Source organism: Seriola dumerili, unplaced genomic scaffold (genome assembly GCF_002260705.1).
Source record: "Seriola dumerili isolate Sdu_G_001 unplaced genomic scaffold, Sdu_1.0 BDQW01000267.1, whole genome shotgun sequence".
Lineage (NCBI taxonomy): Eukaryota > Metazoa > Chordata > Actinopteri > Carangiformes > Carangidae > Seriola > Seriola dumerili.
The window spans coordinates 1756890-1901068 of NW_019174522.1; the positions used below are offsets into that span (position 1 = coordinate 1756890).

The following is a 144179-nucleotide window of genomic DNA, read 5'->3' on the forward strand; positions in this document are numbered from 1 at the left end:
ATAATATTTTCCACTTTTTTTTAAATGAGCTCAGGTTACATAATCTAAAAATGCATTAAGTGCACAACCTGTCATTCCTAAGGAGAGGTCATTCACTGTCGGTTTGTCACTGTGTGAGTGACAACTTTCACAATATAATGTAGCCACTTCATCAATACATCACAAAAAACACTGATATTGTATCACGTGGAGAAAGAAAAATTAAACTGCTTTTACCAGGGAACAGGATCCGTTGTCTGTTCAACAGACCACCATTGTATTAAATTATGAACTGACTGCTGATGGGCTCCCATGAAGCCAAGGGCCCAGGTGGGACTGTACCAGAATACCAGGATTTCTCCTACATATCTGGCTCTGGACCAAAGCGTTAGCCGGACCGACTGACCAGCTGATGTCGTCATCCCTGCTGCTAGCCAGACAAAGTGGCTGCCTGTTGTGATTTCAGTGCTAGTGTCTGACTCATGGTAGTTATTAAAAGCCTTCAGTCTGCCAGAGAGAAATGTCAGCACATCTGTCACCTGAATTTTGTATCAGATCTTTAGGTGCAACAAACTATGTTTGAAACATTTTTGATGGATTTAAATTTTATTATTTCAGTTCCACATATTTCAGTTTTAGTTTTAATATTTCACAGTATCATCTCAAATTAAATGTTGGTTTGATGTAGTTGAAATGAATCTGCGGTTTTATGTTTAAGTTAGATACAGAATGGATGAATTGGTTTCATTATATATCATATATATTTTATGTATTGTGGCTTTTTCCATGTGGGATGTAGTAAATGTCTATATCGTGATCATTGAGTACAAATGGTAAGGTCATTGTTTTGAGCTTCAGAGACTGTCCTCCTGTAAAAAACGAGCCCACAGGTCATCTGTGCAGCAGGTTATTATGACCCATAGTTAGGTTTTGTTGCTAGGTGACATCTAGTGGTCATGGTAATTATGACAGGAGCAAAGGGAAAAGTGCAGTGACGTAGTATAAAGAGAGACAAAGTCCACGTCAGGAGGCGGTTGTGGTGGATGGATGAATGTGACACAGGAGAGCGCTGTTCCATTCCAGTGTGAAAGTAGCAGTTTATATTTCTATTATCCATGACTGTTACAAAGTTAACCATGTTGTTATTATTGTAGCCATGACAACAAAGATCATCTAAACAATCTTTTCCTAATCCTAACCAAGCCAAGACCGTTATTATAGTAACCATGGCGACGAAGCAGGGTACAACACTCTCACTACAGTCCATGTCATTATTATTGTAACCATGACAACCGAGGTCCGGTGCCACCATAGGGGCGCTATTTTATGGGTCATAACAGAGGGTTGATGGTTATTCAGGTGGGAGGAGTTGTTATATATTTGGCGAAATTTGGCATTTCACTCCTCTCACTCTCTCAGCTCTGAGTGATGTCTTTCTCAATGAATCTTGTTGATGGACTTTTTTGTTGCTCTGTTTTCATTAAGGGTCAAATTTAACTTGTTGGGATTTCCCCCCTTCTTTTTTATACATATACATATATTTTTATACACATACATATACACACATATTATTGTATAGTATTGGGATATAGCCTTAAAATATCATAGTGTTATTTATAGGCCATATCACCTAGCCCTAACTCAATCATGTGATTTTTATGCCATTCCAAACATCACTTATATAAACAAGTAAGCAACAAGTAAATATGTAAATACCGAGTGTTGGTCAAAGAGCAACGCTATTCCTCACTGTTGTTGTTTCTAGAAGAGCCAGTATGAATCAGATGTCAGCGGTAAAAGTTCTAAACACTTAAAACTTAAGACTTCATTCATTAATAAATTAAAGAGGAGGAAGAAGAAGAAGAACAAAAAGAAAGCCCAGCAGAGGTTAAACTTGTTTGGAGTGACATTTTTTTAACTCTATAATAACTGTAAGTGTGAGCATTTCACTTCACATTTTTAACATACCCCCCCCCCCCCCACACACACACACACACACACTTATAACCCTTCAACCTCAGTGTTATCTTAGCAGCTGATACTCCCAGTGCCCTCATTTCCCTCTTATAATTTTGTGCTCTCTCTCCCTCCCTCCATCTCTCTCTGTCTCTCTCTCATAGAGTCATACTTCCACACAAACACACACACACACACACACACACACACACTCACACACACATACACACACACACACACACATGTGTGTGTGCAAATAGGGTTTGAATTGCAGGAAGGGAGTGGGTTTGTTAATACTGGACTTTACTGTAATATATGGTGTGAACTGCTGTGAACTGAGCTCTATCTTCACATCTCTCTCTCCCTCTCTCTCGTTCTTCCATATCCATTAGGTTATGTCAAGATAATTATTTCTCACATCTACTGATGTTGTTTTATTACACACAGTATTGTATTGTGCAGCATAAGTTTGCTGAATCTCTGCCTCACCTGTCGTGCAGGGAGCTCAGACTCCAGTAGCCAGGACATCCTGTGTCGGCCCTTCTCTGGGGCTGGACTCTGGTCACTGAGTCAACAAACTAAAGAATTACAAAAGTTTAATAAAAATAACACACAAGCAAAATTTAAAACAAACAAGATTCCAAGACCATAAAACACAGCCAACAGTCTCATCAGTTAAAACAATTGCATTCTGTTTTGGGTTTAAAATCTTGTTTCTAAAATGTGGATTATTTATAAAACTATCAATTCTTAAAATGCCCTGTAGCATATTTCATGTGTCTGGGGCATTAAATCCAAATGCAGTCGTCCCAAATTCAGATGGATCATTTTGAGGTCCTTATGTTGCTCACGGGGAGTGGAAGGCCAGGCTTCTGGGTGCTCCTGTTATTACTGCTCTGTCACCTTGTCTTTTAAAGCCTGCTCTGGTCTCTCAGCAGCTTCACTGCTCATGTCCTCTGGGTGGTGGATCACCAGACTATCCAGACAACTGAGAGAAATTATTTCTGTGTCCTCCACTTTAAGCTGTTTGGCTACAACGTTTACTCTGATGTTCCAGAAGTCCAGTTTCCCTTTAATAAAAATCTTCTTACCCCTCAACAATTTTCTTATCCTTCCTCCTCCTCTTGCTGCCCTTTTCTGTAGTTCTGTCCAGGTCCAGGTCTGAGAGTCCATGGCAGTTGGTATCTGACAGTTGACAGTCAGTGCTGTTACCGGTTAGCTTGCCAGCTAGCTATAGCTTCTTCCACAGTTTTCTTTACTGGTTTTAGTTTACAGCGAATCAGACTGACCTGGAACTTGCCCAGTTTGTTCCCAAATTCTTCACGTTTCATTTGATATAAAACATGATCTAAAAGAAATTTAAATTACTTGCTGAAGCAGGAGCTCTTGTTTTTGTTGCCTCTCTCTCACTCACTCACTGACACACAATCGAACACTGTATGTGCCAACATTTTATCTTCTCATCAGCAGACCTGGGTAGCTCCGTTAACTTCCTTCCCTTTTTATGGAGGAACTTAAGGTATGTTTACATGTGTGTTTCTGTGTGGGTGCGGTTGTGTGTGTGTGTGTGTGTGTGTGTGTGTGTGTGTGTGTGTGTGTGTGTGTGTAGCGGTTGTTTGGTGGTGCCTCTACAGTTGTCCCACCTTTACTTCCTGGAGACTGAAACAAAAACAAACCAAATTAGAAGGCCACTCAAAGAGCAGACCCCTGCCAAGGCCAATGTCAAACAACATACACCAGACTGAAAAGGAAAAAAAATTAATTCATGGTAAATGATCTCAATCTGCCCCAAAATTGAATGGCTTCTTCCTTGATCCAAGTTTCATCCCTCCACCAAGTTCAGTGCAAATTGGTTCACTACTCTTTGTATACTACCTACTGACAAATAAATAGACACTGGTAAAAAGATGTAACTTGTTAAAGAAACTTATTAATGTATCAACAGGGAAAAATATAACAAGCCACTTCTCAGCTTAAAAAATAATATATTTTTTTTTATTATTTTTTTGAACATGTCTTACATCACAGACTCAGGGCTGTAGTCCAAATCTCATAATTTATGGCATGTTCATATCTTATATACCTTAATTATTCACAGGAGTGTTTTGGGTGTAACATCCAATAAACCAATCTCAGTGCTGTCTCCCATTCCCTTTAGAAGCACACTTGCACCTTTGCGGATTGCTGTTATAACAGCACAGTGTTTCATACAGAGTTAGATTCTATTTGCGGTCAATTACATGTTGTGGTTGTGGTTGTGATTGTCAGTCACATATTGTGACTGACCAGTGAGTCCAGTCCTGACCAGTGAGTCCAGACCTGACACAGGCAGCAGCTCTGTGACTGTGAGGGGCAAAGAAGGTCTGAGGGAATCAACACTCTGCTCACAGCTCTACAGTGAAGTAACAGCACAAATCACAACATTAGACAACTGTTATGTTTATATGATGAGAAGTGTGAATAAATCTTTGGGTCTTTATGAGACTGTGGACACATTTATTCTAGGTGATGAATAGAAAACACTGTGGAGGATTTACCAGGTAGTAAGAAAGAACGCTTCTCTGCAGAGCCTCGTGCAAGAGATATCCATGACACATGACAACTTTATACAACACACAACATGTCACAAAGAAGCTCCGACCTTCTAAGGCCTTCTAATGTTCAACTGACTTATCTCAACATCTAAGCTCATTATCTTCTGCTCACTCTGCTTGTGCGTAACAGGCAGAATGTGTGTGTGTTGTGCACCTGCCTATGTATCATATTTCTACTACTACTACGTTTCACTGCCTCAAGATAACAATGCACCAACATTGTGCCTGACCACACCTCATTTTAAGACCAACACACCCATGGGTGCTCAGATGCACATAGTATTGCTTTCGTCAACGAAAATTATGACTAAATATCTTCGTCAACGAACCTTTATCACGTGACGAAAATGAGACGAGACGCAACGTAAATGCTGGTCATGTGACAATAACTATAATTAAATATATAATGCAATATTTTTGACGAATAAAAACGAGACTGAATGTGGTTTACAAAATAAAAGCTCTGCTAAAATGTCTCTTCATTTTCGTTGACTAAAAGGAGACGAGACGAAATGTTATAACGTCATTTCGACTCGTTTAGTCGAGTTATTATTATTTTGCAGTATTTCTGTTTCCTGTGTCTCACTTCATCAGGTCGCACTGCGCTGACGCATGCGACATCACTTCCTCAATCCCCACTCGCAGGCGTGTGTGTAACAACTAGTTTTAAAATAACACCAGGAGGTTACAGTTCATATAGTTGCTGTTGAGACTGCTGGTTATTTGGTTCAGTAGTTGGCATAATTCAGTACTGTCTGTTTTCTGTCAATGAATTCCACTGTATGCAGTCAGTGCTTCCCATCCCATTATATCTCTCTAAGGTCCAAACCATTTGTAGTGTAATATCTTTTAATGGTTTTTATGATGCAAAATCTGTCTTCAGTTTACAAGCAATACAAGACAGACACACGTTATTTGCACTTTTTATTATATTATTGTAGCTCGGGCATTGAAGCACCTTGTTTCTCTTTGTTGAACTTGAATGTATTCAGGTTTTTTTTTGCATTGTCATGTGATGCTATTTTATTTATTTATTTAATTTAAATTTATGTGTGTGTACTAACATGTTTGGTTGGTAAAATAAATATGTTGTAAATTCAAATCAGAGCGTCACAATAATATAATAATAAGATAACCTTGTTTGAACTGTGAAATGGGTTTGGCTAAAAGAAAATTTTGGTTTTGTCTATACTACTAGGTACTTATACTATACTGGGTTAAATAGAATTGCATTACTAGAAAGAGACTAAAATAAAATTTTCATTGACTAAAACTAGACTAAAATGTCATCAGTTTTCGTCGACTAAAACTAGACTAAAATAGTCATGGATGATTCTGACTAAAATAAGACTAAAATGCTCAGACTTTTAGTCGACTAAAACTTGACTAGACTAAAAAGAGTATGAACATGACCAAAACTAATAAAAACTAAACTGACAGCTTGACACAAAGACTAGACTAAAACTAAAATTAAAACAGGCCGCCAAAAACAACACTAGATGCACACAAGTGCATTTGATATTTTAACATCATGGGTGCTGGATGGAAATATTAACTGCCTTGGTCTGAAACTAGTAAAGACACTTGCATTTCACTCTGTGTGGGGTGTAAGATAGAGGGTCCTGAAAGTTATTAGACAGTGAACAAAGAGATTTTATATTGTTACCATAATTTGCCTGAACTTAAGAATCAACAGTACAAAGACACACACACTCACACAATAACCTCAGCACTACTGCACCTGGAGCAATTCATTCAGGCACACACGCATGTTGTTTATATTGTATTTTGAGAGACTGTGTGCGTGTGTGTGTGTGTGTGCATGCATGTGTGTGTGTGTGTACAGGGAACATGCTGCTCCAGAGGTTGATATACTTTTTAATCCACTCCAGATGTAGAATGTTAGTTGTTGAAACACCATCACCTCTCATGTCAGACCAGCTAATGTGTGTGTGTCTGTGTGTGTATGTGTGAGGAAGAGAGAGAGAGAGCACGAGACAATTTGAGGTTTCTGTACATGCTGCAAAACCCACATTTCAACTCACTGAGCACTTTATTAGGAACACCACACTGACACTGGGTTGTTCCTCAGTTTCTTATGGATCCACCAGATGTTGGAACTTTCCTCTTAGACTCTGCTCAACATTGACATGACTGCATCACATCATTTCTACACATTTGTTCAGCTGCACATTCAAGCTGCCAATCTCCTGTTCTACCACATCCCAGAGGCGTTCTACTGGATTCAGGTCTGGAGACTGGGGGGGTCACTGAAGTTCAGTGAACTCACTGTCATGTTGATGAAACCAGTTTGTGACATGGAGCATGATCCTGCTGGAAGGAGCCATTAGAAGATGGTGAACTGTGGCCATGAAGGATGAACATGGTCAGCAACAATACTCAGATAGATTGAGACTTTCAGACCATGATTGGTTGGTATTAAGAAGAACACGTTCCCCACTCCATCACACCACCACCACCAGCCTGTTGACACGAGGTAGGTTGGTCCATGGATTCAGACTCTGACCCGACCAACTGCTGCCTCAGCACAAATCCAGATCCATCAGACCAGGTCTCAACTGTCCAGTGTTGCTGAATCTGTGTCCACTGCAGCCTCAGGTTTCTGGTCTCGGTGACAGGAAGTGGAACCTGACGTGGTTTTCTGCTGTTGTAGGTTGGACGTGTTGTTCACTCTGAAGCTTCTCTGCTCAGCACAGTTGTGAGAGTGGTTATCTGAGTGACCGCAGTCTTTCTGTCAGCTTCAACTAGACTGTCCATTCTCCTCTGACGTGTCTCAGTTTCCATCCACAGAGCTGCTGCTCATTGCTCACACACACATTGTTTCCCATTTTCTAGTCTTTATTCTAAGCTAATATAACTGGCTGCTGGCTCTTGCTACATATTTCATGCACAGGGTTGTAGGCTATCGACCTTCTTCTCTAACCTTTGGCAAAAAAGAGAATACATTTTTGTCTCCAAAATCTTTCTTTAGGGACAGCCAACTCTTTTTTACATTAAAGCTGTAGCATGTAGAGGTCTTTAAACCGGATCCAAAACAGACCTGTGACAAACACATCTGAACCTCACATGCCTCAATTAATTACCAAATTAATTAAGAGAGTCCCAATTTGAGGGGGACCCATGCTCAACCAGACCCACTCCGAACAGATTCAAGGATAATGAGACCCTGATCCAAAATACAGTTGACCCGAACAGACCCTGACAGCAGCATGATGATCCATGGATTAATTTGATCAATTTACAAGCAGCCACAGTGAAAATAATGATGAGCATGATGTCCTACGAATGAATGTAAAGTCATAGGAACCAAAACTTGTTTTTATGCTTCACAGAGTATTTCACCTCACACATCCTGCACCAACACCGAAACATTCTGAAGCCAGCTGATCAACACCTTGACAAAGGACATACATGTTTAATAGCTGTGAATCAAATTCCAAAAACAGCAGAAATCTTGTAGATTACTGATTTTCCTGTCACAATCCATTCTGGTCTCCTGCCTGCTTTTCCCATTCACCTGCACCCAGTAATGTCTCCCACCTTCCACACCTGCTCCTCATCAGTAATCAACCCTGGATATAAGCAGCCACCTCCTGACACTCATTGCCAGATTGTTCTTCGCGTCATGCAAGTCTTTCCAGCACTTTTGTCCGGACTGATCTCCTGTTGCCGACTCTGCCTGCCTTTGACCTGCTCGTCTGTCTCAGCCCCGGTAATCACCTCAGCCTTTCGTCCCCGACCATGAGTTCAAGAGCCTACAAAACACGTTTACTCTCTGAGAATCAAAGAATATATAACCTAGGCCTATATTAAAGTATAAAATTAAACCAGACAGTACTGAAAACTAAGAAATGAACTGTAAAGTTCTCGATCTTCCCCTCGCCTCACAGTTTTCTCTGTGCTGATTGTGACGTACCACATGATCAGAGCTGATACCGCGTATGTGTATGTTGAGTTCCATTTGGATCCACATGGGTTTTGGACAAATTGACAAACAGACCTGAATATCACAGCAGTCCAGTCCAACTTGGGTCCCAGGTTGGGTTTTGGTCCCTTCAGAACGGGGAAGACCAGCACATGCGCAGCAGTGAGTGGTGATGACTGGAGCCAGTTACCTTACTTAAAGGAACTACTCTTCCACATGCTTTGTGCATTGACATCGACAAGTGATTTATTGCCCACACTAAAATAAAAACGTTTCTTCAGCTGAGATGGAGAATTTATAACCTCATTTCTTAAACAAATTCAGCAACTCAACTTCATACCTTTACTCGCTAAGAGCTGTCTCCATTGGTGGAAAGCAATACCAATGTTACTTCTATTTCCATTACTTCTTTTCTTCTACTTAAGTTTGCATGCTAACCAGATAGCCACAGCCTCGTCTCTGTAGCATCCATTCTGCCCTGAAGAAGTAGCTGCTCAGAGGGTAACCTATGTATATATTATAACCTCTTGGCTTGTAATACAACGATGGCTGAAGCTCTTGGCAGGCAGCTGTTAATGCTACAGCTAACTATGTAGCATTAGCAAAAGTTACAAATACCTCCTTTAAACATCAGATAGGCCTGAGAAACACAAACACAGAGAGAGTTTAATCCTCAGCTCATATCACAGTTGCCTTCCTTAATCAAAGTGTTCTCTTACGCGGTATATTCCACTGTAACTCACAGGTATAAACATTCAACTTGTCTGGGTTTAACTCTGTTTCACAAATATAAAATAAATTGAAATCAATAGAGGGAGACCAAGGGACTTTCTAAAAGTAAAAAATCTAGACCTCACACTATGAGCAACACAACTTTTTTACCTTTTTACCTTAAGAATTTACCCAAAATTTATTATTCAACGGAGTGTTTATTTCTGATGCTGAAGTGGATTAAGAGCAGAAAAACCTCAGGGCAACAGACACCAGAACAGAGTGGATGACAAACTAAGTTAACAATATTCAACATCCAGTATACTTTATTTTACACATATACTTTACATGATACAAAAATACTGATCACAGTGTATTTTCTTGGAAAAGATTGAAATTGCAATAAACAGAGGTTGAAAAATAACATTTAATAAATTATATAATTAATATAAAGAATACGGAGACATAATTAATACAAAACCCCCCAAATATTTTAAGACAAATTATTTAGACAATATTATAAAACAAGTGTCGAGTGTTGACTCTCTTTTAGTCCTTCCTTCGTTCCTGGGCTCTAATCAGTCGTGCTCTTATTAAAATGTCCTCAAAGCCAAGTCAGTGCATTTCCCGCCTTCAAATCACCAGAGTTTCCCATACCTGCACTCAAATCACTAAGGTTCCCGCGTTCATCAGGGTCCGCACACTTAGCTGCCATCAGAGCTGATTGGGATACTCGTGACCCGCAAGTCTACAGGGGATGGGCGATGAATTCTACTTAATAAGTTTGTTATATGCTCGTTAGCATCATGTTAGCATCTCATTAGCCAGCAGTTAGTCCAGCCGTCTCCAGTGCGAGGGTACGCAGCGACACACTTCCTCACTAAAGGAGAAACCTGGTTCACACCTTCGCCTCCTGACCTCACAGGGAGGCCTGAGACAACTGCAATGAAAAAGAGAAAAAACACAGGATTTAGCTTCAAAACTAACAACATAACAGCAGTTTCTAAAGTAGGTCAAACATATTGGTCTGGACTGGCAAATTGATGAAACGCCTTATTGGTTTATGTTTGAAATGAGTTCATTCTTACTCATATGAGTATATGGGCTAGCGTGGGCCTGCAAGTTGCAGTCAACGTTATAATCACCATGACTCCATGTATGTATAGAAGACCTTTTTACAGGGTCAGAGATACAATAAGATAGTTGGATTTATTACCCAAGAAACATGAATGTGCTCAGTACATGCTGTAGCAACATGCCTTTTAGAAACAGACAGCTAGATCGTTTGATATCTTGTTTGCAAAGTTGATGTATGGTCGTAAGAGTAATGCTAAAGTTAGAGCTAATGGATTGGACTACACTTCATCCTCCAAGGACAATCAATGTCTATTCAAATTTCATGGCTTTCCATCTCATAGGTTCTGAGATACTCATCTCTGCTTAATGTGGTGAACTGACCAGCAGACATTGCCATTAGATTATTCTGAGGACTTCTGACCATAAGTGTCCTAGAGACCTTATTCATGGATCAAAGTGTTATGAAGGAGAAAGTGGAAGAAATGTGATGGTGGAGACTGACAAAATATAGAGTATCACCAAAATAGTCAAATCATCCTCTGGGGAGCATGAATCCTCAGGCTGCTAGACAGGTGGAAATAACTAGTGCTGAATGGAAACAGTTGTTTCAGACCTTATCACTGCATTGCCCTATTGTTTTTTATCTATTCATTTTGTTTCACTTGGGAGAAAAACTCCAGCTAACAGTTGCAAACAGCAAACAGTTGCCTATTTACTCATCCAGCCGACATAGAGCAACATCAGAGTCATGTCGCTGGCCACTTGAAGAACTGAAATCCACTATACTGTATTTAAAAGCACAATCTGACTTGAGTTCTGAGATCGAGGTACTTTACAGTATATTGAGGTACATTTGGAAATATATTCACATCATTGTAACGTGTGTTGTCTGTCCAGGATATTTTCTGCCTCACAGCCAAAGTGTGCTAGGACAGACAGCAAGGACTTCACAGGAAAATCATTTCAGAAAATGAACAATGATATCAATGAAAAAATATATGTTCCTGTCATGTGTTTGGATTCTGGTGGTGATGCTTGGCTTTTATTACCTTTCTGTCACAAATTACATCTTGTGCTGTTAGTGAAGGAAACCCCTCATCCTTTGATTACAAACCATCATTTGTTTGATTGCACATTTATTGTAGAAATATTGACTGCAAAGGTTTTTTATAGACAGCAGTCAACCATAAACCTGCTTACAAAGTCCCCTAACAGATTCCTTACCGCTGTGCATAAATACCACTTACTCACATATCATCTTCTATTTTAATTTGGTCACTTAACAGTCTACCTGCACGGCTGTCTGATGTGGTCTGCAGATTTTCTGTAAAGCCAAACACTGCTGCAATGATTGAGAACCTCTGCTGCCTCACCAACAGTAACTACTTTCTTGTGTGTTCCAAGGGTCAAAGGTAAGAACTACGGTTTAGATTTCATGGCAGTAAAAACTACAGCCTTCAGAACTACTTGGTGATTTACAGCCCTTGTCTGAAGCACCAGAGCTTTCATCAGAACAGTTCGTCAAAGCTGAACAAATGTTTAGCTTCCCTTCTTCTTCTTCTTTTTGTTTCCTGACACAAGAGTGGCATAATCCTGTTTTAGAGAATTTTTTAACCTAACAATAATGAAATTGTATAAGGAAATTCCTGGACATTAGTATTCAGGCCTTCAATAGCTCATATCTCGTTAATCCCAGCCCACAATCGAGGCCTGATTGTCACCTCTTCGAAGGATTACACAAGCAGCGGATCCATGAAATTCCCACGAACACATGAAGTGTTGGAGGGATTCATTCCCATTTTAAGTAGCACTTACACACCTCATCAACACCTGTAATTGCCACCGCTTTTCTGGCTGCACGGTATGTCACATGGTGGACGACAGAATATTTATGAATATCTATGAACCCATGATGAAATACACAGAGTCAGACTCAAACAGACACACGTGGTCTATTTCAAACATACACACTAACACGAGTGCCGGATCCCAGACACTAGATTCCTACTGCTATGTTATACTCATAAATCACTCTCAAACAGGGTCACGAAAGGTCAAGACTGGACAAGATGGATGGATGTGTGTATGTGTGTGTGTTTCCTCCTGTGCAGGGAAAGGAAATAGTTAAGTGACAGCTAGGAGAAGTCATTAGCAAACTGAGGTCTTGTATTACACACCAGGTTCACTGCAACAACCACCTACCACTGCTGGACCAGTGCTTTCCTCTGACTACACACAGCCACTAACATTACAAGCGTGTGTGTGTGTGTGTGTGTGTGTCTGTACGAACTTGTGGGTTAGCACAGGGTGATGATGCAACCATTGAAGCACTGAAATACAAGTAGAACTTTAGCTGCCAAATTCCTTCACATCACAGTGACATAGAAATCTTTTTGCTGATTTGATCATTCATTACACAAACTTGTGCATAAATAAGATAATAATTCTATGCCAGCACACTTCACATAACATATGACAATACTGTATTAAATACAGCAATGAAGAATGAGAAAGCAACTTTGTGTGTAGTAATATTATTTTGGTTTTCTATAGATTTATATATTCTTTAAATGGCCATGAAACACTATTAATCTACCAGTTTTGTTTCTGTCACAGTTATAAAGGCTGATACAGTGTATGCTGCAGTTACCAATGAAAAGGATAATGGATTTTGGTTTTAAGGGTAAATTTAATTAAAAGAATATTGATGTTACTATGGAAGATTTATCACAGAAATCATTACCAAGCATTGCTCATTACCCCAGCATTAGATGGATGGATGGATGGATGGATTGATGGTAGATGGATGGATAATGCATGGATGGGTGGATGGATGGATGGATGGATAGATGGACAACAGAAAAGCACATCACCATCCTTTAGAAATTAAACTCTCATGATTAGACTCTCATGTTTGCACTACACTTGCGCTCATGTCCTTCTGTCATTATGATGAATACATTAATTGTACCACCTTATTCTTTATGTGCAGTTTGTCGAGTCTTTGTAGGTTTCAGCTAGTCTCCAGGTCTGTCCCAAGCTTAAGGCAAAGCTTCTCTGTCTTTAAGCGCTAAGTTCTCTCCTGCTAAAAGTGTTGTTTTAATCACCAAACACTGGATGGTACTGAACGCCCCACATCCCTCCTTACCTGCATGTAGCTTGATGGAACCTCCGTCCTTTCAGGAAACACTTATTGGGCGACTCATTACATTCACAGGAACACTTTGTTTTATTGAGGGGCTGGTGCCTCGGACACGTCTTGATACACGTGCACTGACAGGTCTCTTTGCTGAAGACGTGGTTAAGTGGGCAGGAGGGAGCAGGCGGGATGTTGCAAACACACTGGCAGGTATTACGGTCGAGATGTCGGTTCGGGCCACAGTCTTGAGTTTGATCCCCGCGACGACACACACACTGACAGGTTTCCACATCCAGTTCCTTACCCGGGCCACACACATCTGATGAAAATATGTCTGTAGAATGGAAGGAGAGAGACGCACACAGGTGTGAGTTGTTATTTAAAGGAGTCTGGGCAGGAGGTCATTGGCTGAAGACAGAGATTGTATACCGATAGAAAGTGTGAGTGGAGTTGGAGTTCCCCAGAATGAGTCAGTTTCTTTGAAGATAAATTCACTTTGTCAATAAGATGACAAATCCTACAGTGGGTTTTTTGGTATGGTTTGGTGTGTGGATAAATGACAATATGTTATCAATAAACCCAAGAATAAATTCTTTAAACATACAATTTTGTACAGGATTTCTAAAGAGTGAAACAAATATCCAAACAGCATTAGAGATATGTGGTTACACTTTCAAGAAGCAATTGCAGATGTCACTAAAGTATATGACTTGAGCTACACATACTCTATCAAAAACTATAAAAACATGTCTTTAAATATGCACCACATGTACAGTATAGTAAGAATAATCTCACTAAACTTAGAAACAGGGTTACTGATGTGGTCATTTGCTGCTGTAGGTTTTAAGGAAACAAACTGATACCCTATGCAAAACACAGTTGTAAATGTTGGCTATTACTGAAAATGTTACACAACTACATATAAAAACAGTGTGCGTGGCAGTTGTTTGAGATCACTGATAAACTATGAAATTCAGACATTCCTGGAATAGAGTAGTGGTGCTCTCTGTTTCCTCAGGGATAGCACAGATGGTTCTCTTTCAACACTGGCAAATCATCCTCTAGCTAAAAAATTAAGGAGGAGAGAGCAACAGAATGTCTGGCAAATGGATGTTGAGACTGTTCAATCTGTGTGTGTGTTTGTGTTTCTACAGATGAACAAACAGAGATAACAAAGACAAAATGCTGGTGTCTTCTCCAGCGTAGCAGTATGTGCTTACACAGACTTTATGGAACTTTATTTTCCATGACAACAAACTCTTGAAGTCTCAGTGGTGAAAACGTTTGATAAATGTCTCCCTCAAGGTAATAATATGTCCTGAAATGACATATTAGTAACTTGCAAACTGAAATTACTTTTGTGTTTGCTATTTCAAATAGTTTATGTCTGCCCTGGGTGATATCTGCAACACTGGTGGTTTAAGGCATGTCAGATAGAACACAATGCTTTTCATTGCCATCATCAGAAGAATATCCACGTCCAAAACAAATGAATACAACAGAGGATCCAAACAAGAGTCAAGGGGACGAGCACAAAAGAGAGTGATAAATATGTTATGCTATTTTAGCATCCAGTGTTGATATGCAATATGAAGGCAACTACTTGAAGACATATATTTCTGTACCTGTTAACTGCGTTACATTTATTGCATTAAATATTGATGAAATATTAATGCCAAAACTCTAGCAGCTTCTCTTAAATTGACCCAACTATCCACAATTTGTATTACTGATTAAATTGTCGTTTTGGGGGAACAAAATTATAAATTGAGACAACAAATAACATTATTTGAAGTTCCTCTCCAGACATGTTTTAAACTCTGTAAAAAATCCTCTGCCATGATATATATTTTGTTTAATAAGGTTTTCCCACATAAAAAGTGAAAAAAAATGGAAAACTGGGTCTGAAGCTCATCTCCTCTTACTTCCTCATTGAGAAATCTGGATCAGGCCTTGTGCCCCGCCCACCACCTGCTGTCTCCAGGTGGACAGGTGAGAGAGCAGAGAGTATCAAGATGGTTAGAGGAGGAAACATCAGAGAGACTCAGCCACATGTTTGAGCCTCAGTCAGACCCAGACTCAGATGAGGAGTCTGAGACCAGAACCAGAGACTAGCAGACGTATCAGAACGGTTAGCGTAGTTAGCATCTTTTATTTGTTTATGTTGTTATTTAGCTTGTAACTGGCAGTGGATGACACGGTGTTAGTGGCTGTGCAAATGCAAACTCACGATAAGTTTTCATGTTAATTCAGCCCCAGCCCCCGTCCCCACAAGTTGACAGGATTGGTTCCTTAGGTTTGTGATATATGAAACCCTGGCTGTCTGAATCTGTTTTTAGTTCAAGGTGGAAACACTCAGTCATGGTGTTGACTGGTTATTTTGTCTTATATAAATAACACCATATTGGTGTTGACAAGGTTAAAAACTAGATTTTCATCAAAGGAGCTGAGGAACCGGCCCAAGCGACCAAGGAAACTCACAAATGTAATTTCCTCTGTTAAGAAAGATTTAAAGATTACGACAAACATTGTATTGTCTTAGTTTAATGTTGTTTCAATTAATTATGGTTCCATGCTTCATAAAAGCCACAAAAAAAAATCACTAGTAGTATGCTGATGTCTCTGTAGCTAATGTAGTTAATGTTACAATTTTATTACTGATTTGTGCATGATAATCCCGCATTTTGGCATTTGCATTGGCATTCCCACCATATGACATCCTAAATTTAACTGATGTCCAGCAGTGAGTTTGCTCTCCCATATCAATGCGGACTGTCAGGGCTGCCTACACAGCATCGCTAATAATAGCCTGGTATTATACCAGTGTTTTTTTTTTTCTTTTTCAATTTACCGATTGATGCGTGAAATTGAAGTTGTGAAAGAATCGCGTTTGCCCATGATTTTCACATTTTGACGGCATCTTGAATCTCTGGCAAAAACACGTTGCGTCTGCTTTTGTAAAAGCCATCGGAGACTACTGATGACGTATCGCGTTCTTAAAGGTGTGTCCCATTTCGTAGGGGGAGATTTCAACCACTAGCCCTTGTAACTCAGTTCCAAGGGGCAAGGGGTAGGGGAAGGAGTAGGTGTAAAAATGAGAAATGGGATTGGGCCTAAAGCTAATATACACAAGTTCTGAACATCAGGCTAAGGCTAACATAAGATCAGGAGCTCCCACCCCTCCATCTCTGCTCTGTTACAGTCCACCAGGCCCATCATCTAAGAGGCCGTGGACACCACAGAACATTTTATTTGGAAACTTTGAAGTGTCCATGTCACAACAGCAAATATGTTTGTGTTTAAGTTAAACGATTAAAATTATAACCAAAGTTAATACAAAGAAGTCTTGAATATGGGTATTGTGCAGCTTGTGCAGGATTATGATAATCTTAAAGGATTTGAATGCCATGTCATATTTTGTACAATCATGCTCTAAAGAAAAACAAGGGCTATAATTATGCAGGGTCACATAGTGCTGATGCATTGTGGGTTAGCTCACAATCATGCTTTTGATTCAGCATGACAGTCACTGGCAAAGGTCACTGCTTTGGACACACACACACACACACACACACACACATATACATACATAAACAACCACACAAACGCTAGTTACTACTGGGGTGAGAAATGTTACCTCTGTGGAAACTAAGTGATTTGTGGTAACTCCAAGTTACTCCATACCGGAAGCTATCAGGAAGCTATGTTAAGGAAAATTGTTATTGTTTTTGGTAAGCTCCCATTCATTGTTTCTGGTGGGAAACAGTTTGCAGTAAAACCTTTAACTTCTTTATACAAAATAACACTTTCAGTAAGGATTAAAAAAACATCTAATAAAACACAAAATAATGAACAAGCATGGCTTTCTCTGGACAGGCAGACTCAACGGCTGTTGTTTTGAACTGGTTTCCAGTAAAGAGTCATGGTATATGTCTTGATTTACACCTGGGTCATACTCTTGTTATTTCTGTCATTTGTTCATTGCAATTTTTCTATCTTTGCTTTTCACTGAAGTTTTTGAGTTTCACAGTGTCTTTGATTCTGACCAAAATACAATGTCACAACAACAAAAGTAATTTAAGCTGTCTATAGTGAAGTCTGTGGACTATCCTGAATAACTAAGACTAAAAACTATACTCTGCATACCATTAACGTTAGTATAGGGCTAGTATATCTGTCCTTGGTGCTGGCCATAATTTCAGTAATCACGCTTGATAGCCGAGCATTCATAATTCAAACTGTATACCTAAAGGGACGTTAACTAAGCCAACTTGCGCACACCTGCTGTGGGCTGTGTGTTTTTCTAACTTAATGTTATCTGCAACAATAGCTGTGAGGACTGTAGCAAATGCTTATTGATGATGGCGCCTACTAGGAAGAGGTGCCGTCTGGTAAGTGTGCACGTCATAGACATGCACAGTACATGCGAACAAAATGGCTTGTGCAAAGAAAAAAAAAAAAAAACATTTACATACGTACATAAGGACAACCTGAAAACAATATGCCTCTGGCTCTGGCTGTAGCCAGCACTGAGGCAAAAAAACACTGTAAAACTTAGGCTATATCTAATATTGTGTCATCTGAATGTGCAGATACTGAGGAAGAGTCTTCACTATCCAGTGAAATATTTGTTGAAGTTTGTTAAAGTTAGAATTAGACCATGATTCTACAACTCTTTTTATGTACCCAGTTGATCCAGTAATGAGTAGCACCCCTTCAGTTGGACTGGATAGTGAAGGCTCTTCCTCAGTATCTGCACATTCAGATGACACAATACCCCCACCGCCCCCATATAAAGCATACCTTACAGACTTCAGCGATGAGGCACTGACAAGGAAGCACCCCTGCCTGAGAGAACCAGGGTCTTTCAATGAGACCTATGGATGGAAACAAAGGCTCAAGGGAAAAATCGCCAACTACCAGACTCTACTTAAAGCAGTGTGAATTCTTCGAAACCCAAGTCTCAAGAGGAGGCCCACCCAGGACAGAATCTGAAGAGACATAGACGAGCCAAGGTCAACCATTTTCCATCCTTGCAAATTTTCTGTAGTTCTGCATTTTGGCAGAACTACAGAAAAGATACCCCGACAAACAGTAAAGAAAAGATGGGATACCGGAGACAAGACATAGGGCATAAGAAGCCAAGCACTGAAAGCATATTGGAGAGATGGCCTGCACTTTTTCAGATGGAAGAGATATGTTTGCAAAACACCTCAGACACTCTAGTCACTCAGACGTAGTGCAAGCGCTGTTTAATCCATGTGAAAAATGTCTTACAATTTACATCCAGGAAATACTAAAAAACGTTGGGCCTAAATTTTAATACAATTATGAGAATTTATTTTTTGGATTAAATTACTGCTGGTTAAGTTTGGTTTCTAGGTTTAAATATTGCAATATTCAAATTCTAAAAGTTTACATATGAAATGTGGAGATGAGCTTTTGACATCTGGAGATTTGTGTAAAAATAGATTTACTTTTTTTTCTTGATTGGATGGCGAGCAGGAAAGGAAAAACTTCTCACTGCAAATACATTTTGATATGAAAGAAGGAATGTGATTATTTTCAACAGTCATGTTCATATTCAGCCTGTATTGTTATTAGGTCATCATACCACTAAGTAATAGCCTGCCTAAAATGTAAACAGCTGTATTAACCAACTCTTGAATATTTATCTCACCATAGCCAGAAAATAGTCTGTTTATGCTGATTAGGGTTTTACAGCTACACTGTCATCTTTTAAAAGAAGCTGCAAATCATACTTTCGAAAATCAGCTCGGCTAAAAGCTGGATTATTGTGAAGGTGTAAACAGATACTATATAAACGCTGGAGTCGTGGTTGTAAATGAATGAGTCAAAACCTTTTGAGACAATGTAAAATAATGAGTTTGCTGCAATCTTAAAAATGGTTTGAATGGAGTTAAACATTTAAGGTTAAACTGAATGGATTATTTATATTAAGTCAATAAAGCTTACTATGTTTAGGACAACATGAAATATTTGGTTTGCTTCACTTTCAGAAAATAGTTTGCATCAAGTTAAAAATACAGGTTAAACTGAATAAATACTTTACATTGAGGCAATGTCAAATATTTCATGTGATCAATTACTTCAATTTTTGTAAGTTGATCCTACGTTTTATTTTTTCAGTGAAGAAAAGTTACAGGAAGTAGTCTCGGTTGTATTGTAGTCTTAATTGGAACACTGTCAAGTGTTTTTTTTCTGGCATGCCCCCCTTCATAAGCTGAAAAAGGTTCACCCTTCCCCCACCCCACAATTTAATCAATCAATCATCTCTCTCTCACTCTCTCTCTCTCTCTCTCTCTCTCTCTCTGACTGTCTTTATCTCCCTCTCCTCCTCCTCTGCCTCTGTTTTCTTGACATCTCTTTTCAACACCGAGGCCTCTCTGTGCTGGGACATGGACCATTCTGGGACATCTCTCTCTCTCCTAGTGAATCACTCCAGACATTTTGGATCTGGATCTTTGTCCTCCAGGGGAGAAGTGGTGTCCCTGTCCCTCTTCCTGTGGGTCCCAACATTGTCCTTGTGACTTTTCCTCTATGTGAATGATGTCCTATTTACAGGTCTGTGTGGTAAAGAGTGACTCAGGCCCGACATGTTACATGTTGCCCCTGGATACATTTTCTTTCTTTAAGTGTGCACTCTATCTAATGCACAATGCGCTAAATTGCCAGACAAAAATGTTGCTGTAATAGGGAGTAAGTAACTCTGGCCCCTTAGAACACAGAGCAGAGGGCTTAGTGCAGTCTGTGGACAGTCAGTCAGGGGTCAAAGCTTTTTGTTCCTGACTGTATCTCCCTCATCCCCTATTAACTTTCTGGCTGAAGTTTTGTGTGTATAACACTGTGTATAATACTCATATTTTTTTCACAACGACGTGATCATCCATCTTCATCTGTAACTCGCTATTCCTTACTCTTTATGGCAATGTTATTTGTAGCCTTTTCAGGCACATCAACACATGTTTTGGGGGAGCTCTGCCACAAGGAATTATTTGTGTAATATTTCCTAATATTCAGATCTGTTCTACTGGACTCCTGCCATGGTTTGTCAAACCTACTTGCCAAATTTCTGTTTAATGTCCTAAGTTTTGACTGTTGACTTCTGGGTCCCTCTCCATCATGAGAAGTGTGTATGTTGTTGCGATTAAAAGTGGCACAATGGATTCAGAGGGCTTTAGTCAGTCCACAGGTCAATCATGTGACAGATTGATCAAGACATCTGTCCTTACAACATGTCTGCAAATGTGGGGGATTTCCTTCAATGTCATTCATTTATTTAACAAAACGAAATGAATGTGGGAGCTAAGATTCCCCAGAATGAAAAGGGAAGGTAAGGGTTAAAGGAAAGGATGTAGAACTTGGAGAGTGTAGATGAACAGGTACATTAGCTTAACATATTTTAACTAAATGTAGTTCCTTAACCATCACATCACTTTTTCACATTGCAGAAATTTCAAAATCATGTTTAAGAAATTGAAACTTAATCCTTTGTCCGTGGAGATAAGTTGATGTGTCAGTGTAAGTATGGAGCAGTATATTTCTCATTCAGTGGCCCTGAAAGCTCAACGCCCTGCATGCAAGTAGACAAAACACAAACAGGTTCAGAAACATCTTCATCAGTCTGACAACACATGAGCTGCAAATACTCGAAAATACGCAACAGAAATGTTTCCAGGGGACACTAAAAAGTGATGAACCCGGCCGGGACACACTTGTTCAATGCTTTGTGACTTTTTAAGTAAAAAGCACCGAACAACAAGTGCACATGGATGTATTATAATACATTATACCGTATAAAATAGCTAAAAAAGTGCTTTATAAATAAAGTTAGGGGGAGATAACATTAAAGTAGTCGTCATGTACTGTATAAGCAGAGCTAGTGGAAAGCTCATGTATCTGATAAGGAAAGGGTTCATCAACATGAATGTACAATCTGATCATGAGATTTTGTCCAGGTGGAGATTTAGGCCTAATGCTGATATGGAGGAAAGGTCAAAGGGCACAGTCATTAGTTTTTGAGAAACACATAATTTCCTCATAGCCATTGTAATTTAACCAAATCACCTACTCCTTCTGAATTTGGTTTTGAAATAAAATTCAACACCAAAAAAATCTCCTCCATTATCTTTTACTGGCCATTTGTTTTGCGCCTTTCATTCATACGAGTGTATTTGTGTGCGTGAGTATCTGTGGAATCTGCTACTCCAGGGTCTCCACATTCTTCTGCTTGTCATTTGTTTACACTGAGTTCAGAGTGTTATCATAGCCAAACACACACACAGAAACTCACAAACACACACATACAGACTCTCAACAAACACACTGCAGTCATAAATACTCTTTGTTGAGCACATGAACATTCTCCTGTCACAAATACCAACACAGAGAAAGATGGGCTCCACTAACAGTGTGTGTTTGTTTCAGTGTTTTGGTATGTGTGTGCTCACTGCAGGCCTCGGCGACACGTCATCATGCAGCACTGATCAGCTATATTTATTGGCAGATATTTGTTTGTACTGGTTGATCTGCAGTATTGGCTTTTCTAGCATCAGAGGAACCACAATTTACTGTGACAGTAAAACTGGTTGAGATCAGAGACAACAGGTGATCAGCTGTTCCTCTCTCAGCTCCAGGTAGAGCAGGGTAACCTCAGCTTCTCTACATATAATTTAAATTTGTTGATGCGTGCTAATAGAAAACATACTAGTTAGCAAACTACTTGGCAGGTTTCTGTCAATTTTATTCAGATATAGAAGCTTGACAATATGTCTGATTTAAGGTTAAATCATAGCATCAAATTCAAAGCACTTCTGAACAGGGATTAATAAGAGAGCTTTATGGGTCAATAGCATAAACAGACCTTATGCAGTTGTCATTATATGACCCTAAACCTCTAAACCTCTAATGACCCTAAACTTTTTTCTGCCAAGTCAGTTTGTTTGACTGTTCCAAGTAGAAATCACTAAACTCTCTTAACTGCGCAAATTTGCATAATCAACACCACCCCACTTTCTGCATATTGGCTCCACTGAGGGTATGTTTCACTTAGAAATGTCACCCAAGAATAAAATGAAGAACTTCAATATTGCAGATCTTGAAGTTGGTGTTAAGGAAACAATCAGCAGACAAAAGCATTATTTAGTTTAATTATCAGTGTCCATAATGGTACTGAAAGACAGCAGTGCATTTGTCCACGTGTCTTAAAGCTCCATATTTTCTTCTTCTTCTGCGTTTTATTTGAAGTGTTGATCCATAAGAAGATATATTTGTGGTTTTAAGAACCAAAAACCATCTCAATGTAGTTTTACATCTCTTCTCTCAGGCTTCTCTCTGGAGCTCTAGTAACAATAGGTCGGTGAGCCTCCTCTCTTCTGATTGGCTGACTGTTTTCTGAGTGATCTAATAAAAATATAACAGATTTCAGAAAAACACTCAGAGAAACCAAATCCTGCAAGGTGGGATGGTGGGTCCAGGTGGGGCTTGGGGCGTGGCTGAGAGTTGTGACTGCTTTGCTCCAGAAGTCCTGACGGCTGGTTTTAAGGCTCAGTTTCTGAATACAGGCTGTGTGCATTTCTCTGTGCACTGAGGCTTTGGTACTTTCACAGTATTAATATAAAACCTAGACCTCATCTACCTTTAGACTATATGGAGCTTTAATTTTTCTCTCATGTGTACATTACTTCAGAGGAGAGTGCTGGTTGAAGATTGCAGCCAATCTTTAACCAGCAGGTTGGATTTAAAGAATGCAGTCAGTGCTATACAAAGAGCAGCTTTGCATCGTTTCCACATCAAATGCTGTTTTCCTCTGTCCCTCATGAATTGCATCTATTTAGGTTTCACATTAGGTATTAAGAACACGACCACACACACCCTCTAACAGCTTTGCCATTTAAACTGCTCATTACTGCAATCTTGACATTGTTGGCAGTGAAGGGTAATTTCCCTGCTATGTTTGCCTAACAGCAGCTATAATTGTCTCTTCCTATTTTTCTTTTCTGAGCTGCTGCAGAAAAAATAAGCAAACACAGTTTCCTCTGTAGTGTTTTCTGAAAAAAATGAACCAGAGATACAAGATAAACCTCTTTGTGTGCAAATGTGTAAACACTCACCAAGGTGCTGTTGGGAGGGCCGTGGAGGGGGCAGCGGTGGTGGAGGAGTGTTGTGGTGCATGATGGCGGCCATGCTGACACACCAGCATAGTCTGCTGCTCCAAGCCTGACCAGGAGGACACGTCCTGTTGGCTACCGGACACCTTCAAGAGAGACAGATTTCATGAGACAGTTGACCCTGACACCCCACAGGTGCTTTCCTGACTGAAAATGACACAGAAGTCCCACTGTAGTTTATTAGATATTGTATAGATTTTATAGATAGTACTTCCTACCTGCATATTATATTGCTATGTACCAATGACATTATGCATTTAAGATAAAAAGTTTAAGTTGAAATAACTATTACAAACTCATTGAATTTCCAGGCAGCCATGATGCACAGTAGCACAACCCTATCTGGATACATGTCTTTAGTATGGTGGACCCGACTTTCAACCACATAAAAAGGGACACAATTATATGTAAATCGTTATTCAAAAAAACCAGAGTCACGATGTGGATGTGAATGTGATAGACTTGAAAATACACATGAAATAAACAGAAAGTGTAGATCAAATTTTTTTCAAACATTTCTTATAACTCTAGAACTTGTGAAGTTTTCTTCAGTATGAGGGGAACCCAGGGACAGTTTTCTGTGCATCCATGGGTACAAACCAGAACTGCTAAAGGCTAATTCAATTAACAATTAAATGGCTAATCATTTAATCTTGTTACTCTGTCAATTTTTTTAAATATAGGTAAAAAAAAACAATGCCCCACAGCTAACTCACTGACATGGCAAAAACTGTTTCAATTTTGTCTCAGTGGGGGTCCACAGTATCTGACTTTGCAAACCCCTGTGTACATGGTAGGGTGACTGAGAGGATGCATTTAATATGCTAAATGATATTGACATGTGAAATATCAGACAAAACTAAAATGCTTCACTGTGGTTAACCCTTTGGCTTATGTTACCTTGTGTCCAGAGAAATTACATAGCTCTTTTCCTGTGGCACCTTTTTGCCTTCATACAGTTCCACCTATTAGAGACTGTTCTGTAAAAAATGAGCCCATAGTTCGTCTGTGTAGCAGGTTATTGTCACCCATAGTTATATTTTGTTGCTAGGCGACATCTAGTGGTCATAGTAGTGATCACAGGAGCAAAGGGAAAAGTGCGGTGACGTAGTATAAAGAGAGAAAAAGTCCACGTCAGGAGGAGGTTGTGGTGGATGGATGAATATGACACAGGAGAGTCATGTTCGATCCCCATGTGAAACCAGCTGTTTATATTGTAACCATGACAACAAAGACTGCGTAATGTTGCGGAAGTACTTATCTTAACCCAAATCACCATCTTTTCCTAAACCTAACCAAGCCATGACCATTATTATAGTTACCATGGTGACAAAGGTAGGTATGTACCTGTACAGACGGTATGTTTATTATTGTAACCACGACTACCGAGGACTGGTATGTCTGCTGTAGGGGCGCTGCTTCAGGAGAAACCCTGATGAGTTGTATGAGAGGGTGGAGGTGTGTGGTTGTTCAGGTTGGAGGAGTCGTTGGCATATTCACATTGATTTTGGTAATAGCACAGTCTTATACTGTTGAACACTGGGAGCTGCCCTCTTCAGCCTCAGTCCTTTAACTAACCTCTGCAGGGGAGCTCAGTGAATCCAGTGAATCCAACCAAAATCATTGCAGCACCCTTTTTTATTTGTGATAATACAGACTGCAGTGTGAGGGAGATCATTTATCAGAATGGCAGCTGAGTCATTATTTACCCACATACAGTCATACTAACTGACAGAGAAGAGCAGCATTAGTTCCAAACTATGTATAGCTCCATTACACAGTAGTTTGAATATTGTCTGTAACACTGCCATTCACACTAAGAATCAACACTCCTATGGGCCTAGCTGGACAGTTTTAACTCATTGGTATAATTAACCATTAGCCTGTTTAGCTCCTGTCAGCTTTGCACAGTCAAGAGTTTGGTATACATCAGGTTATCTCCAGGAATCTGTCTCTCCTCTCTTTGCTTTTTTAAGATGTTTTTTTTTCACTGTTATACTAATTGATACGTACTGCCTGATATTATCTGGCTTCAGACCAAAGTGTATGTTACCTAAACTGAAGTGAAGTGATGGAGGTGAAATATGATATTTTTCTCAGGGGTTGGTGGACAAAAAAAATAATGAAGTCGACAGGTGTGCATAAAGAGCACTCCAGAGGGATCAAATTGCTATCAAAAGTATTTTAATCTAGCACAGAGATATTCATAAATAATTGTATTAGCTGTAAATCAATACAAATCTTTTCTACACATGTACAATTTTGAATTTCTCAAGCAGAATTATTTAATAGCTTTACAAAGGCTGATTTACAAATACAAGCTTTGGAATTATTTGTGAACATCACTTTACAAGCTCAAAGTCTTTTTCACCCTAATTTGAGCCCATAAAAGTGTTTGCTAACAGTTCAGCCAGTGGGAGAGGTGGGTAAAGTACAAGGATTGTTGCTGGGAGTATGTTTGTGTGTAGTGTAGTATAGTTTCTGGGAGACCACTAAGATGTTATTAAAGTCATTACAGTGTGCAACATTTTGTCTCTGTCCCCCTCTGCCACCCTCTTTCCCTCCTCCATTTCTGTGAAGCCCTGCAGTCACTGCAACTCTCCATCTGCCCACCAGATGTCCTCTGACTTTCCTCACCTCACTCCCACATCCACCTGCTCGCTTGTCTCCCACTCTCCGGGTCACCTACACACCTGTTGTCAATTTCCCTCATTAGCTCCCCTGCATATATATACTGGTCCATTTCCATTTAGCTGTTGCTGGACCGTCTATTGTGCTGCAGCAGCTGTAGATGTCCAGTCTTTGGTCCGGTCTGTTTTCTGGACTTGCTTGCAGCCCTTTGCGGTTATCTCTATTTCCATTATTGAAGTCCTTCACTGCACCTGCCTGTGTCTGCATCCGGGTCCTCTTTACTGTGCTCCAAACATCAATTGTCAGACTTCTATTTCTAGTATTTTGTAATTGAAATATGCTCCAAAACATCAAAACTGCTAAGATGACCAAAGCCAGGGGTGGGACCTTACAACTGTCAACCAATATGTGAACACTTTTCACAATATGTGACAGACCTTCCAGTCCTCTGCTTCTCTTACACCGAAGCTTCCGGCTGGTATTAGCTGCTGGAAGATGTCTTTATATTTGACTCACTGGATAATGAGGTCCTGATTCCTGCTTCAGCTGAGACAGCGAACATGACGAGGATGTGGGTGAAGGACTGGGTGGAGCCTAACAGGGCAGAGAGAGGGCAGGGTGGGAGGAGCAGAGTGGTTTGCTGTCCAGTCTCAAGCTAGCACTATTTGGGTTTCCAGAACTTGCATATTGTAGCTTTAATTACTGGCATGTCCTGTTGATATTCATTTCAGTCCACACTTTTTATACATGCTCATCTGTCCATTTGAGATTATTGTCGTATTATTTGTATCTGATTTCTCCAGGTTTGTCAAACAAATCCAGTATAATCTCATCTGAAAAATTCAAAAGTCTAAATAAACTGGCATCAACCCAGAACAAACACAGCTCTGTCTATCTGATCTTAAGGGATTGGCTGGGATACAAACTGGGCACCTAATTGGTTCAAGAAATAGGATTCCTCAGATGTGTGTGTGCGTGTGAAAGTGCAGTTCACCCCTCTTAACCCACAGCCCGTGATAAGCCAGCTGAAGGGCTGTAGAACAAATAAACACCTCGATCAAAGGAGAATTTCTTGGGTCAGCTTCAATCAGACTGTCAGGAGGGAGAGGGAAGTATCAGAGGATTATCTGTGATGAGATGTCTCTGGGATGTCACTGCTGGCTTGCCTTCTAGCATTTGTTCAGTTTTGAAATGTAAAAAGTTCTTTATTGGTGAGTGTAATGCAGCAGAACCAGTGGTTGCTGGTAATGTTTCTACCTGGGTGGGGCTACAGCCACTGAGGGGCTCTGTTTACTCATGATCAACATTGTTGTCAGTCTTGGGTGAACCAAGACAACCAAACAACAATGTTGACAGCTTTGACTCCAAATACAGAAGACTGTTACATTCACTCAACAACTGTATCAGAAAAGCAAAGACACTGTCTCTTTTCTCTTCTCTTTTGATCCATAAGAAGATATATTTGTGGAAGAGACACTCTGAGCCTCTCTTTTAAATATAGCAGATTTCAGGTAAACACTCAGAGAAACCAAATCATACAAGGTTGAATGGGGCATGGAAGATGGTGGTTACTGCTTTGTTGTGACATCACAAAGTTCCAGAAGTCCTGACGGCTGGTTTTAAGTCTCAGTTTCTGAATACAGGCTGTGTGCATTTCTCTGTGGACTGAGGCTTTGATACTTTCACAGTATTAATATAGAACCTAGACCTGCTTTATAATAAAACAAAACATGTAGATCTACCTTTATACTGTATGGACCTTTAAAGACCTTCTGCCTCTATGATAGTTACAGAAATGACAATAGACAATGGTGAATAGAAAAAGTGGCAACAGGCTTGTTTAGCCCAGCATGGCTTTTTTCTTTTCAGTTGTCCCCAGGACGGACAACATTGAGAGAATAGCTGCACTTCTTGTGTGAGTCTGTACTGTGTAACAACAAATGATTGCAGCCTCCAGGAGCTACAAGTGGACATGTAGCATTTAAGTGCTGCTTTGTAAAAAGCAAAGGAAAGGTATTATTGGTGCATCCTACATGACTCTACTCTGAGAAACAACACACAGAGACCTCTGTACTTTTGTTGGCAGCTGTGAGTATCTCCTCCACTCTTCTCCGGTCTGTTTTGACCCTGATTTTTTACTTTAATTATTTTAACCAGTTTTCTTTTTTTTTTTTAAGTATATTTTTTGGGCTTTTTATGCCTTTATTGATAGCACAGTAGAGAGAGACTGGAAATGGGGAGGCAGAGAGAGGAGGAATGACATGCAGTAAAGGGCCGTCCGATGCGGGACTCGAACCGGGGCCGACTGCAGCGAGGACTGTAGCCTTTATATATGGAGCGCCTGCTCAACCCAATGCGCCACTCAATGCCCTATTATTTTAACCAGTTTTCTCTCATCCATTCACCAGGTGGGAGGAAAACCTGTTGATCCTCTCCACCTTTTCTAAAATAATATCGGGTCCAACTACGGCTGAGAGCAGAGGGGCCCAAAAATGCAACTCTGTGACATGTTTTCAAATACAATGAAATAAACACTGCAGGAGAAGATAACTGAATTTTGTTCATAAACTGTAAAACTTTTCCTGTATGGCATTCATCAGGTCAAAAGTTCAATTTGTCCAATACTGTGGTTTATGACCCAAGACTTTGACTTTAGGTCTGTTTATTTAACATTATGAAGAGGAGCACATTGAATCACACAACAAGGGTCAAGGGTGGCACAAAACAGTCCAACACTTATTTTCAGAGTGGTCTTCGACGTAAAAATAGCAAAGCTGCAGCAGTCCAACATGCTAACACAATAAATCAAATCACTTGTGTTAAGTCCATTATTGCAAAAATACATGCATAGCCGCTAGCTGAGCTGCAAAAGCTAACTCTGGTTTAATTCTTGGTCGTGTCAGGGCGCCCCTATTTCCCGCTGAGGTCCCTGGATGTGTTCCTTGGTGGTGGGGGGGTAGACCGGCCTGACCTCAACATCCATCACTATGTAATTTCATGTTGTTCATAATCTGATGTATATATATATATATATATATATATAATACTATTCTCTGTCATGACACCACCACACTATTTTATATTCTATTCTATTACATTTTATAATATAACATATTTTTTGTTGTAAGATTTATTTATGAATTTATTTTTTTATTATATTAACAGGATATCATATCAATTATTATCATTTTGAGACTTGAAGGAAGCATATTGCAGGTAAATAAACATGTCCATCAAAGAAAGGGTTCTTGGGTCGACTTGAGATAAGTGGAGGAGAGACACTGATATCTGTCTGTGGCTGAGCAGCTCTGCTGTTTGCTGTCTTAAGACCACATGACCTTGGTATTTGTTTTCTCAAGCTAAATTGTTCCTGTTTTCTTTTCCCTGTGCCTTTTTAATCATTTTTCATCCTTTCACATCTTTTTCAGTCTGTCTTTCATCTCATTTCTTCCACACTGACTGCTCTTCACTTAGCTTCAGGGCAACCATTTCTTATCACGCCTTAAGTTTGGCATCTTTGATCATAATGGCTTTATTTAGCTATATGTGGCCTTTCTGATATTGTGCAATCAGAAGAGCCTCCTCTCTTCTGATTGGCTCACCAACCTGTTGTTGCTAGAGCTCCAGAGAGAAGCCTGAGAGAGGAGATGTAAAACTACACTGAGATGGCTTTTGGTTCTTAAAACCACAAATATATCTTCTTATGGATCAACACTTCAAATAAAACACAAGAGAAGAGGAAAATATGGAGGTTTAAAGTTAATATAGTTTATTTGCTCCTATTAATTATGTGCCATAATATATCCCAGAATCAGAACTACAGGAAATAATAGATTTGGATTTTGAAATTAGAACTGTAGAAGACTGCAATATAGTCATAAGATCTGAGGCACAAACCTATACACATTCACACACACTCACACACACACACACACACACACACACACACACACACACACACACACACACACACACACATTTGCTCTATGTCTCTGGTCACTCTGCAGGAAATGAGTATGACACTCATCAGCTGATATGTCATAATGAATGTGAGTTGTTCTCTGTTGAATCATGATGATTCAAGGATCGCTCATAGTCCCCAGAGACAGATTCTCAATGAAATTTGTCAGTATTTTAGAAACTAGATTCCTGTCTATGAGTTTTAGACATCAGTCCTGACACTTACAATGAGTAAGTTACTTGTTGAGCTCTGCATCAATGCTGTTGCCTTATATGACCTGTGTGTCTTATTCTGCTGCTTTGTGTAAAACACTTTGTAACATGGGTTTAGAAAAGTGCTCTAAATATGCTATAAATAGAGATATTATTAATTATTAATTATTATTATTATTATTATTATTATTATTATTATTATTATTATTATTATCATCATTATTATTATTATTATTATTATTATTATTATTATTATGTTAAGAGCAGCCATCTGCAAGAATTCTGGAAGAAACAGGGACAACTGTTTTGAGGCCTGTATATTATTAGAATGAAAACAGCATGAGGGCAAGATATTCAAAAGATGAAAATTTACCCAGGTCGAGCTTTGTATAACTAAACTGCTTTGAGTGAATGATGGTAACCCCGCCCCCTCTCTTTTCCTTTCTCACTGACTGATGGGAGATGTAGTCAGATGGACATGCCTCAATAAGAGTTGCATTGCTGTTCGTGTCTAACCAGGTTTCAGTTAGAAGTAAAATATCTAGTTAATGATTTTTCATTCATTAAGAATAATTAGGTAGCTAGAGATCTAACACCAAGCAGAGCTGGTTTTATAGAACTAGATACAGGACCTAAGACAGGAACCAGATCACAGATCTGTGTGTGGGCAGCATTACAGGAGAGTATCTTTTTGATGTTGAAGGTCAGTGTGTCCCGGCTTGATAAGTATCATCCCCACAGCAGCTTTTCTAGGCCCCATTCTACATAGAACCCCCACAAACACACACACACACACACACACACACACACACACACACACACACACACACACACACACACACAATCATCTTTAAAGCCTTTTGTCTTTTAAATCATTATCTCCAAACTCACTAAGTCAAACGCATCAAAAATATACACATTTTTAATAATATAATATACAAATATTTTCAAAAACATGCAAGTTACTGAAAACAAATTCCAGCCTGATACTGATTTACATCAGAAACCAGATACCTTGTTTGGATTTCTACAAACTGCCAAGAAAAATATACTTCCTCTGTACAAACACACACACACATACACACACAGATTCAATTATATAAAACACCAAAATGTCCAATTACAACGAAGCATTTAAGGAGACTCAGAACTTGAACACAGAGACAGACGGCGAGCGGTTTGTCTGCAGACACACAAATTGTTTGAAGCTGTGAAAGACTTTGTCGATGAAAAGAGACACAGTGTGGTTTTAATTAGAGCTGCAGTGGCACAGTAACACACACACACACACACACACTGATAAGCGGCTGAGAGGGAAATAAGGAAAGCGAAAGAAAAGGATGGAGAGAAGAAAAGACGAGGAGAGGAGGCGAGAAGGTGAGTGACTGGTGTGTTCGCTCACTTCACCTAATGTGAAACATACGTGTTCTTCACGCTTACTTGTGTGTGTCTGTGTATGTGTGCCTCGGCTCTCTCTGCGATAACTCGCTCGCTCGTGTGTGTGTGTGTGTGTGTGTGTGTGTGTGTGTGTGTGTTCTTACATGTTGAATGATTTGTAGGTGTGGAAATCTCTACAATGCGTTTCCCTTTCCTGTCCTAATCTGACACACTGTGTTTAACACCACTGCTCTGTGTGTGTGTGTGTGTGTGTGTGTGTGTGTGTATGTGTGTGTGTGTGTGTGTGTCAAAACAAGCATGTATCAACATTCCACATCACAAGTGGTCCTACTCCTCTTACTTACACACACATACACACAGACACTCACCTGCATCAAAGCCTACTGTCAGAGAGGTGGATTCTCTGGGTATTTATAGAGCGGATAAACCCGTTTAATTGGTTAGTTTAGTTTTTCTAAATGCTTGTGATTTCCATTTCATTGATAGACCATCAGCATATTACACATCCTAGATGTTACATCCTAATAATAATCTTGTGTCACACACACACACACACATACACAGTATGAGTCTGCATCGAATGACCCTCCTGGGTTCAGATTTATTGTGATGGTCTATACAGCTCATATAAGTGCACATTCCACATCGAGCAGGTCATTACTCTCCGGTCGAGGACCCCGCCCACACAGACGTACACACAAAGAGGTTTTTCATTTCACTGCATCAGGATCTGATGTTCGCTCATCACATTGCTCATTCACCTGATTTGAAAAAGATCTGAGATCAGAGGCGCTTCCTCTCTCTCCTTGTATAAGATAGCGTGTGTTTGTCTCATCCACATTTACAACTAGTATACACTCACCAAGCAACTATATAAACGATAACTTCTGAAAGCCGCTGTGTGTAGAATAATAGGAAAATTAACAATAAACAATGGTTTTCAACAATGAGGAGCCATCTTAAACAGGAGTGGCTGAATCATTAACTCACTATATAACAGTTCATGATATAACATATAAAGAGGTAGAAGATCATATAGTGAAAAATAGGTTTACCCTTAAATTTTTCACATTGAATAGGGAAGTTGATAAAAATAAATTAATGCTTCAGGTGCATTAGCTACATACTTCATAAATATTCATACAAAGATCCTTTCCAACATGTCATACAACACCACACCTCATGTTGTTTTTTAATTGCTGCTACACACACACGCTCCTACACACCTGCCTCACTAAACAGATGTGAAAAGTGTTGTTCTGTTTTGTAGGAAAATGACACAATCCTGGTGAAAAGCATTGATGTCTATGGCTCCATTCAGATGGGATTCACATTAAACTAACTCTGTAACTCTGTACATTGGCAGTCAGCAGGACACAGCCAGGAGCAGGAGTTGAAGGTGAGGCAAAGATACTGTGAGATGTTTATAAGGTGATGGTGTATTCCTTCTTGGACTCATAACTGAGGTCCATTACTAATACACATCCATAAATCCACTGAGAAATAATAGAAAAAAGAGGCTTCAAAATTTTAATGTTGTAATCTGTAACTTTTCCACATTAAAATGTCTACAAACAACTAGAGCTATGTTCTATGTGTGGTTGAGTTGTGTTCTTACATTATCACAAATGTTTCCATCAATTCTCAAACCAGAGAAATCTGTGATTTTAATCATGGTAACATCTCATTGGTCAATGACATCATATCCTCTATGATCATGTGTCAGTGTGTTTGTCTGACAGAAGCTCAACATTGACTTTTATCTAGTTTTAAGCCACATACACTTTTTACACCTTGGTTGTTTTCTTTTCTTTTTTTTTTTTATCTATTTTTTCGGGCTTTTTGTGCCTTTATTGATAGTGCAGTAGAGAGAGACAGGAAATGGGGAGGCAGAGGGGGGGGGTGACATGCAGCTAAGGGCTCGAACCGGGGCCAACTGCAGCGACTGTAGCCTCTACACATGGGGCGGATGCTCATCCAACTGAGCTACTCGACGCCCCACACCTTGGTTGTTTTCAACTCTATATTTGAAGCAGATGAAGGATTTTAGTCGTCGGACGTCTGGATCTGAAGTTATCAGAGAAACAAGCTGAGGAAATGTTAGACAGCTCAGCTCCCTGCTGCTGGAGACGTCCTGTCCTGTGTCACTGAAGAGCGTCTGTGAATCTCTGATTTTAAAGGTAAACTGCTTTCTTCAGTGTTTCTACTGGTTTTAATCCCCTGGTGTGTTTGTTATGGAGAGGAGGACACCTCTGTGGATAATTCAGCTGCTGGTAAAAACCTGCTGAACATCTGGTTCATAAGTTATCAGAGACAAAATCAAACAAAGGTTAACATCAATCTCAGCTCCAGCTCTTCCCTGAGTCTCTGTCCTGTTAGAATCAGCAGGTATGTTTGATTTCCTGAACCACTGACACTGAAGGAATCCAAACCGAGAGGAGCTTACGGTAATGGTGGTGAAGACAACAACTCCCATGATCCACGTCACCTAACACCATCCATTGTTATTGTTTTGATTGAGACCCCTAGAGGCAGATGTTAGTGAGTTTAAAGTTTCATCAGTATCAAATTAAGTAGTATCCAGTGACAGATGTCTGTACATCCAGGGGTACATTGTAAGTAAGGGGCATATTTTTACTTAATATTTTAATATTTTAATTTAAACAAATGTGGGCTAAAAATCATTGTGTCCCCAGCTGGCTGACATTACTCATATCATGAGCTTTTACATCTTGATCTTCTGATGGCTTTAGTGTTTGTCTGTCTTCTTATTGCTACGAAAGAAAGAAAGAAAGAAAGAAAGAAAGAAAGAAAGAAAGAAAGAAAGAAAGAAAGAAAGAAATGGAGCTGGTCATGAAGTCCAGCTTCATGTAGGTCTACACAGAGGAACATAGACACATTTCATGGAACTGTGAAGTTAATCAAGACAGAATCGGAAGTGTTTCCTGAAATAATATCCCTGTATACACACACAGCACAGGAAGTGACCACTGTAACAATAGAACCAAACACTCTTTGTGTGTGTGTGTGTGCGTGTGTGTGTGTGTGTGTGTGTGTGTGTGTGTGTGTGTGTGTGTGTGTGTGTGTGTGTGTTGCCATAAGAAGACCTCTGCTGGAAAAAGGAAAAGGCAGTTCCTATCCTGAACACACATGTATCCTCCACAGACACACAGTGATGCAGTGAGTATGAACACTTACTCAGGCAGGGCTCTCCTGATGATGCTGTGGACTTGCTTGTAGACGTCCAGTTTGGACAGACAGCTGCACTGCGTGTGATTGGCCACACTGATGGTCACTGGTCTGGTGCCCTGGGTGATCGGCACCGTGATCTCAAACAGCTGCAGAGAGAGGCAGAGGGCGATGAGGTGAATGAAGACAAGGTGTGAAATACACATGCAAATGACAACAATTATAAATAACATGAAATAGAAGTAATGATAAAGAAAATCTTTTCTTTTCGTCCTTTAAAGGTCTCATATAGTCTAAAGGTAGATGCCCATGTGTTGTTTGATTATAAAGCAGGTCTAGGTTCTATATTAATACTGTGAAAGTATCAAAGCGCTCAGTCCACAGAGAAATGCACACAGCCTGTATTCAGAAACTGAGCTTTAAAACCAGCCGTCAGGACTTCTGGAACTTTGTGATGTCACAACAAAGCAGTAACGGCCATCCGCCATGCACCACCTTGCATGATTTGGTTTCTCTGAGTGTTTACCTGAAATCTGCTATATTTTTATTCAGTCACTCAGAAAACAGTCAGTCAATCAGTTGAGAGGCTCAAAGTGTCTCTTCCACAATTATATCTTCTTATGGATCAAAACTTTAAATAAAACACCAGAAAAGTGTAAAGTATGGGACCTTCAAATGATAAGTTTGCCTTCAATTACATGTTAATACATTTACATATAACAGTGGTGGGAATTGTTGGGTTGCTCTTCTTATCATAAGGTCTTGACTCTTTTAAATGCCTTGAGAGAATGAAAGTTATGATTTGTCGTTATATAAATAACATTTTATTGAACTGAATTGAATTGAATAATATCCCAATTTTCAAACTGGGAAGGAAATGTTGCTGCGGCAGTTATGGGGAGATGTGCCACAATAAAGCATGCCTCACATTGTTAAAACATTAGTTCTTACTTACTGTCCAGTAAGTAAGTAGGAGTATCAAAAACAACTGCAGTTTGTCCCGAACGGAGACTCGCTCTAAACTTAAACAGCCACACATTGCTATGGTTAACATTTTATCAAACAGCTTATTTACACATGCAGTAGACACAGAGCAGTGCAGCCACCCGTTATATACAGTAAGTGCAATGTTCAGTCTCATTTTACTCCGTCGACGACAAAGAGAGGATATTTCATTTTTTCCGCAAGGGCTCCAGATCTTCTGCTCTCTAGTGGCCACAAATCAATGAATGCAGTTTCTTATCTGTTTTTACATGTATGTGTCAAAATGAAATATATATTGTGAAAGTGCTTGAGCTCACTTTGTCCCATTTAATCAGCCTGGACTTCAAATTCAGTCAATAAAGTTTGTCCATCATAAGACGCCACTATTTCACACATTCTTTTCACAAGGACCCTTCAACAAAGACTTAATGTGGAGCTGAACTTGAGGCTTGAATAACCTAGGAAATTAGTAGATTTTAAAAGAGCACCACATACCCAGGATCCTCAAAACCACCACACACCAAAACACCCGACTGAAAGCAATGAGAAAGAATGTGAAAGATTTCCACTCGAGGAACAACAGGAGTGATCAGGAGCTGGGCTCATGTTTTCACATGGCACTGATGAAGACTGTGGCACACAGCAGAACAGAGACCATGAGAGCCACTTCAGACTGTCAGTCTCAGAGTTGAACAGGCTGCGTAGAAACTAATTAGTCTCAATGATTCCTATTCAAGACCCTTAACAGCTTAAACTGTCTCTCTGCCTCTCATCCTAATGAGGATATCATTAAAGCTGACCTCAGTGTTCGTGACCTGGTGGAGTGTTCACCATGGTTACAGAGCACGCGCGCACACACGCACACACACACACACACACAAAAGGAGCTCTTTGAGATCTCAGTGAGAAACACTGGGTTTAAAAGTTCTACTGCAAAAAACATTTTTTTTTTTTTGGCATCTAGATCGGTAAAATTCTTCCTTCATACTTGCTGTCCTGCTGCTGAAAGTCCTCGGGTTTAGACAGACATTTTTGGAATGCCTCCACAGTGCTCAAGTTTTACCAGAGATCTGAATCCCCATACAAACTACAGAGCAGTGCTGTTTTTCTGTCCTCATTAACTGGGCAAAGGAAAAGAGAAGGGTCAGCCTACGCAAGTCAGAAAACCTGTAACAGGTGGATACAGGTGCACAAGTCTTATTAACATGTCTAATTTACAGTATATCAGGCAATTTGATTCAGTAACCTTTCCTCGGGACACAGATCGATATTATCAGGAGGAAACGATTTTGACTGAACCTCATACAGTAAGTCGCTAGTAACACTCGTCCAGATAATCTGCACCTGACGTGCATCACTGGGTAACCATAACGACGATGTGATTTCTTCCTGAGTTAGCCCTTGATTGAAATATTCTCTGATGTGTTGATCAGTGCGTCGTCCAAACATTTTAAGTTTACAGCACTACAAGTTTCCATCTGCATAATGGCACATCTGATCTCTGATTACCAAAGTCATTATAATGAGAAAGGAAGCTTTGCTATCTCCAGATAACTGGATAATTATCTCGTTATTTCTAGATAACAAAAAATCGTTTTCTCCTGATAATATCTCGTTACCTCAGGATAATGAGCTTTGTTATCTTGAGATAACAGGAGTATGGCTTTTCTCAGTTATCATATAGATGCTAAGACGGACTGTAATAATAGTAATAGTTATAGATTTTATTTATAGTTAAATACAAAATAAATAGTGTTGGAACACTAAACAGAATAGGCAAGTCTGAAGAGGTGTGTTTTGAGGTGGGATTCGAAGATAGGATGTTTTGTGGAAGGCTCTGAACAAAATGGTGTGGGTCAGACAGGCAGGAGGTACAGAGAGATTCGTGGAAGAGAGAGATCCAGAGGACGGGCAGGTGTGTGGGTGTGAATAAGATCAGAGAGATACGGAGGTGCTAGGTTGTGAAGTGAATTAAAAGTGAGAAGCAGTACAGTGTTTAACAGGAAGCCAGTGCAGTCTGAGGACAGGAGTGATATGTTCTATTGAAGGGGTTCTGGTAATGATACGGCCTGTTGCAAATGAACTAGCTCCCACCAATCTCCATACTCACCTGCTCCACATCACACAAGCAACTCCACAACCAGCAGCAGTATTTAAGGACGGGATCTATTCACCATTCTTCGCCAGATCGTTGCGTCTCTTTGGTACTAACTCTACGGCCAAGGTCAGTTTGTTTCCTGCTTTCTCTGTGTCATTTTGAACTTTTTGTAATCCTGTTATTGCCGTGCTTCAGATCCATACTCCTGTTATCCTGCCACTGGCCACGCTCTGCTCCTGTCTCTTCATGCCAGCTTGGATATTGTTTGCCCCCTAAGCTGTGTGGATTCCTGCCCATTCGCCTCAGCCGTCTGACCAGCTCTGTGGATCCCAGTCTGTGAGCCCATGTCCGCCATTATCCTGCCAGACTATTTACAGCCCCCTCCCCCCATCACCGTAACCAGCCCCATTCCACACCTTACCTCCAAAACTACAATAAAAGACCAATACTCCGTGTTCTGCCTTGTGGATTCTGATCTACACAAAACATCATCTTTATCGATGTTGAGTTTGGGAAAGTTAGAGGACCGTATTGCATTATACTTTCACTGTTCAGAAAGTTCTCATTACTGACATGCAACTCAGCACAACACTTATTCTCACATCTAAAATGTAAAATAACAAATAAGTAGAAACAAATATTTTCCACTTCCTGTTTTATTATCTGGATTCAGGTCCCGACATTATTCTCCCCAACAACATTTTCCAGTTCCTCCTGGGGGATATCAAGGCGATCAGTTGAGGATGAGCATAACTTAATGTTTGAAAATTGAACTTAAACCTGTTTATGTAGCCTACTAATTAACTAATGAGATTTTGGCCTGATCATGGTGCATTAGGATTCATGTCTAGAGACCATGAATACACAGTAAGTAGCCATCTAACAATTAGTTGTCAAGGAATCTTCTTCTACATTAGAAGAAAGGACAGACCAATTGAAATCACTATTGTTAGGCTCCATTGCTAGTGAGAAAATATCTCTACTATAGCACATGTTGCCATATGCCACATGAACATCTGCAGCCTCGACAGCAGGGATTGAATTCAAACCTTTCACAAAGAACCACCAGACAGACATAAACGCTTAAAGATACTTACAGTCAGTCAAATAGCAAATTATAAAGTTTAGCATGACTTCTATTACCTGCTAAGTGTTGAAACCCCTTAACGCCTGCCAGCTGTTTTGAGGCGCTGCCGAAGCAAATCAGCACAATGAAACTTTGAGGATGATGAAACTGACCTCAGAACAGTGTTAATAGAATCTGACTCCTCACTTTTCCGTACGTCCATTTTCAGAGAAATTATTTTCAGTCACATTCAAAAAAGTCATCTTGGGTGTAAATTGTCTTGTTTGTCATAATTACAAATTACATGAATTTGCACTAGGGACTAAATCAAGTATCTATCTATCTATCTATCTATCTATCTATCTATCTATCTATCTATCTCTCTATCTATCTATCTATCTATCCATCTATCCATCTATCTATGTATAATTAGAATAACGTACTTCATCGCCTTCGTACATTAAATCTCTGCACTCGAGCTGGCCAGTAGTCTGAGACTGCAGCCAAAAACAGCAGTTAGGAAAAACTAGTGGAGAGAAAGAATGTCTTGTGAAACCTCAAAAAAGCCGTGGCTCAGCACCCACAGCCTCGTCACCGGTGCCAGGCGAGAGCCTCTCAGCTCCAACCTTGGCCTCCTTTTCTCTTACCTCAACTCAAGCTTTTTGATTTTGTGACACAAGAAGCAAACACCATTGTCCAATTCTCAAAATACACAACAAGGCTGCATTTTTACTTTGTGTGTTTAAATGACTTTTTGAAGATGTTTGCTTTTCCAACAACAATGGCATGTTCTTTTTGCGGAGGGAAAACAAAACTATTTTTAAAAATAGCGACCATCATCTGTATGGAGGTTTTATCCTATCTTTACTCAAGAGCGTGGTATATCAATTTGAGGGCATGGTTTATCGATTTCATGTTCAGATTTTTTAATATTGTCTCTCCAAACCCTTGTACTCCAGTAGCCTCTGCTCCCGCTTAAAGTTGCTCTGTTCCTGCTCAAACTGTGTGCTTGCACTCAGATATATAGTTGCTTGTACACCCCTGTCAAAAACCCCTAACCAATAGAAGGCAGTGTATAGTGTTGACCAATCAAATCATCCCTGCCTCCTTGCGGGTGCGTTCGCTGTACTTCTTAGAGCATCGCGTACGGGCGGGTACTCTTTAACTGGATTCATCCACTCACACTGCCCAGGGCTTTATTAAATGTGCTTCCCTTGAGTTCTTTGCAACTTTTGGAATAAAATAACATTTCATTAATACACAAGCGCCTGCACTTTTCATTACAATAGCTGCATAGAGTATAATAATAGCTAGATGGCACAGCGCTCCCCGTTGGAGTGCTGGAGGAGAAAACAACATCACCTTCATTGTGACTCAGGAGCGGGAGTCCTTCAAACTGATTGGTAAATCATATTTGTGACAGAGTGAATAACAGTTATTATTATTCACTAGTTGTTAACTTGGTGCAGTGTAGTTAGCGTACAGAGGCTTTGTCAAAGCTCTGTCTGTTGTGGTTTGAATTCCTGTCTTGTTCTGTGTTTTTTCCTGCCGTTTTTATGTTGCACCTGTGTTTTATTCGTTAGTTACCTGTGTATTAATAGCCTTGCGTTAGGCTAGTTACTATGTGCTTCCCGTCTTGGTTTCTAATTAACCTGAGTTTGGACTTTTTGATTGTTTCTTTTGATGTCAGATTTCTGCCTGCTCGCCTTTGCATTAGTTTGCCTGCGCTCCATGGTGCTTTGACTCTGACCACTCAGTCAGCCTTTGCTTTTTTTGTGTGTGTGTGCGTGTTTAACAAATTGATGAACTGCGTTTGCTTTGCCTGCGTCTGCATGTGGGTCCTTTTCCCTGTCTTTGCATCAGCTCTGATAGAAATGGCTCCCTACAACACTTTCATTCAATTCTGTGTTAATATCAACCACTGATTAAGGTTTCATGAGTCAGTTCTGTACCTATAACACTCACCACAGTGCCTGCAAAAACATCAGTTTATTCTTTACTTTATTCTGCTGCTTACATTGCATTGTTTCATTGCTAACACATTGACAGGAGGGAACAACCTATAACAGATCTATTTTACCAGTTTGCACCAGTTTGTATTAGCAGGTTTACCCACATTTAAAAAAAACGCTTGTAGCCACTAACTTTAACTAACGGCCTGATGCTTTCAGCCAGATTTTGGCTGACACGAAACAAACCCATACTGCTTGCCATGCATGCGTCTTTGAGATTGTTGCTGGCTGATGCTTTACAGAACCTAATCTGAGTTAAATTAAATACAGCACGGTAATCAACCATGGTTATAGTGATCATTTAAAATAATTTAAACTTAAAACAGTAATACTAACTGTCTGGCATTTTTACTGTGATTTAGTGTGAAACTGGTAACTGTTTCATCTCTACACAGACCATTCGCAACTGTGTTTTGTAGACTCTTCTAAAAAATCGCTTCTATGTTGTGCAAAACTGCGATGGAAGCGGGGCTACTAACACATAGGTATGAGTGTACAAACAAATGTGGATCCAAACACGCATAGAGACACTGACACATTCTGGCTGCAGTGAACTTCCTGCTCTGATTGAATCAGCTTTAACAATTCATCTAACAAAAGAGCTATTAACCCAGACTGCCACTGCCAGTTCATTAAGTTAACACCTACAGGAAATGAATAAAGCAGCTGAGCTGAAACAATAGGCACACACTGCATGAGCCAGTCCATTTACAGCAGCTACTTGGGAATGAGCTAACCAGCTGAGAGTATTTACCCACTGCTTCAACACAGCTGACAGTTGATTAAGATGTACATAAATACTTAAGGAGTACATTGTATTACAAGGACCCAACACAGGCTGTGTGTTATTTAAAGCTGTAAAAGGCCGTCATCATGCCATTTTCATCAGGTGCAAGTACAACTGTTCCCACCCCTCCCACCCTGCCGAGGTAGAGCTTACGTTTATAAAGATCAGTGCAATTTTGACAGGAAACAGCACCTTAAGTTTTCTGCTTAAGTATCACACTTACAGTTTAATTTCTTCTTATCTGAGGGAATTACTTAAGTGTGTTGCACAGAATCTCTTAAAAGGTTTCCTAAGTTAAGGAAAAAAGCTAAGGCATTTGCAGCAGCGAAAGAGATTTTACAATGGTAAAATTCTACTGTTTCCACAGAGACAGTTGATTTTCTGCCATTAGCACTAAACCTGAGCAATCATTGAGTTGCGGAAAGTAGAGGGATACAACTCTAGATAGTCACACAAATCATAAACTGACTGCTGTTTTTTTCCTTACTTTGGTCGCTAAGGTTTTACAGACTTTAAGTAACTTAAACTTCCTTAAGTATAAACCTTAAATACTTAAGTGAACATTTTAAGGAAACCTTAAGGAGAAAAGTTAAGGTTGTTTTGTGCAACTATTTTTGTTATAAGGAAAATCTTAATTTAAGGTGTGTTACGCAACTGGCCCCAGAAAACAAACACAGAATCACACACAAAAGACACATTTTTGCGGCTTTATTTTTGCAGTAGCACAGAAACACGCCTTTCATTTGTGGTGTGTCCTGCCTCTTTCACTCTAAATTAACTCCAGATTTACATGTCCATATAAATCTTTCCAACTTTCAATGCAGTAAAGAGTAATTCAGCGTAACAGGTTTTAATTAATGGGTGATTGTCCACTGTAACAAAATTTTCAGCTGCAATGAATAAGGTTCCATGATGTCAGTATATTAAATAAAGCAAAGAGCAGCAGGAATAATCAGTGCTTCATCTGGGTCTCATGGTCGTTGTTTGTAATAATGGTGCACTGCCTAGTTGTAATCTTTAGATCACTGATCAGTTAGTGCTGGTGATTTGTGGACATTGCTGCAGAGTCATTGCTAGGCTGCAATAGTTGTTCCAGGCTTTACAAATATGATTTTATGATCAATTTCATCAACCTTGACGGAACAAATTTAGCGTTTAAGGTGGAACAGAAATTCCTCTGGGAAGCATCATCCCATCACATCATACAAGCATGATGCAGTTATTGTTACATTGTCACACATGCTGTGTTGTGCATCTTCGTCCTGCATGTAGCGGTATTTGGAAAGATTGTCTGCTGCACGTGTACTGACAGGAAATAGAATTATATTTGTCCCGTCATTATCTCGTCTGCAGGCCCAGAGTGCAGCTGCAAGGATGTTGACAGGCGCTAAAAAGTGTGAGCACATCACCCCAGTCTCAGCCAGTCTCAAGACCTTGCTGATTACTTTCAAGGCTCTTAATGGTCAGGCCCCACCCTCAGCTCATGGATCTCTCAGATCTGAACCTGTGCGTCCCACAGTCATGACTGAAACTAAAAGGTGACAGAGCTTTTGTGATTGCTGCTCCAAAATTATGGAACCAGTTGCCATTAGAAATCAGATGAGCTCCCTCCATTTCTATTTTCAAATATCAGCTAAAGAGACATTTTTATTCATTCAATTTAGTCCGTTGTCATGTCCATACTGAGTATTTGCTCCTTGTGGTTTATTTTTTTAACATGTTTATATGTTTCTGTATGCAGTATGTTTTGTTCATTTTCCTTGTGTTTTACTTATTTTAATACACTTGTTTTCTTTATTTCAATTGTTGTTCGTGCAGCACTTTGTTCAGCTCAAGCTGTGACTTGACTTGATGGATTGGCTCCCTGTAAAATCCAGGAGCTCATGCTGCCCTGCTTACATAACTTGCTCCCACAACGCAGGCTTACTTTTGGTTTCTAGAGCAGAGGTCGGCCAATAAGGTTTTTTTTCTAATGCATTAGATGGCACCCAGAACATAATGAAAGTTTAATTGAAGAATGATAAAAATTCAACTGGAATTTTCTTTGTTACTGTTCCCATATTATACATCACATATTATACTGAGCTGGTGTTTTTTTTGTTTTTTTTTTATGTCCGCCATTTCAGAGGTCTGTCGAGCAAACAACAGAACATTTGGGGACCTTCATTCAGAACTTTATTCAGAATAAAAGTTCATAATAAACAAAATTCTTGCGCTTTTCTTTTGTAGGCAAAATCGCTAAAGAGCAAGTGATTCTCTGCAGGTATTTCTGCCTCTGCAGCTGTAGAGACACGTTTGTAGATACAAGGTTTTTCTTGCAACTGTCGCCAAGTGTTTACTCAATGATGGTTGCTCCATATGAAAAGTACCCTAATATAACTTTTGTTAAGATTCGTTGCTATATAAATAACTTTGACTTGATTTGGCTGGACTGTGTGCTGATGTTTTCTAATCCAGCTGCAGGAAGATGTCATACTGGGTGATCTTCTTCATCAGAACGTGTTTATAGAAAACAGGTGCTCTAATATCTACAACGTCCACTTTTGTGAAGCGCTGCTCGGGTCAACAGCAAGCAGCAGGAGTAAACATTAGCACCAAACTGCTGCTCGCATGCTTTAGCTATTTTGGGCAAGACATCATTAGCTTCAGGCTTTGCTGAGTGAGTTATAGTTTTCACCACAGTGCTGTTGAGTCATGAAGCAAGTCTTTGTCTCACAAATGCTTGTTCATTCACTACCAAAAGAGGACAGTTCCATCTATCTGAGCATCAGGTCCTCAGGGGCGTCGTAGTTGGGGGGAAAAGTGGGACTGAGTACCAAGGGGGGCCCTCAAAAAGCCTGGGATGAAAAGTTGTTTTTTGTTTGCAATTTTTTTATTTCTAAGTAATTAATGTCATAAGTAACTTTAAACTGGTTGAATAAAACGTTTGAGTGACTGAACTGTGTATCTAAAAAATATAGCGGAGGCTCACCATCACCCTTTACAGAAGGTGCAAAATGGTTTAGTCCACCCCTGCATGAGGATTCCCCAAAACAGTAACTCAGCTCATCGCAAGTTGAGTGACTGCTAATGCTGGAGTGCTAATTTGCACCAGGACAGCAATGTCTTTGCCCAAGAAACGGAAATCGTTATCAGAAAGAAAAGAAAGGAAGGAAAGAGAAAAAAACCAAGCTGAGGGAAAACAACTCCTAACTGATTTCTTTCAAAAGAAAGGTGAGCACAGCGGTTTCAGAATGGTTTAACCTCATATCAGCAATTGTTTAGACTGAAGGCAGTCAGCGAGGAATCTAGCTTGGAGCATAACAGCATTGTATAACATGAATTAATCAATGTCATTAATTAATCAGCATTATACCTACAATGTCATATGACATTATATCTATCAAATGAATAAAATACCTAGCAAAACTTAACATCATGAAACACATGGCCCTTAGTTTCAGAAACAGCCTCAGAGTGGAGCAGCGGCAGGTCCCTCATCATCTCCTGATGTTACTGAGGATGTGAGACAAGGTGAGCTCATATAGTGACATATCACAGATTGTTATTACTTGTTTAAATGTGGTATGAACAGTTCATTAGTGACTACCCTAATAACCACTACTGATCCATGTGTACAATTGTCTGCCCAATCATTTGTAAAAAATGTTTTTAATAATGCTTGAGATATATGGGTGAAGAGAGGAAGGGGGCCCACAGAGGCTGCTCAGGGCCCAGGGTTTTGTGCTACACCCCTGCATGTCCTCATGATGGATTATTTCCATGAGTGGAAAAAATAAATATTTGGGGGATGATAATTAAGTGCAAAATACTACTTTGTGTATATTTTTGTCCAGTTTCTGTGACCTGAGAACGCTTACATTTTAAAAGACAATTCAAATTATATAAAAACATAATTATTCATTCAGTAGCTTGTTTAAATACCCATATATGCATGTTTTTATGAGGATTATGATGAATGAAAATCCATCTTTGTCTTTACATACAAGTAAGATGAACTGGCTCAGAAAATGATTTTACTTTTTTTGTTTACTGACAATCAACCCAACAACCCAGCGGCTGGGTTCAAATCCAAACCATATCCTTCTGCTGTTATCCCCTCTCTCTCTCTCTCTCTCCCCCTGACTTTCCTGTCTGTCTCTCTCACTGCACCTTTAAGAATAAAGGCAAAAACATAACTTTGTGAAAACTTTGTGAAAACTCACTTTGTGCCTAAGCAATCAGCTTCATTTTATCATAAAATCCACTGGATAAAGTTTCCTTGTTTTACTGAAACTATATTAAAATTTCAAAATTATCTTAAGTAATTGATTTATTATTTCACAGTGATACATATGGCAGCTTTTCATTAAAACAATTCAGGAGTGATTCAGGGTCGAGAGAACATACACACACACACACGCACGCACACACACACACAGACTGTACTCCACTGGTCAGACCACATAAGAAGCCAATTAATAAGCAAACCAACTGCATGCTAGAAACTCTCTTTAACCACAGATGTACTCTGGAGACCAGTAGACACACACAGACACACAGACACAGACACACACATACACACACACACACACACACACACATACACACTAGGGATGTACATGATTAGTTGACTAAATGATTAAATGTTGCTACTCTCACTAGTTGGCACCAGAAATACTAGTCGGTTAAACTAATTATAAATACTTAATTAATGTACAAGCTGGGCTAATTAACTGCTAACTGCATCTATGATGTGAAACAGACATCTGCCACTAGCTGGGGCTGCCCAGGGGGCAGATGACAGCACGGTTTGACAGAATTTTGATGTAGAATTTTGATGTAGAAATTGAAAATAAGTTATATATAACCACCCGACTGGAGCAACATGTGACCTTCAGCACAGACATGTGATCCTGCAAGGTTAGAATGCTGCTGGTGCTAGCGCTGCTAACTTTAGCCACACTAGGAAACCAGTGTGACGAGCAGTGTTTCCCATTAATTAAGTAATTTGTCCCACCACAGTTTCACAATGAACTGAAAATGTTTTCACACTCCTCATAACATAAAAGTTATCAAACATAATGGTTTGTGTTATCGTGTTATTGTAAATCTTTTCACATTGATTCACTCAGCTCCTCCTTTCCCCTTACTCTCTTTCTCGCAAACACACTGACAACAGACAGATGTGTCATAGTCACCAATAGTGAATCATACTAGGCCACTAGGCCTTAATGTAGTCAAGATTTAGAACAGCTGGTTGTTCTTGGGTTATCCTATTGGCTTTCCCTCTCTGTAACAGCTCCTGCTCCAAACTGTCTGTCTGAATTCAGATAAACTGTTGCTGCACACATGTTCTGTGCTGCACTTTCAGTCCCCCTCCTTGCTCCTGTTCGCTCACAGGACCTCTGCTCCCAGATTTCTGCTCTCGACCCGAAATGACCCTGTTAAAATTCCCCAACCAATAGAATGTCAACCAATGAAATCGTCACTGCCTCATGGCAGTTGCCTTCACTTTACTGCTTTGCCTAGCTTTCATCATGGATGTATTATAAGAGCTGGACACAGCGCCACCGCTCTGCCTTGCAGCCAATTTTTCCCAATGGCCGCTCACGGTATTGCAGCAAAAAATCCCCTGTGGCCCAAAAAGCATTTGTCCCATAGACCACAATAGTAAAAGAGACGCCTGTAAAACTGTCGACCGGACACCTCCGGTCCAAACTCAGTCAATTATTAATCTTTGTATTGTATATTTTTAAACCACGGACTTTTAATATTTATAAGAAGCCCACAAAAAGCCCCAAAAAGTGTTTTTTTCTTCTGGATAACGTCACCGCTGTGTACGTGCACTCGGTCGAGCTGTGTCTCGGGAACGAGGATGTTTGCTGGGTTGATGCAAACGCCGTACGGATGTACAAACGTTAGTTGGAAAACTGAATTAATGACATAAAGGTGAGTCTTTGTTTTCACACATCAAGATATTTTGATTTTGTGATTCTGTGTGGCAGTTATTGGTCACTTGTCAGCCTGTGTTCTCGAACGTAATTGTTTTTTAATCTATATGTTAGCCGCTATATTAGCTGCGTAATGACTGGATTCACTGATATGACACTGTAAGTGATTTTTAATAGCTTCCTTTTCTTCAGTGAATTTGAATTTGGTAAGTCATTTACCTGACAGGTGATCTTTTCTGTGATCTGTGTGCCCGCAGTGTCTCATCCTTACTGAAGTTCACCAGCCTGTCTTCCGCTCACAACAGCCACATTCATTTAGTTTATAGCTTAAACTGTCTCAGTGTGGTAAAATTATAACTCTGACTTCATGTCCACGTTGGCGGTTGTGGCCTGAGATGGTGCAACCTGCTCCCCTTCTCCACTGGTCCCTGAGGGGAAGAACCGTCCATGACGTCCTCATCATCGTCTCTCTTACTCCCTACATCGTCATTATGTGTTCTGTATACAGTGTGCTAAATGTTCAATGGCATTCATTATTGTTTAAATTAAATCTTTTTTTAAGAATCCTTTTGATTAATTTTATGTTATTCAAATCAAATGTCTGGGACAGTAATGTACTTAATGAAAATATCTGTGTTCTGTGACAGCTATATAAAATAACAGTGACTTAATTAATACATTTAAATACGAGTAAAACGGAAAAGGCTTTGGTGGATCAAAGTGGTAAGACCATGAAAAACACATCATCATGGACAAAATCTCAGTGTAAACAATGACCAAAATCAACACGTTTTATTTGATATGCTCCACTATAAATAAGTAGTAGGACTATAAGAATACGTAAGACGTGCTATATGAATATGCTCCATTATAAAAAGTAAGAAAGTAAAGCCCTCGTGATAATTTTATTTGACAAGTTGTAATATCTGTCACATGCAGTAACAATTTCTAATAAAACTGCTCAAAAAACAGGGCAAACTAACTATTTTTGTCTGGTTATGATTTACTGTGTTGAATCCAAAGTGATTTTAAGCTCTAAAGCTTTTAACTGAATGACTTGTTTTCCCTTTAACATCACAATCAACTGTCAACACGAACTATGCGTGATATCAACGATCGTAGGTTTAACACCATCTTACACTAGTGTATATATGTTTCATCTTCTGTGACCCACTTCATCCTCCATACAAACAAACAAGCAAACAAACACACACACACACACACACACACACAAACACACACACACCACAGTTGACATTACATGAACTTAAATAACCAGGCTGCTCAGAGAAACCTGGTAACACAGATAATCCGACAAAGCATTTACGTGAACTCCAGTAACCTGGTTATTGTAAGTCCACATATACATGCAGCACCTCGGTTAATCATGTTTCTGCTCTACCTCCACCTTATTTTAGAAGCACTTCACGTGTAAACTGTGTTGGTCCTGAGGTCCTGACTTTATCTGGGGTCTGTATGTGTGTGTAGAGCAGAGCAGGCTGTGAGGGCTGAGCTTCTACGCGTTACTTACACGTTAATTTCAGTTTAAATATGTGGACATGTTGCCCTGTGTAATGGTCTCTCCTTGCATCCAGTTCCTCAGGAGGTACGTTCCCTGTCTGCTCTGTTTTGTCATGCACACGTGTAAAAAGCCGATTGGAAACACAGGGAGATCGAGCTGAGAAAGTAGGTTCCACTAATCCCCAACCACAATTACAGTCACAAGGTTTCTTGTTTACATGACTGTTGCTATGATTAATATTTAGTTTAACATGGTATTCTCTCTTAAAAAGTGAAAAAAAAATTAAGATCAGGCCTTGTGCCCCACCCACCACCACCTGCTGTCTCCAGGTGGACAGGTGAAAGAGCAGAGAGTATGAAGATGGTTAGAGGAGGAGACATCAGAGAGACTCAGCCACATGCTTGAGCCTCAGTCAGACCCAGACTCAGAGGAGGAGTCTGTTGAGACCAGAACCAGAGACTAGCAGACGGATCAGAACGGTTAGCACAGTTAGCATCTTTTATTTGTTTATGTTGTTTGTTAACTTGTAACTGGCAGTGGCTGACACAGTGTTAGCGATTGTGCTAATGCTAACTCTCTCTCTGTACTGACAAGGTTTCAGGTTTATTTAGCCCCACCCCCCAACCCCACCAGTTGACAGGATTGGTTCCTTAGGTTTGTGAGGTATGAAACCCTGGCTGTCTGAATCTGCTTTTATGAGACAGTCATTGGTTCACTGCAGTTCAAGGTGGAAACACTCAGTCATGGTGTTGTGTATTATATAAAAACATCATATGGATGTTAACAAGGTGAAACACTGGATTTTTATCAGAGGGGGGTCTGTAAGATATCAGATTACTGGAGAAAGTCAACTGTAACACACACACACACACACACACACACACACACATACACACACAGGCAGAAGTGTGTGTGATGTTTCATCCAGCACCCACAGGTGTATTGCCGGGGGTTGAGCCATGGATCAGACCTTATGTGTTCTGAACTCTTTCATATAACAGAGTCCATATTTGAAAAGATAACAGTGAGTATTAATGAAGAGTGTGCTTACAGTTTTGCTGAGGTAACCAGTGGAGATATTCCTGCACTGTTTGTCCTCAGAGTGGCAGCATCCTCCACATCTGTAGACGGACACACAGGGTGGTTTATAGAAGATGTTGGTGGGAGCTCCAAACTCCCTGCCCACGTCGATACACACTTCCCTGGGCATGCACTGAGTCTTCCTCCACTCTGACTCTATACCTGCACACACACAGAAAGTCAGGCCTCCACCACAGCCATGCAACAGATCAGGTTCTCTTTCTATACACTTGGATGGCAACACACAAAGGCAGAAAGACACATATACAAATATATTCTGACGTTGCCAGGTATGAACTGTGGGAACTTTGGCCAGATCTGAGGTCATTACCAAGCCATGAGTGCATCAAAGTGGAACCAGTGCGATCGCCCGCGACTGATGTCAGCAGTAATAGATTCTTCCTAATATATCAAGTTCCCATGTAATATCCTTTAGTGGTATAGGCAAAAAAACGGCAAAAAAATCTAAAATAAATCAAAGTGAATAAAAATTATTTGAAACAAAAAAAAACACCTCAAAGATAAACTTACAATGGAACTATAAAAAAGTGCTCAGGATTTCTCTTTTGCTGCCTTGTTTCACTGCTGAAATTTTAGTCCATGCCCTTGTACTATGTAGATGCCACCTTGGTCTCACCTTGAGTAGAAATTGTGATGAAACAACCAGTTTCAATCAGCTCTCACACATGAACCACCTTTTTTCTTCAGCTAGTTAAAGGCACCAGTGTGGCCCACAGCTCAAAGGGCGTTACAGTACATAACCAAAGTTTATATAGGTCACCCAACATCAAGTTCGATTTGGCGCCATCGCAGTGAAGCTTCAGTTTCCAAGGCCCCACTGCCGCTCCCTAGTGATAAGACTCGATAGATGGGAAACGAGGCCACGCAGGACGCACGGACCGTCAAGGGTCGTCTGCTGTTGACCATCAGGAGCCTGATCTCTGGAACTCACAGAGAAGGGCACCCATCACTGGCAGAGGTGTGGAGAGTGAGTGCTGACTTCTTTAGCTCTTCTTCCATATCTGCCAACACTCCCATTTTTCCTGGCAGTCTGAGCTACTGAAGGTGAGACAGAGGTTGAAGAGGTAGTACAAAGATGTGGACTAACTCACTGTCCATCTGAATATGTATCGCTTATAGAATATATAAAATATAAAATACACAGCATCCTGAAACACCCGACCACACGAGAGGCTGGTGTCAGAACTGAGACTGAAAGTTCAGCAGTGAAACTGAAAAACATGGCAGCAACAGAGAATCCGTGAGAAAACTGGAGACTATTGTAGCTTTGTTTTAACCTTTTCTTAGAAAATTGCAATTACTTAAAGAGCTTAGTACAAGCATTTAAAGTGGAACATCTTCAGATACACTGATGATGGACACTAAGGACATGAAACTACATGTGTGGGACAAAAACACTGCACAGAAGTAAACACTTTGCTAACAGACAGCTGCACTGATGCAAAATGTAGTTGTAAAGTATCTTCAAAATTCATGTTAAATTGTATTAGAGCGTTTCATGCACTTTCCTTATATTGTTTTAGCTCAGTTTAAGACATAATAGTCAATCATACACTGTATTTACTGCACATGTTTCTTTCTATTAAAAACAGGAACAGTGATTATCTCAGACAACTACATCCACATTTACCAAATGAGTCTGACAGCAAAGAAACAGACTGAGCTTGATGTGAACTAACAAGATAATATGATGCATGTGGTTCCCAGAGTCTGGGAGAAATAAGTTGCAGAGTATGGAGCTCTAAGTGGTGTAGAAACATTTTGTGACAATAAATCAAACTGTATAATCTGAAAGACCAGTTTTCATTAGCTAACTCAGTGCTGCTATGCTGACCTCCCCCTATCTTTATGTATAAAAGTGTAAACATACTTTTCAAGATGTCCAAGTTGAGGTAGGCAGCAGCGAATGTTGGCTCCTCTGAATCCGCCAGCGGCCTCAGACGGCGAGGCTGCGGCCGTTGCGAGAGCTTGGAGGCGGAGGAGGCAGCGGCGGCCGAGAGTTTGGACCTGCACTTCAGAGCAGTCCAGTATGAGGGATAGATAAGACTCATCAGTTCGTCTACACTGGAGGCTGAACGCAGCTTCTGCTCCATGTCTGGCTTTGGTGGAGAATCCTGGAGGAAAAGAGAGACACCGTCACTGAAGATACCCAACTGACCAGCTAAGAAACACGCTGCAGTGCCCTGCTCTATGCACGTGGTGCTCCTGTGTGGCGTTTTGGTGTCAGACTCATGGTGCACAGGTGGGAAGACAGTGTAAAGTTCAGCACACCTGTGACTGACAATGATAATAATATTCACTGCCAAAAACATGTCAGTGTGACTGGGATCAGAACTGCAGGGCAAACAGGATCACAGTGTGTGCACTGACTTTAAGTCATCTAGTCTGACTGAGCGACGCTCTTCAGTGTTTCAACCACACGGATAAATGGACATATTGATAGATCACCACTTCTGCAAATTTGAGGATGTTGATTCTGTTCTACCTTTAGTTCACTGATGCGGTCATCCAGATACTGTATATGATACTATACATATGAAAGCTTCATTTTATAAACAAGTGAGGACTAGTGTTGATTTTTCCTGTTATTTTGAGATCTAGTCTTAGTCCTGAGATCAAATGTCCATGTTAGTTTTAGTCATGTCTGGTCGACCTCATCCTTTTTATTTGAGTCTTTTGAGAGTTTTTAAAAAATAGGCCCATAGCTGTCTGTGCAGCAGGTTATTGTGACCTGTAGTTCTGTTTTGTTGCTAGGCAACATCTAGTGGTCGTGGTAATTATGACAAAGTCCACGTCAGGAGGAGGTTGGGACACAGGAGAGCAGTGTTTGATTCTAGCTGAAACTAGCTGTTTTTATTGTAACCATGACAACAAAGACCATGTAATGTTGAGGAAGTACTTATTTTAACCCAAATCACCATCTTTTCTCCTAAGAAAGCCATGATCTTTATTAGAGTGATCATGGCGACAGTCCGTGTAGTTATTACTGTAAGCATGACAAGCAAGGTCTGGTACACCTGCCGCCGTAGGGGCGTACCTATGACCTATATGGTTGGAAGAGAAAATCTGGAAATGTTTAGTCGACAAAAATATTTAATCTTTTTTTAATCTTCACATTTGTTCACAAAAATGTTGCAAATGTTTTATTTTGTAGTTTCAGTCAAACTGTTTTCAAATAAGATTCACCCAAGACCTGGTTAATTATAAGTTACTTGTTTAAAGGGAGTGAATAATGAATGAATAATGCTGGGCTCTGATCACCTATTAACTTCTATAATTTATCTACAACGGGATGAGGAGTGTAAAACCTTAATGATGTAGTTATGGAGCTTCCTGCTGACATGTTTACTATTGTATAATGTGAAGACAACTGGAGAACTCACACACACCTGAGGGACACCTGTGCTGTTCAGTGTGGGCTCACAGGTGACACTGTTTACTCCGAAGTTCAGCACCAACAGTTCAGCTTTAACATAGATTTAGAAATGTATCTCCTGGAGGAGCAGAGAGTCTGAAAACAGGAGCTGTGTGAGAGGCTGATACTGCTGTGGTACATGGTCATACACAGGTTTTATGGGTAATTTTTTTCCTACACACTTCTGTAAGTTATTTTATCCTAAGTTGTATTGCTAACAATTATTGACAATGACGACATGATCAGTTCCAATCAAAGTGTTTGTGGGTAAAAACCAAAATCAAAAATCATATCTCAGTATTTTTTAAGTGTTGAGTTGTGAGTTGTAAGATGTTGGAAACACTTTTATAAAATAAAACTCAAAGACAGGGTTTCCTTCCCTTTTTTAAAATATACAGCTGCAGAACATGTATATGAAAATGATATAAAACAAATAACCTACATTAAATGAAAACAGGCCGATCTCTGAGAGCAATAGAGTACAATTACAGGATTTCCTCTTCTGCTTAACAAAATACACAGCTGTGCAAATAACAATAAAAAAGGCAACACAACTGCTCATCTGAGCTTTTAAAATTGAACCAGCTCCAAATAACTGAACCACTGTTTTTCTTTTTACAATACATACATTTTGACTATAAGGTTTATATCTAGGGATGGGAATCGAGAACAAGTTGAGGAGGAGCTTGAATGTTTGTAGCGACTGGGCATCGTTGAGCCAGTCCAGTTTTAAAGGTGGGCGGCTCCCATTATCCCCATATTAAAGGAGGACAAGACAGCAAGGATTTGACGGTGAACCAAGACTCCAAGTCGGCAGAGTACCCATTGCGGTGGAGGACCTCTTTGTGACCCTCGCTGGGGGGAAGCATTTCACAAAACATGACATTAGCCACGCCCACCTACAACTGCTCCTTAATGAAGATTTCCATCAACACTTAAAGGGCCTTTTCAAATAAAACCGGCTGGTTTTTGGAGTGGCATCGAGCCCTGCCATTTTCTAAATGGACACTTTGTTGTAGGGGATTCCACATGTGGCCGTGGATCTGGATGATATTTTGGTCACAGAGGCCACGGAGGAGGAGCATCTGGCTAACCTGGAACAGGTGCTCAGGATGTTCTCATAGGCGGGGCTGCGACTGAAATGGGGTAAGTGTGTGTTCAGGGCTCAGAGTGTGACCTACCTGGGGCACAGAATCACAGCTGAGGGGCTCTGCCCAGTGGAAGACAGAGTGAGGGCCATTAAGGAGGCCCCAAGCCCCAAAAGCCTCCATGAACTCAGATCATTTTTGGGCATGGTCAATTAGTATGGCAAGTTTCTTCTTGACTTCTCAAAAGTTTTGGCCCCACTGTACAAGCTGCTTTGCAATGACACTAAGTGGAAGTAGGATATGGAGGAGGAGACAGTTTTTAAGGATGTCAAAGAGGTCCTCCACTCAGCAAAGCTGCTGGTTCACTTTGACCCTGCCAAAGACTGTCATGTGACAGAGTTATGTCTGCCCCAACCACTCTTGCGTGTGATGGAGGATGGTGCAGAGAAACCCATTGGTTTTGCTTCAAGGATCCTGACTGCAGTGGAGAAGGGTAACTCTCAGTTAGACAAAGAAGGTCACCAATACCTCTATGGCAGACCATTTACAATAGTCACAGACCATAAACCACTGTTGAACCTTTTCAGTGAGACCAAATGCATTCCACCGCTAACCTCAGACAGGTTACAGCGCTGGGCTCTCACGTTGTCAGCCTACCAGTACACTATACTGCACACGGCGGGTAAGGATAGTACAAACGCTGACGCTCTGAGTCAACTGCTGTTGCCGGAGATCCTGTCTCCTACATATGTGCCTCCAGAAACTATGTTTTCCTTGGAGAGGCTGGCAAAAACTCCTGTAAAAGTGACCCAGATCAAGCAGTGGACGGTGAGGGACCCGATCCTCTCCCGAGTCAAAATGCTTCTTTTACAGGGCTGGCCAACTGTTGTGGAAGGGCAGGCAAAACATAAAACAGTACTGAGTCTGCAGGATGGATGCATTTTCTGGGAGTCGAGGGTTGTCGTACCTCCCCCTGGACGTAGACAGATTGTGGACAAAATACATGAGACACATTCAATGGTGTCTAGGATCAAAAGCTTGGCAAGGTCCTCCATCTAGTGGCCAAATATGGATCAGGATCTAGAGAACAAAGTAAAGTTGGTCCGGGTGGCACTTGGACTTTACTGGCCCCTTTATGGGACAAATGCTGCTGATAATGGTGGATGCACATTCCAAGTAGATAGGCCCATGTCATGAGCAACATCACAGCTCCCTCAACCATAGACGAGCTCAGACAGGTGTTTGCAGTCCATGGATTGCCCAACATTCACAAGTGAGCTATTCGGTGAGTTCATCCAACAGAATGGCATTCATCATGTCGGGACGGCCCCTTTCCGCTCAGCCTCAATTGACGGAGCGGGCTGTGCAGACTGTGAATGACAGGAGATTCCCTGAGCATGAGGCTTTCATGTTTCTTGTGCAAATACCGCCTCACGCCACAGACAACGGCTGCATGCACCTCAGCTGAGATGCTGATGGGATGCAGACCCAAGTATGGAGGAGTCAATCACCCAAATATGTTGTTAAGCTGAAGGATGGACGTGTGTTCTGCAGGCATCAGGATCATGTAAGCCTGCGTCACGACACAGGCTCAGAGATGGACAACTCCACAGAGAGGCCCTTGGTGAGACAGTCCACTGTGGGAGAGTGTCCACCAGCAACAGTGCTGGAGAGAGAAACACAGGGAGAGTTGTTGGTGCCCCCTGATGAGGTGGGACCTCCTCACACAGACACGCAAATCTCACTCATGCCCCCAACACCGGCCTCTCCCAAACCACCCTCACCTGTGGTGCCTTCTGAGTCACCAGAGGTGCTGTGCCAGTAGCAGCACAACTCTCAAACCTCCAGCAATTGTCACAGACCGATTGGACAGTCTGTTGAATGGGGGAATGTGACTTATTGTTCACATGTTGCATTAGTGGTTGTGATGCTATTTTAAGTTTAATGTTGAGGTGCAGGCAAGTCTCCACTGTTATTAATTTGTATTAATTTACATAGGGAGGCATTGAAACTTAACAGCATTAAAATGTGATAATGTTTAATGTGAGTTAACCCTGACCCTGATGTGTTAAGCATACGGGTAAAGTACACTGTTTATACAGAGTTGACGTGTTCATGAGTTTTCAAGGAGCAAGCAAGAGTACCTCGAGTGCCTCCGGCTCAGGTGTGTATGTGTGACCCAGTTTAGCCATCTGCCCTGCAGCGTGCTGGATGCTTAAGTCCGTATGTGAATGTATTAATCGTGCAGGTTCAGTATGAAGCCAATTGAACGATAGTACATGTCACATGCATCTTTTTCAAGGTATAAGTTACCACATTTACTATGACAGGTAATTATTGTCTTTAAATTTCTATCAGACATTGAGCCCACAACAAAACCAAAAGTCTAAAGCCACAGACCAGGACCAGACTTGGCTAAAATGTACACGTACCCTCAGAGATCCATGTAAATGAGTGTCAAGTATTAATGAACTTGGCAGCTCTATTATTGTCCAGCATTTCGTTTCAGCTCACAATTCACCTAATTCTTCTTTTCTGACAAATGTATGGGCCGTGTCTATGAATGTTATCTCACTTCCTGTCCTTCAGTACAATTAGATATATGCCATTGTACTATTTATAATAAACAAGCACTTTAACGTCCACACAATCTGTCTGCAAGGAACAATGTGACTGTTCACTGCAGGCAAGGCCATCTCTCTCTCTCTCTCTCACACACACACATACACATGCACACACACACACACACACACACACACACACACAGACACACACACACACACACCACACACTGACTGGCCTTTGTATTAGAGGCTGCTCAAACAGACAGAGTGAAGCAGTCCATTGTATTTTACTGCCTCTGTAACTGTTTACAGTCACTGCAGAGATAACACACACAACACTCAATTTTCTACTTGAAACATCTTATTTATTTATGTGTGTGTTTGTGTGTGTGTGTGTGTGTGTGTGTGTGTGTGTGTGTGTGTGTGTGTGCGCGTTTCTATATGTATATCCATGTTTTGTGTTTGTGCTTCTTTTTTTACATGTATATGTCCTGTCTGGGTTTCCTCAATGTGTGTGTGTGTGTGTGTGTGTGTGTGTGTGTCCTGTCTCAGTTTCCCCTGATTCTGTGTTTCTGCTTGTGTTTTCACAAATGCACACACACACACACACACACACACATATACACACACACAGTCCCTTCACATGGGAAAAAGCCTTTTCTCTGCCGTCACATCGGCTCAAAGAAACTAAAAGGAACAATTGAGAATACAGCGTTCTAAATCAGACACCTGACAGAGGAACTACCAGCTTCCTGCAGACTGAGGGCTCCATGGACATGAATGAATGACAGCACTTTACCAGTGGAGTGACCACATTTACCAGGTGTTCCTCCTGTTTGAAGGTTTCAAATTGTCTAGAACATCAACACCACTGAACCCGCCAGATGAATCAAAATATTTTAATATAGTTGGCAGTGCATTAAGGTGGTATTAGCCTTTTAAGTTTAAACACAGCAGGTGCTAAATTGCTGCAGTACGGTGTAAAATTTAAGACTCATGTCCAAACAAACTTGAGATGCTCATTCTGTACCAAGTCGGTCGGGCCAACTTGGGCGTATTAACTGCACTTTGTCCACCGCACGCTGCTTTTGCTGCTGTAGCTGCTTCTCTGCTTTACAAGAACCAGGATCTACATTACAGAATTGTGCACTGTACTGCACTGCACTTCTTACAGAAGCACTGAAAGGCAAGCAAATTTTTTATTTATTTATGTTTTGCCAGGATCATTTTCTAAGTTTTTGTTTTTTTTATCTTTGAAAACAAGCCCTTTTTTTCGGGGGAAGAAAAGCTATTGGTATTTAATGAGTAACTTGATGAAAGACCAACATTATCAGGTTCGTGTGCTCATCATTCATTCATTCATTCATTCATTCAAACCTTTATTTATACAGGAAAGGTCATTGAGTGCAAGATCACTTTTTCCAGGACAGCCTGAATATGATACAAATATACAAAACAAGAAACAATAATCCACAAATGTAAAAACATTAATGACAAATACAGTGTCCATACTGCCAAAGATCATTGGTCATGAGCTGTAGTGATATTTGTTTAAGTACAGAGTGCTGACGCAAAGATGAAACAGTATAAAAATTTAATATCACCATTATAGTGACAAAAATGATTATGGTTATCAGTACTATCATGGTGTTGTTAAAATGTGCTGAAAATGTTCAAAATGTAATAAGACACAACCTGAAATAATTTCACCAAGTGAATATTTGCATTTAAACATCAAAATAAAAACATGTCCAACACATCTGTGTGACAGATGAGGACAAGGAACAAGTAGCAGCGCTGGGTTTGCCTGCTGCATTCCCACTCTGTTAACGAGGGAAAAGCAAATGCACTTTTATAATCATCATCATTATTAGTGCCACGGGTGCTCAGCTCCGAGGCATCTATTAATATTCCTTCGGGCTTATTAGTGCCACGGGTGCTCAGCTCCGAGGCACTCCTCTACAGCTAGAATAGCTGAGAGGAGTGCCTTATTCTTCCGCCAAATTTTGGCGCGTAACTCGTCCCGCAGCTTTGAGAAAACCCCGGTAATATATACATCAAAATGTGCGTCTTGATCCCGAAAGAGGTGCTATGACTTTTGGTGTTAAAATTCCAATTTTTCCCAAAGTTATTCCCAAAATACTGGGAATAAATAATGCATTAGGAATGCATTGGAATTTTCTTTAGAAACCCACAAAATTTCACCTTTTTTATAAAAATTTCACCTTTTTTCTGAGTCACCCAGCTCTCTCATACCTGCACGTAGAAATGTGATTCAAACTATAAAACAGAGGAAAACTTCTGCTCTCTCCAAAACACAGCAACTGTTTTTACATAACATGTAAACTTTTCAAACTATGAGCACTCAAAGGAGGAGTGGAAATCACTTTTTCTTCAAAGTTAGAGTGACAGCGTCAGTTGGCTAGAGTGCGTGAAGCAGTAAAAAATAACCTTTATTTTTATTTTTAACTCGAGCTCACGGCCAAACCGTAAAAAGGAGACAAATAATTCTTTCTGAAAATGTAGACATAGTTGTTGGGATTCATAAAATGTAACTTTGACAGGCAGGGTCTGCACAAAATTTAAACGGGGGTGCCGAGTCCGGCAGCAATACCTGTCTCACTCTCATTGACACCTAATGTAATCGTCTTTTTTTTTCAAAAGAATCTCACTCTGTCTTCGCACTGAGCTTACTCACTCATTTTAAGGAATATCTGAATAAAATAGAGACTGTAAGAAACTTCTGGCTTCAGTGTCTGTCACGGTGTTTTCGGTTTTTGAAAAGAAGTAACGGTTTTCTCATAATTTGCAATTGTTTTAAGCCATGTAGAAGCCAAATTCTGGGCAGATTTTCACATTGCCATGGCAACGGCAGCTCCTGACCTGTGTGCGTGTGTGCGTGCCTAGCAACCAGATAACCAACTCTCCAAGCTCCGCTAGCTTTACATTAGCCGCATGTTAGGTCTTAAATTACATTTAGTTAGGTCTTAAATATGTAAGTCCATTTACTGCTTCCTTTGTTGCTTTTCTTTTTGTTTTGTTAAATGAGTGAATGAAGTTGTGACGGTCTCCGCTGAGACAGAGGAGAGGAGAAGCTACTAGCCCTCTCTCGCTGTCACTTCTAGTCGCGTTGCTCTCCTCCCCAGTAATGTTAAATTTAGCACAGAAAAAAACATAATAGTGGTAATTTAAATAGCGGTTCATGGGATTTATTAACCCTCAGGGGTCCCTCTGTCCTTTTTTGGACATTTTCTTCACTTTTCTTTTTTGATTAGCTGATCATTTTGGCTGTGTTACAGCTGAAGGTATGGATTTCTGCAAGAAAGTGTCTTTTTTGACATATTTTTAAAATCTAATGTCAGTTACTGTTACAGGTCTATTATACACTGGTAACACATTTTGTACCCTCTGGGGTTCCTCGCGTCCAAAAAAGGACACACAGAGAAAATGCTACAAAATCATCATATATCAATATTTTTTCTGCTTTTTTTTGCATATATCTCTTAAACAACTTACAGTTCTGCTCAAACCTACCAAATGTTTATTAGTTTTCAGGATTTTAACCCTTTAAATGCCAGTTTGAAGACATGTTGCCTCTTGTTTTATTAAAAAAAAAACAACAGAATATGAGATATTTCCCACATAATACATGATGGAGGGATGTGACATTGTTTTATATCAGAGTCTTTTATATCAAGACATTTCTCAAAACCAGAATATGATCAGGGTGACTTTTGAACACCGGAAATAAATCATGTACTCATCCCGGCAGTAGCCCCCGTGGCACTCAAAATTTCCCTGGAATTTTCTAGTTATTATTATTATTATTATTTTCCGAGCTGTGACATCTTTCAGAGCACAGACAGTGTAAATACACCTGTCACTTGTCCAGCACGGGGCTGTTAAATCAGTTTTAAAAACACACAATCACAGGTCGAAGCGCCTCACACGGAGGCTCAGACACTGACAGGAGGGGGTCAGCCCTTGTTCCCACAGCCCAATGTTCCCACAGCCCAATGTTCCCACAGCCCTATGTTCCCACAGCCCTATGTTCCCACATTTCTAAGAATGTTTTGAAAATTAGGCCTTATTTTCCCACAGTTTTATATGTTCCCATAAGCCCATGTCCACACTAACCCGGGTAATATTTATCCGGTTAGCCCTTCTGTCCACATTAGAACGGTGAATTCCGTAACTGAAAACAATGCTTTACAAAAACGATCGCTGAGGTGGATAAATGTGAAGACGCCGTGGAACGTGGATGCAAAGCGTTCTGAAAGGGTATAAAAGGGGAATATAGGGCTGTGGGAACATAGGGCTGTGGGAAAATAGGGCTGTGGGAACATAGACACGCTCCCGACAGGAGCGCCAATCCAGTTTTATCCAGTTTGCACACCGGCTAGCAGCTCACTGTTTATCCGTCTGTGTGTGTGCTCTGTAAGTGCATGTGATAACATCACTCCAAACAAAAAGGCGAACTCGTCTGACAGTGTTAAAGGAGTCAATCACCTTTTTTTGGCGGGTTTACCCAAGTTTAAATAAAGGCTTATACTTGCTAACTTTGGTGTAGAAAATAGCTGAAAAATCTCTGGAGCAGCGCTGTCACTCTTTTCTCCATGTTAAAACTGACACAAAACTAACCCACGTGTCTGGGAGACTGTTGCTGGCTGATGCTGAACAGAGTTTAATTAATCAAGGTTAAATTGATAATTATAATTTAAAAAATAGTAGTAACCATTTCATCTCTAGTTGCTCATGTAGATCAGATATTTCTCTCTTAACAGATCACAATCAGTAGATGGGTTTCATATTAGTTTAGATCCTGTGTTTGGTGTGCTTTGGTGTCATACTCAGCGCTGCCTCGGTCCAGTTTTAGTCCTCACCAGCACTTGATTGACAACTTTCCCATGAGTTTTAACAACCTGAACCAAATGTTCAAACTCATCACAGATCAATCAAACCACACAGTATTATGTAGAAAAGCATTCTTAGACAATAACCTGCAATAATAACAAGTTGCAGGTGACAAGCTGGAAAAAGCAGAAGACAGCAACAGGTTGGAAAAAAATGTAAACACAAAAGTGTCAGATGAAAAGCCAGACAGCAGCTGCACACGTCAGACAGCCCAGAAACCAGAGAACAACCTTCTACTGCTCGATATAGCAGCTGAGACTCATCCAGTCCTTCTGGGGGATCCATGTCTCCAGTTCGGTGAGATTTTCATTCTCACAGGATCCAGGATTTACTGTACATTCAAAGAGTTCCGCATCTCTGCTGTGTAGCTTTTGTTTTGTTTTTTGGAAGATTTGTTATTGCTCACGAATCCAAACTCTTACTCTTTAAAAATACACTCATTAGTGCATTAGTATTGTTTTTAAGTTTACTGTGTTCAGATTGCTTTAAATATCTGAATGGTCTCAAAGACTAATGAGTAAAGAGACCTCATTTATCTCATTGCTATGGTTAATCTTCACTATTTCAAATACCTACCTGAAGTTCATTTAGGTAAAACAGGAAGAGAAATATCCAAATGTAAAATATTTTTGCAAAAAAACTGAAAATCCACTTCCTAGCTTTTTCAGAACTTTCAACTGCATTTTGTGGTCTGACATTGGAAGCTGCACAGTTATCATGGAGGATGTATATTTGTTCATGATTAGACCAAACAACATGAGGTTACCTGTGGGCTACCACAAGGATCAATTTTAGGACCATTACTTTTTAATGTGTACATGTTATCCCATCTCTTTCCACAGCGATGCTGATCACACTCAGCTCTATGTGGCCATGTCTCCTGACTCACTTGTTACATGTATTTTAGATGTTAAGTCCGGGATGTCGCAGATATTTTACAGCTCAACCAGTATAAAACAGAAGTACCGAGGATTGGTTCAAAGGCTCAGAGAATCTGGCCTCTAAATTAAATACACAACGACTCAACCCAATCCAAGACTCAAGAAATCTAGGAGTGTATTTTGACTTAAAGCTCATATGTGAGGTGTCACAAAAACTCCAAAGTGAAGTAATTTCTCTGTCTGAGCAAGACTGATGCTCACTTTCAGCTGGACTACTGCAGAAGAATACAATAAATCAGTTAGAATTAATTCTGTTGCTCGAGTGCTGGCTTAGGAGAGCACAATTAAGCCTCAAACTTTAAAGTCTTTACACTGGTTTCCTGTTATAGAGCTCTACATGGTCTTGCACTAGAGTATCTATCAGAAATGAAACTTGGCGAAAGTTTAGTCAGGACACCTTCTAAGTCACAAGTACTTTTGTCGCTGTCTCAAAGATCCATCAGCTTTTTCTCATCTTCATCCAATCACAACCTGACACGGTGGCCTTCAGCCAATCACTTGTAAGCTGTCAGACTTTATTATTATTAATTATTTTCTCTCCATGCTGTCATTCAGCTGTCATTCAGCACCATGATCATTCTGGGACCCACCTCCACCCCTTCACCACCACAACCATGAACTCCAGACCATCTCCAATCAAACCATCCAATCAGAAGTTTCCCTCTCATGAAGACGTTCCATCCTCCAGCTCCATTCCTCTTTACCTCCACCAGTGTTGAGGCTCCAGGGGAAGATTACTCTAATCGGAAGGACCTTAAACCTATGGATCGTTTCCATGGTGATCCACTTCCGGCTGGGGTCTAAGCGCCAAAGTCTGCTCCTTCTGTTCTCAATAAATTTCATTTTACTTAAATTTCTCATACTCTCTTTTTCCTCTATTAGTCTCTCCTGATTGAAATACTTTTGGTTTATGAGCCAGAAAGGCCCCTCAGGTCCTCTGGTTCTTCTCTTTTAGCTGTTCCCTGAAGCAGAACAAAAACAACTGGTGATGCTGCTTGACTTTCAGCCATGACGCTCCAAACTGCAGGAACTGCCTTCCAGGATCTGAGAGAAGCTGAAAATATTTTTTTGGTTCTTTTGGTTCGCATTAGTCTCTGAATAGATGTTGTCAGTCACTTCTAAAGCACTTTGAATTGCATTTGATTTGTTTGAAAAGTGCTATCTGAACAAAGTTTGATTGATTGATTGATTGATTGATTGATTGATTGATTGATTGATTGATTGATTGATTGATTGATTGGACAAGTGGTCAAACAGAACTGAGCAATTTCTGTGCGCTGATTAAGTCTTTGGAGATTTGGTTGAAATCTCTTTTGTCATAATGACTATTTCCAAGGTTAAAATGGACTTTATGCTCATATTTCCCAAGAACATGATGCTAATTTGTCAAACACACCAAATGTCTTCACTTGTTTATACAAAAACTTAATTTGACTCTAAAAAGACTCTGAGATTTTTATGAAATACAGCTGACATTATCTCACACATCTGGAGACTGTTTCCTCATGGTGACCATACCTAAACTGGCAACTTGTGTTGTGTTTGAAAAACATTCCTTTTTACTCAGCTGTTGCCAGTGAAACATTTCTAGAGAAGAAGTGACGACTGAGAACAGATGGTGAAACACAGACAGTGCAGATGTGAAAAAGACCTGTCAGACACTCACAGACACATCAGAGAGGAAATCCAACATGGCCGTCAAGACATTATAAAAACCATGTAGGACATGTCACAAAATACATATAATGTTTTATATGCAGCCATCACACAGCCATCTATGATCTTGTGCACTGATGTTGTTAACTCAAGCTCCTTAGAGATATTATATTTTATTATATTATATTATATTATATTCATAAGCTTGTCCAAAGGACACTGACACTGAGTAACTCATACATGACTGATAATGACATGATCAAATAATATGGCTATATTCTAACTGTGGAAATGTGGACTGTGAAACATAGAGAATCATAAAAATCATTGTTTTCATGTATTGGATCTATGTTAACTTTATCATACTGTTGTTGTCTTCATTATAATTACTTATACTTTTGGGGAATATTTTTTGCAATCACATTTCAAAATGACTATACAACAGCTAGTTCAGAGCAAGTCATTTGATTGGACAAGAGTCATTCCATGATATAGAGTACGTCAGCACTGGTACTACATGTATCACTCCTCTTCACAGGTGTTCTATTAACCATTAATCAGCATTACATTAACAGCGGTTATCTATCTTAGATCATAACAAACAAATATGAAAATATTTCCAGAAATAACATTTGAATTAAATGATGTCTGGTCGTCAGAAAAGGATGAAGGGAAGAAGCCTGGATACTTCAGCACACTCCTCCAGGTGCAGTGTATCAGTACAGTTGTGGAACTATTTGTGTTGGCATAGCCAAATAAATGATGAAATAAACAAACAAATCATAATCTGCAGTTGTTTATTTAACTAATATGGCGCTCCTAGAACTGTGTATAAAAGAAATATCACACTCAAGGTCGTGCTGAAATTCAGTACATCACGAACTCGTGTGTGATATTGCTTAAATGACCCTAAAGAGGGAGCAATAAATCCAGGTCAAATCAAGATGCCGTATTTGTAACTGTGGCGCACAGAGTGAGGGCTGTGTAAATGACTTACCCTTTACCTAATGAGTAAACGGCCTAATGAGTAAACGGCCTTTACCTTAATGTTCATCAACACGTTAACTGAGAATATTGACAAATAAGCTTGTTTTTCCAGCCATATACAATTTCCATGGCAAAGCCAATGTTTATAATAAAAGCTCAGTGCTGAGGTTTTAGAGGACGGCCCAGGTCTTCATGGGTTGAGTTATAGATACCTCTTGTTAAATCTTGAAGGACAGCATAGATGTTATTGAAGTGAACCTGCTGATAGCCAATAGATAACAGCTCCGTGCTATTTATATTCCCAGAAATAGCCAGTAGTTATTTGGAATGTAGAAACAGATGTTGTTGTTCAGTAACAGAGAGACAAACATAGTGATCCATACCCTTGTAGATACAGATGATGTTCCCTGAGCCTTCAGGTTTGATACCCATCAATATACTGACATGTGTTGTATGCTGAGACGTGTGTGTGTTTAGTCAGTAACCATACAAACCTCCAGCTTGGTGGTCTCAGCACGGATCAGTAGTTTGTGTTTTGCTTCTCTCTGTGTGTACTGGAGTTTCATCATGGCTCTGTTTGTTTAACAGTCAAGTGTTTGATCGTGCGTTTGCACTGACACACACACACACACACACAGTTTATTCTGCCAGTATGTTACTGCAGCATGTTACCCCGAACAACGACAACCACTGATGTCATTCACTGCTACATGAAATGTTTAGAGCACCAAACAGTTTCAGACTTTAAATGTCTCACAACAGTAAACAGTTAGTGACTCAGAGGATCCAGGCTGTCAGTCTGAACCTGTTATGGAGGCTGGAAATACTTTTTTATTTTATATGCACGGTCCCCACTACAGCACCACCACAGCACTAACACTTTTTCTGTTAATATACTGAGAATATTTGACTTTTCAATTCAGTCCATTCATTCAGGCTGACACTGGGCTCATGTGGTCCTATTTCTGTTTGGGGTAGGGTAATGTTATTTTATTTTGCCCTAATCAATCCCTAACCTGAACAAATGCCCTAACCTCAACATTTCTAACACGTTAGCTGCAGTAGAGGTTGGTAAGAGCAGTTCATATTTTTTCCTGTAAACTGAAGAAATATATCATTTAAATAATCTAACAGATTTTTTTTTCTGATCAACCTGCAGCTGTGTCTGTTTGCACACCTGTTGCCATTTAGTGGATATTTTTCATGTACATACTGTAGCTAGTTATGTAGGAATACAACATCCATCTTCTTGATCCCGCCTACAAAGATGATTGATAGAACGTGGCAGAAAATAAGAAATAAGCACAACATGAGACTTACTGGAGATGTGATTCAGAGATCTGGAACCAGGCTTGTGTGCAGCATTAGAATAGAGAGCTACAGGAATGAGTCCTAAACCCCAGAAATCAGATGCATTTCAGCCCCTCTGGTTCTCTCGTCCTCATCAATGGGTTTTTACATCCAGTCATAGACTCAAACATTCACACATGTTCACAGATGTTCATGCACACACACTCACACACAATCACACACACACACATGCAGTTTCAGTATAGGGGTATGGGTCATACTCATACACACACACACATATATATGCCATGGCAACGACATTCGTTTAAATCGCATTTAAATTTTAACGGCCTATTGATTCTTTTTTTTCTCTGAGTGTTAAACCAGCTGTTCACACACACACATGCAGGAAGAGAGAGCGAGAGAACATCTGCAACTCTTTACAGAAATAGAAAAAATGTTTCATATGTAATATGGACGAGAGCAAGGTGCAGAGAAACACCAAGAGAGATGATAAATAGCTGGAGAGATGTGAGACGGGGGATTGGATTAGATTAGATTAGATTAGATTAGATTAAATTAGATTTTTGTACATTGCTGTACAAAGGAACTGGATGAGTTCTGGCACTTGCTCTGATAGGGACCAGTGTAAATAAAGGTTCAGATATCACATACAAACACAGAGGTACATGGAGACCAAATGACTCACAGTGAAGAAAAATAAAGTAACAAAGTTGAGAACAGCCTGGACAGAAAACTGGCAGGGGGTCCTTGTCCTCTTTAAATGGCACCACAGAGAGCTACAAGTGTTGTAGTGAAAGAATATGAAGCATTCAACAAAAATAGCACCACAAATACAACAGTCAGGGCAGCTGGGCCTAAGATTACTACAAATGAATGGTAGTTTAATGGTATTTATCAATGTGGTTAATCATTAGTATCTTAAGAAAAGGGCGTGGTTACACAAACCTGTGTTAATTCCTTTAATATGTGACGGGCCAGTTCTAATTTAAGTATTTATGTAAGTGGTAGAAATTATCAAATAATGAGTCCAGTTTACGTGCTCCACTGTGAGCAGAGACCACAGCTCCAAACACAACATCAAGTCCAGACAAAGAGATGTAGCACTATCTGCAACTGACTTCCATATCACTAGTTAATGGGTTAAAACTAGTAAATAAAACGTTGAATTTAATCACACATGACAACACTGCTGAAAGATGCTACACCCTGAGGACATTTTTCATTAGTGTGGTGGTGGTGGTTGGGAGAGTTTAATCTACATATTCTGTCAATGACAAACAAATACATAACTAAACTGATGTCATCATGTTGTAATAATGTTTCGTCTGTCTATATTTTTGGCTAGACCGCAGCAGCAGGGCCCAGCCCTATAATCATGAATGTCTCTGACTGACTGACTGACTGACTGACTGACTGATGATATTTTCACCACAGGTCAGTGGAGTGCCGAGCCGCAGTCTACCGAGCCGCTCTGGTTTCCCAGCTGCTCGGGAACTGCAGGGAAGAGGAGGTGCACTTCCAATACACTGAGCCTCACCTCTATTACAGCAAATAATAACTAATAATAACTACTTTCATTACATGTATCATTATTACTAAAGGAGGCAGAGGAATAATGAAACATAAAACACACCGAGCAGAGAGAGCAAGAGACATCAGGGGAGAGAGAAAAGTCATCGCAGACTAAACTATTGTGGATCCAGACGGAGGCCGTGCTCTGTGTGAGAGACTGAATAAGAAAGATCGTCTGTCTCAGACCCCGGGGGTTCACCTGGTGGAGCGTTTGACATTTGGGCTTAGTTAATTTATGTGTTTGGTGATTTTGTCAGACGACGTCACATTTATAAAAACAGGATTTGACAATAGGAGGGTCCAGACATGTACTTTAGGGTTTGACCTAGTTTTGTTTCATATGTCCTGAAACATACATGGACCACATTTCCAAGATCAGGAAAATATCTGTCCCATCCATTGATCTTAAATGATATCACTGGCTGTGATTTAACCTGTGGTATAACCTGCGATATAATCTATAATATAACCTGTGATATAACCATGGATCAGTGGAGATAAAAAAAAAAAAACAGTTTTATATAAACATGTGTAAACATGTAACAACCTCCCAACATATGACAACCTCCCTTCATTATAACCTTCTATCCTCACTGACCCTCCTTCACCATGCATTCACTTCTATTCACACCCATGCATACATGGAAGAGTGTATCATCTTTAAGGAACATATGTTTTTCTACTTTTTCTATTCACTTCTGGTCAAAAGTGGAATGTCCCAGTGTTTCTGACATTAAAGCACAGAACAAATAAGAAATTAAGATTTTTTTTAAATTCAATTTTACAAATGTTGGACTCATCCAGCAGCCGAACACACTTGTGGTTTTCGATAATATATTTATATTTTTTCGGACGCAGACAGATGGAGTGGGCTCAGGATGGGAGCTGAGGAGAAGATGAAGTGATGAATAAAGGAAATAATGAGTAGAAAAAGGAGGGAAAGGGAGGATGACTATCCAGTTACATGAGCTTGGATTAATTTGATCAGTGTTTCAGTCCTGATGTGACAGATGTTACTTTACATATTACCTATAAAAAAAACATGGGATAAAACCGGGAGTGACAACGTCAGAGTCAACGCTAAATATCAGCTGACTCTAACAATACTGAAGTCCAGCTCAGAAATGAAGATGGAATTAAAAGGGATGATTGAGAGTCAAGTGTACAGACCTGACACAAATGTGAGTGATCTCCCCCACCTGGTTCCCATCTACAATGATTAGAGATAATCACACACCCCCACGGGGTCATTGCAGTGGAGCGGGTTACTTTGTTAAGGTCAGATCATGTTTAGTGAGTGAGATATCCTCCACTGTATCACACAATTCTGTCACTCTTGCCACGAAAAAAACAGCCATGCATTAACAAAACATGCAGGAGGCTGCAGCAGAGGGAGATGTTGCTGCAGGTACCAGTGAGGTGAGAGATGAACAAATCATTATTGGTCAGTTGTCAGTCAAATGAGTTTGTTTACATCATATCAGCTTCAACTTGAGCCCTGTTGTTTTTCACATTTTGGAAAATGAAGTGAACTGAATTATCTATTTTAACTTCCTGTTTATTATGTAGTATTTGATGTACTGACAACTATCACTGATCACTGACTGAGGAGCTTTGCGTTTCTCTGGTTTCTAGATTCAGATTTATGTAGGTTTATTTGCAGTGTTCTCATGTCTGTGAGTTCAGGTATGACTTAATCACTTAATCATAAATAATCTTATTGATCTGATTATTTTGGCTCACTTTGAGTGTTTTGATACGATATGTGAATAAATGTAACCAGTGATATAAGACAGGAGGATCTCTCAGCTACTTGGATTTTGTCAAAGTGGCTCTCAGAGTACAGAGGGTTTTCTTTCTTCTCTTTTCTTTTGAACCACCAAAGCTATAAAGAAGCCAAACAGACTACTCGTCTCCTTCTGTATGAATCTGTGGGATCATTTGACATTTTCAGAGTGATATTTATAGATCACACATTTGGGACGAACACGAGTCTCCACACTCAGGCTGAGCTGGAATGTCCAGTAAGAAATCACAGAAAATTCCTTCAAAATGATTGATAATTACACAGCACATTCTTCTGCAGACTCCAGGGGGTTGTGAAATATGGGCAACAGAAGTGGTGGTGGTGGGGGGGGGGGTGATACAGAATAAATAGAAACTGAAAGATGAAAGAGAAACTGCAGTGACTGGGTCAGGATAAAGACTACAGAAAGGGAGAAAGAACATTTACATTGTTCTATTCTTAGTCATCTTCACTATGAAGCAGTCAGAGTGATGGAGCAACAGAAGCCCACAGGGAGCGGCAGAGAGACATTGAGACAGACTTGGGGAGACAGAGAGAGATGCTGACACATGTCAGGTATTTCACCACATCCATCCATCTGCTTCTGAATTCAGGGTTGTCTATAGATTACACCAGGGTTGTAGCTTTCTGGTGCATTCTGGCGAGCTACAGTGGCCAGAGACAAACCATCATCACTGAATTTCAAAGCATGAAATACGTCCTGAATCTGTTGCTGAATAACACAATATCTATAAGTTTTCTCTACTGCTGAATGTGGTTTCATGCTGGGAGCAGGTGGCCATGATTGTTGCTTGACAAGAGCTTCAGCCATCTTTGTGTTTATAAGACAAGAGGTTGCAATTCATCCTCCGTCCTCTGCAGATTAGAGACTGTAGTGAGTCACTATCGGAAAGTGACAAGACAGGCCGGAGCTAGCTGGTTAGCATTCTAACATCAGTAGAAGAAAATAAGTGATAAAGACAAGAGTTAACAATGGTGTTTGTTTCCACCTCTGGAGACAGCTGTTGGCGAGTAAAGGAATGAAGCATGATGCTGAACTAATTAGCTATATGGCAATAGCAAAACTTACAAATAGCTCCTTTAAACAAAGAAAAATGATAGACACATTCTGTGTTCTCCTTCAACATGTCTATAGTGTAAGGTGCGTACCAAATCTTAGGTTGATGGACAAACTGATTGTGACTAACTGTTGGTGGACACAGTACTGACCATCACCAACAGGTTTCCAAGTTGCGTTATAAAACCACAGCCCCAAAATGTCTCCAAAAGCTCCCCACACTGAAAATGTACCCAAATGCCATGTCTCCATTTCCATTATCCTTATAGGGTTGCAGGGGGCCAATCCCAGCTGTCATTGGTTGAGGGCGGACTACACCCTGGACAGGTCGCCAGTCTATCACAGGGCTGACATATAGAGACACACAACCAGTCAGAGACACATTCACACCTACGATCAATTTAAAGTCACCTATTAACCTAAACCTGCATGTCTTACCTGGAGAGAACCCACACAGACACAAGGAGAACTTGCAAACTCAACACAGAGAGGCATGAGCCGACCGGCAGGTTCAAGCCCACACCCTTTTTATTGTAAGGCAACAAATATGTATTTTGACTCTCTACGTTTTGATAAGGCAAGACAGGGTAACCACAAGCTAGCAGGTAAGATGCTAACTGCTTTCTGCTGCAACATAACTTCTATGATGTATTGTTGTGTATGTATGTATAATTGTCTAGAAGCTTAAAACCATATTTTGATGATATGATGGACAAGTAAGCAAGTACAAAAACAACAACACAAGTGCTGTATATAAATGCCAGTGTCATTCATATGGCTGTAGATTTGTCCACGTTGCCAGCTACAGGGTTAGAGTGCAATGAAAAACCCTACATGACACATGAGTGATTGCAAATCTTAAAATCTTTAGGAAAAAGGGAAACAAAATTCAAGCTTGACACAGAGTTTACAAAAACTACAATGAGAGCTGCACTTTTCAAACAGCCTTATAATTTCAGATCCCTGGTATCTATCACACTGGAAATGAGTCACATATACTGTCCAGTAAATTGCTGGTAACAACAAATATGACCAAATCAACCTTTAAGCAGTATGTTGTTTGTCTGAACCTTTAAGCACTCACTGTATTGCCATGTATGGTAAAAGCCCTTTCATCTGCTACTCCAGGCACAGGAGAACACCTCCACCTGGGCACTAGGTGTCCCTTTGTCTGTTTTGGTTGTGTTTTGGAGGTGCTGAATCATCAGCTGCATGAGCTACACCTGGGTCCAGTGTGCTCTTCGCTATAAATCTCCCTCATTCTGCTCCCTCTAGGGGAAATTCCCTCTCCCCTGGCCAGGTGACAGCTGTGACTTTCTTTTTGTTATATAGTCTTTAGTCACATTGGGAAACTTAAACTCTTCTTTGTAAATAAATTCCTTTTGTTTAGCTGCCACCTTTGAGCCGCGCTGTGACAAATGAGGCTCGTCAGGGATGTATAAAAAAACTATTAATACTCACTAACACTGCTATTTTGAAAATCCCCAAAACAATGAAGTAAAAACTGTTCAGATATTGCAGGTCAGAAGAAAAAACTAGGCACAGAAAGCCAATGAAAACATGGAGGAAAGATAAAAAAAAAACTAAAAAAACTGAGGAACTGCTGGGAGACAAATGGCACACAACAGGGTTCACTGGAGAGACTGATGATGAATTTTTCCTCCACGAAGAAGCCAAATGTAGTAAGTCAAATGAGTCAGAGAAGATCTAGCTGGACCATGTACAAGCTTTGTCATGGATTCAATGTGCATCTTGATGTGTTACGTACAGTATTTGTCAGAACTGAAACATGGGTTCTTCCAGGCCAGAGCTCATATTGATATGCTTTTTATAAGTCAAGCTAATGTGATTTATTCAGGTTTATGGACCTCAGACAGACACCCAGTGTAGTCCTGCAAAGCCCCCACAAGCAGATGGTAGATATGACAGATTTAGACACTATTGTTGTCCCCAATATAACCACTTGATAATTACCAGTCATTTTCCTCTACAGACTGTGTGTTCAGTCTATGCTAGAGACTAGTGCTGTGAGGCTACTTTGGCTAGCATAACACAACTGAACTATTTGCAGTCAAGTTGCATTTTAGGTAATGTAGGCACCAGGGTTTGAAAAGGTAAAGAGAATACACAGACATATAAAATAAACCCTATATTTCTCGTTCTGCTGCATTGATTGTGATGCTTTAAAAAAAGAAGCATGGCAATGCTAAACTGGTTGAATATTCTTTAATGATGAATATACTGTTGCATCTGGCCATTGCTGGCATCAGATGTCCTGGGGACATGAAATTTCACCTCTCTGGTGGGGAGGAGTCCGAATTGATGCAGGAGGTACGGCAATACCGACATTGGCTCTAGAACCAAACTCATGGGGAAGGGCTGGATTTTCTCATTTCACTGAGTTACCCAAGGTGTGAGTCACCAGGTGGGTTTGGGGATATACAGGAGCCTCCAGCTGAGCGATGCTGTGTTGGAATTCTCCTCAGAGAATGAGAGGGTTGTCTCCATGTGACCACAAGTCACTGGGAGGAGGACTCTTTGTGCTTTTATGCACCAAACGTCAGTTTGAGTGTCCAGCCTTCTGGGAGCCTCTGGGTGGCGTTTTAAAAAGGGAAACACCTGGACACTCTATATTCCTCCTGGGGGCCTTCAATGTTCACATGGTGAACACAATGATGAAGAAACCTGAAGGTGGGTGATTGAAAGGAACAGCCTGTCTGAAATAAACACGTGTAGAGTTTTGTTATTGGACTTCCAAGCTCGTCATGGATTGGCCATAACAAACTCCACTACCCAAACGTGTAGTGAGGGTGGCCTGGGAACACCTGGCTGAGGTGTGGGAGGAGTTCCTGGAGACTATGGAGTTTGAAGACTCAGGGGAAGATTCACTCTTGGATGATGTCTGTCTTCAAGGCTACATGGAGGTTGGGGACTCTGCTTTTGGACTGGCAGACCAGGGTGGCAGTTCCCACATTTAAAAAGGGGGGCCAGAGGGTATGCTCCCATTATTGGGGTATCACACTGCTCAGCCACCCCAGGAAAAGCTTATGCTAGGGTGCTGGAAAGGAGACTGCGACTGACCGTCAAACCTAAGATCCAGGAGGAGTAATGTGGACTTTGACCTGGGCATGGAACAATGGACCAACTCTTTATCTTCACATGGTTACTGGAGGGGTTATGGGAGTTTGCTCATCCAGTCTACATATGTTCTGTGGACCTGGAGGAGACTTTGTGCGGAGGATCTTGTGGGGGGGTTCTGCCATTGACACGTGGATTGTGGCATCAGCAGTAATGCAAGCACTGGACTGGACCATTGAGCTGAAAAGGAAGATGAGCTGGAGGGCAAAGCTTTCGATTTACCAGCCAATCTGCCTTTTACCCTTCACCTATGATTACAAGCTTTGGGATGAGATTGTGAGTAATAATAATGAGGAAACTCATTTAGGCTGTTCATTCCTCATAGGGTGGTTGTACTTGAATTTATAGATAGGGTAGGAAGCTAGGACTAGAGCCACTGTTTTACCTTGTCGAAAGGAGCCAGAAGAGGTGGTTGGGCGTCTGATCATGCTTCCTGGGTACCTGCAATTGGATGTTTTGTGGGCATGTCCAAACTGTAGGATGCTCCAGGGTAGACTCAGAACATGTTAGAGAGACTATATATCTGGGAGGAACTGGAAAGCAGTGTTGGGGAGAGGGATGTCTGGACTACCTTGCTTAACCTGCTGCCACAATGACCCGACTCCAGATAAGTGGCAGAAATTGGATGGATGGAAGGATGGATAGATGGATAGATGGATGGATGGAAGGATGGATGGATGGATGCTTTTGTAAATGAGAGATCAGTTTTTGATTTTTAATAAATTTGCTAAAAAATCTGAAAACATGCTTTCATGTTGTCATGGGTTACTGGGTGTAGACAGGTGGCAAAAATGGCAGTTTTATCCATTTACAATTAAACCTACAGCAAATGTACAGCAAGTGTGCAAAAGGTGAAGGGATCTCAGTACTCTATACTGTTTTACTTGTGTTATAAGTAAAAGGAAGGCTAAGCAAAAGATTAAGGGGTCTTTAAAGTGATACATTTTCCATAGTAAGATGAACAAAACAGAAAGAAACACTCATTTGAAGCATGGAACCAGGAAATCAAGTGTGGATAGAAAATTAAATGATTGGTTGAAAACTGCATTCCTACCCTGCTGCATTATCTGTTTTTTGTTTTTTTTTTAATCCGTAGACACCTGACAGCACAGACAAGCAGGTGTTATTTAAATTCCACAGAATAACTGTGAGGAGGCTGGAGCTGGGAGAGAAGCTCATCATCCCAGTTCAGAGTCTACTATGATCAAATGGCTGCATGATACTGCTTAGCACTTAAACCCCCCTTTACTCTAGCCCTGCCTCTGTGGAAGCTACACACACACATACACACACACACTTGACCTATGTGACACTTGCCTTCATTGGCTCTTTTCTCTGGCTAATCCTCCCCCTTGGATGGAAAATGTTCACTGCTCTCTCTCTCTCTCTCTCTCTCTCTCTCTCTCTCTCTCTCTCTCTCTCTCTCTCTCTCACTGATTCCCTTCCTCTCTCGTCCAGTTTCTCTGTTAATTCAGTTCAATTCAAATCTGCTATGCTGGCATAACATTAAAGAAAAGTATGTTTCAATGGTGTATTAATCCAACTATTATTACAGCACTTGACGGATGGATAATAACCATCAAACAAAAGAAAGTTAACATCAGTGTTACTTTTTCTTGTGTAAAACACTAAACACCTCATTTAAAGTGTGATACATAAAAACACTGTTTGACCTCTCAGATCCAGAGGCTCAGCAAAAAAAGCTCAGGCTAAACCTTTAATGATATCCTGCGCACCAGAACAGATGATTACCATCAGTAGGAAAATACACTCCGAGATCTGGCTTTGGCTTCTCATTCTGAGCGCTGACTGTTACTAATGCCCCTTTTGTTTTCACTTGTTAAAGCCACACACACACACACACACAAACACACACACACACACACACACACACACACACACACACACACACACACACACACACAACAGCAAAATAAAACTTGGGAAGTGAATAGAGATAATTGCTAAAACTGATCCGAGAGGGAGAAAGTGCAAAAGTTTTATTCATTTGTTTATTTATTTTGACCATGTGAAAAACAGTTTGGGAACTTTTCTCTGTGTTTCAGGGGATTTGTCTGCATTATCTGAGTGAACAGGCACATTTTGTAGATAGGCTTGGCGTAAATAAAGGAGATGTGGGGGTAAGTTCTGCGGTCATAATGGTGTGTTTTCCCAGGATAGGGGATATAAGGATATTTCTTGGGGATATATGTACAATTTTTGGATAGAAAATGTAAATAATTCAGAATAAAGCACATTGATGTCACAACCTCATTTATGTAATATCCTGTTGATGTATAAAAATGGTCCGTTCACAGCAGCCTCAGATTTTAGGTTCTGATGAAGCCACAGGTTTGTGTTAATGTTCTGATTTCTAGCTTTAACCAAATCAAAGGAGTATTCCATCAATTTAATATTGCAATTCCGTAAAGTTGGAGGACAGATAATAATTAAAAAAAAAAAAAAAAACAGAAATGGTCATAACCAAAGCAACAAATACAAAGCAGTCAGTGGCATCTCTCATTAGACACACAAAATTCAAGATGTGCTCACCCTGATGACATTACTATGACATCATCAGGGCTACTTTTCCACCATCCCTCATGATGAGTAAACTTTAATTCATGGGTAAATTCATGCCCCATTTAATAGATTTGTACAGAATTTCGTCATTTTAAAATATTTCACAATGAAAAGCAGTCTGGTTAGACTTGGTTGAAGTTATGTGCATAACACCAAGGTTTTCAAATGGTCTTTGTATCCTTTATTCAAATTATTCTATCAAACCACATGATGGACCCTGGTGGTCCCTGGACCCCCACACTGACAGGATCAGGTGAAACATCATAGCACATGTTAGCCTTGTTCTATGAGAACACATACACACACACGCACACACATAGATAGATAGATAGATAGATAGATAGATAGATAGATAGATAGATAGATAGATAGATAGATATACTTCAAACAAGTTCTGGCCATTTTTTCTCAAACTTACCGGCTCGTCCATCTGCTCCTGCTCGTAGTAATCATCATAACTGCTGTGGCTGAAGTCGCTGGCGAGGTTGGTGTAGAGCAGATAAGCCAGTAGGAGGGATATTCCCAGTAGGTGCATGGTTATAAAGTCCTCAAGTGATTATGATCCGAGAACCATAGGAATGATATTTAAAAATACCTCCCCAGTATCTGCGCTCCCCTCTCCTTCTGCCGCTGATAACTCTCTCTCTCTCGCTCTCTCTCTCTCTCTCTCTGTCTCTCTCTCTCACACACACACACACACACACACACACTCTCTCTCTCTCTCTCTCTCTTCTTTGTCTCCGCGTCGTTCTGTCAAGGTCCAGTATTCAGTATCCCGGTCATATGGAAACAGATAAATCCGGTCAGAAGAGTGTGCTGCGTCAATTAGATCCGTTAAAGTGCAAAAGTAGAGGAAATCCAGCTATTTGCCTTCAAAATAAAAGCCTACGGGGTAACTGGCCACTTGTTTGGTCAGCTATAAAAACATGCATAGAGTAAATATTTTTCTACTGACCTCGATCGACAGCTGATAGGAATTACATATCTTTTTTTCTCCTTTTTTCTGGGTCTATATCTAAATATCAAAATGTATAATTATTGGGTTATCGTTTGTTATTATCTGGTATTCATGAACTAAAGGTCTGGATCTGGTGAGCCAAGCTCCAGCATAGCCTCATATATCATATATATCAGAGGTGATCAAATGAAGAAACATATTATCACAAAGCTAGCCCTCACCAGTCACTGAAAAGATTACAGGACATCAGGAAGTGGAATTGTTGCAGAGAAAATGTTCTGGCTCTTGTTTATTTCCCAGGGAGATGGTAGAGGAGAGGCAGAAAATATGCTGCAAGCAGAAGATGCAGGAGATGCTGCAGTGTCACTTTTAATTTCTTCCACTCAATAAGCCACTGGTTCCTTATTTAGTTTTTTCAGGAAGATGTCACACACTGAAGTTACGGTTCTGTATTGATTACAGAGCATGTTTCTCTATGTGCAGGAGCAACCAAACAAAACAAGTACTTGAAATCTGCAAAAGGAAAACTTAGGGAACCACTGATGTAGTCCGTTTTGTCACATAGATGTTATATGAAGCTAAACGTACTTTTATTGCGAAAGGCCTGCAGGAAGTCACACAACTTTCGTCTTTTACAGCTTACAATGATCCCCGCGTCTTAACATGTGAGTGCCAGAATGAAGTTGAGAGGAGCAGCGGAGAGTCCAGCACCCACCGGACGTGTCTCCCTTCTTTACAAGGTCCCAGTGGACTAATGCTCCATTAATCTGCTCACGTATGCGGCCAGGTTCACTCTGCCGACCTCTCAGACTTTAACTGGCTCATTGCTTACACCCATTTCGCTAAGTAGATTCCACTAATACTGCCATTGTTTCCAAAATGACACACTCACTGTTTGTTTGTTTGTTTGTTTGTTTGTTTGTGTTGAGCACTAAATGTCAGAATTACTTAATTACTTCTGTACAATATCTTTTAGGTTTCCTAATTGATCTGGGTATTTTACATGGAAGGTAAACAGTATAACCTTATTTATAGTTTTCATACAGACTGACAGGAAGCTCTTCCATCTCACTGTCCGCTGTGATTTATTGTTGGCATTTATTAAAGCAGTTTTATTACCATGTTAGCCTATATGAGTTAAATACACCACAGCCATTTGTCAGTGCTTACAAGGATTCAATTATGACTCTATGTAATGTGAGTTACATTTGGCAAAGCCTCAGTGCTGCTACAGCTGGAAGCTAAAGCTCAGGAGCCAGTCTACATGTCTGCAAGCTCTGATATCAGAGGGTCTGGTCTGATGAAACTGTTTGGTCTCAGTTCTAAGCATTATGTCTGGAGGAAACCAGGCACCACTCAACACCTGCCTAATACCATCCCAACAGTGAAGCATGGTGGACACAACATCAGGTACAGTACAGTAAAGTACAGAGATATCCTTAATGAAAACCTGGTCCAGAGCGCTCAGGACTGGGCTGAGGGTTCGGTGAGAGACAGAGCCTGAGAGGGATGACAGAAAATCCACAAATCCTGGTGTTCAAAGCTCATCTCATACACATATAGTGGTGAGAAATATTATGCCCTTTGTAGTGGACTCATAGTATCTCACAATGAATCGTGAAAAGTAGCGTACAACTGATGGTCACTAACCAAGCATATATACCATCATGCATTGCACCTGCGCTGAAAAGGGTGTGGAGAAAATGACCTGAATGTTTTCATTTACCAATGAGCTCACTGCGTAGTCCTCTACAGAGAACTTCCTGGATAGTGAGGAGGGAGGAGGGAATGATTGAGTGAGTGAGTGAACCAAAGTCTTAGATCTTTGATTTCAACTCATGAAAAATTGAAGCAAGAACAAAAGGGTTGTATTTTTGTTCAGTGTATATTTACATGCCTGTATAAACAGTGTTGAGCAGACACTCATTACATGTAATGGGATTATGTAATTAAATTTAAAAAATAAATGTAATTGTAATCTGTTACATTTACTGAGGAAAAAATGAATCACAGTTACTAATGAAAATGTTGGTGATTACAAAGGTTTTACATCTGAATATATTCTTTTTGGTAAAAAGCTGATAGGTAGAATAAGACATTTGTCTTCTGTTGGTGTATCTGTGGGTCAGACAGGTGACAGGTCTAGTGACACTCAGGCTAAGTATGTTGGGCACTCTGCAGTTGATTAGTTGCAAAAAATACTACGTAAGAGGAACAGGAAAGACAGTTGTAACATTAAAATAGAGAATATAATTGAACAACAGCTGCTAGCAAAGACAACAAGGTCAGTAAGACTGTAATTCATTATCATGTTGTATTCACCACTGGTAGTCCAGGCTGATGAGAGCCAATCAGAAGAGACCGTGAGTGTGACGTCATCGTTTCCAAAGGTCTCCGTTTCTGTCCATCCAGACTACAACACAACCCCAGAGTTTTCAAACTGAAACGGGTCCAGCAGAGTTTCTCAAAGTCTCTGTTTTTAGTCCAGAATTGTGTGAATGTGAGGAGGAAACAGCAAAAGAGATGAGTTTCAAAACAAAAATGTAGTAGTGTGGACATAGCCCCACTGATTTCATTCAGCTGTGTGTTTTTAACTGAATATACAGTATATATGAAATATGAATAAGACATAATTGTTTTAAAACGTAATAAGTATTATTGCTTTGATGAAATAATTAAAACTTAGTGATCCGTAACCTATTACATTTGAAAAGAAACAACATAAAATTTCTGTTTATTGTTTTGCACTCGTCGTAATGTTGTCTTTTTCCTCAAGGTAAATATTACAAAAAATAAATTAGTTCACATCTTGGTGGTTTTGTGCATGAACTTTGAGGCTGTTTCACAGACATCTCTGACAGGGATTGTTTTTTCAAAGTACCACTGCATCTGATTATGTTTCCCTCACTGTTGACAAATCAGAGGAGAGTTTGAGGCTGTGTTCACATTCCTGATGGGTACAAGTGCTGAGGTGAAATCAGTCCACAGAGTGAGCAGGTTCAGCTGAAATAACATGGAATGAACAAGAGAAAGACAGAGCGACAGAGTTATTGAACAGGCCTTGGGCTGCAGGCCGAACACTGACAGACAGACACACACACACACACACACACACAATATGTATTAGTGAAGTGGAAAAGTTGTAGTACGCAGGAGGTCTCTATTCATCTCCAAGTTTAGCCAAGACTCTATATTGAGGAATGAGTGTGCGTGTGTGTGTGTGTGTGTGTGTGTGTGAGTGTGTGTGTGTGTGTGTGTGTGTGTGTGTGTGTGTGTGTGTACAGTTCATTAGACCAAAAGAGGATTTCTGATTTGCCTGTGCCTCAGAGGTCAAGGGGTCAACAGTGTTTGGGGATCACTTATCACCATGACAACCACTGGTGAGGCCAGCAGTAGGGTATCCAGAATCAAAGATACAGTCATATCCACCAGTGTAACAGACTGGGTTGGATTCCATCCAAAATGGAAAGACCACATCCTCCATAGTTGAAAGACCTGAGACTTTTTAATGATATATACATACAGTATATCCCCCATACATATGGATATACACATACATAGCAATGTTTTCCAGGACCTCCTGAGAGATCCCACGCCAGAAAAAACAAATTCTCTCTTGTTTTGGGTTTACCCTCTTGTCTCCGACCTTTCAACCTTTGCTCTTTCAAATTGATTTGGCGTGAACAGTTTGTATTACGTCATCAGTTTTCAACACCTGTATTTCCTCAAATAGTGTAGTAAAATAGTATGTTTAGCTCAGCTGCAGAAGGTAACAGGTCTTCATTAGAGTCAGGCCTTTATTTCTAACTCCCTCTGTTTGATATACATATAATTGATCTGACTAGTATTTTAGTATAAAACCTTGTTTTGATCTTCTCCTGTTAAAGTCACTTTATTATGCATTAATACAAAATCAACATTTCCTGTAAGTGTTTCAACTTAAAAGCTCTCTAGTGTTTCAGAAACCTTTTATTTCTTAACATGACTTTAATTGCTGTGCTGCAGTAGGTGTAATGTCTCATTTCCGTTGTTTACATGCTGTTCAGATCAGCTAGTTTCTTTAGCTTAGCAGTTAGCAATGGCGTTTCTCTCCCCTGCTCTCTCTGCTCGGTGTGGCCCCCTTAAGCGATAATGGTACATACAGTATAATAAAAGCTCCCAAGTCTCTGGGAACCCAGAGCGGCTGGGTGACAGCCTGTAACAAGAGGTGTTGCCCTAAGCCCACAGTTGGTGCCCATACACAGTCCAGGCAATAGATTTATACTTAGTCTTGTTAAATATGGGAACCACCACCCGGCCTGCCAGTCCACAGGCTCTCCTCAGCCTCGTGACACTGAAGGACGTGTGTCCAGTGTCCAGAGCCTTCATCATCTCAGGTAAAATCTCATCCACAACTGGAACCATATATCCACATCTGCCCAGATGTGGGGTCATCCCAGTCCCCTCACTCTGCACAGCTCCAGAGAAGAACAGAGTCCAGTCCCTCTCTGGGAGGTTGGTTCTAGAGATGAGCCTAACTCTTGATGGACCATCTCCATCACAGGCTGTCTCGACACATGTAGGAGAATAAAAGAAACTGTATTAAAGGCCGAACCACGTAGAGGACATTTATACCCAGACTCCAGACCTGACTGTGAGGACTGTTCTGAACTGGCCCGATCTACCAAGGCTTTACAGTCAAGAGGAAAGTGATTAATATTTGTCATTTTGTGTGTGTGTGTGTGTGTGTGTGTGTGTGTGTGTGTAGTCAGCCACCCATTCCAACTGTGGGAATTTTTAGTCTACCGGAACTGAACAACAATGGGTAGGGTGGTAGTAGGGTGTTTTGTTTGTGTGTGTATGTGGGTGTGTGTGGGTATGGGTGTCTGTGTGGGTGTGTGTGTCAGCTATGTGAAAAATTCTTGAAATGGAAAAGACTCATAGCCATAAATCATGAAGGTCTAAATGGAAATGACCCAGTTTTTTTGTCCAAGAAAACGATGCTTCTTGTGAAAATTCAGAAATTATGTATGATTTATTAAATGAATTTTTATAATATCAGTAGTGTTAACCATCAAACTGTGGTCATAAGTCATAAATTAAATGAAGAAACAGGGACTAAGCTGTACTGTGCTGTGCTAGAGCCAGATTCAAATCTTTCTGAAAGAAAAAACAGTTATAGCTGCACAACACACTGTTAATCATGTTGATAAGAAAACAAATGAGAGAAAATCCTGAAAACTAGTAGTGTTGATGTAAAGGTAGAATTTGGCTCAGGTGCAAATAAACGTAGGAGCTACTAACATGAATAAAGTTAAAAACAACTAGAATCACCTCCTCATGGTTGTCTGCCTCCTCCACTCAGACTAGTTCCAGGTTACATCCTGTTTATCCAGAGTCATAGAAGATATGAACCATTTGTGTGAAATCTTGTCATAATTGCTGTGAAGTCTTGAGTTATGGCTAAGTGTTTTTTGAGGTCACTGACCTTGATCTTTGACCTTTGGCCACCAAAATTTAGTTAGTTCACCCTTGTACCAACTTTGAAGAAATTCCCTCAAGGCATTACAGTGATATCACACAAATGATGACTCCATTTTTCCAGTGATCTGATTGGTCAGTAGTTTGGCTGATGAGAGGTTTTGATCTGATCCTCCAGGAGTTCAGCATCAGTTACCATGGTAATTTATCCCAGCAACATTAAGAACCACCGTCGTAGGACTGAAAACACAAAGTTAAACCTGAAGTTATCTCAATTACCTCACATCCTGCTTCATAGTACAGACCTCATGGGTCATCTCTCTCATCCTGTGCACCAATGAAGTGAAAACCAAAACAGCCCCAAAATGTTATTGGCGGGGGGGGGGGGCGGGGGGGGGGGGGGGTAAAACAAGTAGTGTTACCATATTTGAAAAATAAAATACAGGAAATGTCACTGTTACAAAGAGATATTACAAAATACAGTAAATGCAAGATGTAGGGCCATGGAGATGATTCCCTATAAAATAAGAAACTGTACGTTAATAAAGTTTGTAATATAATTATATAAAAATTATTTTTTTTAAATATAAAATAAAAAAATTATACAGCAGTCCCAACTGACATAAGATATTCTGTATTTGCTCATGTTTAAATGTGTAGAGGAAAGAAGGAATTATGTAGTGAAAGGAAAAAGCATCCTCTCTTTCTCTATCTCACAAACACACACACACACACACACACACACACACACACACACACACACACACAGAGCCTGGAGGGAAAGCATGTTTGTGGAGAGATAAGGCTCCATTGTTAACTGGTTGAATCTTAGACACTATTAATTACACTGGGCCCAGGGAAACAGGTCAATGACCTAATAGCTGATGTGTGTGTGTGTGTGTGTGTGTGTGTGTGTGTGGGGGGTGTGTGTGTGTGTGTGTGTGTGTGTATGTATGTGTGTGTGTGTGTGTGTGTGTGTGTGTGTGTATGTGTGTGTATTGTGATTTGATTGATTTATTATCATGTATTATATAAATCACTCCTCTGACTGGTTTGTCTCTGATATTTCCGGCTGCCAGAGTCTGTTTCTAAGTGAACTCTTTGAACCTGAGAGCATTTCTTCTTGGTTTTCAAGGCCTTTATTTAAATGTTTAAGGCTCAGTCACCTCATGTGTAGATGTGGTGTTATTCTCAGACACTTCTCTGTTTTCCAGTGATAACATGTTGACGGGAGATTCTCAGCCTCAGTAGGGGAGACCGAGGATGGTTGTACCATTTTTGACATTTGTCTGTATCTCTCTTTTAAGTCAGTGCATTGAAAATGTAATACAAACTACTTACATGTGTCTGCTCCTAAATGGTGTAGGTGTTAACTCTGAAACAAAAATGACAATGGGAAATGTTGAAATTCACACCATAGTCCAGGTTAGTTGTAACATATTCTGGGTTGAACTGTAACATCATGATATGAGGATTATTTGGAGGTAGATTTGTCTCAATATTATTTGTGTGAACAGATTGACAATCTGTGTTTAAATGTGTAATCTATGAATATAAAATACCTTCCACAAATACAAAAAAAATAATTTAAAAACTTAAATATAAAAGGGATCTGCAAATACACCAACAAATTCCATGAATAAAAAAATATCTGTGAATACAATCAATTCATTTACAATTAAATGAAAAGTATTTGTGATTATCTTCCAAACATTTACAACTTTCAAACAGACATTTATGAATCAAAACTTGTATTGAAACTTGCCAAACTTGTATTGCTAGGAAAATACTTGATGACCCACATGCAAATTACTTCTATTATTTCTATATATGATGTATATGTACATATAAAATAAAAACATGTGTGGTCAATAATAGACTATGTATGTTTATATATGTATGCTTATATTGTAGACATATGTTATATCCATCCCAAAGCCTGTCAGTAAATGTTGATATTATAATTAGTAGAGTCCAAAAGTATATGTATCTATCTATCTATAGATAGTTATAGATAGATAGTTAGATAGATAGATAGATAGATAGATAGATAGATAGATAGATAGATAGATAGATAGATAGATAGATAGATAGATAGACAGATAGATAGATAGATAGATATAGGTATATATGTTGTTTCAATAAACGTGTTTCTATAAATTAAATAAATATCATTAACATTAACATCTAAAAATTCATCATATAGGTAATTATACCTTTTACTATTTCATATATGTTATAAACATATATCTTCACAGAGGATGTATATGTGTGATAATAATATAGGTGACAACATCACTCTTGATATAGGGACATATATGTCATATATTACATTTCTGTATGGGCACCTGCTGATGCATTTCTGCAGTCCTCTGTGTGTTTCTGTGAGCTGAGCTGAATTTGTTGCTGTACTCAGCTGTCTGAGCATCACTGTGATGTTGACCTCTGAATGTTTCTACTGTCACTGAGTGTTTCACACCTTTCAGGCTACAAGAGTACATGATATTCCAGTGTCTGGAAATTAAACAAAATGCTTCATTTTCCTCCAAACATTAATCAGCAGGCCACACAAAGCTGATCAATCATGACAAGCACTCCATGATAATCAGTTTGTTGCCACAAGTGTTATTTTTTCAGTAAATAAACAAAACTCCACCAAAAGTATTTACATCAAAATAATGTTAAAAAAATGTATCACTAAAAGTAAAACTCAAAAATTCAAACTAAAAACTCAACCAAAATGCAGTTGTATGAGGATTGAGTTGCTCATGTTTTTTGTTTTTTTGTCTTTAAGTTTTTTGGAGGTTTTGTCTTTTGGCGGGTGGGGGGGGGGGGTAGTTTTTGTGACATGAACACAAATATAATTTCACCATGTCATCCAACTCAGTCTGTCCTATGTGAGTCCCCAACTATAAACTGCTAGAGCCCCTTTTATATAATAAGTACATGTTAGTTGAATGCCTTGTTGCCTGAGGCAGAAATAAGTGAACTACTGACTGAATGTGGTGATTTCCATTAGTTGAATGTGACTGTGTTGCTGCTGGAGCCTCAGCTTGTGTTTCTATCTCTCCCTGCATCTCTGCAGCTCCGGGTTACATAAACAACAAATCCTTGGCTCAACATTGACCTCTTGGTTAGGCAATTAGTTTTACAGACACACACACACACACACACACACACACACACACACACACACACACACACACACACATAAACACACACAGTACATCCAAACACTAATAGCTCAGACCCCCAACAAATAGCAGGTCAAGGTTGTACGCACTAAAAACCAAACTCTCTCTCCCTCAAAGTGTGTGTGTGTGTGTGTGTGTGTGTGTGTGTGTGTGTGTGTGTGTGGTGTGTGTGTGTTCATTCCTCTGTGCATCAGTGTTTGTGTGTGTTCCCTAATTGGAATGCTATGCTTTCGGTCATGCAATCACAGATGTCTGTGGAATTTGAGCTGATATGAAAATAATTGCTTCACTTTGGCTCAGTGGGACATGGTAACGAGGTGGTGTGTTTTCACAGAGTCAGAAATGTAACACAATATGTCCCAATGTTTACACACAAACCTGCTATAACCAGGATGTTTTTTAATCAGCCCGCCACAGTGTGCTTCAACTCACAGCTAAAGTTCTCAATCTGCATCAGTCACTGTGTTCTGATTGTGTGTGTGTGTGTGTGTTTGTCTAACATGGAGACGTGTAAATGCTTGATTAGATCTTTAATATAAACTTCCTACACGGACTGATCAACACAGGAATACCAGACAGTGTGTGTGTGTGTATGTGTGTGTGTGTATGTGTGTGTGTGTGTGTGTGTGTGTGTGATCCTGAAACACACTTGGACACACATTAAAGTTTGAGAACTCAAGTTATGTAAATGATGTAATGTGAAGTTGAGAGAGAATGTAATTCCATATTAGTTTCTTGTTGGTTAGTTTAGTTTTACACTGTACCATAACCAGGCTTGCTGATGCTATCATGGGGGGATTGTTTTAATAATATAATTAGATTATTGTATTTTATGTGTCTGTTGTGGGGGTGGCACACTGGAGCAGTGGTTGGCACTGTCGCCTCACAGCAGGAAGGTTCTCGGTTCAAACTTGCTGACTGGGGCGTGCTGACTGTGTGGAGTTTCTGTAAGCTCATTATGACTTTAAATTTCCAAGGCTATATATTCAAGTGATTGGCATGGACAAAAAAGTTGGCATCGAATTCCAGCAGGACGGTGCAGGGCCATTTTTAGTTGAGCTAGTTGAGAACAATCAGTAATGTCAATATGACAACTTTGACCATTTTCTCTTGATTCTCACTTTGAGTGTCTTCTAGGAATTTATGAAGAAAAAAGTAATTGATTTATTGATAATGCAAAATTTGGGTTGTAGACACTTGTCATGCATCAAACTCACCTGAGACAATTACACCATAAATGACTGATTTAAAAAAATATCCCTCAAATCAGAGAATGTGTCTCAGAGAACTAAAATACTGAATAATCTTGTTAAAATAGATTATTCTAAATTCAATTAGGAGAAAGAAGTAAGCTGGGATGTCTCTGAATACTTATTAAGCATTTGGGCTGAATGAAAATACATATTTATTTTATTTTGTTGAACCCCAGCACACAACTCCTCACCCCTCCAGACTTCATGTGAGCATTTCGAAAAAGCGATGTAGAAATAAAGAAAGAAGGAGGTGAATTCCTTGAAGGCAAAGAGGATTATTACACTGATAAGACCAGGAGATAACTGCTGCGATATGACAGAAGAAATATGTGCTGGGACGGAAGTGATCAGGATGGATAACAGGCACCAGTGTGACAAGCCACGTACTCACAATACCATGTATTACAGTTTTTGCCCGTTGCTTGAACACATTTTGCAAAACTTCGCTCATTGTGCCAAAACTACACACAAGTAAACATGACACAACACTGGGAAATATACCATTCACATCTGTGTCAAATTGAAACTCTACTATCAAAACCTAAACTCTGCTATCAAAACCTAACAATCCTTTGTCAAAATGTAACTCTGATGACAAAATGACACACACTTGCATCATATGCATACACTTTCAGATCAGGGGGAACACACTAGTCTACTTTATATAAAACACTGCAGTCTTTGATTTTCACTGTTTATTCAGAAGGCACATTTTCAGGAGGCACATTTTCAAACAACCAAAAAAGCAAATAGGCCTACTCAGTATTGTACATTGCAGCACTGGCCACAGGACCTCATTGACATCGCAAGCATGGATTGCTGTCACCTGAATGTCGCCGCAGGCCTGTTCCATTGCCTGCAGAAGAGGCATGCGGGCATGTGGTTGGCGGTCATATACACACCATCTCCAAGCCGAAAAGAATTCCTCTATAGGGTTTAAAAATGGTGAGTAAGGGGGCAAGTATACCACTTCAAATTGATTATGGTTGGTGAACCAGGCCTGGACCAGAGCAGCCCGATGGAAACTGACATTATCCCATACCACCACAAACCTGGGCTGATCTGGTCTGTTCTGTACAACTATATTATGGAGAGCATCTTGAAATGTGAGTATATGTTGGGTATTGTATGGACCTAGTTTTGCATGATGATGCAGAAGCCCTCGAAGGCTTATGGCGGCACACAATGTGATTTCCCCCGCGCTGCCCCGGGACGTGCACAATTGCCCTTTGGCCAATTACATTACGACCCCGTCGTCTTGTTTTGCTCAGGTCGAATCCAGCTTCATCAATGAAAACGAATTCATGAGGCTGTGCAGCTCCATCCATGGCCAAGATTCTCTGTAACAAAAAAAACAAAACATATTACTACAGTGCTACACATACAGAACCCCCACCCCATCACACAGGTACCTGTGTAGCTCTCCGAATGGATCCATGTGGTACTGATATGGTACATATTCAGCTGCTACTGGATTTCACCAATACTGTATTGTAAATGTAAAGGACAGTTACACTTACCCGTACATATTCACGTCGAAGTCCTTTGACCCTGACACTGTTCCTCTCAAATGGGACCCTGTAGAGCTGCTTCATGGTGATGTTGTGTTTTCCCAAGATGCGTCTGATGGTGGTGATGCTCACATGGTTTATGTTGTTGAACACTTGCCTGTCTGCAAGTACTTTCTGTCGTAGCTGGTGGAGACGGATGGCATTGTCTGCCCTCACTAGGTCCACAACGGCAAGTTCCTGCTGTTGTGTGAACAGGCGTTGGCGTCCTCCCCCAGAAGGTCTTCTAGTCATTCTAGAGAAATACAACCACAAATTGTCATTGGTTTGCTTCTTTTTCTTACAGTACTATATATACTGTACTTTACTGTATATACTGTATCATCCACTGTACTGAAACATCTCAATATAAGTAATCATGGTATGTTTCACAAAAACTACCACTTTGGCTGCAAAAGGAGCAGTAGCACCCTGCAATACCCTGTACACGTGATGTGGTAATGTGATATACTGTAGTACAGTACTGTAAATACCATCTGAGTAGAGTAGAAGGTAGAGAGGTGAAGACATACCTGTTTTCCAGTCGGAATGTTCTTATTACAGATGCCACTGTGAAGCGGCTTAGATGTGGGTGGACTCTCTGCCCAGCTTCCCTCATAGTCAGGCCATGGTTGATGACATGGTCCACCAAAGTTGCTCTTATATCCCCAGAAATAGGGGTCCGTGCATGGCCTCTTTGACCTTGACCTTGTCCGTGTCCTTGTCCTCTTGCTCTACCTCTGCCTCTCGCTCTCCCTCCATCCATGCTTGCAAAGTTCTTGAAATGGCTAAACTGAGGGCTTTTTGTAGCTGGCTGATTGGTGTTCAGTTTTGCAAGTAAGTGCCTTCAGGTGTGTATTTGAGTGGTTGCAATTACCCGATGTGTTTTGTATTTTGGATACATGTGTTTTCCAAATGGCACCCTGAGATTTCATTTTTGAATGAAGTGTCTTATGTATGAAATAGAGTGTAGTATGCAGGACCAAGTGTGTTGCATAAAGGAGTAAGTGTGTTGCAGAATTGCAACTAGAGTGCAAAGCAGCGTTTTTGGTATGGGTACATGTGTTTGAGGTATGGTAACAAAAGCTTCAAGTTGTGTTACTTTAGTCTAAACATGGGTCTATAGTGTTCAAGCAATGGGCAAAAACTATAATACAATACCACAGTTTTTTTCAGTTGCTAACACACTAAAACTGTTGTTGCTTTTACAGTATTTGTGTTTTGGCACATATTTCTGTAGACTTGACAGTTTCTCTCAGCAGAATTCTCTTTATTCAGAACTATGATGACAAGACCGTCAAAGATGAAAGTGCTTTGGATTGAGCACAACAGTGTGTAGTTTGTTGAACAGAATGTGTTAATATGAATGAAGTGTTTGCCATTTGGTGCAGAAGTTTGATTTTGATAAGAGTTCATGTAGTTTTGAATGCAGTGCTTCATTTTGCAGGTGTTTCGCACTTCCCATACAAAAATGTAACATATGACATATATGTCCCTATATCAAGAGTGATGTTGCCATATATGTCACCTTTAAGGGGATATGTTACTATCATATATACATCCTGTGGATATATGAAGATATAAGTTTATAACATATATGAAATACCCATAGTAAAATTTCTATAAGTACACATATTAAACATATCTATGTGATGAATTTTTACATAGAACGCATACGTTTTCTATGTAAAAATGATGTGTTAACACTATATATTTAATTAATTTATGCAAGTTTATTAGAACAACATACAAATAAATCTATATGTTTAAATATGTTTTTCATATTCATTTCTCATTAATTTTAAACATGTCTTTCTACACATACTGGGAAAGTGATCCAAGGCTTTCAGACTTTATTGTTTATAATATCAACATATACTCTGGGATGGATATATGATTATGTAACATCTGTCTACAATATAAGCATACATACATAAATGTATGGATTTGTATAGGCTAGATAAATGTATCAATATATTCAATTGCTCCCATTTCTAATAAGCTTCATATATAATTTTTACATACATGTGTATTTAAAATAAACTTTTACATTATTTTCATATATTGAAATCCAATATATGTACATATATTACATTTGCGCATGGGTTTGGGTGTTTGGTTTGGTGAATGTGTGTGAAGTGTTTTTGAAAAAACTTGCTGTTTCCAAAATAGTGCCTAAGCAATTGTAAAAAAAAAAAAATGTAGATATAGCTGCTTCATGTTTAGGATGTGAAACTTTCAGACAGAATACATGGATATATATATATATATATATCCATGTATTCTGTCTGAATATATATATATATATTATATTATATATTATATAAGGGTGTGCGTGTATATAAATATGTGTGTGTCTGTGTGTGTGTGTGTGTGTCAATGATGTAATATGGTTTCCATGGCTACCCTTAACCTACAACATAGGCTCATAGTTTGACTATGATGCAAAAAAATAAAATCAAAAAAATCAAAAGCACACACACACACACACACACACACACACACATACACAGCATGTCTATCTTTGTCCCCGAGGTCAACAACTCAAACCAGTCCTCAGAAATACACACATACATACACACGCACACACGCACACACACGCACATACACACACACACACACACACACACACACACACACACACATTCCTGTGTTTCCTAAAAGGGATAAATAAACCCTGGGTCTTTAGTCTTTCTGGGTCAAACATTTTCAGTTCTCTCTCTTTGTGTCTCAGCTTCTTTTCTGAGGACAAAGTAAATCTGAGTAGTTGATTAAGGATCAGTCATCAATAATCAAACTAGCAGCAGATTCAATCAGGAATGAACAATATACCCATATGCAAATGTAATATATAGGCTACTTATATTGAATTTCCAATGAAATATATAGAATACATAGAATAGAAATTGAAACAATTTCATATATTGACATATAGAGTATATCTCGCCCATACAATTATGTATGTATTATTGTAGATGTATTTTATGTAAATATATATTCATCCCAAAGCGTATCAGTATATGTTTTTTTATAAACAGTACAATCCAAAAGTCAAAAGTCTGACACCATTTTCTCAGAATGAGAAGATAGACAAAAGTCATATGACATTCCTGTATGAAGATTTACATGAAGCCTGAGAATCTGCAAACTGTAAGAACTGGGAGAACCAAAAGAAAGAGGATTCACTGGGTCCAAAACTCAAGGTCTTTAATCAGTCGGTACACAGGCAGTCAGCAGATCAAGCAAATCCAACAAGGTGAAGGCAAAGACAGGGTCAGAGAAAACAGAACCCTGGTCAGAAACGTTTGGTGTGATGTTTTGTCTTCTCAGACCAGAATACAGTGTGTTGCTCTAGTCCAGTCTGTAAGGAGATAACACCATGAATGACTGCTCCCAGATCTGTAAATGAAACGACCTGATCTTGGTTAAATGTCTCAGACGGAAAGAGGACTCCTTTGCTCTGGGCCTCCTTTTGTACATTATTTTGTCAGCAATAACAGGAAACAAGATTTCAATAGCAAGTTCACCCTTGTTTTAGAAAGAAATTTTTACAGCCAACTTTAAAGCTCCATAGTTTACACTTTCCTTGTGTTTTATTTGGAGTGTTGAGCCAATAGAAGATATATTGTCATGGTTTGCCATGACGGACATTTTATGTTTGAATTTATGTTTGAATTTAGTGTTCTTTGTCTCATACTTCCTGTTTTATTTTGATATCCACCTCTTGTGTCGTTTCAGGTCCTTCACTTCCTCCTGTGTGATTATCTGCCCTGCCCTAATGTGTTGCACCTGCGTCTCATTGTCTCCCCTCCTCCTGAGTATTTAGTCTCTGCCCTCCCATTTGTCTGGGTCCGTTCGTCTGTGTTTGTCCCTGGAGTTACTGGTTAAGTCCTTGTCTTCCTGTGTGAAGTCCTTATGTTTCCTTGTGCTTTGGAATTGGAATTTTGTAATGGTCCTCAGTGTCTGCGGTTGCTGTCCCCTGTATCACCTGTTGTAGTCCTCAAGTGTACCCTCATGCTTCGGTTTCCTTTTCAGTTGGTTTGCCAGTTTTTCCCTGTTTGGAATTTGAGTTTTGTAAGTAATTACTTACTTATAGTAATTACTTTTTGCTATTAAAACATTTTTGCACCACTCCCTTGTGTTGGCTACATTTTGGGTCTAGCCTTACCACAAACGTGACAGAATTAACGGACCAAAGAAATGGACCCAGCAGTCTATGCCAGCTTCATGGCTTTTTTGAGGTTGCCTCACGGTCAGCCTTATTCCTCCCATCCAGGACCCCCATCGGTCATCAGGCCCCTTTGCACACTGGCTGACCCTCTTTCTGATTTGGATCTGGAGGACCCTAAGCCATCTCCTTTTTGGGGAACCCAGCTAGCCTTCCCTGGGAGGTATCTAGGGGAGGGAGCCCCTGGGAAGAAACGCAGGTCATGGAGATGCCAGTTCCCCAAGCAGCCACAGTCCCAGGTCTCCAGCTTCCAGCCCAAGTCACAGTCACAGCCCCAGCCTCCCAGCTATCCAGAGCCTTTGCTGTCCTGTCCTGAGTCGACCATACTAGCTGACGCATCAGCTGTTTCAGTGTCAGGGGTCCCGGTCGACTCCTCCCTTGTTCCCGAATTGGTGGTTCTGGACAACTTCTTGCCTGTTCCTCGTGTCCTGTCAGCGGTCCGGCCAACTCCTGTCCCTGATTCCCTGTCAGCAGTCCAGCCGATTCCTGCTCCTCATGTCCTGTTGGTGGTCCAGCTGACTCTTGATTCTGGTTCCCAGTCAGTGGTCGGGCCGACACCTGCTCCTTGTGTCCTGGTGGCGGTCTGGCTGACTCCTGCTTCTTGTGTTCTGTCGGTGGACCAGTTGGCTTCTGATTCTGGTTCCCGGTCAGCGGTCCGGCCGACTCCTGTTCCTGATTCCTTGTCGGCAGTCCGGCCGACTCCTGTTCCTGATTCCCTGTCGGCGGTCCGGCCGACTCCTGTTCCTGATTCCCTGTCAACAGTCCGGCCGAGTCCTGCTCCTGATTCCCTGTCGGCGGTCTGGCCAAATCCCGTTCCTCGTATCCTGCCGGCGGTCCGGCCGACACCTGCTCCTCGTTTCCTGGTGGCGGTCTGGTTGAATCTTGCTCCTCCTGTCCTGATTCTGGTCCTCTCTCAGTGGTCTGGCCGACTCCTGTTCCTGATTCCCATTTGGCGGCCTGGCCAACTCCTGCTCCTCGTATCCTGTTGGCAGCGCGGCCGACTCCAGCTCCGGATTTCCTATCGGCGGTTTTGCTGATTTGCTCCTTGTGTCATGTCAGCTGCCCAGCTGACTTCTCATTCTGGTTCCCGGTTGGTGGTCTGGCCGACTCCTGCTTGACCTCCAGAAAGACTCGGTCTTCGCTGTCAGCCTCTGAAGCGGTTCCATCCGTTTGCATCGGTTGATGCTCTCCTGCTCTGCCCCTTTGGTCCCAGGCTTCCCTTGCCTGGTTACTTTCCTTCCTGTTCCACTGGCCTGAGGAAGAGCCTGAGCCTGTCTTCTGATTGCCTGACTGTTTGCTGAGTGATCTGATAAAAAATATAGCAGATTTCAGGTAAACACTCAGAGAAACCAAATCCTGCAAGGTTGGATGGTAGGTCCAGGTGGGCAGGGCATCACAAAGTTCCAGAAGTCCTGACGGCTGGTTTTAAGGCTCAGTTTCTGAATACAGGCTGTGTGCATTTCCCTGTGGACTGAGCACTTTGGTACTTTATTTTTTATTAATATAGAACACATGGACATCTACCTTTATACTATATGGAGCTGAAATTTTTTTTCCATTTGATTTTCACTGAACAGACTCTCTACAGACTGACTGATGGGTCCTCATGTAACTGCAGAGAGTGTCAGTAAGATAGTTTTTTAGTCAGTTTCTTTCTTCTCAGTTATATGCCGATATAATATAGAGATGTTGAATAGATCATAGTGGTTAGTACGAAGCGTTGTTACTGATGACTTCTCTCCGACTCCTCTGCTGAAAAAATATGCACCTGCTCCTCTGCTGCTGAGTCTGAAAGACGAGGTTGGAGAGCTTGTCTTGCTTGTTTGTTTGAATGTGTTGTTGAGTGCGTTGTTGGGACGAAACAAAATCCTCTAATTGGCCAAAAGTTTTCCAATCTCTGAACAGTGCCCGCCCCTGGCTCCACCGATACATAAATCACTTTTGCATCACATTTTACAGATGTGTGCACATGTGTGGTGCAAAAGTGAGAGCACGTAGAAGAACAGCATTTGGAACTTGTAGCAGAAGATTCAAGCAGCTGTAGTTATTGACTTGTGTTTGTGCTACAAAAATATTCAAGATTTATGAGAAAATATTCTACAGGTGCACAACTCGCATTCACGATTTCACATACTGACTTGCAGATGTTTATATCTTGTCCATGACTTCACATCATTTGATACGTATGAATGTGTTTTGCACCAAATTCACTGTAGCAACTAGCAAAAATGTGAGTGTATGAGTTTGTGATTTGTAAAACAGGATTTCTGCACCTGCAATGAAGAATTTGAGATGGTGTATTTTATACAACTACTACTAATTCCACTGTCACAGGTGCTCCGTTGTTTTGCACCAAAAATACAGCCATAGACTTTCCTTTAAAGCTCATGAACAAATGAATCATGCCACTCAGGAAACGTGGAAACACACCAACAACAGGAAAAAAGAAATCCAGGAATTCAAGGAATTCCCTCTGACAGATGGAGGTGTCACGGTGGAGATGCAGTAAATTGATTCTGTTTGTGTGAGTGTGTGTTTGTACATGTATGGAATGCTGTTGACGGTGTTTTGTTGTGTGTGACACAATGAGTGACATTGGGACCATTAAAAAGAGAGTGTGTGTGTGTGTGTGTGTGTGTGTGTGTGTGAGAGAGAGAGAGAGAGAGACAATGCAAGAAAAACACCTGCTGCCTTTATGACCAGCAAATACATCCTGTTGCCCCTCAGAGATGCAAGTTCAATTCCCTGTGTACTGGCAGCACACAAATAGACTCAGGCTGAAGCTCAGCAACACAAAGAGATTTTTAACTAAAGAAGGATGGAAGGAATTCCACGTTATCAACCTGGCAGAGCACATTCTGCTAATCCTACACAGGGTTTGTTTCCACCTCTGAATCACATGACCACTAGGGAGCACAGGTGCGTAGCTACGAAACAGAAGAGTGGTAAAGGTAAATCAACATCTAACAGAGGATGTAGGGACAAGAACAAAAGCAGACACACTGCTGTATTTGAGTTTCAGAGATTTCCTGTTGTGTATCAATGTCCTTCATTATCTCACATGGCTCCATTAAGTTGAAGAAGCAGCAGTTTCCAGTGTCTACTTGAACCCAACATTTCATTCTTTCACTTGCTATCAATTGTTCATGACTATGGGTCAATGTTGGAACATAGATCAGCAGGTAAACTCAGCTCCTTATTCACCAGATAAGCCCAAGATACTTGAAGACCTTCACTTGAGGCAGCGTCTCTCTCCCATCCCAACAACAGCCATCAACTATTAGCAGTGTACCATAGCTTCAGATTTAAGGGGCTGCTGATAAGAATTTCATCTTGAGATGTAGATGTACATCTATACCTAATTTCACAGCTGTCCATCCAGTAGCTGTCAAAACATTTCACTCTGAACCAACAATTTCCAAATGTTCACTAAAACGAAGATAAAAAACTAGCTAATCATTACCATCATTTCAAATGGTAAGAAAATACAGGAAGTAGCTCCTTTATTGAGGAATCATTTATTTCGACCTGCATTTACAGATTCAGCCTTTGTTGCGTGGCATACACACTGCGCTAACGCTTTGTTTCCAGTTTTTCCCTCATTACCACCAAGTCTACAGTGGGAGGAGCTTCTAAGCCATGACCCACTTCAGAAGTCACTCATCTCTAAAGTTTATAATGAAATCCTGTCTTTTGATTGCTCACCAGTTACCAAAGTCAAGCCTGTTTGGGAACAAGAACTGGGTCTACGTCTGGGAGATGGCTGGTGGGACACTGCTCTTAAGAAAACTTACACTAGCTCAGCCTGCGCTCGTCTCACACTTATACAGTTTAAAGTATTGTTTAGAGTCCATTATTCCAAAACTCAACTGTCACAAATCTATCCCAGTATCACCGACAACTGCGACAAATGCCATGCTTCATCTTGCAATTTAACTCATATGTTTTACTCTTGTTCGTCACTTTCTCGCTTCTGGCAGAATTATTTCGATACCATGTCAAAAATACTTTCAATGACCATAAAAGTCTCCCCCCAAGTCGCCATATTCGGGCTCCCAGAAGACCACACCTGGTTTACCTCTAACCAATTAGATATTTTAGCTTTTACGTTCTTACTGGCAAGACGCCACCTTCTTCTTCACTGGAAATCAACTAAAGCTCCCTCTAGCACTCAGTGGCTCAATGATACCATGTCTTTTCTAAAGCTGGAGATGATCAGATATTCAGTGAAAGGTAACTCTGATAAATTTTATAACAAGTGGCTTCCCTTTTTAACATTCTTTCACTCTCTTCAGTCTATGCCTCCTGATTGATGGACCCCCTCCTCCCCTCCTCTCTTTCTTTTTCTTCTTCTTTTTCTTATTATTTATGTTTGTTTATTTGTTTTTGTTTTTTGTTTTTTTTCTCTTCTCCTGTCTTTTGGCTTCCCCTGTATTTTTTGTTTACACCCTGTAACTAAAACACTATTCACTTATTACATACAAGAATCCTCAGTTACTTTTTTTTTTTTTTTTTTTTTTTTTTTTTTTTTTTTTTTTTTTGATTTGCACATTGTTTGTTTGTTGCCCGATCATATTCCTATTGGGCCACAAATATAAAATAAGAAAACATTCTAGGAGGCAGCCCATATGTCTTGCTCTTCATTCATCATGATGCACAGTATTTCTATTGTATCCATATGTTTACATTTTCAATTGTGATGCGGATGTGATGTGATACTCAATATAATTATAACATTGGTTCCTGTTCTAATGTGCCTTACCTCCTGATAAAAATATTAAAAAATAAATAAATAAAAAATACAGGAAGCTCCAGAAGAAAAATGTTGGCATAAACAGAGAAGCTAAAGATCTGAATTAAGATGAGATGCTCGTTTGCAGCCCCACTTACAATCAACTGGAAGCATATGCCTGCAATCAGTTCTGGAAGGAGGAGAGATGTGAAGGCAGCAGGTGGAGGTAGATGAAAACAGTAACTGGTATTGACAACCTATCTAATGAACATGTTCTATGTCATCTCCTTACTTTCTGCTTATTAAAATATTATGCTTCCCTCAGGTTACTGTAAATGGATTGTACTGTGCTTTTCTGGTCAACGACCCAAGTGGACAACCCCCTCTACCTCCTGAGCCACAGAATAGAGAGCCAATTCCCAAACCTCCAAACCCTGATCCAAGAGTTCCCGTGAATCATAGAGGGACAACTCCTCTTAGTTGTATTTAATTCAATTGGAATCTGTTCAGTATTTACAAAAATACTTTCTAAACACATATTCGAAGAAGCTGCATGAACTACTGGGACAGAGAAGCCTCTGTAGGTGTATCTAATAATAAACTATGACCACAACAGTCACATACCTACTAATGTAAGACAATATCAGAGTGACCTTGGTGAGCTGCATTCATTTATGTTGTTTTTGTACTTTTTCTGCTTTGTTTTCCAGTGTGAACAGCTGGCGAACCCTGAGCACAACAGCTGGGATGACCTGAGCAGCTGTTGTACAGCAGCCTATCAGGAACACCAGAGTTAGAAACATGAGTTAGTATGTGAAATATGCTCCTCATCCTCCTGGGTCACCAGGATAAACGAGGCTGAATTGTTTTTAAGCAGGAAAACAAAGGTTTTCAAGGTTCTCTTTGAGTGAGCTTATTAGGAATTTCTCTGCTCTCTGATTTGTCCTGTAAGACAATGGCAAACGGTGTTAGAGGCCCGGCTCATACAATGTTATCATCATAGGACACAGAGACAGTATCTCAGTGAGACATATCACTGTTCCACTTCCCATCCACTTGGATTCAGATGCCAGTACAACTCTAGCATTCTGGTGAGATGAATCATCCACACCGACAACAACGGCACATTTTTCAGCTCCTTTGGTGCATGTAAATATGAAGGCTAGTGGGATTGTTGTAGAATTATTCTCAGTGCTGACGTGGAGCAGGAACTGGAATCATTTGTGTCATTTTGTCTTCAAAAGCATCACAGACTGGTGCAAAGTGGCGCCGCACTAAGGAGCTGTTTGAAGTGTGAGTTGGCTTTGAGCGTTGCTGAAACGGCGGCACTCAGCCAGTGCCAGTCGATTAGCTCAGTAACAATACGGCCATTCAGGGCCAGCATCAGCTGATTTTATGTAGTATTTATTTGACCCTGCGGCCAGGTGAACAACTGGAAAATGTGTGTTCCAACAGACTATGCTGGAGACGATTTCTGTATTTTTGACACCAGACAGAATGGATGTGGGGGTCCTGACAGAAAAAAGAAATATATGAATTCCTATAATTAGAAATGTCATTTCCTCACAGGAGTTTGAACAACACCAGAGGCTCGTACTGACATTCAGCCAAGGAGAGGTCATGAAAGGACATTTTGTAAACTGAGCCGTTTTAAGAGCAGTTGACCACAGCCTGGCTATTCTGAAGCAGAGAGCGTACGAAAACAAAAGGTTTTCACACATTTCTTGGATAGTGATATTTGCTCAACCACGCAGAAATACACACACACACACACACACACACACACACACACACACATCCGAAAATCCATCAGTGTACGGTGTTGATTTCCCCTCCGCTCCACTCCTGCCTTCAGCTCTGAGCGGAGCCACCAAACCTGTAAATGATTTATGATTTCTACGTCTGTAGTGAACAGGGTTCCACTATTGGTGACCTACATTGTAAGAGAAACCCTGATCATGTATCTGGGAAATTATATAAAATTAAATCATGTTGATCTTTTTAGTACAGGATTACATAAAGATCAAAATTGTGTTTTTCAAGTTTTACGGTTTCTGGGCCAAAGCAGCTACAAACAGTTTCAAAATGTCACATAATGTTCAATGATCCAGATGATGTTGTTTTATTTTATGAGAAGACTTAAATCTCATTTCACTGCACAACCCAGAGGCCTTGTTGTCAGAGCCTGGATTCATTAAACAGGGTTATGCTGCCACCTACTGGTCATATTTGATAAAGTGAAATTCTATCTGCATCCTAGTCCTCATGTAAAGTTGAGGATATATACTAATACAGTGATATTTAACATTTTAAACAGTTTTCTGATGTGTTGATAATAATAAAGTTCAATATATGCAAAAGTGCAGCGTAAGCAGCAAACAGACCCTGCTTCACAAAACGAAACAATTCTACTCAACATCTTGGCTGTGGACATGTCAACTGAGATATTGATTAGTCCTCTCTGTATCAGGTCTTGATTTTTACTGTGTTGGAGACTAGCTGGTTGTTAACAGCCATGTAAGTGAGAAAATGGCTTTTTGCTGTTGTTACAGCCTGTCAATTGTTTTTAAGAATTTCCTTTCTGATACATAAACAGAGATTTTCTTAACTGCATACTAGTGAAATAAATCCATGTCAAAGCCCATTTTAAAATTTTAAGTCAAGTTCTTCAGTAAAAATACTGAATATCGAGTTCAGAGAAAGGGTTTCTATGACTCACAATCAGTGAATTAATTCACACTCACATGTTAATGTATTAGGTACACTTAGATAAAACTATCACAGTATAATACAACAGGCCTGCGATGAATGCTCTCTTAATGGATTATAATGTTCAGTTTTTATTCAGTATGTTTAAGATGCTGATTTATTTTAATGGTCCTTTTTGGCTGTAAGTCTGTAACTGAGAAGTGTTCGTAATATTTTGTCAACCTTAATTCAAATAAATGGGATCGGAACATCTCAAAGTAAAACGCAGACTGGACTGGAATTTTATCGATTCCAATTCTGCGGTCAGTTCCAGCTCTTATCAATTCCCTGTTTTGATTCCAAAATTATTTTTTTTAAAAGGGAAAAAGAAGAGGTCAAATGTTAAGATATAGTTCGCCTACAAAGAACATATTGGAGTGGATGATTCCGTCCTTTACATGCTCCACCATTCTTACTTGGATGAGCCAGGTGGTTACATGAGGATTATGTTCTTTAATTTCTCAAGTGCATTTAACAACATCCAACCCCCCATCCTTAAAGACAAGCTGGAAGGGATCGGGATGGATCCCTGCTTCACATCCTGGATTGTGGATTACCTGACAAGACGACCAAAGTACGTCAGGCTGGGTAACTGTGTCTCAGGGACAGTGATGAGCAGCACTGGGGTTCCACAGGGGACTGTTCTGGCTCCGATCCTGTTCACCCTGTATACAGCCTTCAGTGAATGGAGCGACAAGAACTGCGTCCTTCTGAACACCTCCAAGACCAAGGAGATGGTCATCGACTTTCAGGGGTCTAGGCCCACCCTTCAGCCAGTGAACATTCGAGGGAGGACACTGAGGTGCTGCACACTTATAAATATCAAGGTGTTCACCTGGACAGTAAACTGGACTGGTCCATGAACACAGATGTCATCTACCTGAAGGGGCAGAGCTGGCTCTTTTTCCTCAGGAGGCTCAGGTCCTTTGACGTCTGCAGTGAAATACTACACATTTTATCAGTCAGTGGTGGCCAGTGTACTCTTTTGTGCTGCAGTCTGCTGGGGCAGCAGCATGTCAGACATGAACACAAAGAGACTGGACAAGCTGGTCAAAAAGGCTGGGTCTGTGCTTGGCAGGAGTCTGGACTCACTCAGGACTGTTGTGGAGAGATGCATGCAATGTAAGATGGAGGCCATCTTGGACAATACCAACCATCCTCTCCACAACATTCTGGCAGGACAGAGAAGCAGCTACAGCTGCAGCAAATGTCTCATCTCACTGCGCTGCAGAACAGAGAGGTTCAGGAGATCCTTTGTTCCCACTGCCATCAGGCTATACAAGAACTCAGCCAAAGGATGTGGATTAATCTAATTATTGTTTATTTATTATTAACTATTATTATTATCATTGTTATTATTGTTATTATTATAATAATCAACAATGAGCTAATGGACACATGAATTTGCCCTAGGGAATAAATAAAGTATCTATCTATCTATCTATCTATCTATCTATCTATCTATCTATCTATCTATCTATCTATCTAATGTATTTCCTCTTTTAAACATTAACTTAACATTCACAATGTAAATAAACGTATTTACCATTTACTAGTATTTAGTACAATAGAAAAGCATGGTAGACAGACGTGCATTAAAAAAAATAGTATTATTAGTAGTAGTAGTAGTACTGATGATATCATTTCACTATGACTATTTTGCACCAGTTGATTTCGACTGCACATCAGTCTTGCGCGCGAGCTGAAAAACATAACCCCACGTGGACATTCTTGTCGCACGCATTGATGGTGGCCTATAGGGGAAGTGAATGCCTTATTTTTTCCCACCCGAAGTGATCGAACAGTGGCCCGGCTAGGGCCCGCCTCTGCTCGTTGTCTTGGTTGGTTGGGTTGGTTGGTTTAGGCAAGAAGAGTGATGATAGGTTATTGTGACGATAAGAATGTCAGGGTCTGCCAATCACAGGCAGGGTAGAGGCGAGAGGTGGGAAGAAATAACGCGGTGGAGAAGCCAAGTTCTCGATTACCACCGGAATTACAACATTTTGCCTTCAAAATAAAATAAAGGATTTTCTCGTGGAAGGATGTACGAACTTCTAACGTCATGTATTTTTCATGTACAATTCTTTAATATATGGTCATTTACAATGCGATATGATTTTTTTATATTAATAACATAAAATGCGTTTTCCTTATTGTCTTGGCTAATCACTCCCTATACTTATCTAATGCATTATGCAGGCTACTGCTGTAAAAAAGGACAAAATAAATAGTGATCTGGTATTTTTATACAATTTTCCCTTGGTTAACGTCCAATATTGTGTTTAGATTGTAATTCATACTCGTGTAGCGGTGATTCTTAAATTGTGCTCTCAGCGAGGCTTGTATTTTGAAGGGTAATAGTGGAAGTAGTATGAGTCGTTCTGTTTAACAGACTCTGGTCCAGAGTTCCATGAGGTTGTTCGCTACCCGGGTTTGGTAGCTTCTCAAACACAGGTATTATTTTAACAGAAACACTCTCACTCTGTTCACAGACTGTTTATGGAAGTTGTTGGAGGAAAGCCTCTTGGTTCATCCAGGCTCGTGGCTGTTGATGACGTGTCGTAAATTGAATTTAACACTGTTAGCCACGGTTAGCTCCTTAGCTAATTAGCCGACTGACGCTAACGTGCTTGTAAGTAAGAATATTTTATGTTTGTGTTATCTCAGTTTTGCCACATGTTTCTATGACATGTCTGTCGACTTTACTGGTATTTGTGGCTTGTCACAGGAGTGACATCATTTTGCAGTCAGTGTAGATGATGGCAGATAGTTTTAATGTTGAGTTTTTCTTAAACCAATTTACTCCTGTTTTTATTCACCGTGTTGTCTGCATTTTTATAGCAAGTCGGGTATCCAACTATAGATGCCATTTATATAAACAGACAATGGATCATAAAATTGGAGTCTAGACCAGGGATAATTGATTATTGATTATTCTGACAGTTATGTATTCAATGAATGGATTCATTCAACTTTATTGTCAGATAGGAATTAGAAAATCAGAAGATGTGTATGTTTCAGCTCAACCCTAGATATTAAGGTTATCATTTTTGTTATATTGTGCATTAATGCAATTTATACACGTTCAACATTTATGTTATATAAAATGTTTTAACTAATTTGGTATCTTGTTAAATGATTTAAAATGTAACATTTCAGATGGATGAAAAACTATTCAAGGAAAATGGAGAGACTTTACCGACACAGGAGGAGGAGATGGAGGTTACCGAGACAACACAACCTGTTAGTCTCACTGTAACCTCTGACGGTGAGGACCTGTCAAATACACAAACACAGTCGGAGGAAAAACAAGCTGTACTTACAGACTCTACTGCAGTGTTGCTTTCTTTGACCACTGTGTGTAAGACAGAGGAGTGTGATGATGATGACTCCGAGGATTCAGACAGGTATTTACACCCACATACACAACTATTTGACAGAAGGATGATGATGGCTGCCCATATCTTGCACCAACAGTTATCTGATGCCAGAAAAGTGAGCAACAGGAAGCAGAAAGGAAATGAATAACTCTGATGCTCTTCTTATCCTCTCAGTGACAGCTCCTCCTCTTCCTCCTCATCGTCCTCTTCTTCCTCGTCCTCCTCTTCTCCCTCTGCCCCAGTATTTGAGGATGACGACGATGAGGGTTTCAGCCAACCAGCCCCCATCAAAACCAGAGACGAAGTCCTGCTCGAGGTTCGTCTGTTTGTGTTCTGTGTTTCTCCTCCACGCTCAAGAGGACAGAAGGACAGTAAAATGGGTCTTGTCAGTAAATTGTAGATACAGTCGCAAATATTCAACCCCCTCACCTCAAAAGACGTTATAGTGATGTGAATCAAGGTTAATGGGAATATACGAGAGAAGCTTCATCAAACAACAAAAAATATTTATTGATACATATTTTTGTTATTTTGAGAACATAAATTGACTTAACTTTGAGTTCACATGAAAAATGTAACTCTTTTCACAAATGTGCATGTGCATTATTAGTGGACCATCCTTTAGCCTTTATAACTTCTAATAAGTGTTTTCAGTAAGGGCTGACAAGTGTCATACACCTGTCCGCTGGAATCTTTGCCCATTCTTCACGTGCTAAAGCCTCTAGCTCATGGATGCTGATGGTGTCCATGCTGCAACTGCCCTCTTTAAATCCCAACAAAGATTTTCAATCGGATTTAAATCCGGGAACTGAAAAGGCCACTCCAGGACATTCCAGGATCTATTTCTCAACCAAGCTCTGGTGTGACTTGGAGTTGTGCTTGGGATCATTGTCTTGCTGGAGAGTCCAATGATCACCAAGGTTCATTTTCCCAACAGAAGCCATCACGTTCATCTTTAAAATTTCCTGGTAGTTTTTGGAATCCATTATGCCAGGTACAAGATTGGCTGTGTCTGCAGCATAAAAACATCCCCACATCATCAATGACCCACCTCCATGCTTGACCATGGGGATGGTATTCCTCTGGTCATAAACCAGACTTGTTAAATTTCATCAGTTCATAGACCTGTCTCCCAAAACTCTGCAGTCCTATCCAAATTCCTCCTGGCATATTCTAGTCAAGATTTTTTCTCAGTTGTCTTGATTAAGTTGCTGAGGGCTCTTGATGAGATTTTGGGCTTTCTCCCGTGGCCAGACAGGTTTGCAGCTGTGCCATATTTTTTTAAACTTCCTTATAATGTTCCCAATGGTGTCTCTTGGAATGTTAAACCTTTAAGAAATCATCTACCCAGTGCCCTTCAGGTGCAATGAAATAATTTCCTCCCTCAGCTTTTATGAAAGCTTCTTCTTCGTCTTACTCATGATTGCTACTCACCTTGAACACGTTCACAGGTGAGGTTTATATCACAGCTGAAGCAAATTAAGGATCATTATAGCGTTCCCAAAGGCTTCATTAAGTTTTAACTCCACTTTAGGCCATAAAACTAGCAGAAGGTTTTAAAAACAGCAATATTATCTCAGGGTGATTTATGTGTCACTCAACTGATGAAGAAATCATCCAAAGCAAAATTGAACTCTTTGAAGAAACTTTCATCGGTAAATCCTTCCAATATTTAGGGGGGTTGAATATTTCTGATTATTTGTACAGAGAGTGGCTTTTTCCATACGTCACAGACTGTAACGTAAAACTTGTCTGTTTCATAGTCAAATGAGCAACATGAAAAGATTTAAAACTTGTTTCTCAGATTATTTTGTACATAGCTACATAACTCTCTAAAGATTCTGTGTTAAATCAGAAAATCAAAGCCACTCACTCTATGCTTTTGAGAACATTTGGGAAGATGAATTAAAAGTGATACACTCATTAATACACTCCTAAAGACTTGGTCTGATCCTCTCCTCCACGGCAACCTGAGAACTAGTCCTACTGTCAGTCCTGACAAATTAACCGTATCTCTGTTAATTTGTAATGTGTAACATTTTTTCCCATATTAGAAGAACTAATGATGTCTGCACTCTGCACTGTTTAACCTGTCCTTGCGATTCTCCTCTTCGCGAACTCTTTTTAAAATAATCTGTGATTTGAGACATTTCTGCAAAAAAAACATACAGTAAGGGATTTGCTGTTAATTTAGGGAAACTTTTCAAGAAGCTGTGTGTGCTTGGATGTAAAAGACATAATATTCACTTGTTTGAATATCAGCAAAACAGGTCGCCGCCTCCTTCTGCAAGCAGAAAATCCAGCGCATTCGTATTCTTCTTCTGTGGCAATTTCGGATGGCTCTACCTGATGTACGGATCACGATACAGCACCACATTGCTGTAGTGGCGTAGAGCTGCAATTGCAGTGACAAACGTCAAATCCACTGAGTACAGAGAAAATAAATACTAGAATTTTATCGGGAGGCGGCACGAAATTTGACGGAGGTGGCCACCTCCCAATTCTCTATGCAGGAAAAACCCTGTTATTTCATTTTTATAGCCTCAGTTACGTCTTATCTTTGCAGCCATGTTTGGACATTAATATAGTGACAAGTATTTTTCCACAAAACTTTGTAGAATCCAGCTCATGGCAATTTGAGCCACAGCAGAAGAAGTAATAATAAATGCAGTCACAAGAGGCGATTCTGGGTTCAATTGGATCATTGGACAAGATTAAAGCTGCGAGCAGCAACAAGCTGGTTTCAGGTTTGACTAAGCCAAGAAAAGTCACTTCAGATAGTTTAATTCAGTTCAAAGGAGTGAGCCCAATCACACACTCAGCATTGCTCCAGAGCTGTCAGAAGAAATGGACAAAATCACTATTATTAGCACATGTAGAACAGAGAAATCATCAATCTCAGTGCTTTAGTACTTGAAATAGAACTTAAAACAGATTGCATAGGTTTTATGTGTGTGTTCACGCCGGCTGCGTCGCTGCTGTTGCAGCTCTGTCTCTCCGCATAGAGTTTAAGGGTTACTGAATGTTGGATTTCTTTTCACTGTTTGTGTGTAGGAGCTGCCAGCAGTAGAGGAGGTGTGTGTGTCGTTACCAGAGGATGCAGAGCTGCAGCCTGTAGGAACAGTCTCCAGTATCATACAGCAGCTTGGTAAATATTCACTCACTGTCACATCTCCACTTTCTCTGTCAGATGTTTTGTCGGCTCCGTCTTTAACTGCTTGCGCTGTCTTATTTCTTCAGTGATCATCCAGTCTCTGAAAGACACGCCCCCTCTGACTGATGACAGCATCATCTTTACGTCTGATAGGCAGGCGGTGGGCAAGGTGGGTGGACCAGCAGAAACCTGACCACCCTTTGATTTTTGTCCACTCTCTTTGTGTTATCTGTTTGTTTGTGTGCTGTTGGTTTCCACATAACAGTGACGCTCTGTTGTTCGCGTGTCTCAGGTGTTCGAGGTGTTCGGTCCAGTCACCAGCCCACTGTACATTCTGCGTCTGAACTCACTGGATCAGATAAAGACCAAGCAGCTGACGGAAGGAATGACTGTTTATTACGCACCAGCCATCAAAGAGTACACAGGATACATCCTCACACAACAACTTAAACTGTAAGTAAACACACATACACACAGACACACACACACACACACACACACACACACACACACACACACACACACACACAGTTGAGTGCAAAAGTTTGCATCCCTGTCAGACCCTGGGTGAAATATCAAAAAGTCTATCTAGTACAGTTAAGCTTCAAAATAGCGTTCCATAATCATTTAAATATGTTTCCCCCTAAAGACCTTTTTATAGTATGGCCTCATTGTTAAAATAGCTGAGTCCAAGTCCAAATGTATCTTAATCACCAGGCTAAAAATTTACATCCCCTTTGATAAGTCCTCAAGGTAATTCATTTTAATATTTAAAATCAGATGTCTGGTCTTTAAAAAAACATTGTCACCACAATGCTTGATGAGTGGCAACAAGTGTGTTCAATTACGCTTGCGTTTTATATTTGCAAGTGGGTAGATGTCTAAGAGCAGTTTCATGCAGTTTGCTGAGAGCACCGACAATGGGAGCAGGGAAACAACTGTCAGAAGAATTTAAAATTTAACTACTTAATTTTGCTAAGCTAAAGAGGGATGTAAAGATATTTCAAAGCGTTTTGGGATACCAGCACCAACTGTGAAGACCAAAATCCAGAAATGGAAGAAATATGGACCGATATTGGATTTTGGGGGCGATACCGATATTTTTATTTTACAGTTTAACAATAAACTTTATTGTCCAAAATGACATCAGTGCACTGAAATGGTAAACTTCACTAGGAATTAAATAAAATAACTATAGTAAATGACTATTTAAAAAAAAAAACATAGAACAAATATGTGTGTATGTATATATATTTAACTTGAATGAAAACAAAGAATCAAATATACATAAAATGTACAGCATATCTACATTTTACATCTACATGTAAATCTATATAACTTGACTTGAGCTTAGCATTTTTTTTCCATTATTGCTCCTTAATAAAAGTATTCATATCAGTGCGTATCGGAGAATATATGCACCAATACCGATATATCTGTGATAGGCCAATATCGACAGATAAAATCGGCCTGCCAATAAATCAGTCGGCTCTAATGGACACACTAAGACTCAACCAAAGAGTGCAAGACCAAGAAAAATAAATGAAAAAGCTGCTAGAAAATTTGCTTTAGTGCTACGTAGAAATCCAAAATAAACAGCAGGTGACCTGAAAAAATTCTTAGAGGAAAATTGAATTAAAAGTTTGCTTCCCCACAGTCAAGCGCAGTCTGCACAATTCTGAAATGTTTGAATGAAAAGCAGGCAGGAAGCTATTGCTTACTTCCAGACACAAGGCAGCATGCTCAGAGGATGCTAAAAAGCATGTGAACAAACCAAATAAGTTGTGGAAAAAGATTATGTGGTCTGATGAGACCAAAGTTGAACTATTTGGACATAATTCAAATGTACATGTGGCGAGAAAAAAGCTGTGCCTATCAGGTAGGGCTGACTGATTAATCGTGAGCATAGAGCAGTCGGCTAAAAGAGGGAGCAACAACTTGGCACTCTACACTTTGACCTGTTGTACAATGACCTCAGGCTCGACAGAACCTGGCACTGCGGAAACTTTAGTGTCAAAGAGGAGCAGTACGTTGGTTGTTTGGAAGTATTTTGGCTTTAAAAAAGAAGATGCTGCACAGCGTCAGGTATTGTGCAGAACCTGCCTTGCTACCGTTGCTACCTCACGGGGCATCACTACTAACCTGTATCCGCACTTAAAAAAACACCACAAAGCCATGTACCATAGTTGCATGGCTAAAATGCCGACCACCAGTGTGTCCAGTAAGCCAAAAACTGCCCGACAAGGATCACTGACCGAAAATTCCATATGAATGTAATTCAAATGGCACGGGGAGATTACTCAGGCAATAACAGAGTTCATAGGGAAAGACACGATGCCTCTCAGCGTGGTGACCAAGCCTGGCTTTACGGCACTGGATAAGCGGTACAGCATGCCCTGGCCCTTTAGCCAGGTTGCCATACTGGAGCTATATAAAAAATGCAAGCTGAGAGTCGCAGCAGAGTTTTTCGCTACTACAACTGACATGTGGTCAGGCCGTACAGCGGAGCCCTATCTGAGTCTTACAGTGCATTTCATCAATGAAGACTTTGACCTCAAAGCTCTCTGCCTTCAAACTGCCTACTTCTCGGATGACCACACAGGGGAAAACCTTGCAGCCAGCTAATAAGAGGGGCTTGCCAGCTAGGATCGCCATGCCTGCATAACGACGGACAATGACGACGGCTAAAAGTACACCTGAGAGGATACAGCGACTGCTCAGACAGGTTGGAAGAGGTTGTAAAGGCAAAGGGAAGATGTGCGAAGTATTGGAGAAAATTTCATTAAGGGGATGCAAACTTTTGGACTGAATTTTCATTATTTCATTATCATGTTCTTTTTATAAAGTCTATGAACATTTTTGTTACTTTTGAGAATAAAGGAACATTTCTGCCAACTGAACGTGATAAATATTGGGTTGATGAAAACACATTTCTTTGTTTTACTCTTTTCGTCATTTCAAAGTAAGGGGATGCAAACTTTTGCATTCAAGTATACATTGTACAAAATGTCATAGGTGTTGTTCACACGTGCTGCCAGAACAGATATGTTTCACATCATTTTCATCTTCATCAAACCATCAATGACTAGAGATGAAACGGTAAAAAAATGTAATATAGACGAGGACAAGGAACCAGTAGCAGTGCTGGGTTTGCGTGCTGCATGCCCACTCTGCTAACAAGGGAATATAATGTATTATTATTATTATTCGTCGACCTGTACCATCTTTCAGAGACACTGTAAACACACCTGTCACCTGTCCAGCACAGTGCTGTTAAAGCAGAAACATAGTGGCTACACTGCGCTCAGGGATGAAAGAGTGAAGCTGCAGCCTTGAAATAAGTTTTAAAAACACAAAATCACTGATCGAAGCGTCTCACACGGAGGCTCACCAGCTACAGCTCACTGTTTCTCCTCTGCGTCTGTGTGTGTGCTCTGTAAGTGCATGTGATTACATCACTCAAGCAGAAAGGTAAACTCGTCTGACAGTGTAAAAGGAGTCAATCGCCTTTTTTAGTGGGTTTACTCACGTTTAAAAAAAACCTGCTTATACCCACTAACTTTGCTGTAAAAAGGTTTTAGAAGGGTGATAAATCTCCGGAGCAGAGCTGTCTCTGCCTTCCACTGTATTTTGACTGACACTAAACAAACCCACGTTTCTTGCTGCACATGCTGGTTGATGCCGTAACAGAACCTAATGTGTTAAATTAACCACAGTAATTAACCATGGTAATGTTTCTCCACTCAGTTATTCAGGTTCCTCCTTTGTGTAGATGGCACAGAGGATATATAAGTTAGACACCTGATGTGATGGATTGACATTCATCTCTGACCAAACGAGCCCAGTGTGTTGTAGTGACAATGCTTCTCCTTCAGTTTAAAGGGATCTGATGCATCCTGGAAGAACGATCAGGAACCACCTGAAGAGGTAAGCACACACAGACTAATGTCACTGTGCCAGGTCATGCATGTTGTGCATGCTGAACTGGAGGCCTCTACTGTATCTAATGGAAACAACAGGCAGCATCTCTCAGACACTTTTTGTTCTATGTGCCGAGGCTTGAACACAGAAGAACTGATGCTTTCATCATGTAGAAATCTTGTTTTTCAATTTGATAATATCCTCGTTTGATAATCCCATAACTCCATTGTCCCAGGTACAGGCTGTGTGCATTGAGGTGGCATTTTCTTCCACCTACTCAGTTACATCCCCTCATGTTGCAGTTCTCTTGGCTTCTTTTGGCAGAGGTCCAGAAAACAATTTGATGAGTCAGGGTCCAACATTAACATTTTATTTTTTTTAGCAATCTAGTGAGCCACTATTGTACCAAAGACAATGTGTTTGGGGCTTTTTGTAAAAACAACTGCAGATTTCAGATTTACATTATTTTGATTTGATACTTGTGAGAAAGTTTTTGCCTCGAAGTGGGAATTAACCTAGAAAAAGATTTTGATCTTGTCACCTGATGTTGCCTGGCTGTTCTTCTCTTTATAGCCAGTAATGGTCCTCATCCCCTTCCACACCTCTCTGGTGTTGTTGTGCTGCAGCTTCCTCTCTACTTTTTTTGTAGTCCTCCTTCTCCCTGTCTCCATCCCTGAAGGCCTCCTTTTTCTGGTTGAGGAGGGTCTTGATGTTACTGGTGATCCAGGGTTTGTTGTTTGGAAAGCAGTGTACAATCTTTGCTGGTATTACAGTGTCCATACAGAAGTTAATGTAGTCTGTGGTACATTCAACCATTCTATCAAGGTCAGGCTCCTTGCTTTTATAATTTTCCTGTGAATCCAACAGGACATTCCAATCTGTGCACTCAAAACAGTCTTTTAGAGACTCACTGGCCTCCGGGGTCCAGTTCATGAATGAAAATACTCTGATTGAGGAACAGCAAAGACAGTTGTAGCATTAACATAGAGAATGTAAGTGAACAACAGCTGCAAAGACAACAAGGTCAGTCACACTGTAATTCATTATCATGTTGTCTCTCTCTCAAATTGAATCGAAGGCAACTGGACTTGTATTTGTCTGTGGAAGACGTTTCGCCTCTTATCCAAGCGGCTTCATCAGTTCATCATGTATTGGTCTCTCTAGTCGTCAGACTAGTGCGGACTAGAGAGACCAATACATGATGAACCAGACCCGTCAAACCTCTGAACCTTTGAAAAGTACCAGTGTTACAGGGACATTATCTGCACAGTGTCTGTGAACATGTTCTATACAGTAGTGAAAATAAAGTATTCTCTCTCTCTTTCTCTCTCCAGGCTTTAGATTACAGTGATGACGAGAAAGAGCAGGAGGCAAAGAGGAAGGTGAAAAACTCCAAGAAGAGGCGGGATAATAACAATACAGGTACACACACACACACACACACACACACTGTAAGTGTGTATTAAGATCATCAGTGGAAACAGATGTGATCTAGGATTTGATCTCTGCAAGAATCATGTTTGTCTCTCTTTCTCTTTCCAGATAATCCTGCCCAAATTATCCAGAACACTTTGCAGCAGCAGCAGCACCGTGATGTCAGGGGTTTCCCACCAAGACACGCAGGGCCTTCATTCAGGCACCAGAACCCGAGGAACAAACATCCTCCATTCAGACACACACACACACACACACTATCCCAACACACACACGTGCCTCCCATGAACCTCCCGCCTCTCTGCCCTTACCCTCCTCCCCTTCCTCACCATTTTCCCCCACCCAGCTTCCCTTTCTATCCTCCTCCTCCGTCTTTCTTCAATCCATCCTTCTCCTCTCCTCTCTGGCCGCCAAACTCTTTCCCTTACTCTGATCTCCCCCCCCCTCCTCCCCCCCCCCCTCCTCCTCCTCCGCCTCAGTGACGCCTAACAGACACTCCGTAAGTGTACACACACTTCCTTCGGTGAGTTTATGTTTTGGTCTTGTTAGAAGAACGTGTCGTCTGTCTTTTGACTGTCGGACGGACACATCATCCACATGTATCAATCATGTTTATCAGTCTGCATCGTCACGGATTATAAAATAAAATGTAAACTTCAAGTAGCTGATGGGGCCAAGTGATGGAACCACCTACTGTTGTGTTTTTAAGTTTATGATTTAAAACTTTATTCTAATTATCTCGACCTCCTGTGGGAACAAGGAAAGTCGCCCCTGATCAAAATCAACTTTTATTTTCTTTTTATTACGTGCTGTTTACACCTTGTTCACACACATTTACTGAAACACTGGAGAAGCTTTGTGAAGTTTGTGAAATATCACTTGTGACAACCAGTCACACGTGTTTGGATTTCTTCATGAAACCACTGAGCTGGTGGGACTTATGAAAGAACCCATGTGAGGAAATGCATCAATCGGGAGTTCCTCTTTCACCAGTTTTATGAAAAACTGCAGAACAACAGCTGAGTGTGTAAATGGCATGCCCACAGTGTAAGTACATGTGTGTGAACGAGGTGTGAGCTCTACATGTTTCTCTTGACCTCTCTGGCCCTGTTCAGACCTGGTATTAACGTCTGTCTCAGGTGATCCAATCACCAGTGGACAGCTTTAAGTTCAGGTGTGAACACACCCAAGACGCATTGAGGACGCATTTGAGATCTGATCACAGACCACATTCAGAGGTGGTCTGGACCACATGAGACCACATTCTTTTAGCAGTGTGAATGTGAATGTGTCCAGGACCACACTGAAGGACCAACTACTCTACTGACCTCCTCTGTCACAGTCTGATTAGTCCCGACACAGTTTATAATGAACGGAAAATATTTTACTGTTTCAAGTGGATAAATCCTGCTTTCACAGTTGAACTGTGCACAGCGCATTGATTCACTCAACCCCTCCGTGCCCCACTTGCGCTCTCTCTCTCTCTCTCTGTCTCTCTCTCTCTCTCTCTCTCTCTCTCTCTCTCTCTCTCTCTCACATACACACAAACACATTGACAACAGACACAACTGTCAATTGGCTAAAAACAACATAGCATAATTGTTTCTATATTTGCGTGTAAAGCGGGATGTGAGATCTGATCACAAGTGGACATGGAGAAACATTTAAAATTCAGGTGTGAAGTGAAGAGGTTAATGGGACTCGTCATGAAACATGTTTAAAAGTCGGTATTAAGTATCTGAGAGTCACACGGTGTCATTCTGTGACGGCTGAGTAGAGCAACAGGCAGGTCATGTAGAGTGTGATGAATTGTTTGCTTGTGTATGTGGTTTTCACCTGAAGGAGAATCGTGCGTTTTGAAATAGTTAGAATAGAGTGTGACGAGTGCTGCCATCAATGTTCCATAGGAGATCACAGTCACATCACAGTTTCCTTCACACAGGCTTGTATATACACAATGGACACACTGAGTCAGTGATATTGATCATTTGAGAAAAAATTATGTCATGCAGGCAGAGTTTTATTGTTTCATTATAATTCCGCAAATTTTAATTTCCGATGTAGTCGTGCTGTTTGTGTTTTAGTTACTGCAGATAATGCTTTTTTTTCATTTGAACATTTAAGGTTTAAATAACAACATGAACAGTTGAGACTCAGGCTTTGTTATTTAAATGTACCACAGTGTGTTCTGATCCCGTCTCATCTGTAAGATCTTGTTTTGACACAGTCAGAGAACAGAAGGCAAGTGATGATTTTTGACTCTAGAGGTTTTTAATCTGAACTCAGTTACAGCCACATGTACACCTCCTGGGCATACGTTGTCCACTAATGTTGGAGTTTCAGGTATGAACTGAGTGTGTTGAGATGTGAACATGAAATGAAATATGAGCGTGATATTGTACATATTCCTTTTTTTTTTGTACCAGACTACTTTGTAAATGTTTGCACCATTTCAAGAGCTGCATCAATGAGGAATAAATGTGTCAGTGTGTTTGAGCCACATTATGTTTGTGTCACACTGTTGTGTAAAGCTGCTGCTGCTGTTCAGTCTCTTCTCAAAAGGACATTTCTACACCAAGTCAAAACAAAGACAACAATGATTCACTTTCTGAATGTCTTACTGGATCAGGAACAGGCAGGAAACATATGATGGCATCATGATTTCATTCGATTTGATTGGCTCAGCATGTCAGTTACAAATTAGTCAAAGTTCAAAGTTTACTTTGAATGATACTTAATATTATTTCATTTGAGTTTAACTCATGAAAATGGAATTTAAATTTGAATGTAGTTGAATAAATACTCAGTTTATAAGGAACACCTGGCTAAAACACCAACCTCATGAAGGTTATTTTGTAATGATAATAATAATTAACTATTTATAGAGCACTTTTCATACAAGAGATGTAGCTCAAAGTGCGTTACAATAAAAAATAAAAAATAAAAAATGAAATAGTACAATGAAATAAGGGCAGGATGAAGGATAATGAAAACAGACAATAGAAAGACAGATGATAAAATATGTAAATGAAAATAAAAAAAGCCCATCAAAGATAGATGCTTTCTTTTTTCAAAAATATATTTGTAGGAATCCTTCAGGAACACAAATCAAATATTCTGTTAAAAGAAAGAATCAAACCAGAAAATGTTTATTCTCTAAAAATGTTAGACATGAAAATCAACATATAAAGTTAATAATACTGAAGATGTTAATAAGAGAAAAAGAAAAAAAGAATCAAGTCCAACTTGTCTGAAACCTCTGATGTAAAAACACTTCCTCTGACACAAGAGAGGAGGGGCAGTGGCGGGACAAGGTGGAGTAGAAGTGCTGCACGCCATCAGACAGTAAACACACCTCCCTGCAGCTGCGTGAACATGGCCGTCTTTCATCTGAACGAATCCGACGCCACCTTTGAAGTTGGTGAATATCAGCAATTTCCCAAACCTGAGCCTGAGGATGCAGCTGCAGAGACAAGCAACAAACCGAGTGAGTGATGGAGTGCTGCTGTGTTTCTGTTGCACATCATCAAACGAGAGGGTGAATATCTGGTGTTCTGTGATTTGTTAACAATGTGTGTGTCTGTCTGTCTGTGCAGAGTTGAGACATGTCAGTATGGTTCTGCTGAGCTTCGGGCTGCTGTGTGTTCTTCAGGCCGTTCTTAACATCTCTCTGAGACTCATCCTGAGTGAACCAGCTGTTAAAGGTAGAGAGTCACCTCAGATCTGCTCCATGTTTTCCCATCTTTTAGCTCTTTGTTTTGGTTTTTTGGTTTGAATGTAAGAATACAGATCAGGGATGGTTGCAACATTAAAAATACATTTAATTTTAATAATTAACAGTTTCCTTTTTTTCTCAATAAGCACAGTATTCTGAAAATATGCATTGTTGTACAATAATATAATAGTGTTATTTATTTATGTAATAATATTTATCAAAGAACAGTTATTGAGTTTTGTGTACAACGTAGAACCTTCCTTGAGATGGGCACAATTTATTATTTCATTGCTATTGACGAACAGAACAAGTAAATATATTTTAAGAGCATGAGAGGCTGACAAAATAATTCACAAAATAACTTTTCTCTTAAAATGACCAATTTTTGTTGTTTCTGTTGAGCTATGGGACAAATTAGCTGCATATTTAGTCTATTGTGAACTAAAACAGTTGAAACACACTGCTGTGTGTCTTTTGATTTGGCTGCTCAGCTTGAGGAGTTTTGATTAATTCAGACAAAAGCTCAGGACAGGTAAAAAATAAAAAGAATTGTTGAATGTGTCTTATATCTTCCTGGTGAGGGGAGGGTCTAAGTGAGAATATGTAGTATGAGTGTCATCACTCGAGCATGTTTCTAATCAGAGAAATCTCCCCTACTCCAATACAAGTGAAAGTTCCTCCATCAATTTTTTTACTGAGTAAAAAGTACTGGAGTATTTGATTTTAAAAATACTGAAGTATTCAAAAGCTTTTAATGTCAACTCATTGTTGTATTGATCCATATTTACAGAACCTGATGACTGACTGACTGACTGACTGACTGACTGACTGTAGAACCTGTAGATGGAGAAGACTATATTATGATACAAAGACTGAGGACATGGACATAAAAACAAATGAATCAACAAAAGGATCCATTGTTGTTTTCATTTTATTTATTTATTTATTTATTTATTTATTTATTTATTTATTTGGTCAGTGATGAAGTCTGGTCGTGGTAAACTCAGCAAACCTTTCTAACTAAATAAATCTTTCTTTATTTGTAAACCTTCAAACACAGACCTCAGATCAGACCGTGGTCTCTGGTGAAGAATCTTCTGCCTCATCTTTATCTAATGTCGCCATCGTTAGGACACTGACAGGTTCACACATGAGGAGGAGTTGGCTGTGATTGGTTCTTATTATACATTATACATTCATTCACTGACTAAAAGCTCTGCTTCAAAGTAAGAGTCCTTCGTAGAAATGTAGTGGAGTCAAAAGGACAATATTTGTGTAGAGAAGTAAAAGTCAGACATTTCTAAAAGAAATACTCAGGTAAAGAACAGATATTGCAAAATATACTGAAGTACAGTACAGAAGTAAACGTACTTAGTTACTGTCCACTCCTGCTGAATGACAAAGGTAGTGATCTGCTGATGGAGCATTTAGCAGCTAAAGAGACATTATTTTTTATTCCTGGAGGTGACTAGGTGATGATAGGAGATAGATGATAGGAGAGTGAATACTGGACTGACATTTACCTGAATGACTGAATGCAGCTCTGTCACAAAAATTAGACAAAGTGCAATGAATAAATGAAGCATCTTCACTTGACATCTGTGTGGAGTGATGATGATGATTCAGAGCCTCCTCTCTTCTGATTGGCTCACATACCTGTTGTTAAAACCACAAATATATCTTCTTCATGATCAACACTTCAAATAAAACACAGAAGAAGAGGGAAATATGGAGCTTTAAAGGCCTGAAAATGACAAACTAAAATAAAGAAGTAAAAACCAAAAGTCATTTCGTAAGACACCATGTAGGCTATATGTACACGCTTCTATACTGAGCTCTTTCTATCTATAGCTTTGACTTGCAGCATCCTATTCTCTGTTGTGAAACTGTACTGTTCTGTCCTGTTTGTTCTTTGTTGTGACATGATGTTGGTGTGTGGAGGTGAAACACTGGAACACAGCTGTCCGCAGAGCTGGCTGATGTTCGGCTCCAGCTGTTACTACATCTCCTCACAGAGGAAGAGCTGGGACGACAGCCGGCAGGACTGTGTGCAGAGAAACGCTGACCTGGTCATCATCAACAGCCGACAGGAGCAGGTACCTTTACTCTCCCCTACACCACAGCCTGATGGCTTCTTTTTTTCAGTGTATCTGAAAAGAAAAAGATAAATGAATTTTTGAACCTGATAGTTATGAGGATATTGGTTTATAACAGAACTTCCTCACTGGATTCACCGCGGTGGCGTGGATCGGGATGACTGACAGGGAGGTGGAGGGCACTTGGATCTGGGTGGATGGAACACCAGTGAACAAAGACAGGTAAGGCTCATCCTATACTGAGGTCCAAGCCCCAGTGAGAGTGCTTTACACTGTTGTGAGTGGCTGGTAGTGTATAACACATTCAGTGGTACTGTACTGGTGCATATGGCGTGGCAGTTGACCCCATTGACTTGGCTTCCTGCAAAGTGCACACGTCAGGGAGATAAAAAATATGAGCTTTCATCATTTTTATGTTATAATTATGATAAGTGTCAGATTTTGAGAAATCATATAAATTTAAAAGGAAACATACCGGGTGCTCTCAGTTATGCCGAAGTGAATCTGCAGGTAAATGCAAGGTTCTTAGACACAAGGAAGCTGCTGGGCTGACTTCAGCCTCACTCACACAGAGCCAAGGATATAATTGAATTAAAAATTATTCCTTGAGGGCATTTCAGAGTAAAATGCCCAAACAAACAATCCCAAAAAGGGAAACGTGTTTTCTCCTGATAATATATAATGAGCTTTGTTATCTTGAGATAATGGGATACAAAAATATTTGGAGTATTGCCTTCCTCTGCTTCTGTAAGATCTAACTGTACCAGCCAAACTCTCCTAGTGTGCGTGTGTGTGTGTGTGTGTGTGTGTGTGTGTGTGTGTGTGTGTGTGTGTGTGTGTGTGTGTACGTGTGTGTACGCGCACCCTCCAGTAAAAACAGACAGAGAGCAGACTGATAAGATGCAGGTTCAAGATGAGCACCCTGACACTGTATTTCTCTAACCCCCCCCCCACAGTCTGCTGTGGGCTCCTGGACAGCCTGACGGAGCATTTGGAGGCGAAGACTGTGGCGACCTTCATACAATGATTAATTTCATTGGTCTGAACGACTTCAAGTGCAGCACAAGAAACCAGTGGATCTGTGAGAAGACATTAACATAGTTGAACCTCTGTATGTGAGTTTACCCCCCCCCCCCCACCTTCCTCAGCTGTTCTTTCATCTTTGTGTACAAATAAAACAACATCAGAACCGCAGAACGATAAGTCTTTGTTGAGCAACAATATAATGTCAATCTACACTCAGTTACTGATCAAGACAAAGTGAAAACATGTTCTTAGACATTTTTACTAATTAAAGACCAACTACCAAATTCTCTCATTTACAAAAGTCCTCAGACTCTTGCTTTAATGATCCTTGAGATGAGTCCAGACCCTGACTGGAGTCCACCTGTGATGATGTGAGCTGTTTGGACAGAGTTTAGTAAGACACACACCTGTGTATATCAGATCCCACAGTTCACACTGCAGGTCAGGACAGAAACCATGAAGTCCAGTGAACTCTCTGTAGACCTCCACAATGAAAGTCTGGTGAGATGTAGATATAAAGGTGTGAAAGCATCTCCAAAGCTCTGAGTGTTCTCAGGACAGTGGTCTGAATAACTGAGACATGGAAGAAGTTCAGAACCACCAGGACTCTTCTAGAGTTGGTGTCCAGTCAAACTGAGTAACCCAGGAACCTCGCAAGCCAAATACAGAGAGGTCCTTGAAGAAAACCTCCTCCAGACTGCAAGAGACCTGAGACTGGAGCGATGGTTCACCTTTCAGCTCCAGTGACCTGAAGCCAAGACAACGCTGGACTGTCTTCATGCAAAGTGATATCATGCCACTGCTGACTCACTGCAGACTCAATCATATCATGAAAACATATCAGGAACATTTGACAAAATCTTTTGTCTTTTATTTATTGGTGCATGTTTTTTTAACACACGTGCTTCACAGATCAAATTTGGGGCAATCACTTGGACTCAAGGATGTACTAATTTGATTTTGGTGGCTTAAGGTCAAAGATCAAGGTTGCTAATTATTGTATTGCCCAAGAATTGTTGCCCATATCTCAGATATAGAAGTGCAGACCTGTTGCAGGTGTGACTTCATCTAAAACAAGGGAGGGAAAATGACCCTCAAGAAGAAGGAACTTTCCCAGACTAGCATCAATATTTTTACCTTAAATTCCACGAATTCACTCAATGGTGATTTTTTAAGTTATTTTTTGCCTTTAATGTGAAAGGGGCAGTGAGAGAGAGACAGGAAAATTGGGGGAGAGAGAGGATGACCTAGGCTGGATTCAAACCCTGGCCACTGCAGATAGGACTCAAACTAAGTGAGCCACCTTAAACTCTTAGATAATTATGGAATTAAGGTGATTTTATTTTTATAGGGAATTTAAGGATGGAAAATACTGCAACTTTTTAAGATATTTTCAATTGCTTACCTATATTCACAGTTCACATTAAAATGAACAGAAACCATGAAAATCCCTTAATTCAAACCTGTGAAGGGCCTTAAATTTTAAGGTGGAAATTCAAAGATTGTTTTAATATTTGTTTTTGAAGCTCACACCACACATACACATGTTGGTATTACTATAACTTATTATGACACTTAATGCATTCCCTAGTCAGTTAATTCACTAATGCCAAACCCTGACCCCTGATCCTAACCTAAAGCTAACTCTAACCTGAACCTTAAAACTAGGTCTAAACCATCAAACAACCATTCAAAGTTGTTAGGACCAAAATGTCATTGATTTCACACGACAATGTCAGTGTTTTCTTTACTGCCCCCAAGTGGCCAAAGACATCAGTTCATACTGCCTTAAGAGATTCATATAGATACAGTGCAACTGCATTACCAGAATAGATAGATAGATAGATAGATAGATAGNAGGACCAAAATGTCATTGATTTCACACGACAATGTCAGTGTTTTCTTTACTGCCCCCAAGTGGCCAAAGACATCAGTTCATACTGCCTTAAGAGATTCATATAGATACAGTGCAACTGCATTACCAGAATAGATAGATAGATAGATAGATAGATATATGGATAGATAGATAGATAGATAGATAGATAGATAGATTAGATAGATAGATAGATAGATAGATAGATGACACACATTCACCTCACACACACTGACACACTCACAGATAGAATTTCATGCTGCTTAGGGTTTTGCATTTTTTGCCTGAGCAGAAATGGAAGCATCATCACTCATATTAATCAACACCTGTCACTCTGTGGTTTGCTCAGGACACACACAAACACACACACACACACACACACACACACACGTGTGAGTGTGTATGTGTGTGTGTGTGTGTGTGTGTGTGTGTGTATGTGTGTGTGTGTGTGTGTGTGTGTGTGTGTGTGTGTGTGTAAATCAATAGATTCAGATCACTCAGAACAACTTCGTATTGATTTGTAGTGACCCCTCCCTCTAAAGCGACAAGTGAACCCAAACCATGCCAGCAACATGCCCCCCACAGAATAACAGAGCCACCATATCCCCTCAGTGCAGGGGTCAAGCATTCAGGCCTGTACCGTTCTCTTGGTGTAGACAACACATGACCTCGGCCACTCGAGGAGCACATGGTGTTGCTTTAGTCTCTGTTCCTATTGAAACACCAGCCAGTGGAGCATCACTATGACTCAAGCCATCTGAGCTCCAACAATGAACCGCTGTTTTATACCTGCTACAGAGCATGATTGTATGCAAATTGTTTAATTGTACCCTGCACATGTATGTCACCTGTTTCTATTTACAGTATATCCTTGGCCTGACTTTATTAATTGGACATTATTTGTAATGACTTAAAGTTGAGTTTCTTATAATTTACAGGATTAAAAGGTTGATTTAACTCATATTTGAAACTCATGTTTTTCATATTGTCTAAAGTTCTAATACCCTTGGATTCCCAGTCATCATTTCTGATTGGCCTGCCATTCAACGTAAATCTATAGTTGTTCCATAACGGAACACTGGGAGAGTTAATAATCTTAAAATTAATCATATTCTGGAATGTTTTCACAGCGGAGCAAGAAAACTGAATCAAGGGTTTTCAGTGTTTTTACTTAAGGGACCATACCACAGCCCTTGCAATGTGACCTTATCTTTTAACATGTCTAAAGCTTCCTGTTCCATATTTTCCCATCTTGTATCTCTTGAATTAAAGCCATAACCCCCTGGATATCTAGAGTTAAATGCGCATTGCACTTTTGGAAGTCCTAGGCCCCCCATTTCCCTGTCCACATATGAGTTTTTGTGACTAACCCTAGGAATTTTGTTGTTCCATATGAATTCTCTAAATATTGTATTAACCTCTTTGAAAAATGTTTTATCCAAAGGAAGGGGAGTAGCTGCCATGAGGAAAGTAATCCTCAGCAACACAATCATCTTTAAACTGTGTATTTTAACCCAAATACTTAGAGGGCGAGATTTCCCCTATCGATACCATTTTTGATATTATTCATGAACTTTTTCAGATTAAATGGGGCAATATCGTGAATATTAGACTTCAGAAATATTTTCCTTCAGGGTCAACAATGGAACCCTGAAGTATGAAAGGTGTCTTTTTGTGTATCAATACTGCTACACCCCTATTTTTACTGTTAAATCCTCAGTGAAAGACCTGTCCTACCCATCTTTGTTTTAATTTGCTTGCTTCAAATTGTGTAAGGTGAATTTCTTGCAGAAGAGCTGTCTCTGATTAAAGTTTTGCCAAATGGCATAAGATTCTAGTGTGCTTGACTGGACTATTCAATCCCCCCACATTCCAACTTGAAACTGCGCCACTATTTAAGATCTGATTGTCTGTCTGTTTTGACATTGTAACCTCAAAATACATAATATAAAAATGGCCCATATAGTTATGTTATCAACACCTAGTTCCTGGTTGCCACAGCTCAATCTAAAACTGTGCATTAGCATATTTAGACCCTTTGCATTGAAAAAGCAACTGTAACAAATAAACAATAAATAGCAAACGGCTATAACATAATGAACCAACAAGTTCCAAGAGAAAAAACAAAAAACAAATGTCCAATAGCAATCCACCAATGCCACCGTGCAGACAATTCAACCTAGGTGCATCTCCAATATAGTAAAAAAAAGGAGATAAGATGCCTTTAAAAAAAATGGTGCTTATGGTGCATCACCAAACTACTGTTCAGATTATATCTGTTGTTGCTAATTGAAATGAAAAGGTAAGGTAACTTCATTTTACAAAGTTTCTTCATAAAAATTGTAGTTTGGTAATAAGATATGAAAATTAAAAAAAACAAAACAAAAACACCCCTTAAAGGTATAATGTGTAAGATCGTGCTACTTGCTCCACCTCCATAGGGGGCAGCATTTCACCTCTTAGCCCCTGTCCAGGTAATCATGTTGTTGTTTTCCCCATGTTCCTTATAATTTATTATTTATATGTGCATTTATTGTTGATATTGTTAAAATTGTTGATGGCACTGAAACAAATTATGAGTACTTGTAATACAAACAGTATGTTTTTATTTACCTATAAAAATATGAAGGTACGGGGATACTGCATGACACATGGGTGTCAGGCTACAGCAGCATGAAGAACGGATGATGACCTCATCACAAAGGCACAATCAGAAAATAAGGTTTATTGCCAGGTAGGTTTTTACTTACAAGATATTTGGCTTGGTGTTTGGTGCAGTATCCAATAAACATATTAACAGGAAATAGCAATAAGGTAAATGTAAAATACTGCAGCTGGTTTGTCATTAGGGATCTGAAGGACATTTTTGAGCAGGTCAGTGGTGAAGGATTTTATGTTTGTTCCTTCCATATTCTCTGGGATGTTAATAATCTTTAAATTATTCCTCCATGAATAGTCTTTCCTTTATCACAGACTCCAGTGCTTTGTGGCTTGCCGGTATTGGTAATAGCATACCTTCCACGTCGTAAATACGTGCTTGGCCAGGTTTATGCGAGCGGCCAGGCTGGATAGCTCCAACTCAGTCCTGGTAGTTGTTACTTGTATTGTTGGTAGATGTTCCTTTATTTCTTGCAGGACAGAACCGAGCTCAAATATAATTGTCTGTGCCCATGGATGTGCGATATCAAAGTGTTCGCAGTCGTCCTCCAAAGTCAATGTGAAATCAGCATGTACATGGATCTCCTCCAATCTGAAAACCACAGTCTGCAAGCAGTTAGCTGTGGCCAACGTGAGAAGAGTGTCAATCTTAGCAGTTACACAGAGTTTTGTATATATTTTTGTAACTATCTGATTGGTGAAAAAGCCGGGGAGAGGCCGTGGGTTAGACTCAGCTCTCCCTTCGGTGGTGCACATGCTGGGCCCAGACTCTTTGGACAGTGCCTCCTTCTTCTGATCTGACCGCACCTGGAGAAAAACCTACTCTCCATTTTTATGTAACCGCCATTTCGCCATGTTTGGAGTTATTGTTTACTTTAAGTAACTGAGGCGGTCACATGACATCCTGTTCTTCTGGTGTCTCCCTATGTGTGCGTGACTGCCTTGACTGCCATTTAAACACTGGAGAGCATGCTTGGGAAACGTCTCACTCCACCGACGCCATCTATTGGAAGTCACTTTTGAGCTTTACTTGAACGAACTGCCTGTGGCGGCCTGAAGACATCTACATGCCATCATTTTTAATCATAGCGCCCTCTTGTGGCAACAGGAAGTGTCATGTTATACACTTTGATGTGCTCCTCCTAGAGGGTTCACCACACCCACCTCAAAGTTGTTCACAGTATACTTAACACTTTGAAGATGCCTGATGTGAAAACTGACATTTCGTTGAACGGCATGGCTGTGGCGGCGCGGCGAATTTTGATGTTTTGACATTAAACAGGAAGTTGTTATAACTATAATATACATTGTCCAATCTGCACATTGAAGACATCTGCATGGTATGAAGTCGTAGCACCACCCACTGAAAATATTAAGCGACCCTTGAGTGACAATCATCATTTTAATTACAAGACATTTTCATGGTCTGGTTTACACTTGTTATACAGGAACATAATGCATGTTGGCTGTGTCACGTCGCCTCCTGGTGGCGGCCCCGAGGTATAATGCTGCTTGCAGCTTTAATTATTATCATTATTATCATTCTCTTGATCTTGGGGTGTCCCCTACTTCCCTTCTTACTCCCCAGAAATACACATCACGTCTCTATCTTCTTACATCATTCCAGCCTGTCGTCCCTCTCACTGTCCCCCTACACTTCACCGTCTGAATCAGCAGTCTGGTGTAACTGGAGACTCTGCAGCCGTGACTTGTGACCCACTAATTCCTGCCATCTTGTAAAAGAGGGCTATCCCTGGATTTTGCCTCAATTCACTGACTGAAATGAAATATTACAAATGGCTAAATATAGTTTAAACTATATAGGAATTCAAATGGAGGATACCCAATGTGTTATACATATTAAACAGTGATTCAAGAGCTAATCCACATTACACAGCTTCAGCCTGTCTGTTCTATATACTGCAACAGGACATACTAGATTTGAACTGCTGTTAATGTTGATGCTGTTCATTTGGGGGTGAACTATTTCTTTAGGTATGCATTTCTGACAGTTAAGGGGGGGTAATAAAAATTCTTTATACTGGTTCAGTGTGTCTGTGTGATACGAGGAGAAGGGGTAACGCTGTATGTGTGTATGTGAAATGTCAGAGAGGGAGGAGGGAAAAAGGGAGGGAGCAAGGTCAGAGCACTTCAAACTGTGTCGGCTGTGCATGGGACAGTTTTCAGTGCACAAAAATTCAGTTTGTTTCCCCTGTTGCAACTTTGTAGATGGTGAAGGCACTCTCACACTTTGGACTACACACCTTCAGTCTTTTTCCTTTTCCTTGATTTCAAACTATATTTGCTGGATCTTCAAGGGGTGGAGATCCAGGTTCCAAGAGCGGACTGGAGATGCTGAAGACAAACAAAAAGAAGCGAGCTCGGAGGACCAGCACCAACCTCTCGAAAGCAGCTCTCCAGTGAGTAAGAGCGGCAAACTAAAGGGTCAGGGAAAGGAGAGCCAGAAAATACAGTTTGAGAAGAAGCAGTTTTCTGTTCATCCCCATGTGTCTGTTCATGTTTCTTACTATTATGTGTTGAAGTAGAAATTCATTCAGCAATTTAATTTATTCTTGATAAAGAGCGTGTATGTTACACATCTGCATTTGACAGAATCACTTGCACCTCGCTGACTTTTAGAAGGTTAACAATCTTCTGAGTCGAGGAGGTGATGTGCTCACCTGCACTTCTTAATGCATGCTGTTTATCCTAACTTATATTAATCCATACACACCAGCAACTATACAGTATTGTTTTGAATGGTGGCTGATGATTGGAAGTCGTAATTTAAAAACCCTAAAGCTGGATTGATGAATACGATAGAAACTGTTCTATCAACAGATAGAATTTCAGCTTTAAATTGATTGCAGTGACTAGACAGATAAAAAATATACTGGAATCAAAAGGAACTTGCATATTTTTCAGTATATTTTCATTTATTTAATAAAAATCCAGGAATATTGATGAGCACTGGTCGTACTTCGGAGCTGGATACAAAAGCTGATGGTCTTGGTATAAGCAGGGTCATAAACTCTGGGGCGTGGTAATGGTCTTGGTAATTGAAATGCCTCTCCACTTTTCATGTGCTGTTCTCCATTACTGCTAGCACATGCGTTACAGCAAACTTCAACAACAAGGCCTGCAACCACATCATGAGCAATAGTGGTGACTAAAGTCCAGTGTGATGAAAGTAAATGTTCATTTCAGGCATTACCACAGAATAAGACACCTTATGATATTAGGGAGAATCTGAAGGTAGGTCTGCATCATGACCTTTGTATTGTAATTTGAATTATATTTTAATTAATGGACAACATTTTTGCCCATCAGCCTACACTCAATAATCCAGTAAGTGAAAGCATGTTTTTAGATTTTTTAGTATTATTATCTCTCATTTATAAAAGTCTTCAGACTATTTTCTGTGGATCCAAACTGTGGTCAGCTGCTTCCTGTTTGTTTTCATTATCCCTGAGATGTCCACCTGTGATGAAGTGAGCTGTTTGGACAGAGTTTAGTAAGACACACACCTGTGTATATCAGATCCCACAGTTCACACTGCAGGTCAGGACAGAAACCATGAAGTCCAGTGAACTCTCTGTAGACCTCCACAATGAAAGTCTGGTGAGATGTAGATATAAAGGTGTGAAAGCATCTCCAAAGCTCTGAGTGTTCAGTGGTCTGAATAACTGAGACATGGAATAGGTTTAGAACCACCAGGACTCTTCTAGACTTGGTGTCCAGTCAAACTGAGTAACCCGGGAACCTCCCTGACCAGGAACCCAATAGTCCCTCTAACAGAGCTTCAGAAATCCTCTGCAGAGATCTCAGCAGCTCTCCATTAGTCAAGTCTTTATGGTAAAGAGACTAGACCGAGACACTGTGAGGAAAAGACATGGGGACAAATACAGCTGGGTCCTGAGAAAAATCTCCATGACAATTACCTGAAGCTGGGGTGCCTCGTGGCTCACCTAGTAAAGCATGTACCACATAGGCTTAGTCCTAAACACAGCAGCCATAGATTCGAGTCCAACCTGCGGCCGTTTTGCTGCATGTCATTCCCTCTCTCTCTCTCTCTCTTCCTGAATTCTATCTCAATGTACTGTCTGAAAATGCCCAAAAATATAACTTTAAAAAAAGACAATGCTGCAGTGTTATGTGAGTGCTGTGCATAGACCTGAAGAAGACAGTTCACAGACACTTCTCATCCAATCTGACGGAGTTTGAGAAGATCAGGAAAGACGAATGGGATAAACTAGAGTGCAAAGCCAGTAGAAACTGACCAAAGAAGACTCAGAGCTGTAACTGCTGCTGCTGAAGAGGCTTCTACAAAGAACTGAATTAATTATGAAATTATGAATTATGTCATTATGGACTATTGAGTGTAAATTGATGGGCACCATTTTGAATTATATGACACAAGTCAAATCAAAGCAGCAAAGCAGCAAAGCAGCTCTGCTATTGGCCAACAGAGCAAACTCACATATCAAGGTTCATTTGTTAACTCAGACGAGCTGGGTGTGAAAGGCCCCCAGTTTCCTATCAATACATTTAGCATGCAGAATGAACGTTTCACAACAACTCAATTTCATTGAGGATAAATCAAGATCAGAATCAAGATTATTTTTTAATTGCTATGAGTGGTATTTTTGTTGTTACACTTGTTTATGTTTTGTAGGCGGTGAAGTGTTGATGGATATGTATAGAGTGACTCCAGCTGCTTGACAAAGTTATTTTGTTATTGTAGCTAACTTCAGTTTGTTTTCCACCGGATCATTTCCATGTTTTTTCAAAGAGGAATCATTTTTCATTCGGTGTGGACAGCTGTAATCTTAAAGGCTTATCCCATGAGCTTCTGCTTGTCAGCATGCTTTAACCTTCTCTCTCTGCCACACACACACACACACGCACACACACACATATACACAGTTACATTGACTTGCATTCAATTCCTGGAGACTTACTGTAACCTCAACCATAACTACTACTTGCCTAACCTTAACCTAACCTTAAAATTTAATGACTTACGTTATCGGGACTTGCTTTTTGTCCCCACAAGGAAGACAAGTCCCTTGACCCTGGAACACACAGACACAGATACATACTTGAATACTGATTGTCAGCAGCAGTTAAAAATATTCATTGCTTACAGAAGCTATGATGCTAATGTCACCTCTAATTCCAACAACACCTACTGTTGGCTGAACACACACCACACCAACATTCCTGCGCTTTAGCAGGACACACACTTCCGCCAAATGTTGACAGTGTCTCATAGTAATCATCAGTGCACAAAACTATAGGTTTACAAAATATTAATACATGTAACTAAACACAGACCTAAAAGCCACAGTCTAACGTTGGGTTTTCCACGGGCCCCTCATCAGCTTCAGATGCACTGTGCCAAGCCAAGCCGTGATGACATGTGTTTGCTGTAGTAAGGGATAGCCACGCAGCCGTGCTGCTGCCTGGTAGCACGGCTGACCACGGGCAACCTGTCTGTCTCCTCCCATTAGCTGCCTCAGCATCTTAACTCATGTGTCCCATGCACAAATGGAATATATGACATATACAGTCAAGCCCGAAATTATTCATATCCCTGGCAAATTTTGACTTAAAGTTACTTGTATTCAACCAGCAAGGTTTTTTTTTTGACCGGAAATGACACAGGCTTCTCCCAGAAGATGATAAGACGATGTACAAGAGGAATCATTGTGGAAAAAAATATTTCTCAGCTTTTATTTACATTTGAACAAAAAGTGGCATGTCCAAAATTATTCATACCCTTCTCAATAATCAATAGAGAAGCCTTTATTGGCTATTACAGCAATCAAACGCTTCCTATAATTGCTGACCAGCTTTTTGCATGTCTACACTGGTGTTTTTGGCCATTCATCTTTAGCGATGAGCTCCAACTCTTTCAGGTTGGAGGGTCTCCTTGCCATCACCCTAATCTTTAGCTCCCTCCACAGATTCTCAATTGGATTAAAGTCAGGACTCTGGCTGGGCCACTGCAAAACGTTCATGTTTTTGTCCGCTAACCATTTCTTCACCACTCTTGCTGTGTGTTTTGGGTCGTTGTCGTGCTGAAATGTCCACTGGTGCCCAAGGCCAAGTTTCTCTGCAGACTGCCTGATGTTGTTGAGAATCTTGATGTGTTGCTCTTTTTTCATGGTGCCGTTTACTGTGATTAGGTTCCCTGGTGCATTGGCTGAAAAACACCCCCAAAGCATTAGGTTCCCACCAGCATGTTTGACAGTGGGGATGGTGTTCTTAGGGTTGAAGGCTTCTCCTTTTCTAAGCCAAATGAAGGATACATAATTGTGGCCAAACAATTCTATTTTTGTTTCATCTGACCATAAAACAGAAGACCAGAAGTCTTCTTCTTTGTCCAGATGATCATTTGCAAAGGCCAAGCGGGCTTTTGTGTTCCTTATCTGGAGAAGTGGCTTCCTCCTTGGTCTGCGTCCATGGAACCCAGCAGTGTGCAGTGTCCGTTGGACTGTCTGCCTTGAGACGTTGCCACCAGCAGAGCCCAGATTCACCAGGATGGCCTTGTTGGTGAACCTTGGATTCTTCTTCACCTCCCTCACTATCCTCCTGGCCAGCACAGGTGTCACTTTTGGCTTCCGACCACGTCCTCTGAGATTTTCCACAGTGCGGAACGTCTTGTATTTTTTAATAATACTTTGCACTGTAGCCACTGGAACTTGAAAACATTTAGATATGGCCTTATAGCCCTTTCCTGACTTGTGAGCAGCCACAATGCGCAGCTGCAGGTCTTCAGTGAGCTCCTTTGTCTTAGCCATGACTGTCCACAAACCAACTGCAGAGAGCTGCTGTTTTTCACCTGTTAAGTTGATTAAAACAGCTGTTCCCAATGAGTCAGGGTAATTAGGATGCTTTAGAACAGCTTGGACTATTTGGAATGGTATAGAACTTTGGATTTTCCCATAGACTGTGACAGTTTGCAAAAGGTATGAATAATTTTGGACATGCCACTATTTGTTCAAATGTAAATAAAAGCTGAGAAATATTTTTTTCCACAATGATTCCTCTTGTACATCGTCTTATCATCTTTTGGGGGAAGCCTGTGTCATTTCTGGTCAAAAAAAACCTTGCTGGTTGAATAATAGTAACTTTAAGTCAAAATTTGCCAGGGGTATGAATAATTTCGGGCTTGACTGTATGTCCCTATTTCAAGAGTGATGTTGCCATATATGTTAACTATAAGGGGATGTATTATTATCAAATATATACATATATAATATGACATATAACATAATATATACACCCCTCTGGATATATGAAGATATACGTTTATAACAAATATGAAATACCCATATTAAAATTTGTATATGTACATATATTAAAAACGTTTATATGATACTTTTTCACAGAGAATACATATGCTCACAACATGTGTTCTATGTAAAAAATGACATGTTAACATGTGTTATTACTGTATATATTTAATTTATTCATGTAAGTTTATTCAAACAACATGCATATTAAAATCTATATGTTTATATATGTTTTTCTTATTAATTTCTCATTCATTTTAAACATGTATCTTCCCATTCTGGGATAGTGGTCTCAGACCTTTGGACCCTACTGTTTATAATATCAACATACTGTATATTGACAGGCTTTGGGATGGATATATATTTATGTATTTTAGACATATGTCTAAAATATAAGTATATAAATGTATATATTTGTAAAGGCCAAACATATATGTCAATATATGAAATTGTTCCAATTTCTAATAGGTTTCATGTATAATTTTTACATACATGTACATATAAAATTAGAACATATATATTTCATATTTGGAAATTCAATATATGTACATATGTTACATTTGCGTATTGGATGTCCGAGCTACAGACTGGAGAGAACACTCCAATGTGTGTTCAGGTGATCTGTATCTCAATACCTTATCTAGACCCATATTGTGACTGGATCTCAATATATACATTGCCTGGGCATGTCTGGCAAACTTGACAATAGATATGAGTATCACAGGTCAAAGAAAGCCAAGCTATGAACAGACATCATTCGTTTCTAATCACTTTTCGAGATGGAAGACTTCTCAGTTCTGCTGCTACTTGTAGTTTTTGCTGGGTGTGGTAAAGCTATCACGTAGAGGTGGACTTAGGTGACCTTTAAACTTGCCAGGTAGAATTTTTGCTTCACAATGTAGTCATGCTGCATGACTGGGTGAGATCTGATCATAATGCAAGCCAGACCACTTCCAGATGTGGTCCGATGTAAATGCTGGGAGTAAATGCGGTGTCTGTGATTTGGAGTTTAAAGTCACTCTTGTGTTCCTGTCTGTACCTTAAAATACAAGCCTGTTACTGTTTACAGATTTCAGCTGTATTGAGACTGTGTTAAATTAGCGCTAATGCTAACTGGACATTTTCTACAACGGCCCTGAGAGCTCAATGTACTGCAGCTTAAGAAAACACATGCAAACAGACAAACACGCTGCAAATTCAGTCCTACAACACAACTCTCTCTCTCTCTCTATCAGAATTAAGGCAAAAAATAACAAAACGCATATAATAAAATAACAAAATAAAAAGAAAAAAGTGATGAACCTGGTTGGGACACACTTGTTGTTCATTGCTCTTAACTTCAAAAGTCAGAATTGGGCATTGAACAACAGCGAAGTTCGTCACTTTTTAGCCTCCCCTGGAAATACTTCCGTTGTGTTGTGAGTATTTGCAGCACGTTTGTCTATTTGCATGTGTTTTCTTAAATTGTAGTGCACTGAGCTCTCAGGGCCACCATACCTTTCCTGCTGTTCCTATTTCACATTAAAAGCTTTCCATTGGCAAACCAGGAGAATGCTTTTATTGTGAAGAGGCAGATCAGTTTTAAATGTTGCAGTGAGGAATAGTACACAGAGTTGAGCTGTATATGTGAGGCTCAGCGCGGATGACCATGCACCCCCCAATTTGTTGTGGTCTACTGCAAGGGCTGATCATGTATCCCCAAAGCAGAAAAGATCAGATCAGATCAGATAGATAGATAGATAGATAGATAGATAGATAGATAGATAGATAGATAGATAGATAGATAGATAGATACTTTATCCCCTAGGGGAAATTCGTGTGTCCATTAGCTCATTGTTGATAATAATAATAATGATAATAATAACAGTTAATAATAAATAAACAATAATAATTACATTAGTCCACATCCTTTGGCTGAGGTGTTGTATGGCATGATGGCAGTGGGAACAAAGGACCTCATGAACCTCTCTGTTCTGCAGCGCAGTGAGATGAGACGTCTGTTGCCCCTGTAGCTGCTTCTCTGTCCTGTCACAATGTTGTGGAGAGGATGGTTGGTATTGTCCAAGATGGCCTCCATCTTACATTGCAAGCATCTCTCCACAACAGTCCTGAGTGAGTCCAGACTCCTGCCAAGCACAGACCCAGCCTTTTTTACCAGCTTGTCCAGTCTCCTTGTGTTCATGTCAGACATGCTGCTGCCCCAGCAGACTGCAGCATAAAAGAGTACACTGGCCCCCACTGACTGATAAAACATGTGCAGCATTTCACTGCAGACGTTAAAGGACCTGAGCCTCCTGAGGAAAAAGAGCCGGCTCTGCCCCTTCAGGTAGATGACATCTGTGTTCATGGACCAGTCCAGTTTACTGTCCAGGTGCACACCTAAGTATTTATAAGCGTGCACCTCAATGTCCTTCCCTCGAATGTTCACTGGCTTGGAGGTGTTCAGAAGGAGGCAGTTCTTGTCGCTCCATTCACTGAAGGCCATTGTCAGATCCCTGTACTCCTCTTCCTGTTCAACCTGTGGCTTCAGAAGGTGAAGAAGCAGCCGCTCCAGGGTCTTCATGATATGTGATGTGAGGGCCACCGGTCTGTAGTCATTTATCTCAGCCGGTCGTCCTACTTTAGGTACCAGAACAAGACATGATGTTTTCCACAGGACCAGGACCCTCCCTGTTTGTAGACTTAAGTTAATGATCCTCTGGAGAGGCTCAGCCAGCTGGGCTGCACAGTCCTTTAACAGCCTCGGACACACACCATCCGGGCCTGTTGCCTTTCCAGGACGTAGCCTCTTGAGCTCCGCCCTCACCTCCTCCGCTCTAAAGGTCAGGAGACTTGACCCCAGTGTGGAGGGAGTTGCAGCTGCAGTGTCAGGTTGTGTAGGAGATGCCGTAGGAGAAGCTGCAGCTGAAGCAGTGGCAGAGAGAACAGGTGAGGCTGTGTCACACCTGTTGTAGAACAGGTTGAACTCATTGGCCTTGTTGGCCCTGATGTTGCCTGGCTGCTCTTGTCCTTATAGCCAGTGATGGTTGTCATCCCCTTCCACTCCTCTCTACTTTCTTTTTGTAGTCCTCCTTCGCCTGCTTTAATCTCCTCTTCACCTCCTTTTTCTGGTTGAGGAGGGTCTTGATGTTCCTGGTGACCCAGGGTTTGTTGTTTGAAAAGCAGTGTACAGTCCTTGCTGGTATTACAGTGTCCATACAGAAGTTAATGTAGTCTGTGGTACAGTCAACCATTCTATCAAGGTCAGGGTCCTTGCTTTTATCATTTTCCTGTGACTGCCCCAACAGGACATTCCAATCTGTGTACTCAAAACAGTCTTTTAAACACCCACTGGCCTCCAGGGTCCAGTTCCTGAATGAGCGGGTGGTTGCAGCCTGCCTCAGTACACAGGGCTTGTAGGAAGGCTGAAGAAAAAACAGATTATGATCTGATCTGCCAAGTGATGGTAGAGCTGAAGCAGTGTAGGCCTCCTTGACCTTTGCATGCAATAGATCCAGTGTCTTATTTTCCCTTGTGGGACAGTCAACATACAGTGAATCCAGTCAGGTGAGAGGTGAAAGTGACATGGTTAAAATCCCCTGATATTGCAGTGAATGCATCAGGGTGCTGGGTCTGTACTCTCGCAACAGTCTCGTGGATGACGTCACACACGACTGCAGGCTCTGCTCGTGGTTGAATGTAAACAACAATGGCGACAATGTGTGAGAACTCCCTCGATACATAGTACGGTCTAAGACCAACTGCTGACAGTTCAGTATGCTGACAGCAGATCTTCTGCTTCACTGTGATGTGACCGAGGTTGCACCATCTATTGTTCACAAGCAGAACCAGTCCTCCACCTTTATTCTTCCCACTTGCTCTGGCGTCTCTGTCCACTCGTACAACAGTCGGGAGTGTTGTCGTTTAACCAGGTCTCCGTGAAACACATGAGACTACGCTCACAATGTGCTCGCTGGTTCTTCACAAGTGCCTCCAGTTCATCACACTTGTTAGCCAGGGAGTTGACATTTCCCATGAGGATCGAAGGTAGAAAAGGCTTATATCGCCATCTCCTCCTCCGGCTCTGCAGCCACGGTACGGCTTCTACAGCTCAGTCAGTATAGGATGTTTAACTCCATATCTGGTAAACTTAAAAGCCAGGAGTTATACTATATTAGTATACTAAATATACTAATATATACAAATCTATTGCAAAAAAACTACAAGCTGCCACTTGTTGCCAGCACATCACTTGAAAAAGCAACAAGTATATTAACAATGACGGTGTGTCTGTGATGTCCACAGCTGTCTGAGGGCACATCTGAGGGAGTATAAAGGCCTATTCTTACCTACTGCAAGGGTTTGCTTCGGTCTGCACGGACACCTATGCAGATGTCTGTGTGTAGCCCAAAATTTATGACCTGGGGAAATGTACACATAGCAAATACACTGGCAGTGCATGCTCCAGATAACAAAATGGACTCTTATTTTGAAGAGAAGTTCTTCCAGGAGATCCAGTGTTACCCACATTTATATGACTCTGGACTGGAGTATGGGAAAGATGCATGCTAGGCCAACATTGACCCTCAATTGTTGTGTGAATGGAACCACATGATCAGAGAAAAGTCTGCACCTGTCCACAAACAGGTAGTGTATGTGTATGTGCATAATTGAGGCCATACTGCTGTTCGTGATAAGCACACCTCCAACACGTCATTAAGGTGAACAAATTTATTGTGCTGATAAGGAAAAAACCCTTGTGACATGACAGTGCAGCTTGACTGAAGCTGTAATATTACGAGAATTAAAAATATACAATTTCGAGAGAAAAAAACCCAGAATTTTTAGGAATATTATAAGCAACCAATCAAACAGTTGAAAGGACAGTCAGTGGCAACTGCTGTTTGTCTGTCTAACAATAGAACAGACTCAGTTTCTTCACAAACTTTTCAATGTCCTGATGATGATGATGATGATGATGATGATGATGATGATGATGATGATGATGATGATGATGATGAACCAAAAGATGAAGTTTCTCTTTATTTGTGAAACTTATGCTAAAGTAGAACTTCAAAGGATTCTCCACGTTCCTCATTTTAAAACTTCTGGTATTTCCCTATAAAACAACAAATTACAAAAAAAAATTACAACTTTTTTCTCATAATATTATGATTTTGTTCTCAAAAAGATTTTTGTTTCCTCAATGGGGCCCTAATACTAAGAAAAGACTTTTCATGCTGCAGTGACAGAATATTACAGCTGGTTATGCTCTGTTTATCTTGTAAAGGCACATGTGTCTACCACATACAGGCTAAGCTCCAACCCAGCCAAAAATTATTAACAGCTGCCAAATATATTTCCCACTTTATTGATAATTTCTTTTGTATCATTCAGAGAAAACATCATGATCATCTGATAGATAAAAGATTCCTTCTGCCACCCAACCCCCACCCCACCCTGCCCCACTCAAGTATATTTCAGACATGTGGGAAGCACTCTAACACCCGTCTCTGGCTCCATGTCATGGCACTGTCTAGTCTTTCATACTTCCTACTTCACTACTGCCATCATTTCTATTCTCGGATGTGCCATATGTGTTTGTGTGTGTCATCTTTTCTCTGTTTCTACTAGGGTACGTGGAGGTGGAAGGACATATTGGTTAAGGGTCAATACACACTTTTCTGAAACCCCTTTCAGACATGTGTCTCTTTAGCATACGCAGAAAAAACGTATCAGTTTTGATCCAGTTTGGGCTTTTAAACCAATTATAATCAGATGCTGCTGTCAACATGATCTGATCAGTTGGCATGTGTGTGTGGGTCACATGCAAGCATGTGACGATCCCAGGCTGAAACATGAAGCCAACACTTAAGTGGTAAAACCTGCAGTTCCTTTAATGAACCCTAGAGTCTGACTACAACAGTGAGTCAGTCCCCATAGACTCCCATGTTAAAATGTCCAACTTTACAGCAGAAATAAACATGTTTACAGCCTGGTACAAAAACAGTTTTGATCTATAGCTAATTTCCTCCTTCATGACATCTGTTTATATAACTCATCTGTTTACATTTTATTAAAGACTAAGGTTCTGCATAATTGAAGGCGTGGCCTCTTTGAGTGACAGGTGGGTGCTAGCTGCTAGCTGTCGGCTAGGTGTCACCTCAGCTAATTCTAGTCACTGTGACCTCTCTGTGTTTGTAAATTTTTCATGTAAATATCAGACAGACAGTTTGACTTGTTGTTGGTTAATTAACTAACAGAACACGAGGAAGTCTGTGCTCCTGTGTTTTTGAGGTGAGTGAAATTGTAGTCTGGGCTCACCATACCTTGTCTTGTTGCTTAACTCGTTAACAAGCCAGCATGTGAATTATCCTTGAGTTAGCCTTTGAGCAAGACGCCCAGCTGTGCTAATGATGCTAACAGGGGTGTATGCTTGCCACAGTTATTGACCCAGTATGCACCAAAGTCTCGACTCCACCTCTCTGCCCATTTTTAGATTAGCCCAGAGTTAGGGGGCAGAGTCGGGCACTGGCAAGATGGTAACGGTGGAGCAGCTCACTCTGAGCTTCAGAAACCTGTGGATGACGTCACAGAGGCTAGGTCCATCCTTATTTACATTCTATAATGGCCAACGTTGCTGCTGCTGCGCTATCTAACCTTGTTCAGAGCAAGACGTGCACACACACACACACACACTTAGAAAAAGAGAGAGAGCAGCAGATAAACACTGCACTTCACCTGGTAAATTATTGACATACTGTAATTATAGCTTACATTGTGTTTCTGTAATGACTAGTTCGTACATAACACCTCCACTCTACACATGCAGCTGCTAAAATGGTTAAAAAATATAATATTTATTTTTTCTCATGTCTGTGTCATATTCAGATTCAGCCTAGACATACAAACTATAGTGAAAGGTGACAGTTTTAATGTTGCTGGTATGGTGTGAATATATCTATCAACAGATGATTTCTTTGTGGATTTTTGCCAGGAACCGTCATGTGTGAAATATAGGAATGACACTGAAACTTGTGAAATGGAACACGGAGGCTGTGTGTCCGCTCTAACCTCTTAATATAGGCATAAAAATGGAAATGAAGACGTGTAGCAACTTCCTCACACATGTAACACAGGCAAAGAAGTTGATGCTGCTGTACATCAGACTTAACTTTATTACTAAAAACACCCAATTAGATGAACCCAAGATGCTTGGTTACATGACTGTAAATGATGTCTGTCCATGACGACCAACCAACCAATCATCGACTACCACCTGGTCAACTGTTATGGAGCAGCCCTAGAAATCTTCATAGTTTGCAGAAGAGCTAGTGTAATATTTCTAGTCCACGAGAGAGGAGAGAGTTCCTTGTGATCTCCTGCTATAAATCATCAACAGATTTACGACGAGCAGCCACTCAGGCTGCACAGACGTTCTTGGATGTCAGTCATGAGACAGAGAATATAGCAGGCGTACCATGTGATGCACAGGGAAGGAGGGGTCAGACACAGAGATTACCTGAGTCATGCACATTTTATTACTCTAAACGTGCATGAAGATTATAAACTGCCACATATCTCACTCACTGTTGGATTTCATTACATGATGAGTTTTTGTCACTTCCTGTTTTGATGTGACTTCCCTCTAGTGTCCAACCTGATTACCCAGCATGCAAGAACACATGCCAAGTACCTGTGAGACCACAATTTACTTCAGTCATGAAAAGAAACTGACAGCACCCATGTGGAAAAACACTTGGGCTTCATTTTGACATGCACACATGCATTTTCGTGTATAAATTAGACAAACTATTAGATGACTATTAGATGGAGGAAGGATCGGGTGGGACCAGTGCTGGGACATCACCTGTTAACAAAGAGAGGAGGAAATAGATGTATTTTCGTTCATTTTATGCTGTAATCTGAATAATGGTAAAACGCTGAAAAAGTAAAAACAAATTTCTCATTTCAAATATTTTGTAATAATCTGTTAAACTAGCCTTGCTGACTCTGAATTGTACAGACTAGTTTATTTAGAAATACTTCTTAAGTGTATCTAAAACACGTATTTGCTTTGTTGATGTGAAATGCAGGGCAGGGAGCAGTTAGTCTGAATTTAATTTCACATAATCCACTGTGACAGCATGATAAGCTACTTTGGACAAACACAGAAAAATATAAACACACCCTTACTCCCCTTCCACTGACCACGTTGATTGTCTAATTCTGAATATAACCATGAGGCTAAAACCAACTTTTACACCTTAAAATTAACTTCAATGTTTCTCCTAAATCAACATCCTCCTCTCCTCCTCCAAAAAAACAAGGCCTTAAAACCAATACTGGCTCTCACTGTGACAACCAATGACGACACAAACACACACACCAACTTCCTCACCCTCCTCTCTGAAGTAGCTGTTTAGATGACCCCACAGCCTCGGCCCTTCACAGAAGTGCCAGCAGTAAAATGGTCTATAAATTAGATAAATTTAGAAAGGTAATGGGGACGTTGTGGATGGGGAGGTTGGGGGAGGGGTGGGAGGGGTAGTGGATGGGAATAGACTGTGTCTAAAAACAAGAGGCCCATGGTCTTCACTCAACATCTGGGTTAGGTTTTCTGGTTAAATACTTTCATTATAAACCTCATTTTCATGTTCACACTTAATATCTGATCTTGAATTATCTTTGAGCCGAGCCACTAAGACCCTCAGGGGGGGGCTGGCCTGTCACAATTGTGCTTCCTGCCTGAACCATCCTCAGAATCTCAGTGTTCAGATGTAGCCAAATTAAACTGAGTCAGCAACTCTTCTTCAACTGACAATCTCACAATCATGAAATAAAAAAAAAAACTCAAATAATGAACAAGAAAAAAAAGAGACAAAGTACAGAAAGACTGCATAAATGAATAGAAAATGTGCAAAGTGTGAGGTGTATAGGTGATGGCAGAGTCTGACAGTTGCCACAGACACAAGGACAATTTCAGAGAGGACGATTACTAAACTAATTAACTACTGCTGATCAACAAGTGGAGCCAATCAGCTCCTTTTTCTTACCTGGGAAGCTGAATCACATCCGAAGGCAAGAGCGACCAGGATGTGAGAGGCAGCTACATACACACTATGTTTTAAAATGAAAACATAGTAGTGTGGACGTAACATTTTTTGCCACTACCACCACAGCAAACCTCGGTCTATGTATGGTAGAATAGATAAGTGAGCCACCAAGCTGAGGCTGTACAACAGCTAGCTCCTGTGCCTTCAGCCTTCAGCTCCAGCTGTCTGCACAGGATAAAAGGCCTGAGGTGGTGTCATGTATGGTGCAACTTGTTCCAAAATGGTTTCAAGGAAGCTAAGGAGTAAATTCGTGGCCATATAATCATTTTATTTGGCTCCCCCTCCCAGCTGCCCGAAGTATATAAAATACAGACAGTACATAAATACAGAATGGCACTCAGCAGAGCACATACCTTCACCAAAGTCAAACATTTTCTTCCACACTGTGGAACCTGCACCGAATTCAACAAACTCTACTAGATCAACACCATAAATGTGTCCGATTTTTTACAATGTTTAGCAAAGTGATAAAATCTGTCCCTTTAACCAAATGGAAACCAAAATGTATTGGATTCTTTCCCAGATGATGCCCCATCCCTCCACTAAGTTTGGTGTAAATCGGTTCAGTACTTTTTGCATAATCCTGCTGACAAGCAAACAAACTAACACACAAACAAACAGACATGGAGTAATAAATTATGAGTAGTGTACATCCACTCCTCCTTTCTCCTCCTTTTCCTGTTTCTCCTCCTTTACCTTTTCAGATACCAGACTGTTATAATAGTAGGTCTTTCCTGGCTGTATGTTGATCCACTAGTAAAGCCAACACTCGATCTAGATGATCTAATTAAGTCATTCATATGACTCAACACAGCAATGTTGTCTGGGTGTAGAAGCAAGTATCAAGTTGAGTGGGAACATGGGGGCTAATCCACAGCATGTGGTCCATCCTGAACATCTTTAGATACAGTATGTCCAAGTGGTTTAAGACTGAGGGCCTCTGAGGAACACCTCAGGGTTAGTCCTTGGTTTTAAACTAAAAATGCTGGTTTGATTCATAAAGAGGTGAACTCAGCACTATATGTAGCTTAGATTACAGAACACAGTCTGTGTGTGTGTGTGTGTGTGTGTGTGTGTGTGTGTGTGTGTGTGTGTGTGTGTGTGTGTGTGTGTGTGTGTGTGTGTGTGTGTGTACGTGTCTGGCATAGGCTACTTTTGGGGTAAGAGTGATGTCAGGGTTAGGTTAAGAGTTAAAAGGTTCCAGTAAATGTACAGGAAATTAACTCAAGCCCAGTTAAAGCTGAAAATAGACATCATTTAGAACAATACCAAAGTAGAAGCGACGTCTGTCCTCACATCTCAGAAGAGCAATCTGTTTCCTTTTTGCATTCATCATGTAATTTACTGTCCTCTTGTGGTGGCAGCTGGGTATTGTCTCTGGAAGCTAGCTTGACGTCCAGCCGTTGTATCTAAAGTTTCTATCATTTTCGTGGGTGTGACCATGTCCCGTTGACAAAGGCTGGAGCTTATCAAACAGATAAGACAGCATCCTAATTCGAAGGTTTGCACATTGATGATAATCCTGGGATCTTGGACTTGTGATTAGCTACAGCTGAGGTCTGCTTGTCAAGCTGTCCTTTACTCAGCTTTGACTGTTCTGAGATCAGTTATGGTATTTCAGCACTTGCACATTAGAAAATTACTTCCACAGGTTTTTCTTCCAAAGCATTAAGAGGCAGCAACAACAAATAAACAAGCAAATGACACCTTGGTCAACATGTGTGACGTTGAGGAGTTAGGGTGTATTATGGAGCATTGTCACCAGAGAGTATCATTGTCAGTTAAGGGTAAATATTTTGAAGATTACTATGGAAGTGATTTTTAGGTATTTTTCCTCTATGCTGCACATTTGATATGTTTAGTGTCAGTTCAAAGGAATAATCCTAAAACTTCTTCAGCCAGGAAGGAGTGCAGAAAGGTGAAGATGTCCAGACGGGGAGCAGCAAGATGGAGGAGAGAGACTTTCAGCACAAGAAAGACAGGCAGCAGGTTTATGGAGTGGGAGGGGAGTTATAGCCATAACCCTAACTATAACCACTAGTTGACCTTACACAGCCAGTTGACCTTTTTGTCCCCAAAAGGGAATTGAGTCTCAACAATGTGGCTGTGTCAACAGAGTTATGTCCTTACAACATGAGTAATACAAGCACACACACACACATACACACACACACACACACACAGACACACACACAGTGCAGTGCAGTGGCTACTTACTAATAAAGTTCAACCTCTGACATTCAGGTTAAGAGGGCCAGCAGTCATCAGACTCATTGCAGAAACAGATGACCACATCACAGCCATTTGATTACATTCTGTTCTTCCCTTCTCTTCTTTCTTATATAACATACACTTTAAATGTTTTTTTATTATTTTGGTCTATTTTGCTTTAGACTAATTGCAGCATCGTTTCTCATACAGTAGGCCTATGTTACTACTGGTTTGGTAGCTAGCTTTAACGCTAACAGGACTACGACTTAACACGATGTATTCAAAATACAATCGATTCCATGCCTCTTAATGTGGAATATTCTATGTGGCAACAGCAAGGTGGTGTAAGACACTGCTGGAATATCCTGTAAGTTGTTGTTATCTTTTCCTTGTTGGAATGAAGCAACAACTCTTCCAACAACCACACACAACCCATGGGAGTGTCTCCTGAAATTGTGCCCCTATGGCGGTAGGCGCACCGAACCTTGGTTGTCATGGTTACAATAATAAACACAGCAACTGTATCAAGAGCAGCATACCTACCTCCATTGCCACAGTTACTATAATAACGGTCATGGCCTGGTTAGGTTTAGGAATAGATGCTCATTTGGGTTAAAGTAAGTACCTCCTCAACAGTTGATGATCTTTGTTGTCATGGTTACATTAATAACAA

General features: G+C 40.3%; 3 protein-coding genes across 3 annotated transcripts; 2 read left to right on the forward strand and 1 right to left on the reverse strand.

Moving 5' to 3' along the window:
- Positions 1-9569: 9569 nt before the first annotated feature.
- vegfc (vascular endothelial growth factor C) lies at positions 9570-78164 on the reverse strand. Its single transcript, XM_022757226.1, has 7 exons — positions 77941-78164; positions 52357-52600; positions 50437-50627; positions 34993-35132; positions 23536-23678; positions 13412-13736; positions 9570-10126 (listed from the first exon to the last, which is right to left on the reverse strand). The coding sequence occupies exons 1-7, from the start codon at positions 78055-78057 to the stop codon at positions 10018-10020; spliced, it is 1269 nt and encodes a 422-aa protein (XP_022612947.1). The 5' UTR covers positions 78058-78164; the 3' UTR covers positions 9570-10017.
- A 25879-nt stretch (positions 78165-104043) lies between these two features.
- Positions 104044-114707, forward strand: LOC111230476 (H/ACA ribonucleoprotein complex non-core subunit NAF1-like). The gene is made up of 9 exons (XM_022757225.1): positions 104044-104096; positions 104802-105049; positions 105197-105338; positions 108077-108170; positions 108263-108345; positions 108469-108629; positions 112052-112103; positions 113432-113519; positions 113640-114707. Exons 2-9 carry the CDS (start codon positions 104802-104804, stop codon positions 114011-114013), a joined length of 1242 nt encoding a protein of 413 aa, XP_022612946.1. The 5' UTR covers positions 104044-104096; the 3' UTR covers positions 114014-114707.
- Positions 114708-116889: 2182 nt separating this feature from the next.
- LOC111230491 (CD209 antigen-like protein A) lies at positions 116890-120468 on the forward strand. Its single transcript, XM_022757244.1, has 5 exons — positions 116890-117018; positions 117128-117235; positions 119188-119342; positions 119461-119564; positions 120299-120468. Exons 1-5 carry the CDS (start codon positions 116907-116909, stop codon positions 120441-120443), a joined length of 624 nt encoding a protein of 207 aa, XP_022612965.1. The 5' UTR covers positions 116890-116906; the 3' UTR covers positions 120444-120468.
- Positions 120469-144179: the final 23711 nt, after the last annotated feature.

Bases quoted from the DNA above. Each gene is read 5' to 3' on its own strand.
- vegfc (XM_022757226.1), bottom strand. From the start codon at position 78,057: ATGCACCTACTGGGAATATCCCTCCTACTGGCTTATCTGCTCTACACC. The intron at 50,628-52,356 runs GTATGTTTACAC...GTGTGTGTGCAG, and splicing joins CAACTTGGACATCTTGAAAA to GTATAGAGTCAGAGTGGAGG. The intron at 13,737-23,535 runs GTGAGTGTTTAC...TCCATTCTACAG, and splicing joins GCCCTCCCAACAGCACCTTG to ACATATTTTCATCAGATGTG.
- LOC111230476 (XM_022757225.1), top strand. From the start codon at position 104,802: ATGGATGAAAAACTATTCAAGGAAAATGGAGAGACTTTACCGACACAG. The intron at 105,050-105,196 runs GTATTTACACCC...TTATCCTCTCAG, and splicing joins GACTCCGAGGATTCAGACAG to TGACAGCTCCTCCTCTTCCT. The intron at 113,520-113,639 runs GTACACACACAC...TTCTCTTTCCAG, and splicing joins GCGGGATAATAACAATACAG to ATAATCCTGCCCAAATTATC.
- LOC111230491 (XM_022757244.1), top strand. From the start codon at position 116,907: ATGGCCGTCTTTCATCTGAACGAATCCGACGCCACCTTTGAAGTTGGT. The intron at 117,019-117,127 runs GTGAGTGATGGA...CTGTCTGTGCAG, and splicing joins AGAGACAAGCAACAAACCGA to AGTTGAGACATGTCAGTATG. The intron at 117,236-119,187 runs GTAGAGAGTCAC...TGGTGTGTGGAG, and splicing joins GAGTGAACCAGCTGTTAAAG to GTGAAACACTGGAACACAGC.